This window comes from Camelina sativa, chromosome 1, assembly GCF_030686135.1.
Source record: "Camelina sativa cultivar CO46 ecotype springtype chromosome 1, ASM3068613v1".
Lineage (NCBI taxonomy): Eukaryota > Viridiplantae > Streptophyta > Magnoliopsida > Brassicales > Brassicaceae > Camelina > Camelina sativa.
Genome location: NC_141880.1, coordinates 22,688,601 through 22,794,287, shown reverse-complemented (window position 1 = coordinate 22,794,287; position 105,687 = coordinate 22,688,601). Strand labels below are relative to the sequence as shown.

Below are 105,687 nucleotides of genomic sequence, written 5' to 3'. Positions count from 1 at the left end.
AGATGAAGGTCTACAAATTTGTTCAAGGAAATAAACTTAAAAGTGTTTATGATGTAAACTTAAAAGCTAAATCCCCAAAAGGGTAAAAATTAGGTTTTTGTGATATTTTTCCTCTGTAAAGTGGCTTGTCAGCGGCCATAGAGTACAAAGGGTATATATAGAAAAGTAGGACATCCCTAAAGTGGCTACAGGACAAAATAGAGAGGCGGCTCGGTTGACTCGACCAGGTGCTCGGTCGAGTGCATGGTCGAGTCAGGTCTTCTTCTGCTCCTTTCAGTCGGTCGAGTCCCTCTCAGCACACGGTCGAGTGTCTGGTCGAGTGAACTCCCGGACCTTGATTCTTTTCTGCTCTAGCTCCTTTGTCTGCTTCTCTTGATGACTTCACTCTCCCTCAGCACTTATCCATGCTCCATTGGGTCCTAAATCACTTGTTTATGCAAGAAACAATGCAATGCAATGCAAATCTACCCTAATGCATAAACAGCCCTAAAACTACTCAATGATGACCTAACAAGCTAGTAAAACATGCAAAATGTGTAAATAAACTAAGGTAGGACAAGGTAAAATATGTGAACATCAACACCCCCAAACTTAGTCTTTGCTTACCCTCAAGCAAACAAACAAGACATGAGTTGGAAAGTGAGGTTTGAAAGTGGGATCTCAGAACCTTAAACATGCTAATAGACTACCTAGAATCAATGTCCAAGTTACTAGTACTAGGATGCAAGGTGAATGAGCTGTACTTAAAGATTTTAGACAAGCCTTTCACTACCTTAACTGATTCAAGCCTTAGACTTCAATATGCATTCAAATCAACCATTTCCTTTAACATTCATTAAACAAGAACATGAATCAGATTATGCAATGCTTAAACTCATTTGGCTTGGTAATAAGGGTTTAGAGACAAAAATGGTCTCTCTTTTAAGTGGGGCTTATCAATAACAAGGGTTCTCTCACAAAAAGTGGATTGAGCTTTAGAAGAAGGCTAAAGGTAAGATCACTTAGACACATACAAGAACAGAACCTTGTCTACCCAAAGGCACCCAAAGTGTTTGTTCCTAATCATTCTAAACCCATGATGTCCTATTTCTACCCTTTAACTTCATCTTTTCTCTTTTGCCCTTTTTCTCTTTGTTTTTCTGTCCTAGGAGGGGTTTCTTATTTGATTTCTCTTAGTGGAATGGGGTTTCTTTCTTATTTGCTAAGGTTCTTACTCTTACTTGTTCCCCAAGTCATAAAGCTTTTCTATAGACTCTTCTTTTCTTTCTTTCTTTTCTTTGACCAGAACCTTACTTAGAACTTTCAATGCTCCCATTCTTTCACTTAGAGTTTGGATTTTCTTGAAAACATTTCCCTCCTAAGGACTTTACCCTTTCCTTTCTCTTTTCACTCTTTTATTTTCTTTTTTACTCACCAAATCCCTAACCCAGAATTTAAGCCACCTAGTCCTATCTAGTTTGAAGAATGCAAACTAGAACTACACAAGGTTTTATTCTTGTCAGTTCAAACCTAACACTTTCTACCAAGCTCAATCCCAAAATAGGCCTTACACACACAAGATTTAACATGGCTTGAAAGAAGGGTTGGTTAAGGGTAGGGGAAAACTGATTCAATGATGAAATCAGCTACTTGGATCAACAAGAGTGGTGAAAGTGGGAAAAGATGATCCAAATATGTATAAAGTATCCATGAGTATAAAGCAATGCACAAACTGATAATTAATAGTCAATATTAGGTTCTTATAAATAGGAAATGGTTTCATATCACCACATGCTTCAGTTTAGACAGAATGCGATATAGGAATTCTAGACTTGGTTCAATCTTATGTTTCTAACTACTCAACTAGCATCAAAGTACTATTAACTTGGCATTGATCCTAGTTTAGTGAATTCAAGCAAGTTAACAAGGCTAAACTCATCATAGATCCCTAATACAAATATGAAACAGTCCTAGATGAAACATGCTAAACAAGATCCTAATATGCAATGCAAACTACATGAACACTCTGTTTTTTAGAGATTTTTGTGAAAAAAATTTCAAATTTGTTTTTTGGTTTTTCTATGCCTTAGATGAAATGCAAATTCTAATATGATAATGCTAAAATTTGAACTAAGAAAATAGAAAACAATGTCAAATGTCATCTCAAACCCTCTCCCAAACTTAAATTACACAGTCCCTTGTGTAAGAGAATTTTGAAAGAGGATTCACGACTTAAAATAAAACAGAACAAGAAATGCAATGCTATTTACAAGGTAAAGGTGAAATTGGTACCTTATGGATTTTGGAAGAATCTGTCCACAAACTTTATAATTCACTATGTCAGCATACCAGGGTAAGTCTTCACTGTCAACTGCCATCTATTCCTCCATCTGGTCCTGCTCGATCGGGTGTCCAAACACACTCGCTCGAGTGCATGCTCGAGTGGTGGGTCGAGTAGTTTCAAGCTGCATCAGCTTTTCTTCAGGCATTGAATCATCAATCGGTATTGCCTCGTCGATCTGCATTCTGGACAAATGATCAGCTACTCCATTCTCTATACCCTTCTTATCCACTATTTGCATATCAAATTCTTGTAGAAGCAAGATCCACCTTAAAAGCCTAGGTTTGGTGTCTTTGTTTGAGTAAATGTGCCTCAAAGCAGCATGATCAGTATACATAATCACCTTGGAACCCACTAGGTAGCTTCTGAACTTCTTAAATGAAAACACTACTGCCAAAAGTTCCTATTCTGTGGTTAAATATATCCCTTGGGTTTCATCTAAAGTTCTGCTTGCATAATGTATAACATGCAGCTTCTTGTCCTTCTTTTGTCCCAAGACTGCTCCTACAACAAAATCAGAAGCATCACACATGATTTCAAATGGTAGATCCCAGTTTGGGGCTTGAACTATTGGTGTTGATATCAAAGCAGCCTTGATCTCCTTAAAAGCTTTCAAACATTCTTCATCAAAGTTGAACTCAGTTTCCTTGCACAACAAACTTGTCAAGGGCCTAGCAATCTTGGAAAAATCCTTGATAAATCTCCTGTAGAACCCAGCATGTCCCAGGAAACTTCTTATGTCTTTTACTGTCTTTGGTGGTTGAAGTTGTACCATGACTTCAATTTTTGCTTTATCAACCTCAATCCCCTTCTCTGAAATCTTATGTCCAAGAACTATCCCCTCTTGAACCATGAAGTGATATTTTTCCCAGTTCAGAACCAGATTTGTCTCTTCACACCTTTTTAGAACCCTGCATAGGTTAGTTAGACAGAAGAGAAAGAGTCTCCATAGACAGAGAAGTCATCCATGAAAACTTCAACAGCATCCTCAATAAGATCAGAAAAGATAGACATCATGCATCTTTAGAAGGTACCTGGTGCATTACATAGTCCAAATGGCATTCTTCTATAAGCAAAAGTACCATATGGGCATGTGAATGTTGTCTTTTGTTGATCATTAGGATGAATTGGTATTTGGAAAAATCTAGAGTATCCATCCAAGAAACAGTAATGGGTGTGATTAGCTAGCCTTTCAAGCATTTGATCAATAAATGGGAGATGGAAATGATCTTTTCTAGAAGCTGAGTTAAGTTTTCTGTAGTCAATACACATCCTATGTCGTGTTATGGTTCTAGTTGGGATTAATTCATCTTGATCATTCTTAACTTTAGTAATTCCTCCCTTTTTGGGCACACAGTGTACTGGTGAGACCCAAGTACTATCTGAGATAGGGTAGATCACACCAGCACCAAGCAGCTTGAGAATCTCTTTCTTTACTACTTCTTTAAGGTTTAGATTAAGTCTTCTTTAGGGTTCTATGTTGGAATAAGATTCATTTTCAAGATGAATTCTATGCATGCAAAGACTAGGTGAAATTCCCTACATATCATCCAAGGAATAGCCTATAGCTCTCCTAAACTTTCTAAGCTCAGCAACTAGCAAATCAAGCTCTTCATTACTCAAACTAGCATTTACTATTACTGGATAAGTAGAGTTAATTCCCAGAAATACGTACCTTAGCCCAGAAGAGAGTGGTTTGAGTTCCACTTTTGGTGCTTTTAGCTCAGACCAGTCATCAGTGAGAGTTTTGGCTAAGTGCTCGGTCGAGTACTTCCTCCGCTCGAGCGAGTATATGCTAGAGTGCTGCTTCTGCTCGATCGAGTACATACTCGAGTGCGCGGTCGAGCTCTCTGTGTTTATGATCTGAACTGACCAAACTTCCTCTCTTGATACTGGTAACCCCTCAAATTCTTCTGGAATATCACATTCTCTCTAAGAGTCTAACATTTCTTCGTAAGCCTTGGTTTCTCTATATAAGTACCCTTTTTCCCCATTTTTGGTCAAAGCAGTTTTAAGGTGATCTTGTTTTGATAATTCTTCCATCAGCTCCCCTGCTAATTTGTCCATATCTTCAACCCAAAAGATTTGTCCTCCAATTGTTGGTTTCTTCATGGTCTCTAAAATGTCAAATGTCATCCTGAAGTCCTCTCCCAAGTTGAGATCAATTTTACCCTTCCTTACATCTACAATAGCTCCTGATGTGGCTAGAAATGGTTTTCATAGGATCAGAGGATATTTAGGTTCCTCATCCATTTCCACAACAACAAAGTTTGTTGGGATTTCTACTGTTCCAACTCTTACTAGTAAGTCCTCCAAAACACCATGTGGCAATCTTACTGATATATCAGCTAAGATCAGGGATATATTGCATGGCTTGTACCTTGTAAACCCTACGCGCTTTGCAACTGACAGGGGCATTAGGCTGACTGAAGCTCCCAAATCACAGAGGCATCTGTTGAAAGTCAGTGGACCGATGGAGCAAGGCAGTGTGAAAGAACCTGGATCTCTTAACTTCCGTGGGTTTACCTGTTTTTGGATTATAGCACTACACTCATCGCTAAGAACTACCATTCCTTGAACTTCATTGATCCTTTCAATTACAACATCTTTCAGGAATTTCTGATAGGGAGGAATCAAAGCAAAGGCATCCTAAACTCAATTTCTCTAACTTGTTTGTCAAACAGTGCCTTATACTTTTCAAACATCTGCTTCTTAAATCTTCCTGGGAAAGGTAGTGGAGGCTTATAAGGGGGTGGGATGAACCGGACTTCTTTTTCCTTGGTAGCAGCTGGGTTGAGCATTTCACACATTGATTTTCTTAAACATTGATTTGAAGCAGTAAACAGCTATGTTACTCTTTCTAGGGTCAAAATATGTAACAATCCAATGCATTTGACTAATTATAAGAGTTCGAGTTGAATTTGGAGTGTTTAGACACCACTTTTACCCATTTTGTCCCGAAACAGGCTAAAACCGAGAAAACATTGATTCTACGAAGTAAACAGCGTTGTTATAATTTCTAGGGTCAGAATATGTGACATTCCAATGCATTTGACTAATGGTAAGATTTTGGGATGAATTTGGAGTGTTTAGACAACACTTAAACCCGTTTTATCCCAAAACAAGCTTAAACCGAGAAAATAGGCTAAAACCGAGAGAAAACATTGATTCAAAGCAGTAAACAGATATGTTGCTCTTTATAGGGTCAAAATATGTAACAATCCAATGCATTTGACTAATTATAAGAGTTTCGGTTGAATTTGGAGTGTTTAGACACCACTTTTACCCATTTTGTCGCAAAACAGGCTAAAACCGAGAAAACATTGATTCGAAGCAGTAAACAGCTTTGTTACTATTTCTAGGGTCAGAATGTGTGATAATCCAATGCATTTGACTAATTGAAAGAGTTCGGGATGAATTTGGAGTGTTTAGACAACACTTAAACCCGTTTTATCCCAAAACAGGTTTAAACCGAGAAAACAGGCTAAAACCGAGAGAAAACATTGATTCGAAGCAGTAAATAGCTATGTTACTCTTTCTAGGGTCAAATATGTAACAATCCAATGCATTTGACTAATTACTAGAGTTCGGGATGAATTTCGAGTGTTTAGACAAGACTTAAACCCGTTTTATCCCAAAAGAGGCTTAAACCGAGAAAACAGGCTAAAACCGAGAGAAAACATTGATTCGAGGCAGTAAACAGCTGTGTTACTCTTTCTATGGTCAAAATATGTAACAATCCAATGCATTTGACTAATTATAAGAGTTCGGGATGAATTTGGAATGTTTAGCCACCACTTATACCCATTTTGTCCCGCAACAGGCTAAAACCGAGAAAACGTTGATTCTAAGCAGTAAACAGCGTTGTTACAGTTTCTAGGGTCAGAATGTGTGACATTCCAATGCATTTGACTAATTGTAAGAGTTTGGATGAATTTGGAGTGTTTAGACAACGTTTAAACTCGTTTTATCCAAAAAGAGGCTTAAACTGAGAAAACATGCTAAAACCGAGAGAAAACATTGATTCGAAGCAGTAAACAGCTATGTTACTCTTTCTAGGGTGAAAATATGTAACAATCCAACGCATTTGACTAATTACAAGAGTTCGGGTTGAATTTGGAGTGTTTAGACACCACTTTTACCCATTTTGTCCTGAAACAGGGTAAAACCAAGAAAACATTGATTCTACGAAGTAAACAGCGTTGTTACAGTTTCTAGGGTCAGAATTGTGACAATTTCAATGCATTTGACTAATTGTAAGAGTTTGGGATGAAATTGGAGTGTTTAGATAACACTTAAACCCGTTTTATCCCAAAACAGGCTTAAACCTAGAAAACAGGCTAAAACCGAGAGAAAACATTGATTCGAAGCAGTTAACAGCTATATTACTTTTTATAGGGTCAAAATATGTAACAATCTAAGCATTTGACTAATTATAAGAGTTCGGGTTGAATTTGGACTGTTTAGACACCACTTTTACCCATTTTGTCCCGAAACAGATTAAAACCGAGAAAACATTGATTCGAAGTAGTAAACAGCTTTGTTACTGTTTCTAGGGTCAGAATGTGTTACAATCCAATGCATTTGACTAATTGTAAGAGTTCGGGATGAATTTGGAGTGTTTAGACCACTTATACCCATTTTGTCCCGCAATAGGCTAAAACCGAGAAAACGTTGATTCTAAGCAGTAAACAGCGTTGTTACAGTTTTTAGGGTTAGAATGTGTGACATTCCAATGCATTTGACTAATTGTAAGAGTTCGGGATGAATTTGGAGTGTTTAGACCACTTATACCCATTTTGTCCTACAACAGGTTAAAACCGAGAAAACGTAGATTTTAAGTAGTAAACAGCGTTGTTACAGTTTCTAGGGTCAGAATGTGTGACATTCTAATGCATTTGACTAATTGTAATAGTTCGGGATGAATTTGGAGTGTATACAATGATTATATTCTAAACTCTAAATATAAAGTAAAGAAGTCAAACCTAAAAAAAAATGTAAAAATTAACTTAACATATTATAGTTGTGTAAAAGAGGATAAAAACGAAAATGGTCAAGATAAATGAAATTTTTGAAAAGGACTTATCTAGAAAAAAATATCTTTAACAATTTCTCAATATTAAAAGAATCCTTATATTTACTTACATTTAATTACATAATATAATATTGTAGACTTTTTTGTGAATCCTTATATTTATTTATATTTTAAAAAGAGTTTAAATAATAAAAGTTTTAAGCACAATTACAATCTTAAAAAGATTTGCACACAGATTTTACGATTTTTTATAGTTTAAATAGTAATTTGTACTCAATTCTTTTTTTTTTCAATTTTTTTGTTGAGAATTTGGGAAGGGCATTTAGCCTTCAAAATTGCCTCGTTAGAAGGGCTAAATGTAGTTTAAGCCTGGAATGTTATGGAGCTTAAGCCTCCTTCTGAGGGAAATAAGCAGAGCTTGTCCCAGATAATGCAGTGGAGACCCTTGCTCTCTTGTTTGGTGTTCCACAAACGTAGTTTCGGTTTTGGTTTTTCCGATTTTTAAAATAACGAAACCAAGCGGTTTGTAAATGCTGGTTGGGTTTCAGTTTAGCATTTTAGGCTTGGTTCTGTTCGACTGTTTCGGTGGCAGTACCCAACTCAGAAGTACTCAGTCATAAATCAGACAACTCATTTGAAATCAACAAAATCTCGCAAGAAAGCCAGTGAACAGAAGTGGTTTGAAGAAGGCAAATTGTAAAAAGAAGTAATATTATCTAACAAAGAAAGTCTAGCAGTTGTGTGTTTTGGAGGGTGTTTTGGACGTGTGAAAGACATTTATTTTAAAATATTATACCATTGAGCGCCTAAGATAACTGGATCTTATAGCCCAAAGCTGCTTCCCAACAAATTCCATGTCCGGGCGCTCTTTTTTTGTAGGAGCAGCACATTGAAATGCCAAACTGAACATCTTCCTTAGTATCTTCTCGTCCACTCGTTCCCTCGCGTTCGGATCCACCAGTTCATACACTTTCCCTTCATTGTACTTGTCGAATGCCTACCAGAACCGCAAAGTCGATTTAGTAAGGGATGCAAGTATGAGAAGAAAACAAAATATATATATATATATATATATATATATATATATTTAAGTGGCTTACCCATCGAACCGTAATCCTCTCATCATGAGGTCTCTTGGCTTCTACTGGTCGACGGCCTGTGAGTATTTCCACAAGCAAAATCCCGAACGAGTAAACATCGCTTTTTGCAGTGAGCTGATAAGTCCTCATGTACTCAGGATCTAGGTAACCAACTGTTCCTTTCACTTGTGTTAAAATGTGTGTCTGGTTCGAGTCAGTAGGACCGCCTCTTGCAAACCCAAAGTCTGCCACTTTGGCTCTCATGCTATCCGTGAGGAGAATGTTGGAGGATTTTATGTCACGGTGTATTATCTGTCTTTCTGTTTCAAATACAGAGAAAACAAAAACATCATATAGTCTTGAATAAGATCCTTACAATATTTATTTATAGTTTTGTAATAAGGAAAACAATCATTAAGCACAACATTCTCTACCTGCATATGAATGGAGATAAGTCAATCCATGGCAGACATCAATCACAATCTCCAACCTTTGATTGAAATTAAGTTTGGTTCCACTAGTACCTGCAATAATAACAAAAATGAGCCTTTGTTGTTTTATATTTATACGTTTTTTATAGCCGGGACAAGCTCGGGCAAATGTAAATAAGTTCTTACTTTGAATATAATTTAACATTAAATTCAAAAAAAAAAATAAGTTCTTACCATCCAAATGTTCCCGGAGTGTACCATTTCTGACATACTCGGTTATGATAAGCCGCTCGTCTCCTTTATCAACGTAGCCAAGAAGCTTCACTAGATTTCGATGGCCTATTTTGGACAAAAGGTCAACTTCACTTTTGAATTCTGTTCGCAGATTCTCAAAATGTTCCTGCATGAAAATTGTGATTTACAACTCATAAAAATACTTTGAGGTGTATAATACAAATGAGCAGATGGAGATATATTATTCATCTTAACCTACTAAATTACAACAGACTTAAGTGCTAAATCTTTTGTCTTTAAGATTAAAAAACCAAGAATGGATAGCTCCATTTGTATCTTCTACATTAGCTCCCTGAAAGATCCATAGTTCGAGTTCTAATCTTGGAGACACAAAACACCATTACTCAGTAAGACTAAACCAAATATATATTAGAGTGTGAACATGATTTTCTAACACAACTAGACCAAAGTGCCCGGTGAACTCTATTACCGAAAAAGTTAAGGTCGACATATCAGTTAATTATTAGCTTTTGTCAACATTTTCTCTATCAATATTATAGGCTTTGACTGACTAAACAAACTATAATTAATATTTTGATACCACAAGAAAATTAAAGCTGAAGAACTATTAAAAGTACCTTTTTTGCTCGTTTAATGGCAACCACCTGGCCATCATCAAGGTAGCCCTTATAGACAACCCCAAAGCCTCCTTCACCAATTTGATGACTTTCCGAGAAATTGCCAGTTGCTGCAGCAATCTGAGTCATGGTCAGATTCAAGGGTCCCAGTCTACTAGGTCTCGGGGACATAGCATATCTAGATGGGCTTTGCGGCACACGGGACGGACTTGGTGGTGCCCGGAACGGACTTGGCGGGATCTTCTCAGAAGAAGGGCTCATTTCAAAAGAGGAAACTTGGTGCACTGTGATACGATATATGAGCCTTGAGTGTCAAAATGTTATTCCAAAAGAGGAAACAAAACACATAATGTAATCTTTTGGGTCTAACAAAGCAATATACTGACCAAACACCACTAGTGTTGTTCCCTATGTCAATGACTATGTGCCTAAATGAAATCAAACACTTTTATGATGTCAAGGAGAAGGCGTAGACCAACTCTATCAAAATTAGAAGTTGCAACATTCTTGGTCTCTGCATATTCTCACCAATGAAGTAAAAACATGTGAAAGATAAATGTAAGTGAGACAATTAGTCACCTGAGTTAGATTCCTTGGGTAGAACTTCATGACTGTTTGCTTTCCTCTCCTTATGGAAGCAAGGACAACAGAGCGCACAACAAAAGAGAAGAAACCCGCTTGCTGCCATGCTGACTTTAACATGGTCATGTTCAAATCCAGTTTCATTACTCTCAGAATCTTTCACATATTTTTCTTCCAAAAACCTTCTCCCTGCATCATAAATGCAGAAGCCTATCAATGATGACACACATAACCAAATCCTCTTTATTGTGTGTTGAACAGAGCATTACCTAGTAGATGGTGAACTGTGCAGATGTCATCGCCGAAAGAATCCCCAAAGATACAACCTTTGGCTTTGTGAAACCGTATAGCTTGGCAAAATCGGGCTTTGTCCACAGGATTCCCGTTAATTGAGAACAAACTCCCATGTTGATAAGGCTTTGTGTATGTCAAGTTATCAGAGAGACAACCCACAAATGATGCTGATGCAGTTTCCTTGATATGCAATAACGTTAAAAGACCCAACAAAGCCGTAGTAAACACCAATCTTGTGAAGCTCAAATCATATCCATCCATAATTTGATTTTTTTTATTAACAAAATATAACTCAATAAGCCATTTTATTGGTTCAGAAGATTTTCCCCTAAAACCTGTGAAAACAACAAAGAAAGTCACCTTTAGAAAGTCTTAAAAAACATTAAGGTTCCATTTTCAGTTGAATTCTTGAAACCTCTTTACTCAATTCTTGAAACATCAACTAAACCCTAAAAAAACAAAATTCTCAATTTCAAGAATCAAAAGATCTCCAAGCAAACCAAGAACACAAAATCAATACGTAAGCTATAATAATAACCCAAGATTCATGGATGGTGTTGCAAAATCAGAACCAAGAGCTTTTGACTCAAACTTGTAGAACAAGACCAATTTAGAGAAACCCAGAAAATTTTGAAGCGAGAGAAAGAACAGAACCTAGAACAAGATCTTGTAGCTTTGACTTGACTGTACAGTATTAGAATCAGTTTGACCGAAGACGAAGCTTTTTATTCTGTTTCAGACAAGTATGCCAAAGAAAGAAGACTAAAGAAGGCAAAAAGTATTTGTCTGAAGGAGAGGAATTAGGGACGTGGTAACGATCTCAGGAAAATTCGTGTTCTCTTTTACTTTTCTTTCCGTGTCAGGAAAATTCGTGTTGTTTTCTTTGTTCTTTTTCTACTAGCTGATTAGATAGATGATGGTTTAATGATTAAAAATTTTATAAAAATAAAAAGAAAAAACAAATATTAACTAAAAGTTGGTATCAAACCGGATGTTGAACCAGACTGCAAACAAGAATTATTAAGAAAGATTCAACTTATATTTTAAAAAGATTTGGTAAGATTTTATCATTTTAGAATTTTGAAAGATTTAGATGAGTTTTTAAGATATTTTATTGTGTTTAAGAATTTTTATATTGTTTTTAAAAATGAAATGTGATAAATGTATCTGTAAGTTATTACATTAGTTGGGCTATAAATAGATGTGTTCACTTGCCGTCGCTCAATAGAAACCAAGAGTATCTGTGTTGATTGGGTTAAGTGAATGAGTTATTAGTTGAGCTCTAGATATATGTAACTGTAAGTTTTTTGCAAAGCAATCATGATTGGTAAAAGAGATTTTTTTGAAAATGCTTTTTAGTGTGTTTTTAAGAGAAATATTGTACTCATTTTACCTATCTACAATATTTTAAAACTATATTTTGTTAAATCTGAAAGTATTATAAAGTTTAAAAGGTATTTTTTTGATAATAATTGTTATTTAGCGACATGGTTTTACGTATTTGTAAGGTTTTATCAAGTTTTAAAAGATTTTTCAAGGTATTTTAATAGGTTTTACACGATTTTCGTTTTTTTATTATTTTTACAAAATATTTCTAAGGTAAGATTTTTATATAATATCTATAAAGTATTTATAAGATTTTATACACTCACAAATATAGTTTGTATATAAATTTATAAGGTTACACACTTATTTCAAGTATATTTCAATTTTTTAGAAGCATTTTTAAAACGTGAAAAGAGACTTTTGAAAAATGGTATGGAAAAAAGAGTATTGAAATTACCCCTAAATAAAATACTAATTTTTCGTTGTACAAGTTTATTTTTTTTACAAGTTAAACTTTTTTATTATGAGCACAAACAAGTAATAAAATGTAACAACTGTGAATCGAAACTCGTTTTGATTGGTGTTTAGGCTTGGGCAAAAAACCCGAACCCAAAAATCTGAATCTAACCCAATCCAAAAAACCCAATTCAAATAGACTTCGGTTCTTAAAAAAAACGAACCGATCTTATCTTTAAATACTTTGGGTTTTGGTTCGTATTCCGGTATATTCGAATACCCAAATTAATACTAACTAGTAATCAAACTACGATATGATTCTGGAATTCTGATTATGATTCCAACCCTTAACATACACACATGAATCCACGATCCACGATGCAAGAGGGTTTCCCCTTTCTTCGATTACTAATATTATCCCTAAAAAACAATTACTATTCAACTTCTTCTCCTCTTTCACATACATTGAAGAATCAATCTTAGGTTTGTTTTATTATTCGTCTTCTTCCTTATGCCTTTAATTCGAATTGATTGTTTGACTTGTGTTGATAAACATCAAAGGAGGTGTCATTCAACATCAAGAAAGTGGAAATGATCTAGAGTCTAAGTTTTGTGTTTTCACTAGGTTATTGTGTGGTTTAGTTTTGCATTATTACTAGAATGCCAATTGACTAAATATGGTAATGTGGTCTACGTCCCATGCCATCTACATCTCAAAAAACTCAATCAAATATAGGTAGAAGATAATAAATATACCTTCCTCGTTTTGAGGCCTCCTCGTGCACCACTGTCGGAGCCTCCTTCTCCGCCAACTCCCCCGGAACCACCAGATCCATCAGACCCTCAGATCTTTTTCTCTTTTGGTTAGTCTCTTGCCCAGCCACTGAGTCCCTCTTCCTTTAGAGCATGTGACTCGTTCGTCGTCCCTCTCTCCTCCGCACCTAGTATTCTGTCGCTGGCTGACTGATACAAGACTCGGTAGTGAGGCTTGTACCGGGATAGATGATGGCTTCACAAGCTGGCGATCGCTTCTCTCTTGTGAAAGAAATATGGTCGTTGATGAAGATATGACACGATGGCGGTCGCTTCTCTCTTGTGGAATCAAAAAAGGGAAATGTTGGTGGAATGAATTACACCACATAGTTATTATTGGTCTCTGATACATTACACAAACTCAGCCTTGTGGAATAGCATACACAAGACAAAGAACACTCGAAAAGGAAAATTCAGCGTTTTTATTGATAGAAAATGTGAAAAATCGTACAACTGTTATAGGGGAAATTTATAAGAGTCCTTCAACTCGCCTTCAGGCCAAAATTAAATGCAAAATAAGGCAACAAATGAAAAAATAAAATCAAGCACAAAACCCTTGTTGTTGGAAATAAAAATCAACTAAATAGAGAAGCGACCCCATAGTGTTTTTGGGGCTTATTGGACCTGCAAAATATTGAATAGAACTTACTTTAGCTCAAAATACAATTTACTGTATCCCAAAAAAAACCAAAATATACAAGTTAAATTAAAAGGTTTTAGCTATAGAAAAATAATAAACTTTAAAAGTAATACTCATACTATAACAAAATTTAATTGTATTTCTAAAATAAATAGTAAATAATTGCAAACTAAAATGCAATTAATAATAAACATAAAAGATCAAAACTAGAAAATTACAAAACATTTGACTCGCGGTGTACAACGGGTTCGAACCTAGTTATAAGTAATGTTTAAGGTTTTTATAGACAAATTAAGAAAACATATAATTTACATGGGGAATGTCTTTAGTCAAGTAGTTACATTACTACCTCTGCGACGGATCCCACCGGATTTCGACTTCACTAAGTTGTGTTACCCACATAGTAGGGATTGGATATGGATCGGGCGTTGTTGATTCAATGATGACAAAAAAACATATAATTTACATATTTTTCATAGAAATATCATTAAACAAAATGAATTCAATCAATAGGAAAATAAAATGTAAAATATGATTGGTCAAAACAAATTAAATACATTTAATTTTAGCACATAATTGAAAAATGAAACAAAATTAGATCTAAAATTTCATACCTCTCTAAACCTAATTCTCTCCTGCCTCTCTCCTCTCAAAACTCAAAATCCACCGCCTTTGTTTTCTTGGCCAACTTCCGGTCGCTTTATAGCCCCGATGCTTCTTTACGTTTCTCTTCCTTATGTTGTAGTGTTCTTGTCGGCTGTGTAGTTTTTGAGCATTTTTTTGGCTTCTCTCGACGAGATCGGAAGTGGAGCTACTATGGTTTCCAAGTGTAGTTCTGTTGATTATTTTGAAGATGTTGATGTCTTGTTCGATCTACCTGTGTGTTGGATTTGTATTGCCAGCGATTCATCCTTTTTTGTCGTGTTCTCAAAATCTCGCTCTACCTTTGAAGAAACAGATCTGGTTCATCGAGTTGGTTAGTGGTGTGTTCGTCGGAGATATCTCTTCAGATGGGGTGGTGCGGTTGATTCTTTTGTCCGATAATCAAGCTCAATCATATCAAAATAAGTTATTTTGGTAACCAATACCAATAACAAATAATATCCAATAATCAAACAGCGGAGATAACCAATACCAATAACAAATAATATCCAATAATCAAATAACTAATATCCAAACATAACCATTCCAATATCAAACAACAAGAAACAAAGAACCAGAAACCTAGCAAGTTCTAAAGACCCAACTCTAGCAACCTAACAATGCCAGACAACATCCAATCGAGTCCCTAGAACATCCTCCTCTTCATTGCCTTGATTCCACGATCACACTTTGCCTTTACCTGCACCACAAACACAAATTGAGATGCATGAGTATTTGATAAACACTCAGTGAGGATATCCTCCCATCTACTGGGCTATACACACAAGCAAAAGTGATTCCAATATTCCAAACAAACAACAAACAAAACATACAAACCAGGAAAACAAACATCATCTCGATGGAAAGAAGGATTCGACCGACACCAGCCAAGTGTTGACCGACACTAGCCTTGGTGTCAATTGACAATACCCCACACTGTCGATCGATGCCTTTTTTTCTGGTGTCGACCAACACCAATTGGTGTTGATCGACACTCCCTCTGCAACCACGATCCGCTCAAAGCCGAGAGTCGAATCTCGCTCCCCAACCTCTTCCAAATCGTCCAATACTCAAAACCCATACCATAAACGTCCGTAGGAACCTGTAGCAACAACTCCCAGCAAGGAAAACACACAAAACAACAACAAACAAGCTAGAACAAGGAATCAAAGGCTTAGATTAGCCATGGTCATGCACTCACCTCTTTGCAGGAAGATTCTAACCAACAACAACAAATTCAACCCTCCTAGCAAGCTTCTAACTCCTTCCTAGTCTTGGATCTCTAAAGAAACAACAAGGAATATCACCAATCTCTCTCAAAAGTTCAAGAACAATGTTTTCTCCCTTCTTCTCTCAAAAACGATAAACGACGACAATGACAAAACCCCAAAACACGACCTAGGTCGTTTTCTCACTTTAATATCTCGGTTCTAAGGTTTTCGCTAAACCAAACCAACCAAAAATCGACAATTAAGTGAATCTGGTCAAACCAGAAATAAGTGGTGTCGACCGACACCACCTGCGTGTCGATCGACACCCACCCCCAAAACGCAGAGTTTTGGTCGCGGTGTTACAATTCTTCCCTACCAGCATAGATTCATCCTCGAATCTCGAACAACCATCTATCAAGGACTCTAGTGCAACCATCTCCACGGCCCGCACTCCTCCGACCGATCTACGAAAGGTCCCCTATAAGCGATAGACTCACGTTCCAGGCATTATTTGTCACGACTTTTGGATTTTCCTTTACTCACAGGCCTAAACCTTGAGTTTTTATTGGCTCTTCATCAGACCAAAGCCTGCATGCCATAATATTGCCTCCTCATCGGGCCGAAGCCCGCATGCCATAATGTGTAAAGAAGTCCAATACTCCTCTCTTGGGTTGCCACCCTACATCACGCCCCCGAATCGTCATCCGAAGTCGATATACCAACTATACTCTCAAGCCACAAAGTCTTAGAATATAGCAGTACTAGGAGAACCGAAGTCTCCCAAGAGTCGTGAGCAAACAATTCTGAACACGTCTGAGTCTTATCCCTAACCAGGTTTCCTTCCCGTGGCTCGCGTAGAACAACACAATGCCCTACCAACCACATATCCCCTCACTAGAATACCTCATGACCACACAAGGATCATCTCACTGCCCCACGGGCCGCCACAAAGGCCAAACATATGTCCTAAACAGGACCGCCACCAAGGCCAAACATAGGTCCTAAGAAGGACGACCACCAAGGCCACTCAAATGGCCTAAGCACGACCGCCACCAAGGCCACTCGTCTCGAAGGACCGTCACGAAGACCACTCATCCTGAAGGACCGTCACAAAGACCTCTCGTCCCGAAGGACCGTCACAAAGACCACTCGTCCCGAAGGACCGTCACAAAGACCACTCGTCCCGAAGGACCGCCTAAACAGGCAATTCTGGCTAAACAGCCAGCCATAGAGGCCACACAATGGCTAAACAGCCCGCCACAAAGGCCACACAACGACTAAACAGCCCGCCACAAAGGCCACACAACGGCTATACAGCCCGCCATAAAGGCCACACAAGCCCCTCCAAGGCTCACAGAAATTACGTACCCGAGCACCATCTCATCTTGTTACTTAGTCACACAACCAACCACCCCTAAGCGACCAAGTAAACAAGAGAGATGGGCTGGAATACTCCATTCCCTCTCCAGCCACAGACTACAACTGGGACCAGCCTAAACAAGTTCAAGTCGCGACCTGCTTCTCAAACCACTTCTTGAACCTTGCCTTCATCCTCGCCTCTGGCTCCTAAGTTTGCTCCTCAACACCATCACAATCCCAAAGGACTCTCATCAAAAGAATCTTCTTCTTCCGAAGTTCCTTGATCCTCCTCTCGAGCACCCTCACTGGTCTCGCCTCCAAAGTCATGTTAGGCTGAAGATCCTTAGGAATCTTAGCCAACAACCGATCATCCTCACAGAGACACTTACGCAACATAGACACATGGAAAACCTTGTGGAAAGCACACATAACCTCAGGTAACTCCAGTCTATACGCCACTGGTCCAACACGCTCAATCACTTTGAACGGACCCATATACCTCAGACTCAACTTAGTCTCAGTCAATGACCTGTTCGGACCCCGCAACATGGCCATCGTGAGGTACACTCTATCTCCAACCTGAAACTCAAGATCACTCCTCCTCCTATCGGCATAACTCATTTGCCGATCCTGAGCTTCTTTCATGTTCAGCTTGAGAACCCGAATCTTCTCTGAGGTCTCCTAAACAAAATCTTCCCCGTAAATGCTCCTCTCCCCCACCTGAGTCCAACATAACGGGCTACGACACAACCTCCCATACAAAGCCTCATAAGGAGCCATCATAATACTCGCTTGGTAACTGTTGTTGTAAGCAAACTCTACCAAGCTCAAGTGATCTGCCCAATGGCCACCCCAATCCAGCACACACATCCTCAGCAAATCCTCTAGCGTCTGGATCGTCCTCTCTGACTGTCCATCTGTCTAGGGATGATAAGCGGTACTCATATGCACCTTAGTGCCCATCTCTGCCTGAAACGCCCTCCAGAACATCGAAGTGAACTTAGAATCCCTATCAGACACAATTCTCACTGGCACCCCATGCAATCTGACTATCTCTCTCACATACTTCTTAGCCAAGACCGCTGCTCCATCAGTCTTCTTAATGGCGAGAAAATGTGCTGACTTAGTCAACCGGTCCACAATGACCCAAATAGCATCAAACGTCCTGGACACTGGCAAACCCACTACGAAGTCTATAGTAATCATATCCCACTTCCACTCTGGAATGGGAAGACTCACTACAAGAAAAATGGTTATTAATAACACCATAAAACACTATCTTAATAATACGATAGCGTTATTAAAAACGTTGCAGTATCGACCGCGATAATAGGTCGGTCACTTTAGATAACAGTTTTTGTATATGCTATAAAAATTCAAATATTAATAGCTGATATGTCATTGCTATTGTATATTTTACAATAGCATTGTATTTTTGTTATCAAAACTATTATTCATAATATATAAATTTAAATTTTGAATGTTAAATTTCAATTTTATTATTAAAAGCTCTAATTTAATTTACAAAGACCCAAAGTATTCAATAATAATAATTTGTATTTAATGAAGAATACAATAATAATCATTATTACAATTTTTTCTACTTTCTAAGTATACATATTATTCACCCAGGCATATTCATAATCTTGATTTTTCCCAACTCCAAATAGCACTCTTCAAACGTGAGCTCATCCCACAAGACTTTGGATTGAAATTATCATTGTCTACCTTAGCACGCTGTGAAGTAAGCTGGATATATTCCTGTAACGAACATAATAACAAAATCAACACCAAATGGAGGATAAGTAGAAATAAAAGCATCAAATGTTGAGTATAATCAAAAACCTCAGATTTTAACTTAACCAAGTGCTGAGTCGTTGATATTTCTTGCAGAGACTCTCACCTTTGTACTTTATCCTCCTTCAATTTCTCATTGCATTGATGGAATTGAGAAGCCAAAAACAAAAACAGAAAACCCAAAATTTATACACAATCTTCTTAAGGATACCAAGCAACAAAGAATAAGAATTCCCAAATCATGACCTTATCGGAGACTTCAACATTCTCTGTTTTCTGCTTCTCCAGAGAAGAAGTAAGATTATCAATCGTTTCTTGGAGACGCTTCACTTCAACTCTCAGTATAAACAATTTCGTTTGTTCATACTCGGGCAGCACTCAAACCATTGCTGCAAACTAGGGGTTTCCCAACAAAATCGATTTAGCAACAGAATAAGTCTAAGAAATATAAAAAAGAATACAAAGAGAGCTTTATCGAGTGAGTGCTGTTCCGTAGTATACTAACCAGAGTTCGTGAAAGACGTCTTTATCGATTGCCAAAGGGTCTTCGTCGGCAAGGTCTAAAACTTGACGGAAGAAGAGGAGTCAACGACTCTGACACAGTGTGGAAAAGAAAGAGATAGACAAACAGAGAAACGATGAAGGTTTTTGCGGCGTACCTCATTGGCAAACGTGAATCCAACCGTCGCTGATCTGGAGAAGATCTTTAAATCTGTTGGTGCAGAGATCGACCAAGAGAATAGATCTGATGGTGCGGCGCTATTTTCTGGTGGTCCTACAGTTGTGGTTGCTTTAGGAGGAGGTGATGTTGATGTGCTATTACAAACAAAGAGGAGAACGAAGTGATGCGGATATCAGAACTAAACAAAACCTGGAGCATGGCGAACCAACCGATCCACACACTAAACTGGTCCACGAAGACCATTTTGGAGAATCTTTTCCCAAATGGAGTTCTGGTCAAGCACAAAGAGAAGGGTTAATTATTCATAATCAAATTAACCCTAAGAAGTCGAATGGTTCAAGAGGGATCAAGCATCATCATGTCAAATCACCTCATTGTTAGGATATGACTGTTGCACTCTTTTTCCCTTGTCTAGGGTTTTTTCTACTGGGTTTACCTAGAAAGGTTTTTAATGAGGCAACACCAAGTCATCAAGGAATCATTTACTATTCATCTGATTCAAAGATGACACAAGAAGTCATAGCTGAAGTACTTGTTGGACTACTCGTTGGACCTGCTGAACTACTTGCTGACAGACATGTTGAACTACTCGCTGATGGACTTGAACTACTCGCAGATGAATCAGACATCATTGCAAGCTATGAAGAGTTTTGGCCTTTTGACACTTGGACCAGCTTCAGAGGAAGCCCACACCCCTATTTGATTCACCACAAGTACCCAGCCCATGGAGAACAACCCATGAGAAGACACAAGTCCAAACCACCCTTTGAATCATGTTCGTTGATATACTTGGAGCCAGATAAGGAAACTTCCATTTGCCTTTACTTGGACGTGCCTCAAATCTACATATGGGACCCAGGAGAGCCTTTACATCCACTAGAGAATATTTGGAGGATATTCACACGCAATAATAGCCATTGGATCAGGCGGATTCAATTATATTATTACTTGCCTTTTTCGGACCCGATTGTCATCAATGCACAACGACTACTTCCTATTTTATTTTTGTGCATATTCGATTTCCACAAGTGCCTAAAAAGCTTCCAAGACGTCACCACTTCCTCCCCAAGTTAACGAGATACAAGGCACATCTTATTGCCTTATTTAGACTGATTCTACACTTAATGGTCCAATGATCATATTTTCATTAATTGTTGCGATTTATTTCTTGTTTTAGAACACTAGAACGTGTAGCTGAGCCTATATATGCTCATTAGTTCGTTCATTGTAAATCACCCTTGTTCATTTTAAAAGTAATAGAAACGTTTTCTTCTTTACAAAGTTTGAGTCTTTGTATTGCTTTGTTCTTTAGTTCTTTGTGACTGATTCACTTAGTGCTTCAGAATCCTGCGGATTAAGTTTGTTTAGTGATTCAACATCCTTTATTCGTTCATTGATTGAGCGAGTCGATTATCCCACCAGTTGAGCAATTCAATCACCCATCTATCCATCGTACCACCCCTTGATTCACGTCCAGAGCCAGCTCGTGAATTCCACCTTCCGCAAGATAAGTTTGGAATCTCTTGATCCTTGTGTGATCTTAAGTTGGAGTGATTCCAATCTTATATCATCTGGTATCAGAGCTTCAAAATCTCCTATCCCCAAGGTTGTATCTTTTCAACCTATATCATTTTAATATTTGTTATTTATTTATTTTTATAAAACCTAAAACCAAATAAAAAATTTTGTTTCTTGTTTTTGCTATTGTTTATTTGCTTCAGTTTCTTAAAAATATATAAAAAAATTTATAGTTGCTTTAGTTAATTATTTATTTCCCTATTTTGATTTAAAAAAAAACATAAAAATCATTTCTATTTTTATTTTATCTTTTTTTTTTTAAAAAGGAATTTCCATTTCTATTTTATATTTAATTTTTTTTACTTGTTTAATTTAATTTTGATATATCTTTCTTTTGCTTGTGCGAGATTCTTTTATCACGAAGACCAAAGCAAACATGGAGTCCATTGAGTTTTACTCGGGAGAAGAAATCCATAGAGAAGAGCCCTATCTAGTAACGTCGGATGAGGAAGACAAATATGAAGCTATATCGAGGCAACAAGATGATTGTTCAGTTTCTGATTCAAGGGATGAACCAGATCGAAATGATAAACACTTCAAGAAGAGAGAAGACATGGAGTATGATAGAGGAACAACGAAGGGGTACCATTATCAATGTCCTAAAAGGCGAAAACAGAATTCCAACCATCCATCTTGTCACACCAAGTGCCTACATCCTCATGTCAAGTAAAACTGAGAGAGAAGTACTTTCGTACAAACTCACAAGTGGTACAGGAAGTGACTCAAAGAGGATCAATTCGGCTTAAACCACCTCCAAGTGGTAGACGTGATCCCCTAGCTGAGAGAGATGCAAGGGCCAATAAGCTAATAGGAGCCGAGCTCGAACATGGCACTAGAAAAGATCCATTGCTATCAAATCCCAACCATACATGCAAGACAAATTTCATGTTATCTCTAAACAATGGTTATGAATATTTTGGACCTGAGAGTTTTGAGTTTGCAGGAAACAAAAGAGATTATCCACAATGGGAACTTAACATGGACATGTACTTTATGTACTATGCCATTCCCAAAGAAGAGAGGCTCAAATATTGTCTTGAACAATTCATGGGAAGCGCAAGACTTTGGTGGAACCAAGAAGAAAAAGTTAGGCGAAGGTTTAAGGAGCCAATACTCAAAACGTGGGGACAACTAAAATTTCTTATGAGGGAGAGATATGCACCTCAAATGCTGTCCCAGCCTAGTCAAAACACTTACCCTTCAGAGGAACCAAGCCGAGAGAAAACTACACACCATCGTGTTAGTTCCAATCAAAACGCAGATCAAAATTCCAACAAGGTAAGTTACACGAATACTGAGGTTAACTTTTATCAGCAACTAGACCACGTGATGCACTTGCTTTCATCCAAAAGGTATGAGAAAGGTGCAGGTGAAAAAGGAGAATCGAAACCCATACCTTCACTTGAACTGCGAGACAAACTTAAGCAAGGTAAGTCCTCTAATTTTTCAAAGTCAAGTGAATCGACATGCTATAGATGTCATAAGAGAGGTCATTTTGCTGCAACATGTCCTCAAAGACAAATAGAAGATGTCACATCGCTAGAATTAAAACTGAATGCATCTAGTTCAAATGACAGTCTATCAACATCAAGTTTAGAAATTCCCAATTCTAGATTAATGCGCTTGCCTTTGCTTAAGGTTATTGATGCAGGTAAATGTCATTGCATGGAAGAGACATCTGAAAATGTAGAACACAAGGTAGCAACTTCAAAGGAAGCTGAGAGCGACACAAGTCTTAAGGAAAAACTTTTGGAAACAACATCTTCACAAGATTACCGAAATAAGGTGTATGAGCAAGCAACTCCTACAACACGTGTGATGATACAACCATGTTCAAAGCCATCTGATCTTGCTGCTAAAATCACGCTAATTGAGGCTGAGTTGTTATCAAACATTCTACATGATATCCTAGTAAGTAAAACATATGATCTTGTTCGATATTAGAATAATTTAACAATTGATCGTAGCTTCAAACACTCTGTTTTAAATGATTCAACATCAGGTATAATACACTTGATTTTATCCTTAAGTGTCAAGCAAGATACAGGTACCATAGACTTGTACAATGACAAGCGAGAGATCACATCCAACATGATCTGAAATATGGAGCAAATGGAGAAGCTAGCAAGGTGTGATAACATGGAATCAAATCCAGAGCCTAAGTTGAGAAAGCTAGCCACTAGAGAAGATGAAGTGGACACAAACAACATATTGCTGCAAGAAGAACCATCGGATCAATCATTAAATCAACCAACGTTGTTGATTTTGAATGATACACTCATCGATGAACTATGTCAAGTAAGTAACCCATTATTTCAATTTATTTCTATTAATTTTAATGATGTGATTATAAACTTGTTAGGACCTAAAGAGTGTGAGAAAAACATAGGTTATTTAAGTAAACCTATGGAACCAATTTCTTGTACAGTAATTGATACACTTTGCAATATACTTAGTGCTACACTTTGTAGAAAAGAAATGGTGCAAACGAAAAATATTTTACATGACTATATTGATCCCATGACTGGAATAACGCACTTGTTCTTCGTCAAAAGTGTCAACAACATTGTAGGTACAAAAGAAGATCATAAAGGTGATCTACCGGAGATGAAGAGACCCATAAATATTCTAAATCAAAACCGGAGTAAACCAGCGTCATTGGTGGTCACACCATTCCTTAAGGAGACTAGAAGAGCCCCAAAATCTTTCTTAATTAAAGAGGAACCACCAGATCTCAAAGCTCAAGCGTAGATCCAAGGAGGAGCTGAGCATGCTACAAAATCAACCATGATACCGGATCAAAACCGAGGCGTGATCCTATCTTTCCTGCTGAAAGGAGAGCAACTTGATGCACCACGCATCACAAAACCAAAACCATACCGAGGTAAGACCCTAAACTCCCAAAATTGAATGAAAACTAACTTGCTTTCTCTTGGTGTAGATTGTACAGTTTCGAGGACGAAACTTTTTCAGGGGAAAGGGTATGATGCGGACATCAGAACTAAACCAAACCTGGAGCATGGCGAACCAACCGGTCCACACACCAAACAGGTCCATGAAGACAATCTTGGAGAATCTTTTCCCAGATGGAGTTCTGATCAAGCACAAAGTGAAGGGTTAATTATTCATCATCTAATTAACCCTAAGAAGTCCAATTGTTCAAGAGGGATCAAACATCATCATGTCAAATCACCTCATTGTTGGGATATGACTCTTGCACTCTTTTTCCCTTGTCTTGGGTTTTTTCCACTCGGTTTACCTAGAAAGGTTTTTAATGAGGCAACACCAAGTCATGGAATCATTTACTATTCATCTGATTCAAAGATGACACAAGAAGTCATAGCTGAAGTACTTGTTGGACTACTCGTTGGACCTGCTGAACTACTTGCTGACAGACATGTTGAACTACTCGCTGATGGACTTGAACTACTCGCAGATGAATCAGACATCATTGCAAGCTATGAAGAGTTTTGGCCTTTTGACACTTGGACCAGCTTCAGAGGAAGCCCACACCCCTATTTGATTCACCACAAGTACCCAGCCCATGGAGAACAACCCATGAGAAGACCCAAGTCCAAACCACCCTTTGAATCATGTTCGTTGATATACTTGGAGCCAGATAAGGAAACTTCCATTTGCCTTTACTTGGACGTGCCTCAAATCTACATATGGGACCCAGGAGAGCCTTTACATCCACTAGAGAATATTTGGAGGATATTCACACGCAATAATAGCCATTGGATCAGGCGGATTCAATTATATTATTACTTGCCTTTTTCGGACCCGATTGTCATCAATGCACAACGACTACTTCCTATTTTATTTTTGTGCATATTCGATTTCCACAAGTGCCTAAAAAGCTTCCAAGACGTCACCACTTCCTCCCCAAGTTAACGAGATACAAGGCACATCTTATTGCCTTATTTAGACTGATTCTACACTTAATGGTCCAATGATCATATTTTCATTAATTGTTGCGATTTATTTCTTGTTTTAGAACACTAGAACGTGTAGCTGAGCCTATATATGCTCATTAGTTCGTTCATTGTAAATCACCCTTGTTCATTTTAAAAGTAATAGAAACGTTTTCTTCTTTACAAAGTTTGAGTCTTTGTATTGCTTTGTTCTTTAGTTCTTTATGACACAAGAAGTCATAGCTTAAGTACTTGTTGGACTACTCGTTGGACCTGCTGAACTACTCGCTGACAGACATGCTGAACTACTCGCTGATGGACTTGAACTACTCGCAGATGAATCAGACATCATTGCAAGCTATGAAGAGTTTTGGCCTTTTGACACTTGGACCAGCTTCAGAGGAAGCCCACACCCCTATTTGATTCACCACAAGTACCCAGCCCATGGAGAACAACCCATGAGAAGACCCAAGTCCAAACCACCCTTTGAATCATGTTCGTTGATATACTTGGAGCCAGATAAGGAAACTTCTATTTTCCTTTACTTGGACGTGCCTCAAATATACAAATGGGACCCAGGAGAGCCTTTACATCAACTAGAGAATATTTGGAGGATATTCACACGCAATAATAGCCATTAGATCAGGCAGATTCAATTCTATTATTACTTGCCTTTTCCGGACCCGATTGTCATCAATGCACAACGACTACTTCCTATTTTATTTTTGTGCATATTTGAGTTTCCACAAGTGCCTAAGAAGCTTCCAAGACGTCACCACTTCCTACCCAAGTTAACGAGATACAAGGCACATCTTCTTGCCTTATTTGGACTGATTCTACACTTAATGGTCCAACGATCATAATTTCATTAATTGTTGCGATTTATTTCTTGTTTTAGAACACTAGAACGTGTAGCTGAGCCTATATATGCTCATTAGTTCGTTCACTGTAAATCACCCTTGATCATTTGAAAAGTAATATAAACGTGTTCTTCTTTATAAAGTTTGAGTCTTTGTATTGCTTTGTTCTTTAGTTCTTTGTGAGTGATTCACTTAGTGCTTCAGAATCCTGCGGATTAAGTTTGTTGAGTGATTCAACATCCTTCATTCGTTCATTGATCGGGCGAGTCGATTATCCCACCGATTGAGCGAGTCAATCACCCATCTATCCATCGTACCACCCCTTGATTCACGAGAGAGTGCTTCAGAGCCAGCTCGTGAATTCCACCTTCCGCAAGATAAGTTTGGAATCTCTTGATCCTTGTGTGATCTTAAGTTGGAGTGATTCCAATCTTATATCACGAAGAAAGGAAGAAGAGGAGAAAGAGGAGTGATGAGTCTCTTCGATTGATATTAACTTGGTGCGGCTCCCGTTTATGTTTTATCCTTGATTAGGGTTTCTAGATTTTGTGGTTTTCCACATTTTTTTAATTTTTTAAGTTAGTTTTTTCTCGTTAATCTTTCAATAGCGTTTCTATATAGTATCTACTATTAGAATTCATATTTTACAAATCTTAAAATCTCAAAATATATATCATAGCATTTATAAATTTAAAACGCTATAGAAAAGTTAAAGATATATCAACTATAGCAAAACGGTATAAAATGCTATCTTTCAATGCTATTAAAAGTCAATATTCTTGTAGTGACTCTTCAGCAATCCACCTGGTACCTGATGCTCAACCTTCACTAGCTGACACACATCACACCTCGCAACCCAACTAGCCACGTCTTTCTTCATCCCGACCCAGTGATAGTATCTCTTAAGATCACGGTACATCTTAGTCGCTACTAGATGAATAGAGAACATGCTCGCATGAGCCTCTCTCAGGATCTCCTGCCTCAACTCCTCATCCTTAGGCACACAAATCCGCCCATGCACCAAAATAGTACCATTATCCGAAACCTAATACTCTGAATCCACATTTTGTGAGGCATTCACCAGCCCCAAATCCTTCTCCTGAGCCAACCGCACTCTGCTCAACAGATCTGCTCTATCAACTACCACCAAACCCAACGGCTCCTGTGACACATAACACAGACTCAACGCACTGATCTCTCCTACCAGAGACTCCATATCCTGTTCCTGAGCCGAAGCCGCCCGCTTCCGACTCAAAGCATCCGCAACCAAGTTAGCCTTACCAGGGTGATATATACTTCAGGCTCTTATGATCTGTAAACACCTGTACCTTTGCACCATAAAGATAAGATCTCCAAATCTTCAGGGCAAAAACTACAGCACCCATCTCCAAGTCATGAGTAGGATAGTTATCCTTATACTTCCGCAACTGCCGCGAAGCATAGGCAATCACCTTCCCATGCTGCATCAACACACACCCCAAACCAACTCTGGATGCATCTGTATAAACCACATAGGGTTCTCCCTGCTTAGGCAAAGCCAACACTGGAGTAGTAGTCAACATCTTCTTGAGGCTTTCAAAGCCTTCCTCACACTCTTGTGACCAAACAAAAGGAACATTCTTCCCTGTCAACTTAGTCAACAGTCGTGCTCTGCTCGGAAACCCCTGCACAAACCTCCTGTAGTAACCTGCCAGACCAAGGAAACTCCTGATCTCTATGATACTCTGCGGTCTAGGCCAATCTCTGATAGCCTGAATCTTCTCCGGATCTACAAAAACCCCATCTGCAGACACAATATGACCCAGAAAACTCATCTCACGCTGCCAAAAACTGCACTTGCTCAACTTAGCAAACAACTTCTACTCTCGCAGCTTCTCCAGAACTGCCCTCAAATGCATTGCATGCTCTTCAGGACTCTTAGAATAAACCAGGATGTCGTCGATGAAAATGATGACAGACACGTCCATAAACTCCTGAAACACGCTGTTCATCAATCTCATAAACGCGGCTGGTGCGTTACTCAACCCAGACGGCATCACCACAAACTCATAATGCCCATACCTCATCCTGAAAGCAGTCTTCCTCACATCTGCCTCATCTATCGGGATCCGATGATAACCCGACGCCAGATCTATCTTGGAGAACCAAGTAGCACCTCTCAACTGATCCATCAACTCATCGATCCTGGGAAGAGGGTACTTGTTCTTCACAGAGACCCGGTTGAGACCCATGTAGTCAATACACAAGCGTAAACTCCCATCCTTCTTCTTAACGAATAACACCGGCGCTCCCCACGGTGATATACTAGGACGGATGAATCCCTTGCTCAACAAATCCTCTAACTGCTTCTTCAGCTCTGCCATCTCTTCTGGAGCCATCCTGTAAGGAGCTTTGGATAATGGTCTCGTCCCCGGTTCCAGCTCAATCGTAAAAGGATCAGACCGAGATGGTGGTAATCCCTGTAATGAATGGAACACATCCTCAAACTCCTCCACAACCTGAATACCGCTAACCGTAGACTTCCCCACTGACTCTGGCATAGATATAGTAACCAAATAAGCCTCACGGCCCTTCTCGATCATCTTCCCAGCCTGAATGGCTGAGATCATGATACTCCCTGAAGTCGGTCTAATCCCCTGAAAAACCAACTTCCCTCCTGAACGCCAAACTCCACTCTATCCCGATGACAATCCAGATGAACCATATGCCGATGCAACCAGTCCATCCCCAAGATAACGTCATACAGCTCCACTGGGCTAATAAGCAAATCCGCAGGCCAAAACTCTCCCCCGATCTGAATATCGATACCCCTCGCTCGACCAATGACCCTTAGAAACTTGCCTCCAGCAACCCTGACAACTCCCGCATGCTCTCCGGGATCTCCCAAGATACCCGCACTCTATGCACACTCCAGGGTAATGAAGCTATGAGTAGCTCCAGAATCAAACATAACATGGGACTTAAACCCGCCCACCAACAAGGTCCCTACACAAACCTCATGTGTTGAGAACCTAACATTTTATCACATGCAAACATAAAATCTGAACTTACTAAGAATTCACAGAGAAAGAATACCAGAAATTATACTTGTGATCGTCCCGGCACTGGTTCCACCAGCCTCCGCAGTCGTGTGAACCTGTGGCGCCTGCTCAATCCGTGCAACCTGCTGCCCTCACGGCTGCTCCTGCTGCAACGCTGCCACTGCTACCGGCTGCAACTTAGGACACAAGGGTCTGATGTGCCCTGGCTCCCTGCAATGATAGCACACACGAGCTGCTGCCGACAGAGCACTCCTCTTGGGACAGCTAGCAACATTGTGATCCTTACTCCCACAACCGAAGCAAATCGCCCCACTCAGCCTCTGTATAGCCTCCCATCTCCTCTTGGTTCCCTGCGCAGGCTTGCCGCCCTTGCTAGAACCTCCTTGATGCTGAGCCTTACTAGGCTGAACTGCTGGGCTAGCCGCCACTGACTGAGCCCGGATGTCCTCCTCCATCCCTGCTGAAGTCTCAACCAGCTCTGCACGCGTAACATAACTCTGCCCTCTACAGTGAACCCTTAAATCGTCACGTAGGGCCCTCATTAACCTCCTGATCTGAGCCTCCTCAGACTCCATATCCCGACCCCCATACCTCAGAAGTTGATTGAACTCCAAGTCAAGCTCCCACACTGACCGAGTCCCCTGAGCTAGGTGAAGGAACTGCACCTCCAACCTATCTAGTGCCTCTCTAGGAAAATACTTGCGGTTGAACTCCAAGACGAAGTCAGCCCAAGATATCTCCCTCTGCACTCTCCTAGCTGCCACGGAACTCCACCACACTTGGGCATCACCAATCAAATGATGGACCCCTATGTCCACCCAAAACTCCTCAGGAGATCTCAAAGTCTCGAAGTTACGTTCCACTCTCGTCCTCCACGCATCCGCAACAGTAGGATCAGTACCTCCCGAAAACTGCTCGGTACCAATACGGGTCATCTCTCTCAGCATGCTGACATAGCAAGAATGAACCCCTGCATCCGCAGCCATTGGCTGCTGCACACCCGCCGCCACTGGCGGCACTACTGGTGCCTGAGCCGGTACCACAGCCGGTAACCCACTGGGACTCCCACACTTGGGGCCCTAACATTACCGGCTATTGGAGCATCAACACCGCCCCCTCCGGCCACACTCATGGAATCCTCCTGGACACCCTACGACTCGCCAACACCCTCTGCTGTCACACTCTGGTTTGCAATCTCGCTAACCACTGGGACTCTGCCCCTACCCCCACCATGTTCGCGTCCACGATCACGTCCGCGTCCACGACCACGTCCGCGTCCACGACCACGTCCGTGTCCACGACCACGAGCAGTAACAACATGCTCTCTAACCATCTGCACTACCATGAACAGCAGGCTAAGCACACAATTAAAATAACACCAAAACATATACTCACCGTGGAATCACACTGTAGGCTCGAAGAGGATATTCTAAGACTTCATGCCACACACAATTGATTAACTCACATAATCAATCAATACATGCAATCCCAAACATCTACAACACAAAGCCTAGTGAACCCAAACCTAGAACCGTAAGTGCTCTGATACCAAACTCAAACGACCCGACCCGTTTTGTTTTTTAAATAATAATAATAATAATAATAATAATAATAATAATAATAATAATAATAATAATAATAATGATGATGATGGAGATAACCAATACCAATCTTATTATATAAAGCTTGGTTCTCAAAGTTAGTAACTCACCATATCGTGACACGTGTTAGTTTTAACGATCAGAGATCAAAGTTAAAAACTCACCAGATCGTGACACGTGTCAGTTTTAACGATTAAATATCCATGTTAGTAACTCATCAGATCGTGACACGTGTCAATTCTAACGATCAGAAATCACAATTTTTAAGCTTGGTAAAATGATGCATCAGATAATTGTAATCTTATTATATTAAAAAAACTTTGTTAATCCTAAAAGAAAAATGATTGTAAATACACCCCAGATGACATATTTTTCACCAAATAAAATAATTTCAAATAGCTTTGGTGACACGTGTTAGTTTTAACGATCAAAGTTAAAAACTCACCAGATCGTGACACGTGTAAGTTTTAATGATTAAATATCTAAGTTAGTAACTCATCAGAACATGACACGTGTCAATTCTAACGATCAGAAATCACAGTTTTCAAGCTTGGTAAAACGATGCATAAGATAATTGTAATCTTATTATATTATAAGCAAATAGATGATGACATATGTTTCACTAAAACACAATAATTTCGACTAGCTTTGTTAATCTTTGTAAAATTTTCTTCTTTGTTTTTTATTATCCTTTTGTTTTACACATCATCGTTCTTGAACAAGTCTCGAAGGCATTTTGTTTGTTTTCTAATCAAAACAACTATATAAAAAGATTCCTAGATATTACCACGTGTTTTCGTCGTCGTTTCTTTGAATTTTGTTTCGTTTCTCAATTTCATAATGCATACTACGCAATCTTTAACTTTGAAGTATTAACAAAGTAGCTTATGCATAATAACTAAGGTTTTTGGGATTAACAAATTTCTCACAGTCTTATTTTTATTTATATTTATTTGCAGGATAGGTAGCATAAAGAAAAGGTGAATACACAAATGCAAGATAACAACAGAGATTATATAGTACTAGATCTACTAAACAGAGAGCGTTCTATTCTTGGAACGATAATACGTCTTACAAGAAAGTGGGAAGCAAGATATTTTTTAAAAAACAATGAGCTCATTCGAATAAATTTTCTCATAAAATAGAAAAGGGATTAAGGAAAATATACAGAAAATTATTAATTCTAAAAAATATAAATACTCACTTCTATATAAATATAGATCGTCTCATATTATTCATCTTACAAAATAATTTATTCAAAAATATTACTTTCAACTTTTTTCTAATGGTCAAACTTTTTTAATGGGAATACAAATTTTCCTTATTTTTTAAAACTAAAATATACTCCTACTTTCTACTTTTCAGTTTGGAATAGGTAAGATTAATATGTTGACCCAAAAAAAATGGAAGATTAATATATGCATCTTGTTGTTCTAATACTGTATTTTAAAAATTTGTCGTAGTAGTTTTAGATTGTTTTATTTAATTCATATTTTTATATTTGAATTATTTGAGATTCATATATTACCGTGCTTATAATTTTCTATTATTTTACTAGTTATGTCAAATTAATTTTCTTCTAATTTCTCAACCTTGATTGGTTGGTCATAGACATTTTTTTTTGTTCAAACATAATTGTTATCATTCATTCAATCTCAAAAGAAGATAAAGAGGAGAAGGTTATCAACCTAATGGTTGGATAAAATAGGCTAATCAAATAGAAGCCTACAACAAACATATTTTGGAAAACATAAATCGTTGTTGATAGATCCATAGGAGTTTGGAGACAGAGACTACATCATGGTGTGTCAAATAAACTTTCATGAAATACATTAGGAAATTTATCGTTAGTTACTATCAAAAGATTTTGTGACGTTGGGAAATAGTCTTTAGATTCATTGCTTCCTCGAGCAAGCCACTTTGAGATAGCTAAAAGAGGTGAACATGTTCTCTCCACATAGGAGGAGGGCAGAGCCGAGGTTCTCTCTATGGTGGAGGAGGTTGGACGCAATGTTATCTCCTCAAGGGAGGAAGGTGGGGGAGGTTGGACGGAAGGTTCTCTCCAAAAAGGAGGAGGGCAGATCTGAGGTTCTATCTATGGTTAGTCATATACTATTGTGATGTAATTTATTTTTTATTCAAAATATTTTTTGAGCCAACAATTTTAGTTACTAAATAAACTATGCAAAAGTGAAAGTAAAAAGACATATAATAGTTGGCTTAATTTGTTCATGTAGATATTTTCTAGATGGTGGTAAATAATATATTTGTAACATACAATATACCTAGGTGTAAAAAATACACTTTTAATGGTAACATACATAAAAGATTTGTATATGGGATATAAATAAGTGTATTATAGCAAAAAAGAAATTTATAAATAATGTACAATAAATTTTAATATATTTTTATTAAATTTAGTTTTATTTAGAGAACTTTAAACCCGCACATCGGGCGGTTCCTTATCTATTAACCAATAATATCCAATAATCAAATAACCAATATCCAAACATAACCATTCCAATTTCAAACAACAAGAAACAAAGAACCAGCAACCTAGCAAGTCCTAAAGACCCAACTCTAACAACCTAACAATGCCAGACAACATCCAATTGAGTCCCTAGAACATCCTCCTCTTCATTGCCTTGATTCCACGATCATACTTTGCATTTACCTGCACCACAAACATAAATTGAGATGCATGAGTATTTGATAAACACTCAGTGAGCCAATCCTCCCATCTACTGGGCTATACACATAAGCAACAGTGATTCCAATGTTCCAAACAAACAACAAACAAAACATACCATGAAAACAAACATCATCTCGTTGGAAGGGAGGTGTCGACCGACACCAGCCAAGTGTCGACCGACACTACCCCACAGCGTCGATCGATGCCATTTTTCTGGTGTCGATCGAAACTCCCTCTGCAACCACGATCCGCTCGAAGCCGAGAGTCGAATCTCGCTCCCCAACCTCTTCCAAATCGTCCAATACTCAAAACCCATACCATAAACGTCCGTAGGAACCTGTAGCAACCAATCCCAGCAAGGAAAACACACAAAACAACAACAAACAAGCAAGAACAAGGAATCAAAGGCTTAGATTAGCCATGGTCATGCACTCACCTCTTTGCAGGAAGATTCTGACCAACATCAACGAATCCAACCCTCCTTGCAAGCTTCTAACTCCTTCCTAGCTTTGAATCTTTCAAGAAACAGCAAGGAATCTCACCAATCCTTCTCAAAAGCTCAAGAACAATGTTTTCTCCCTTCTTCTCTCAAAAACGATAAACGGCGACAATGACAAAACCCCAAAACACGACCTAGGTCGTTTTCTCACTTTAATATCTCGGTTCTATGGTTTTCCCTAAACCAACCAACCAAAAATCGACAATTAAGTCAATCTGGTCGAACCAGAAATAAGTGGTGTCGGCCGACACCACTTGGGTGTCGATCGACACCCACCCCCAAAACGCAGAGTTTTGGTCGCGGGTGTTACAAATCTCTTGTGGCAAATGACCACTTATGGGGACGCAAAGTCATAGATGTAGATTTTTCGGTATAAGATTAGGTGGTTAGGAATTAAATTCGCGTTCCTTGTTTATTATGTTCGAGGTATTTGTTTTTAGTTGGGTTAAATCTTTGCAGTGGCCTCTATCCTTAGATTTCTTCAATTACGTTTGCAGGTCCTTTCGACATTGACTCTTGAGGAGTACTTAGTCTCGTGTCTAATGTTCTCTTCCGACTTCTCCGATGATTTTGAGAGCTCTTCTTTTGGCTTTAGTTTTCTACCTTTTGTTCTCCGCGTATCGGGCTTAAGCTTCCGGGGATATTTTTGTTTTTTGTTGTCTTTAGGATTTCAAAAACGTATTCCACCCTTGTATTTCACCTTGGTATAATATAATGAAAATGTTCTAACAAAAAAAAATGAAACAAAATTATTTTAAAACATCACTTAAAGTGAAACAGAACGAGTAAATATATGAATCATTACTTTTTTCTTCAAAATTTCTATAAAAAAGGTTATACAACGGGTGGATTTGAGTATGGTGTATAGATTGTCAGGATTGAAAGAAAAGATTCGAGAATAACATTAGATCATATATATTTGCGTGTTTATCCTTTTCAAAAAGAATATAATGATGTTTTTACCCTTTTTGCAGAAAAAATAAAAAGCCTTGAGATTAATGGGATTTACATGTAATTTTTATTTAGTTTGTACAAAACTAATGCTTGTTTAATAAAAAAAATTCCGATTACTGGCAGAGATTTTTGTTTTTGTTTTATAACAAATAATTAATATAGAATGATACAGTAAGTGTTATTAAAAAAAAAGAAAAAAAAAAAGAGAAAGTGCACGCAAAGCGAGGATCGGGTGGTTGGGTGTATTCGCTGGTGATCCGACCCGGAAATTACCCTAAATGGTCTAGGCAAGTGTGGCATCGAGAAAGACGAAACTGATACCACAAGTAGCAAAAACTCCATAAAGAGGAGGATTCGAGAGAGAAGCAAAACCTGCTGAATCGGCGGCGATTCGCGAGTTCCTGAGCAACGAACGAACGATGCAACCACTGAGGGACGAAGACTCGTCTTCGATTCATCACGACTCTAAAAACTCTTCTATCCCTTCCGGTGATACTTCCGTCTGGGCCGATGTCTCGCCTCTCCTCTCCGCCGCCTGCACTGGTTCTCTCTCTCTCTTTCTCTGTCTCTCTCTCTCTTAGGGATTAAAGATGTTTTCATAGTATGCTTTTGATTCGATGGCTGAGAATTATGTACTCTCAATTTGGTTTTGAACTTTGTATGAGATCATTTTCTGATTGAAGTCTTCTTTCTTTTGCAGATCTTCAAGAGGGCCAACTCATTAATGGAGATAATTTCAATCTTTTTGCTGCCATGTCTGCTTTGGAGGTTCTAAACCTTTTTATCTCCCCTCTGATCTTTATTTCTACAACAGATATAGATTCTGCTTCTATGCTGGAACTTTATTGAAAATGACATTATGGACTGGTCACATCCCTTATTACGTGTGGCCTATCTTCAGTATGTGTATCACAAACTGTGTCTAATTGATTTTGTTGTTGCAATCTCTTTCCCGTCACTTAATAGTGTCCCTGCTTTATGCTAGATTATGGACCCAAAGATGGATTCTGGAATGGTGTCTACATTTTATTCTATAGATGAAGCCATCAAAAGCGGTTTTGCGCCGGTCCCTGTAAGCTCTGATAGTACTGTTAATGTGCACTCCATTATTGACATTATGGACCATCTTCTGGCGTGCGAGGTAATCTCTGTCAAAGATGTGCTAATATGATACTACGTGAGTTGTAAGTATATAGCATCTCACGTTTCCTTTTCCTGAAAGAATTAATCACTTCGCATTTTGAAACTTCTGATAACGAGATCTGTATGTAGCTAACATCTTCGACTTGGAGTTGCTTCATCCACAATTTGTGTCTTCTTTTTGTTTTGTTTTTTAGTGTTAAGTAAGCAAAAATGTTACCTGATTTTGGTTGATCTTTTGTATCTTCCTTATGATTCTCTATTTTTTTGCAGGCAACGTGGCACATGGGTCATTCGCTGGCCCAAACTGTGTTTTCATGCATCTATGTTCTGAGGCCTGAAAGGACATCTTCACAGGCTCTATTGCATTCTTATTGTAGGGTCATCCGAGCAACTTGCAGGGCAGTTGTTTCTGTTGTTTCAGATGCACGTACAAATGAAGTAATTAACTTTAACAAATTTTTGTCCTCTTTTACTCTTGCGGTATTAAGCAAATGTTTACTTCTTAGATCTTTTAATCTGTCCAACATTTTGTTTTCTGGCATAAAGAAACGTAGTTATTTACCCATTTGACATTTAATAGTTGTCAGTAACCATAAGCTTATCTGACTTTATATGTTAATATTCCCAGTTTAAATTAGAAGCCACAGTTCCCTGCTTGGAGACATCGAAGATGAAAACAGGATTCACTTTACTCTTCTCTTCTGATGAAGTCTTTGCATTCGTTCTCATCTAGTCGAGGCAGTTGTTTTTTAAAATATTGAGATGATTAGCAGAGGGTAGAAATTATTTTTGTAGAAAATTTCCACCATTGCCTGCCGCTAAATGCAGATGAAAACTTAAGAATATATGCCTTGATATATTTTGGATAGAAGTTTCTCTTGACTAAAGAAAGGCTGTCTTCAATATTTTATACTGAATGATTTCACCTCATACCTGCTTATTAACAGGAAGAGGATCTTTTTACCATGACATATGGTCTTCCTTTTAGTGGAGATGAAGATGCCAAGGGCTTGTTACTCTTAAATGCGGTCGAAGAAACGATCTGTCGTCAGCTGCGTGCTTGTAAGGCTACAAGAAGGAGAGTGTTGGAAGGTACTTTATTTTTTTTGCATATCTTCCTTTTTTATTTTGCATGCACAATGATGGGATTGAAGATTATTCTGTTGCCTCTTTTCATTGCTATGTTGTTTACACTATAATGATGATTTTGAATTTGAAGACAGTCTAATGCATTGGACTTAGATATTCTGCAACTGCTTTCTAAGAGCATATACCAACTTGAAATTAGCCTTTCCTGCCTATATATGATAACTTTGAGTCTTCTACTGCATAATGATTTATATGTAAAGTCTGCTGATCATTTCAGTTGAATTTTTCTTTGGAAATATTACTCTCTATGGCCTATTGTTTAATTGTAACACTGCTGTACAGCAGCACGAACCGAGACCAATGAGTTTCTTTTTTTCCTAAAGATGCAGAATTGGAACGTCTACAAACTAATCCCCATCTGGAAGAGAGTTTTTGCAAAGCTCTGTTATGCCGGATACGTTTCCGTAAGGTCTCATGCTTTATTTATTCTTTCTTTGTTACATTTATTTGCTCGTTTTCTCAACTTTAGTTGTAGAGGTCATGTTAACTGGTGTATCATATAGTCTCAGTCTGTTCCTTCTATAATATGTATTCTGGTGTCCATCGATAAACACAAGTTTTTTATTACTTACTTTGAAGTTTTATATTACTACGTTGAAGAATAAAGACTAAGTGGTAGTTAAAAATAAAGTTACACAGAACATGAGTTTGATTGAGTTGCTTTTCCTTGACCTTACCTCACATTGGGGAGTGGCAATCAGAGTTACCATACGTATCTTCATGTCATATTTTCCAAGTACTGCAACTCCCAATTTTGATTACCTGGTTACCCTCATTACTCTCAATTTTGATTACCTATTTACCCTCATTCATGGTTAGAAATACTCCCCAAACATGTGAGTCGTGATGTAGTTATTATTTTGTTTCGTAAGCCGTTTTTTCTTACCTCAGTAGCTGTTATGCACTTGAGCATTGCTAGTTTTTTTAACGTTTTCTCTATACTTTTCAGCATTTTCTACACGCTCTTAATTGCATGAGACGGCCACAAGGACGAGGCCTTGAATTGGCAAGGAAACACATAGCCTATTGCATATCAGAGCTAGATTCTGTTCTGGAGTCTGCGGAATTCCTAAGATTAGATATTGTTGAAAATGGCCAAAGCGAGATAGACGAAAGTACAACTGCATCAGGTCGTTCCCCAATTGGATTTGATCCTACTTTAAACAAAAGATTATCAGCTCCAACCCCTCCGCGTGCTATTAAACTTCTTTCTTGGAAAAAGGTTGGAACTTTAAAATTCTGTATTCATAATATATTGTGTGTCTATATACACACACTATATATATATAAAGAGAGAGAGAGAGCCTGAAATAAAATTTGTTAGTAACTAATTTTATCAATTTTTGCTTCTCCAGGCTATTGACTATTATGTGAAACTTCTTCACAATCTGGATCAGATCTGTGTATTCTCATTGGAACCAGATTTAGATGTCGTCTTGCAGTTTGTGATTCAGTTTCAAAAGTCTCGTCCTGATTTGGTTGCTAGGGCTCATCTTCAGGTGCCTTACTTATAACTTAATAAACCAAAATCTTGCAGCTATGTGCTTTCGAATACACGTAGATCATTTTATTTCTTGTTTTGTGTAAATTTTTTGGGCTTTCTCTGCACTGAAGATGTTCACATACATCCACTACGGTGTGTTTGCATAGTGGAATATATTGCTTCTTTTCTTACCCGCTTCCTTGCTTTGCATTTTTATATTTGTTAGCACTCTTTTCCAACTCATTTTATGACTTAAGAGTTGTGTAATTGAACCATACGAATATAGTCAACTCTTGTGAACCACCTTTCCCAGCTCAAGTCCGCTTCCTCAACAGAGCTGTTTAGTCCTCTACTTATTCTCATTGTTGACTCTTTAATGCTCGCTAGATTTTAGTAATGGTGACGTGGGAATATAAGAATATATTTGCAATAATATATGTAGTTGAGGTTGAATCTGGTTGTTAATTTCTGTATATGTGCAATATTAGTAAATAAGTTTATGTATTAAGCTAGCATAATGCCTTTATATCTTATATACTCAAAATTCTATCTTGTTCTACAGCTTCTCCTTGTGCAAGATGGGAAACTTTACGGCCGTGATACCTTTTTGACTATCTGTGCCAGATCTCTTGCATTGGATGTCTCGAAGAACCATGGCCTTCATACAAATGAGTACATTCTTCAACTTAATCAGGTAAACACGGTATATTAAAAAATACGCTGGGTTCATTTTTTATCTACAAACCTGTCTGAGGTAACTCTTTATTTTTCCTAGTGCCACTCTGTCTAAGGTCAGCATTGAACTCCGGTTTTTGTTAGTTATTCATTAGATTGAGACAAATGGATGGTCAATTCCTTGAGAAGGGTTTGAAACTTGGTAAACCTTGAATAGTATAATTTTGTATTCGTTTTATTCAATATTTGGTGTTTGGCTTGTAAGCTGCAATGTCAGAAATTTTTTGCATGTGTGGATGTAAGTAATTATCAAGAATTTTTTTTTTTTAAATACTGGTTTTTGTGGAGACTTTGATAAGAATTCTTGGTCTTACTTCTTAGTGTTTCGGGTTTTTCCTAGCCTCTGGATCCTGACAAGTAATACATGATGGATAAATCTAAATATTCAACTGACTTCTTTCTTAAAAAGCCCAATTTGATCTCTGATCTCATTTTGCGGTGCAGTTGATGATTAATCTACTGAAAATACTATGTGCTAATACCCCATGGCAGAGACGTAAGCTTGGGAAAATCTTAAACGACTGGCGTGTATTCCATGTGCAGGTTATATACCATTTGTGCCTTTGGAACTGTATTATTCTTTACTTAGCTATAAGTAAGCTTGCTTACTCTAATATTGTGTGCATACTGATTTGGGGTTTTTTGTGTCAAGATCTCATTCATTCGTGTTACTTTATTTGGCAGATGGGTATTACTGTTGGTCAAATGTTGCAGCAAGATTCATCACGGGCTTCAAAAAATGGGGTAGGTTTACTACCATCACTATTCCTTGCAAAGACGCCAGGTCCATTTAATCAAACCTCTATAGTTGACGGCTGTTAATTTATTGTTCTTAGCAGGAACAAACCAGTAGTCTAAATTTCTACAACATTTGTTTTTCTCCTTCCAAAATTTTTGCCTCTATTGATAAGCAGCTACGGAAATCATGTTGACTTGAATCTATGTATCTTTCAGGATAAGTCTGTCGTCATTTTAAATCATATATATGGTTGGTTAGATGAGCAAATTAACTGGGTGGCCATTCGCTTTCTCATGCTGGGGTTTGACCTAGACCTCTACTCTTCAAGTGAGTATTGCATGGTATACTGGTACATGTATATTATACTCTGGAAGCTTGCTGAAAGAGCACGTTTCAGGGTCTTAATCGTTGTTAACACTGGTAAGCATTCATTTACTCATTTTTTTTTTGGTATCCTAGTTTTTCGAAGATGAACCATCTGTACAGTAGTTGGTTTGGCATAACTGCATAACGAATTTGTATCTTTGTATAATACATTTACGTGTCATCATCTGTGCCAGAGGAAAGAAAAGCAAAGAGGAATAAGTCTAGGGACATGGCTCGGGAAGACCGGATTAGTCTATGGGTATTGTTTCTCCAGTGTCAGACTTGCCTTGCACAGGGCCTCGCTGTGGTAATTTTTTTGGTTTTCAATATCTTGCTTTTAAGCTCCTTCATTGATGTTATCAAGTACTTTCAACCTGACCAAACCTTTTGTGTTTACCGTAGATGATTGCTGCTTTGAGAAATGAAGGGATGTGTTTAAAGAGTCAAGGACCTTTTAATACCGAAAATGAGGTAAGGATAAGTCCCTTTATTTGTTACATAGTTGTGGAATTCAGGTGTATGATGACTTCGACTTCCCATTTTCCTCAACCTGCAGAAATTTATCCAGCATTTTGAACTCCTCCAGAAGGCATCGCTTCCCGAATATGACGCATATGAATCATTCTCAGGATCTACATCTCAGGCTCGTCTTGACGTAAGTGTGCTCCATACAACTCTTTCTTATGCTTAATTTTATTTACTTCGTTAGATGAATTGTAGAAGTAAGCATGTAATAGTAGGTAAAGGTTGGATATGGGTATTTCAGTTATCTAAATCTACTACCTGAAGTATACATGTAATAAATGGGTCGGGTAATTCATGAGTCGAGTAGTGTAAAGGTAGTTCAGGTACCTACAAAGATTAATACTTAAACTCGCAATATCTCGAGTAAGGTTCAGGTAATTTGGATAGTACGGAAAAAAAGATATACTATTCATTTAAAATATGTCCATGGAAGATTTACCACTTAACTATTTGATTAAAAGCAATAACTTGGTTAACATAGTAGTAATGTTCACTATGTTTTTTAGTGATGAGTGATGACTGTGTACATGAATAATTTACTTTGTTGGAGTGATGAATTTGTATATGGATAAATAAAACGGTGGAAATAGTTTTGAACATGGGAATAAAGTTGTATCCATTACTTTTGCTGCAGTATCTTCCTAAGTATGAGTACTTTCATGATGCTCAAAAGCTCGCTAAGGACATAAAAGTTGGTTATGCCAACAATCCTGATAAATTGGCTGAAGTACGGGGATTAGAGCAAGTCGCAGAACGCAATATTGTCGCTGTGAACCTTTTCTGTCAAGACCGTTCGCTTAAGGTGTCGTTCGAGTTCACACACCATCCTTATTTCGCCACTGCTGTTGTCCGTAGATCGTGAAACTCGTTGCTTTTGTTGCTAACTAAATTCCAATTTGGGGATAGACCCTATCTAGTTTTGGAAACAAGTTCGCTAAAATTAGTTTTCATCATGCTTTTCCTCCGATCTTTTTATTTCCTTGTTCATGTAAAATTTTGTTGTTCTAAGAAATTTAATTATTATATACTAGGAGAGTTAGCCGTACACCTGTGCGGGCAGGAATTGAATAGAAAAAATAAAATTTCTCTAATTTAAATTTGTAAAATCAAATATTTGGTTATGTTTTTAAAACATGATTATTTTTAATAGTATTTTGTATGATTAGACATTAGATATATTTAACTTTGATTTCAAATAATTTTTATTTCACTTTTAAAAATGAAAATAAAGAATTGTCATAAAAATGTTTATAAAGAATTTTACATATGGATATTTATAATTCAAGAGTTTAAAGTCCATTAGAAAACATGAAAGTATAATTTAAGCCCAATAGAAACGTTAAAGGTTAAATTTAATTTTTAATTATAATTGTGTTTTTATGATCAGACATTAAATAATCTTTTAACTTTGATTGTAAATAAATTTTATTTCACTTTTTGTATTGAAAATAAAAGAATAGTCATAAATTTTTTATAAAATATTGTAGATATGCAAATTTATAATTCAAGAGTGTAAAGAACATTTAGAAAGCATGAAAGTATAAATTGAGCCCAATACAAACATTAAGGTTAAGTTTAATTATGTTATTACAGTTGTTTTAATTAGTTATGCTTGGTTTAAATTAAGTTAATATAATGTTTAGGCTCATATTAATATATAACTACGTTTAGACTATTAATATACGTTTAAAATCAACCCATAAATGGATTTCTAGTACTTGGTACTACAAACATTCATAAACTTATACTGAAGTTAGGAAATATAATAAATGTTCTTTAATCTACCGTACCTTCAGTTTGAGTCCCTGAAGTTCCACCTTCATGCTCCATCCTATGCTTTATGTAATATCGTCCAGCAAATTCCGAGCTGTAAATATAGAAAACACATTCAAAACATTAACCCTAGCATCATACACTTCTTGATTTTAATGGACATTCAGAACTTACATAGCCTTGTGATGCTCAAGTCCTTCAAACTCCAGTTTTATAAAGATCTTGGAGGAGGCCGATGTGTTTTCAATACACGGTTAACCTAGGGATATTTACAGTGTTATTAAACTTTTGTCTACGAATATTCCCGTAGTGTCCATGATTAGTTGAATTTAGCAAGTTTTGTTACCTTCATACTCTCTAACCCTCCAGAAACGCAGTACACAAAACACCGGTTCGGTTCTGTATGTGAGATGGCATCCAGATGACTCCCATGAAAACATGAAACGGGTAGCATAGTTGTTTACTGCACGAAACTTTATTGTTTCATTCCTATAGATGTAAATAGTCGATAAATTTAATATTAGGTTCAAATGAATAAATCTTATATCACTATAAGAGGAATAAATATGTCTTACCTGCCATTTAATAGCGTGAAGACAACTTCTTTACATTCATTTCCATTTTCTTGGTTTCTGTTGTCATTGGCATCTACTACACGCCCGCAAGCATCTATTTAAAATATCAGAAACAAGACTTTTTATCACTCACATATAACCATTTTGGTAAAAAGGTTCAATTTGTACACTACTATGGGAGGAACCAATACACAAAGTTCCAAAATTCCTAAAAAGTCTCTAGATTCCTCAACACAAAGATTTCATAACTATATTAACAGAGTCTAAACATCTATTTTGGCAAAAAGACAGAAATTTACTTTACATTGAAATATAAGAATGTTCCAAAACCTTTTAACTCTTAGATATAACTATTTTAGTATAAAAAGTTCAGTATGTATTTTTCTATTGAAGGGACCATTTCAGAAAGTTCCAAATTTCCTAAAAAGTCTCTAGATTTCTCAACACAATGTTAGCTAAATACTAATTTCACAGAAGTTAGCTAAATTTATTTAAAACTAATTTAAGGAAAACGTACCAAAGAGATGGGATGGTGGATTCTTCCTCGGAAAATATCATCAAAATCTTCGAATCGGAAATAATTTTTGGAATTTATTGATTCCTTTAGAGTCATGGTTGTTTCATCCGTAAACTTGATTTGATAAGGATGATGGGTATTCCTCTCCTTGAGGGTTGGATTGGTGCTTTTGAAATTCCTAATATCATACCATTCATCCTCGTAAATGTACTTCTGGAGCTTGAGTAGTGTAGTTGGTATAAAGGCAACTTCAATTATGTCACCCTTCAAAGATTGATAAACATTGTGTAAGAAAACTATGATTTAAGAACTGTTTTAAATCAAACATAAGTAGAATTCTCGTTCTATTAACTGCTCTAACATTTTTCTCCACAAGAAGAAGAACCCATTTTGTGAAGAATTCATTAACATACCGAGAATTTAAGACCTTGGCGTAGATACACCATCTCATCCTGCCGGGATGAAGATGAGATATAGAATCGTACTTCATGATTTCCACAAATTAGGGTTTTCCTGTTTATCCTCTGTTAACGAAAACGAAAAGGGGATTGGAGATTTGTAAGAATACAAACAGTCACGATTAAACGTTGCGTTTTATACGTGTTAGCGTCTCTTACCTATTATCTAGACTATTAAGTATTTTAATAATTATTATTGTATGTATAATAAAAGATGTAATAATGGTATTACTAACAATTTTATTTTAATGAAACTAATAAAATGTAATGATGTGTAAAATTTAAAATAAGATGCCCTTAGAATAAGACAATATTAGAATTGGTTTTCTCTAAATTAAAAGTTTATATCATAATGACATAACAATCCTATTATTTGAGATATGTTAGAGTTAAGCATTTTATAGTTAATATATAAACTTAAGATATATCTAACAATTACATAATTTTAATCAACATTGTTGAAACTAATAAAATGTGATGTTTTCCTCTAGTCCTTCTTTTATAATATAGAATAAGAGGATATTAAGGATATGATTTTTTCCAATGTGAAAGTCTACACCCTACTGACATAGCATTCTCATCATTTGAGAGAAGTTAAAGTAAAATATAGTAAAAAATGGGGCAAATTTTTTTTTATAAATATAATTAAAACCAATTTATTTTAAGAGATAAAACAAAGTTCAAGTCTACCAATCCAAAACAATAATGCAATTTCAAACCATAATTAGACAGTCTCAAATATCTCTTTGTAAACAACATTAATTGTTTATTCTGACACTTCTCATCTTTATCTGTAACTAACACCTTTAGCCCTTTTCTGGTTGTGACTGTAGAGAAGACAACATAAAGCTGTCCATGTGTAAAAACCGGTTTCGGTATAAACAATCCGACATGTTCTAGTGTTTGACCTTGACTCTTGTTTACAGTAATTGCAAACGCCACCGGAACAGGAAACTGTCGTCGCCTCATACGAAAGGGAAACTTTGCATCAGGTGGACTAACATACATCCTAGGGATAAGTACCCTATCACCAACCTTTTTTCCTGTCACGATTCTTGCTTCGATTACATGATTGGCCATCTGAGTAATAATTAGTTTCGTACCGTTACACAAACCTCCCTTTGGATCTATATTCCTTAACAACATGACAGGTGCTCCTATTTTCAACGTCAAAACATAGCTTGACAATCCAGAAACCTGTATACTGTTTAAGAATTCCTGAGTGTAGATCATATCATCATGTCCGCTTGTGTCAGATGTTTCAATACTATCAGAGCTAAGATATCGTCTCTCTTCACCTGTGATTGACAAAAATAAAGAATTTTAGGTATGTTTTAATAGACATTTTTAAATAAAACTTTTTCTTCATTATCCATATTTTAAAATAAAAACTTTTTCTTCAATATCCATATTCCATATTCTATTTAATTTGCATACCTGGGAGCTTAGTAAGCATAAACTGATTTATCTTATCAACATCGTCATTCCGTGGACTTAAAATAGCTCTTTCACTAAATAATTTTGGATCAGTCCTCTTTGCAAAACATTCTCCGTAAATCTCTTTAACTATTGCTTCAATAGGATTCCCACTTGTATTAATTAATAAATCATCAAGAATTTCAATCTTCACATCCCCACTATTTGACTCGTTGATTTTGCCATCCCCAATATCAAGAAGCCACTTTGAGAAAGTAGCGAGAGCACCCGCGTCCATACTATTAGTTTCCTTGCGAAATCTCAAATTTTCGGTAAGTTTAAGAACTTTACAACTATTCCAAAGAACTGATGAGTTGATAGATGCTAAAACTGTCGCCACTCTTCCTCCTTTGGTAATAACAGGTAGTATTTGTCTAAAATCACCTCCTAACACTACTACTTTACCTCCAAATATCTGGTCACACTTCATGATATCTCGCAAACTCCTATCCAAAATTTCATAACAAAGCTTGTTCATCATTGGAGCCTCGTCCCATATTATGAGCTTTGCTTCTCTAATTAAATCAGCAAGATCAGATTCGGCATCGATCGAACACACAAAATATTCATTAAGATTGATTGGAATACCAAATCTTGAATGAGTCGTTCTACCACCTTCCAAAAGCAATGCATCTATACCACTTGAAGCAACATTCAGAACAATATTACCTTTAGCTCTTATATCAGCACCAAGAATAGTCCACATGAAAGTTTTTCCAGTACCACCAAAACCATGGACAAAAAACATACCACCTTTGTCGTGATTCACAGAGTGAATGATTTCTTCATAAACATGTCTATGCTCATCAGTTAGCATTGGTAACAACTTATCGTAGAATTCCTGTTGTTTATGAGGCTTATATATTCTTTCATCTGCGATAAGCCTATTTACTCATGTGTTCATGATACTATCATCTGGTTTATGCATTTTCTCGAAGGCTGTAAGAGACGTCCCATTCGATCGCAACATAAGTTCTATTTCAGTTAAACATATATTTTCTGAGCCCGTGTCAACATTAGACCTACGACATTAAAGTTAAACACTTATTTATAATCTTGTCTTGCGGAAAAAAATAAATATTTTCAGTTAAAATAAAATCATTTTGATATACCTGGATCATTTCTGCGTCTCCTTTCTTTAAACAAAATATCCTCGCACAAGATGTCCTTTGTTTTATTCCAAACTTCAAGAGGAACAGTTAAACTCTTTGTATGCAGTAGGATCGCAAATAATTTTCTTAAAAATTTCCCAAACCATTCACCTGCTTCATTTATAGCTGCAATATATTCCTTATCGTCGTCTAGTAATCCCAATGCATAGCAAGCTTCCTGAAAATCCTTATAAAGAACACCGTTGACTGTTTTTAAATAGTCAAAGCTTGTTGGTCCTGGAATCTTATTAAGCAAAACTCTTAAGTAATAGGCTTGTCCTACAGATGGCGGTACGTATGTAATCCTTGGTGTATCGATCGACACCAACATTTCCGGTTTTGATCGGTTTGTTTTAATTGATGTTTGGTTCAGTTTGGTTCAATTCAAAATCTCTAAACTGAGTATATAAGTGGAGAAGCGACGAATTAAGGGTTTTAGGGTGTGTTGCTTGTCGTCGTTGAGTGAGAAAAGAGAGAAAGAAGAGAGAAAACGTTGTTGAGTGTTCTTGAGACTTTTTGGCTTGTTCTTGGGGGTTTTTGGTGAGATATGTGGCTGTAGACGGGAGAGCTATTGTTGGGAACGAAGGAGAAGCTTCCTAAGTTGTTGTTTCCACCGTTTCTCAATCAAAACTTCCTGCAAAAGAGGTGAGTGCTTGACCATGGCTGATCTAAGCCTGAGATCTCTTTTGTTATGGCTGTTCTCTGTTGTTGTGGTGTTTCGCTTGCGTGGTTTGGTTGGTTTCATGTTTCCTCAGGTTCCTAAAGCATTTGGGGTAGTTTGGGATGGATTGGAGATGATTGGGAACAAAGATTCGACGATCGGCTTCGAGCAAAACGTGTCAGCGGGGTTGGTGTCGATCGACACCAAGTGGGTGTCGGTCGACACCAACTTGTGTGATTCGTGATTTCCTGGTTTGTTGTGTTTGTTTGTTGTTTGTTAAACATTGGAATCTCAGTTGCTTGTGTGTATAGCTCAGTAGATGGGAGGATAACCTCACTGAGTGTTTATGACAATACTCATGCATCTCAATTTGTGTTTGTGGTGCAGGTAAAGGCAATGTTTGTTCGTGGAATCAAGGGTCTCGTTGTGTGTTGGTTTGGTTATGTTTATTAATGTTGGAACCTGGTTTAGTAGCATGCTAGGTTGTTGGTTAGAATGGTTAGGAATGTTCATGTTGTTGGTATGTTTTCGTTGTGCATATTGGTAGTTATTGGTTTGTGGTTTGATGATTTAATTAAGTATTATGGGATGCTTAATTATGTGATATATATATATATATATATATATATAAACGGGTCGGGTTGTTTCATGTTGTTTTGAGAAGCTAAATTCAAAAAAAAAAAAAAAACAGAGAGAAACAGGTGAATCGTGGAGATGGAAGCCAACGAGGAGCAGAACCATGGCCACATGTTTCCAGTCCACCATCGCACCATCTTTTCAACCATGGCCTCCCCAACGGTCCATCACATGAATTTTTTATTTTATTTTTCATATGTTTATGATCCGGTAAAATCTTTTAAGCCCACTAGATTTTCACCTAATATCTCGATTAATTTGATATTTTCCTAATTTTATCTAATAAAAACTACACATTTAATATAAATATATAATTGATATACAAATTTAATCTGAATTGTTTTTTGAGGGTATAATTGACTTTTATTTACACCCTAAAACCTATTTTACTAAACTTTTTAAAAAAAAAGTATAGATGGACAAAGGTTTAAAAAAACCTCTTTTATTTCTAATTTTCCCAAAATTTTAAAACATCAACATTTCTAAAAAAGTTAAACTTTAAAAAGTGAGACATGCCATTGAATTTTTTTCTCTCTCTCTTTATCATATATATTTCATTCTCTTGTTATTAGCATTTACTAGTTTTTATCCTCTATATATCACCTATTCCAAACCTAGTTTTTACTCGTTTTTCATGTTTAAAATTTGTGGCCATGAGTAGCGGACAATTTAAACCATTGACAACATCAAAAGTTAATATATGTACAATCTTCAATCTATATTGAACAAATAGACGATGGTTTGTTTTTACTCTTCTCGTGCTTACATATCAATCTATATTGTAACCTTTTTTCTCCTCTCGCGGTGGCCATATACCCACCAATGCAAAATCTAAGCTTGCCCTTTATCAACGAAACCAAAGACATATCCATATCCTTTATTGTTGATATCAGAACAGGCCCGGTCCACAGTGGAAGCAAGTGAAGCCAAAAATTCGGGCCTAAAATTTTAAAAGCCTTTTTCATTTAAAAATCTGTTAAACAAAAGGCCTTTTTTAGGATATGTATAAAGATTTTTTTATTTACATGTAAAAGGCCTTTTTCTTTTGTATGATATGTAAAAAAGGCCTTAAAATATCAAGTTGTGGCCTTCTATACAAAACCTATAACTTTTGTCATAGGTGAAAAAGACACATTTTTAGATTTGTGCATAGGGCCCTCATGAATGTTGGGCCGGCACTGTATCAGAGGCTTGTAAAGGCACCATGTCATTTTCACCCCTAGAAGAAGCATGTATCGAATCTCTAACCTTTGATCACCTAATACGAACTCTCTAGGATGAAACTCTGATGGAGGCTGATGACAGGTAAGAGGCGATGTGAATTGATGGTGATGGTGCACAAGTGGATTACGAGTGTCGGTAGGTGATGTTCGAGAGAGAAGAGCAATGATTCGATGGTGAGAAGTGTTAGATGGTTATATGGATTCAAAAATAAAGTGAAGAGTTTCTTAATCACAAAGTGTTTAGAAACTCGGAATCATGAACGCATTCACGAGTTCGGATTGAGAGAAGAAAGGTTCAACAATACTTGTTACATAAAACTTCTTCGCTACCAAACAAGGAGGCGTCGCTTTTGGGTTTTATAATCAACCCTAAGGCTCGACACTCCAAACAACAGGAAGTTCAAAATAAAACAACGAGGCGTGTAAAGGAAATAAGAAAACAACGAAGCGTCTAGGTGATCTCTATTAGTACAGAAGTCACTTGTACTAGTACAGAAGTCATGGTGATTTGTACATTATTCCCCATTAGTAATGACTTCTAGATAACTCGACGTAGTGATCCATTTGCCTCATTCAAAACCATACCGAGAAAACTCATTGGGACAAAACTCAGCTATGGGAAAAAGAGTACAAACTTCACACCTAAGTTATCTAGTTATCATTACCGGGTGAGGTCTTCAGGGTGGATATGTTGAAGACTTGGATCCTCGGTAGATTGAATGACCCGTCAGCTATGAGTGAATGAGCTTCTTTGGCCATCTCCTTAGCTCTTGAACGAGTGATCCTTCCCACGATCTCCAGTTTCTCTGCAGCTTCTGTCTCCTTGTTGGCCACGATCATATCATCCTCCCCCTCTTCAAAAGGATTTGTCCTCAAATCGGGATCTGCATAATAAGGAAACAAGTCAGAAACATTGAATGTTGAAGATATATTATACTTACCTTGAAGATCAATCTGGTAGGCGTTGTCGTTGATCTTCTTGATGACTTCAAATGGACCATCAGCTCGTGGTAGAAGCTTGCTTTTCCTCTCTTCTGGGAACCTATCCTTGCGTAGATGAATCCACACCAAGTCTCCTTCTTCGAAAACGATCTCTTTTCTGCCCTTGTTTGCATGTTTCTCGTACTGCTTGGTTCTTTTCTCTATGTTCTCCTTAGCTTTAGCATGTATCCTCCTGACCTGTTCAGCCTTTTCTTTGCCATCAAAGCTACACTTCACACTTAAAGGTAAAGGAATCAAGTCTAGAGGTGATTGTGGATTAAAACCATAAACAATTTCAAAAGGAGAGAATAGAGTAGCAGAATGCTTAGCGTGATTATATGCGAACTCTACGTGTGGTAAACATTCTTCCCATGACTTGAGATTGCTTTTCACTAAGGTCCTGAGGATTGTAGATAGCGTCCTGTTCACCACTTCGGTTTGCCCATCTCTTTGCGGATGACATGTGGTTGAGAATGATAGCTTGGTTCCGAGTTTAGCCCGTAGCGTTCTCCAAAAGTGTCCTAGAAACTTAGTATCTCGGTCTGAAACGATTACTTGAGGTATTCCATGCAGACGTACTACTTCCCTGAAAAACAAGTTAGCTACAATAACAGCATCATCCGTCTTGTGGCTGGCAATGAAGTGAGCCATTTTGCTAAACCTGTCAACCACAACGAAAATCGAATCTCTACCATTTCTGGTTCGAGGTAAGCCAAGAACAAAATCCATAGAAATATGAGTCCAAGGTTGAGAAGGGATAGAGAGAGGAGTGTACAAGCCGTTGGGCTGTACTTTACCCTTCGCCATTTTGCAGATATGGCACCTAGAACAGACTTTCTCAACGTCTTTCTTCATTTGAGGCCAATAAAAGTGTTCTTGCAATCCAAGTAGAGTCTTTGACACTCCGAAATGTCCAGCTAGTCCACCTCTGTGAGCTTCTCTAATCAACAGTTCCCTTATGGATCCTCTTGGTATGCACAATCGATCCTTATAAAATAGATATCCATCCTGCCTATAGTAGTTTTCAAAAGCAAACTTATGGCATTTGCCATAGCTCTCAGCAAAATCGATGTCAGTCTCATAAAGTTCTACTATTTTATCAAAACCTTCAAGCTTAGAAGACAAGGTAGAAACGAGAGTGTACCTCCTGGATAATGCATCTGCGACTACATTATCCTTACCTTTCTTGTATTTAACCGTGTAGGGAAAAGTCTCTATGAACTCCATCCATCTGGCATGTCTCTTGTTGAGCTTCTGTTGTCCTTTGAGATGCTTCAAGGACTCATGATCAGTATGAATAACGAACTCCTTTGGCCACAGGTAATGCTGCCACGTTTGAAGAGCCCGAACCAAGGCGTACAGCTCCTTGTCATATGTAGGATAGTTTAGCATAGATCCTCCTAGCTTCTCACTGAAGTAAGCTACTGGCTTCCTATCCTGCATCAAAACAGCACCTATACCCACTCCGGAGGCATCACATTCAATCTCAAAAGTTTTCATAAAATCAGGAAGTAAGAGAATAGGGGCAGTGATAAGCTTCTCTTTTAAGGTTGAAAACGCCTTCTCTTGTGCTTCCTCCCATCTGAATCCTACATCCTTCTTGATAACTTCTGTATGTGGCGCTGCAATAGTACTGAAGTCTTGGACAAATCGCCTGTAGAATCCTGCTAGTCCATGAAAGCTCCTGACTTCTGCCACGTTTTTGGGTGTTGGCCACTCCTTAATAGCCTTGACCTTCTCATCATCCACTCTAACTCCTTCTGCACTGACAACATAGCCTAGAAAAACAACCTCAGTAGTACAGAACGAACATTTAGAAAATTAGCAAAGAGGGATTGAGAACGAAAAACATTTAGAACTTGGCGGATGTGGTCTAAGTGTTCTTCTAGACCTTTGTTGTAGATGAGGATGTCATCGAAGTACACAACCACGAAGACGCCAATAAAAGGTCTGAGAGCATGATTCATTAAACGCATGCAGGAACTAGGAGCATTGGTGAGACCAAACGGCATGACTAGCCATTCGTAGAGCCCTTGCTTGGTCTTGAAAGCTGTTTTCCATTCATCTCCTTCCTTCATTCCGATCTGATGATACCCACTCTTCAAATCGATCTTTGAGAAGACTGTTGACCCACATAGCTCGTCCAACATGTCATCTAATCTCGGGATCGGATGTCTGTACTTCACTGTGATATTGTTAATAGCTCTGCAGTCAACACACATCCTCCATGAACCATATTTCTTTGGTACGAGCAAGACTGGTACTGCGCATGGACTGAGGCTCTCTCTGATGTGTCCCTTGTTCATCAACTCTTCTACTTGTTTCTGCAGCTCTTTAGTCTCTACATGATTGGTTCTGTAAGCTGGTTTGTTTGGTAGAGCTGAACCTGGTACCAAATCGATCTGATGTTCTATCCCACATATTGGAGGCAAGCCTGGAGGTATCTCTTCTGGAAATACATCCTTGTACTCCTCTATAATCTCTATCATCTTGCGTGGAAGCTCTTCTGCTGGCTTGGTACTAGCAAGTGTCTCTTTGTAGACAAACATGAATGTTGTCATCTCTGGGTCAAATAGCTTATTGAACTCGCTGTGATTGATGTGCAGGCTGTGAGACACTTTCTCTGTATCCTTGCGGTTCATGTGAAGTTGATCCTTGTAGATCTCGCTGGGTGTAAGTGGTAGAAGAGTGACCTTGCGTCCTTTGAACTCAAATGACTGCCTGTTGGTGTAGCCATCATGAAACACTCTTCTGTCAAACTGCCATGGTCTTCCCAAAAGAATATGACTGGACTTCATCGGAATCACATCACAAAGCAGCTCATCTTCATACTTCCCAATTGTGAGTTTCACTACCACTTGCTGCGAAACTGTTAAAGCTCCTTTGTTATTCAACCACTGTAGCTGATAAGGTCTTGGATGTGAAGTGGTCTTGAGATTAAGCTTTTGTACCATCTCTTCACTAGCAGCATTAGTACAGCTACCACCATCAACGATCAAGGTGCAGACCTTGTCTTGAACCATACACCGGGTGTGGAAGAGATTCTCACGCTGCCCTCGATCATCTGGATGAGTCAGAACACTTAAAGCTCTGCGTGCTACTAACATCTCTCCCATTACTGCTGGTTCACCTTCTTCACCTAAATCAGACTCTGATTCACTCTCTGAACTGTCTACAGGCACAATCTCTCCTCCTTCTTGAAGAAGAAACATCTTCTTGTTAGGACAGTCTCTGGAATAATGCCCAATCCCTTGGCATTTGAAACACCTGATATGACTTGTAGAGGTGCTACTCTTGGACTTGAAATCGATCTTAACTTCCTCTTTGACTGTGGCTGTCGCGGGTTTGCTGTCCTTGGTGAAGGCGGGTTTACTGAACTCTCTTGGCTTGGGAATTTTAGGCGTAAACGTTGACCTCACTCCCTTTCTCTTGAACTGTGATTCAATTAGCTCTGCCTTATGTACCATTTCTTGCACATCTTCATAGTTCTGCAGCTCTATCTTGTCTTGAATCTCTCTGTTCAAACCTCCAAGAAACCTAGACATAACCATGTCTTCACTTTCTCTCAGATCAGCCCTGATCATAAGCGTTTCCAACTCCTGATAGTAGTCTCTTACAGACTTAGTGCCTTGAGTGAGACGCCTCAGCTTGTTAAGAATCTCTCTTTGGTAGTGTGTAGGCACAAACTTCTTTCTCATCTGCGTGACTAACTGTTCCCATGTAGTGATAGCAGGCTCTCTCTGTCGATGTCTAGTGAGTCCCAACTGCTCCCACCACAACAAAGCATAGCCATTGAATTCAGATATGGCTATCTTCACCTTGTTCAACTCATAGGTACCTTGAACTTGAAAGTTCGACTCCATCTTCCTTTTCCAGTCTAGATAAGTCTCTGGATCATTGGTACCATGGAACGAAAGATACTGAATCTTGAGATGATTCAGCTGCTGCCTCAAAGGATCATAATCCCTGCCGTGATCTCTGTTTATGTTTCTCCTCATTGTCTCTTGGTTATGATATGAGGCTTCCTCTTCTTCTGAATACTCTCTATCTGTATCAAAGTATATTCGATGCCCAGCTACTTGTTCAGCTCGTCGTGGGCGTGTAGGATCTCGACCAGTTCTTCGATGCTCTCTTTCTGTGCTTTGAGTGTTTCTTCTCTGATTGAAACAAGTCTCTCTTCCCCCAGTAGGTGACTTAGCTGTTCTGATCCGTATATGTTTGGAAGAAGCTCCCACGTGTGCCTTTCCTTTAGCTAAGCGGAGAACCTCATTAGGACTAGGCGGTTCTGAAGAACTCTGATCTGAAGCGCTAGTTGCTTGAGCTATATCTTTGATCTGCTTCTCAAACTTGTTACTAAGCTGCTCCATCTGTTGCTGGAACTGAGTAGACATTTTCTTGTTTGCTTCTGTTATTTGCTTAGCCATGGCTTGGTTCAAAGCTTCCATAGCTTCTGGAGAAAGCTCCATTGTACCTGCAAAATAAAGAAGAAAACTCGAAGTAAAACGTTCCTTGAGTGAAAGAACAAAATAAACTCTAAGACTCGTAATCTAGACACAAACGAACAACAAAAACAAATCCTAAAACTAAACAAGACTCACAACGAAAGCTAAAACAGCAGAGACTAACACAACAAAGAATTAAACAAATGAACAAAATCAAAAGAACACAAAACGAGATTAGGGTTTAGAATCGCTCAGCCTTTGGCACAGAGTTGGCTCTGATACCACATAATACGAACTCCCTAGGATGAAACTCTGATGGAGGCTGATGACAGGTAAGAGGCGACGTGAATTGATGGTGATGATGCACAAGTGGATTATGAGTGTCGGCAGGTGATGTTCGAGAGAGAAGAGCAATGATTCGATGGTGAGAAGTGTTAGATGGTTATATGGATTCGAAAATAAAGTGAAGAGTTTCTTAATCACAAAGTGTTTAGAAACTCGGAATCATGAACGCATTCACGAGTTCGGATTGAGAGAAGAAAGGTTCAACAATACTTGTTACATAAAACTTCTTCGCTACCAAACAAGGAGGCATCGCTTTTGGGTTTTATAATCAACCCTAAGGCTCGACATTCCAAACAACAGGAAGTTCAAAATAAAACAACAAGGCGTGTAAAGGAAATAAGAAAACAACGAAGCGTCTAGGTGATCTGTAGTAGTACAGAAGTCACTTGTACTAGTACAGAAGTCATGGTGATTTGTACATTATTCCTCATTGGTAATGACTTCTAGATAACTCGACGTAGTGATCCATTTGCCTCATTAAAAACCATACCGAGAAAACCCATTGGGACAAAACTCAGCTATGGAAAAAAAGTACAAACTTCACACCTAAGTTATCTAGTTATCATTACCGGGTGAAGTCTTCAGGGTGGATATGTTGAAGACTTGGATCCTCGGTAGATTGAATGACCCGTCAGCTATGAGTGAATGAGCTTCCTTGGCCATCTCCTTAGCTCTTGAACGAGTGATCCTTCCCACGATCTCCGGTTTCTCTGCAGCTTCTGTCTCCTTGCTGGCCAGGATCATATCATCACCGAACACCCTCCGCATCATCTTCATTGGATTTGGCTACGACAGCTTTTCTCTTGCCATGAAGAAGGCAGAGCATACGCAGTTTCTAATTGGTTCTCCCAAAAAGCCATGTTTCAAGAGTTGTATGAAGAACTATAAAGGTGTTGTTGTTGAGGGGTTACGTACAGAAGATCCCTAGTTTTTGCGGCCAACATGGATGTGTATAATCATATTACGTTTGTGATGAGTGTAGCAGACTTGTTGTAGAGAAATTTCAAAATTCCATTCAAGTTAAAGATATGTTGAATGATCATAACCAGCATCTTCAATCTGTGAATCCCGTTTAGAGTTTCTCACTTTGTCTGCATCATCATCAACAGAAATCATAAATACATACAATACACTAAGGGGTCGATTTATATAGTAAAATCGATCCCAAATAAAAAGGGTTTTTAAGATGGTTGGTTACTCACTCATTCTCAGGATGATGCAACACACTTGTAATAATACCCCAAGAACATCTCGTCCTAATCCTAAAGCCACTCCGAAAGACTGCCACGACGTGTTTTCTCCTCATTGTCGAAACGCTTTCTCTGGTCTAACAATTCAAGTCGTCTAGTAACCCAATCCGGTAAATCTGAGCCACGCCAGAGAGCTTCACCTGTGTCTTTTTGCCTAAAGTCAGGTTACCTTGGGTTCTTCTTACTTCTTCTGTTGTCCCACCACTCATATAGATTCGAAAAGAAGACTTGCCACAAGTATATCTCATCATTCCTGGATTCTTCTATACCATCTTCTAAGGAAACAAGAATAAAAAAACATACAAGCTCATCTCAGAGGGAAATTATCATCTTTTCACACAAAATGTATACAGCACTAGAAACTAATGAATATAACTTTTCATAAACCCGGTATCCGAAACCAGAAGATATACAACAACACGTTTCAATGTGGATTCATATTCACAACCAATAGAGGGGATGATGAGTAGAAGAGATATTAACCTGCTGTTGATATTGGTTTTTCATATATCTGAGAATCTAAGACGTTACTTGGTGGAACCGCCGCATAATTCACCTCTGTCACATTAACCTGCAATCATTCACAATTCACAAACCTCGTGATTTTTAAGCACAGAAAACATATTATTAACATTACAGATACATTAAGTTAAGAACATATATGTAAACGGATCTCAACTACAAAAGATATCAGAAGAAGCTGGTGGAAGTATTTAAAAATTGAGATAATTTTTATGGTCAAGAAGAAACAAATACTTGGTAAACAAAATCTAAGCCGCAAGACTCATCACTGGAGCTCTTGCTGTAAGAAGCAAGGAGTCCTGAGACAAGTATGTGATCATTTGGCTTCAGATGCGCTATACACATCCGTGCCATCTTGTCCCACATACTAAGATATATCCTGTCATTGAATTGCATCATCACATTAACAAAGTCTAATTCAAAAGAAAACTCTCATCAATCTTCGAATGAATCGACATTGTGCTATTGGAAACTAAGACTTTAACAATCACAAGGCATAGGAACAATACAGATCATAATCAAACATCATTAAGGCTAACTAATCGAAAGAATCCAGTTTCTAACCCCAAACTAAGGATACCCTAATCTTCGATTAAGCAACAAACTTAGATTACATAATCGAAACAAGCAAAACGTGAATCGAAAAAACCTGACCTAAAGCCTAGTTAGGATAGATGATGCAGAACCGAGCGTGTGAGCTCTCACGTGGGAATACAACTTGTTGAAGGGCGAATAAGACGCGAACACGTAGCAGTTTGTGATTGAGCGATCAAAAATGGCCGTTAGGAGCTATATGAGCAAGTGTTAGCTCAATTTCATCTTTATCCAAAAATCATTTTCTGAGAAAAACTTGTAAAAACCTCAAAAAAGTTCTTGTTGCTGGGTTTCTCTCATTTCGAGAGCTGGCTTGTTGATTCCGTGTTTCTCATGAACATCGAATTAATTGTTTGAGAGTTTGTTTGTGAATTGTGAAGTTTATTGTACCAATAGAGCGGGTGTTTCAATCTAAGCACAATGAAAACACCGAACGTATTGGATCCGGTGTCGATGACTCGTATGGGTTGATCAACGAAACCCATAAGGCTCACGGAGTTGAAAAGATTGAAGTGGAGCTTGGTCGATAATGGTTTCTTGAACAAACGAGCATGGTGATAAACCACACTTTCTCCATCGGGGAAGAAACGACATTTAGGGAAAGACAACGAAGGGATTTGAGAACCAGTGCGTTGAAACAAGCTTTGAAGTTTGAAGAACATGCTCATCTATTCGAGATGTGAATCTGGGAAGTGTCGATCCAATTCCTTGGTGGACCACAATTGAGGATAATGGTCCAAGCACTTAAGAGGACAGGCCCACTACGGATTCAAAGTTGGCACTGGTAATCTCTGGTCATCACAAAGTCTCTGTCGTGTTTTGCAGTGTACGGGTTCATAGTATTGCTGGCAAAAGGATAAGGTTTTCGATACACCTAGTTTTAGGTGAGCTGTCAGAGGTGTTTCCTTCAAGAGTATTAAAGGGGGTGAGCTGTGGTGAAGCAGCCAACAACAAGAAAAAGAGCGTGAGTAGCAAGAGGGATAGATCTAGAGAGTGACTTGAGAGTAAGAGAGAACTTATCTTCTTAGCTCGGTTGTATAGCCTCTCTAGGGTGTTAAATCTTCCCTGGTCTCTTGTACTCAGATTATAAACGTTCTATGAGATCTTGTAAGCTGGTCAGTTAGCTCACCAAGACGTACCTTAGCCGGTGTTTGGCTTTAGGAACTTGTAATCCGCGTGTCGTCTCTCTCTCTGCTTCTCTTTCTTCTTCTGCAAACAAACAATCACAAACAAAGTATCATTTAGTAAAGAAGTTTAAACACCTAACAAGTGGTATCAGAGCAAGGTTAAAGATTATAAAGGTCCTTACTTGGTTTCTGAGTCTAGGTAGCTTGTGCTGTTCTGAAAGATTTACGGTTGTGGAATCTAGTTGCATATCTGGGTATTGTTTGGGAAGTCTGTGTTGGGGTCTGTTGTCTAAAAAGAAGCTCTTCCGGTTGGGTTACCAAGATAGGTTGTGATCAGATCTAGTAAGGATAGAGTAGATGGAACCTACTCAGGCTAAGTTCGAGGTTGAAAAGTTTGATGGAGAAGCAGTAATTGAGCAAGAAAACTCATGAGTCAAAGTTGGAGATCAAGCCATGCTTTGGCATAGCATGTTGGGAGATGTGAGCACAAAAGGTTTGCAACAGTTAGCTAAGAAGGACCTGATCAGTTTGGAAAACTTCTCAGAGCTAAGGGAATATGAACACTGTGTTCTCGGGAAGTTCCACAAGCAGGCTTACAAAATGGGGAAACATACATCGAAGGAGAAGCTAGAGTATGTTCACTCTGACTTGTGGGTATCTCCGAATGCAACTCCAAGCCTATCAAAGTGACAGTACTACATTTCATTTGTAGATGATTTCTCAAGAAAATTTTGGGTGTATTTCCTTAAAACAAAGGATGAAGCTTTCAGCAAGTTCATTGAGTGGAAGGCGTATGTTGAAAACCAGAGTAGGAAGAAGCTTAAGACGCTAAGAACAGATAATGGTCTAGAATATTGTAACAAGGTATTCAACGACCACTGTAAGACTCAGGGAATCACGCGACACAAGACGTGTCCATACACCCCTCAGCAGAACGGAGTAGCTGAGAGATTGAACCGAACGGTATTGGAGAAAGTCAGAAGTCTATTAAGGGAAACATGGATGAGTGAAACGGTTTGGGAAGAGGCAACGTCGACAGTGGTGTATATGATAAACAGAGCACCATCCACTCCTCTAAACTTTGAAGTGCCGGAGCAAATCTGGTCAGGATCGAAACCAGACTATGAACACATGAAGAGATTTGGATGTTTGGTGTTCTACCACGTTGATCAAGGAAAACTTAAGCCTAGAGCTAAGAAGGGAATCTTCATGGGTTACCCACAAGGAGTAAAAGGTTACAAAATATGGAGTTAAGAAGAGAGGAAGTGTGTCATAAGTCGAGATGTCACATTTTGGGAAGATACTCTCTACAAAGACTTGGTTAAGTCAACTACTAGCGGACCGGAGAGGATTAGAGTTGATTTACAAGGAGAAACTCAAGTAAACGAGTTACCAACGGATCAGGGTGAGTCCTCAGCTGGAGGTGGAGCTCATCAAGAACCAAAAGCTGAGAAGGAATCAAGTCGTGAACCTGAGAAAAGAAGATCATCGTCTGACCTTGAAAACTATCTCTTAACCAGGGATAGAGAAAGAAGAACCATCAAATCACCAAGCAGATTTGATGATTGTGATGTCGCAGCTTATGCACTAACTATGGCTGAACTGATAGAGATTAAAGAGCCAAAGACTTACCAAGAGGCTATGAGCAGTAAACATGGTGAAGAATGGAATGGTGCATCAGATGAGGAAATGGCGTCACATGATAAGAATCAAACTTGAAAACTGATAGAGAGACCAGAAGGACATAAAGTAATTGGGTGTAAGTGGGTGTTCAAGCTCAAACCGGGAATAGAAGGAGTTGAGGAACCAAGATTTAAGGCCAGATTGGTGGCAAAGAGCTATGCTCAAGTTGAAGGAATTGACTACAACGAGGTTTTCTCACCAGTAGTGAAGCATACCACCATTAGGCTAATGCTATCGATTGTTGTCCAAAACGATCTAGAGCTCGAACAACTAAATGTGAAGACAACCTTCTTGTATGGACATCTTGAGGAACGGATACTCATGGAGCAACCTGAGGGTTATCAGCAGGGAAACAAGGTATGTTTGCTCCAAAAATCCATATACGGTCTGAAGCAGTCTCCAAGGCAGTGGAATAGGAGGTTTGATACGTTTATGAAAGAAAGGAAGTTTACAAGGAAGGAATATGATTCATGTGTATAGTTCAAGTGATATGGAGAGGGAAAGTATGTCTATCTACTTCTCTATGTAGATGACATGCTAGTGTCGGCTAAGGATCTAGTAGAGGTTAAGAAGGTGAAGTTAATGTTGAGTAAAGAGTTTGAAATGAAGGATTTGAGGCCAGATAGAAGGATCCTAGGGATGGATATTATCAGAGATCGAAAGAAAGGTACCATGATACTATCTCAAGAGGATTACATTGAGAAGATTCTAAGAGGTTTTGGCGTTACTGAGTCAGAATTAGTACAAACACCAATCGGATGTCATTTCAAACTATGTAGTACTCCTACAGAAAACAGAGCTGAAATGGAGCTACAGATGAGGAACAAACCTTACTCAAGTGCAGTCGGGAGCATCATGTACGCAACGGTCGGGACTAGACCAGACATTGCTCACGCTGTGGGTCTTGTAAGCCGGTTCATGAGCTCTCATAACATAAAACATTGGGAAGCAGTCATTTGGATATTAAGGTATCTCAGTGGGAGTTCAAAGTGTCGATTGACTTTCAAAACATCCGACACATTTGAGGTTGTAGGGTTATGTGACAATGATTATGCAACTGACCTGGATTGGAGAAGATCTATTACCGGCTATGCTTTCCAAGTTGGAGGAAACACGGTCAGTTGGCATTTAGGCCTGCAAAAGATAGTCACCATGTGATCAATAGAGGCGGAATATATGGCGTTAGCAGAGGCTACAAAGGAAGCCTTATGGCTTAAAAGAATTACCAGTGAGTAGGGTTTTCCTCAGGAGACTGCTGAGATCTTCTGTGACTCAGAGAGTGCCATCTGCCTAGCCAAGAATAGTGTATTCCACGAGAGGACAAAGCACATCCAGACTCCCTATCATTTCATTCGAGACGTGATTGCAGAAGGAGATGTGATCGTGACCAAGATTGATACAAAGATCAATCCAGCTGACATCCTCACCAAATCTTTGCCGGTGAAGAAGTTTGAGGATGGAAGAAGTGATTTGAAAGTTCTTTGGAACTGAAGCTAGCTTGGAGTGAGAGCACTTCTAGCCATTTTAGGGCATCCCTTCCTTCCTATATAAACCCATTGTACTCTATGGCCGCAAAGGAGAGCACTTTAGAGAGAAAATATCTAAGAAACCTAGTTTTACCCTTTTGGGAATATTAACTTTTTGTTTACATCATCAGCCACTTTTATGCATTTTCTCTAGATTTTCCTACTTTGTTGGCTCTGTAACTTTCAGGGTATTGAGAATCTGAGTTTACTTCTTTGAACAATATTGTAGATCTTTGTCTTATCTTTCTAATCATGCAAGTTTCATTAATTTCTGGATTTTATGATTTTGTTCATCATGTTTAGTGATTCTGAGTAGTGTGTTAGGATCTTAGGGATGGATAAGGTTGGATAAGAGTTATGGTTGCTTAGACTGATCAAGATTGATTGTTTAAATATCTCTTCTGGGTTGGGTGTGCTCTAAGCTGTTCTTATATCTGAGAGGGTAAGAACAGATCTTAAGTTTCTTAGCATCACACCAATGTCTAGGTTGTTAGATAAAGCCAATACTAGAGATTATCATGCTTGTCCCAAGAGATTGGTTGCACAAGGTGGTTTTTGACGTTGATGATCTGGATCTTAATGCCTGCTTTTATATGTAATAGCTAGTGAGAACTAGGTCTAGGAGTATCTAAGGTTTGTTATCATTGTCATGAGAATGGATTAACAAGTATAAGAAGATCATTGTCTAGAGATAGTTCACTATTGATTGAGATTTGTTGATCAGTTTAGGAGAATATAACTCAAGTCCAACCCATGAATCCATCCCTAGAGCCTACTCTGTTTATTGATTTTTCTATTTGATTACTGTTATCCGCTTTCTGTTTAAATTGCTTTCATTCTGCTCTGTTTTGATTATTGATTTTGGTTCTGTTCGTCGTATCATTCCACTCGACCTGTCACTCGATCGAGTGTTTGCTCGAGCTCCTTCCCAGAGTTCTTGCTTATGTTCTGCATCTTTCTAGTTTCATTCCTGTTTCATTGCATTCACCTTTGTTTCTAGTTACTGTCTTGCATTTAGTCTATTATCTTAGTAGTTTTACATTCTGCATTTCATCATTATCATTAGGTTGTTAGTACAAAACAATTTTCGTACTTAACTTAACTTAGATAAGTGTTCATATCCTGATTGTTTGCATCTTACTCATTATGGATTGACATCTCTTATATTACAACAACATAAGAGTAATTGAAACCTCTTATATTCCACCTGATCATTCATCATCATCCATTTTTATGTCTATTTGTTTGATTGCATCATTCATTCATTCATTCATAAGTAAACCCATAAAAAAAACATATGTTTCAAACAACTATATCAACCCTTTGTAAGTATATTTTTTTTGTTGATTAATAAATTTCACATTTCAACCAAAACAATATCATTAGATAATATGTTAAAAACCTAAAAAAATATATTAATTTGATTTCTTTTTTATTTATTAATTAACTTTATTAACTTATATATCTTAAGTAGTTTTCTTATTCCTATGTGAGTTTGAAAAAAAAATTATAATATCAAATAGCTCAACAATTTAGTAATAGATAACTCCAATTTAATAGCTTTTGTGATATACATTTTAATTCATACACTTCATTTTTGTTTACTATTTTTTAAGGTTATACTGTAATTGTATGTAAATATCATGTTCAATTAAATCAAACAACCAAGACATTGGACAAGATAAGGTCGTCTCATTGATGTTGTGGAAGATACGGGACCACTGCAATTGGATATTTCCTAGTACGCCTCTGTTGCTGAAGTCTCAGGTCCCCAAGACTGGCTCCTTCGTCGTTCTTGGAGTACATCTATCATGTTATCTCTTGTGACAGCCCGGTTTCAAAGATTTTCGGTGAGGTTTAAAAGAACTGATTAGGCCACCTATGTCATCAAAGTGCACTTATCTTTTCGGTCGAGAGTCCTGAGGGAATTCCAGAATTAAGCATACTTGAGCTGGAGTAGTGTAAGAATGACTGACCTTTCGGGAAGTGATTGTCGGAACTGTGTGAGTGAGGACAAAACAAAGGGAAAGATCATGTGGTGATTTGCAGGGACGATAAACAAGTCTTTAAAGCCTTTTAGACGTAGCAAACCGACTGTCAGATATTGATGGGCTCACGGGACTACTGAGAGGATGTGAGGACCATTAAGGAGGTGAGCCAATGGACTGGGATTGGACATGGGGTCCACTAAGAGGTGGCGGTCGAGACATTACAAGTGGTATCAAAACCACACCTAGACCAGTGTGGAGTCGAGTAGACTCACACCGTCGGCGGTGACAGTCTTGGTGCGCAACGAGGACGTTGCGATCTGTTAGTGGGGGTGAATTGTGACACCCCAGTTTCAAAGACTTGCCGAGAGGTTTAAAAGAAATGATTTGACCACCTATGTCACCAAAGTGCACCTATCTTTTCGGTCAAGGGTCCTTACAGAACTCCAGAGTTAAGCGTGCTTGAGCTGAAGTAGTTTAAGGATTGGTGACCTTCCGGGAAGTGACTATAGAAACTGTGCGAGTGACGACAAAACATAGGAAAAGATCAAGTGGTGATTTGTAGGGACGGTAACAAGTCTTTAAAAAACCTCCCGAACATAGCAAAACCGACCGTCGGATAAGAATGGGCTCACGGGCCTAGTGAGAGGACGTGAGGCCCATTAAGGAAGGTGGGTTCATGGACTGAACGTGGACATGAGGCCTACTAAGAGGTGGCGGTCGGGGCGTTACATCTCCACTCTTATCAACCCCGTCCCTCCTCTATCTCTCACGGCTGTTGCTGATATTGTGGAGTGGAAAGTGAAGCCTAGTGAGTACAAGACCCATTTCTCTTCAAAATGTACTTTGAATTTTTATATTTTTGTTTTTAAAAATTTTAATATACTAAGAATTGACACGTGTCAACATCTTAACACGTGTATGAATATTAACATGTAACTTAAAAAAACCAAGCTTTATATATATATATATATATACTAATATTTATGAATATATATGCTGATATAATAATGTAATATATATGCTGGTATATTATGTATGCTTTAAAATGTTGATTTTTTCTTAGATCTAATATCTACAAAACAATTGTTATATTGTATTTTCAAACTATAATGATATAAAGTACTCTATAACATATCATAAAATTAGCTATATTTTTCAAAGATTACAATTTATAGATATGCTTCATTTTCATTTTTATTAATTTTAAGGTTATTAAATATACGAAAACTTATATTATTATTCATATATTTTCATAAATATGTCATTTATATAAGTGAATTTGTTTATAATATTTGTAATTTATTGTCACTCATGTTTTTTTAATATTACAAATTCAATTTTAAAAACATAAAGTTCATACCTTGTTTTGCGAAAATTTTCTCAATTCATAATTTTCAAGAATTTAAACAATTAAAATATATATCTCTAATTATTAATTTACACTATAGAATAATTAATATCACTATATTTTACTCCTTTTGTTCCAATATATATAAGATCTTTTAGGCTTTTCTATTTGTTTAATTTTATAAGATTTTTCAAGTTTCTATGTATTTTTTAATATTAATTCAATAACTTTTGCCTATTTAATTTTTAAAGAATTTTTAATATTATTTCCATAAATTTTTTTTTAGTATTATTTTAGAGATTCTTAAAAATAGCACAAAATTTTTTTTCCTCCAAATTTAGCTGAACATTTCTAAAGTTTCAAAAATGGCACTATATTTCAAAATAAAACCCTAAATTCAAATACTAAACTTTACCTCTTAAAACTATATATATTAAATGTGAAATTGAGAACCCAATCATAAAAAAAAAATTCTAAAAATTATTTATAAATATTATAATGTATTAAATTTTGCTATTTTTAGAAATTTATGAAGTGTGTGCTATAATTATCCATAAAAGTTTGTTAAAGTTTGTTAAATGATAAAATATTTATTATTTGTTAATCTTTGTGTTTTATCTAGAAAGCTGTTACGATAAATCTTTGTGTTATAAATTTATAGAGGTTTTTACCAGTATACTGTTTTTAAACTCCATATATAATTATCTTTCAATTTAAAAAATAAAAAATTTAATAATAAACATTTATAAAAAAGAAAAGAACCAAGCCATAGTCATGTCAAAATATTCAGGATTAGATTTATAATCGATACCTTGGAAAACGCACCGTTCTCTCTCTTTCGTAACCCAGAGAATTTGTTTTTTTTTTGTTGGTTTAGAAATTGACACAAACCTGAAACCCCAATTTTCTTTGTTAAACAATGTCTTGGCTCTTCAAATCTCGCGGCGATGATGATGATGATCCCAAACCTACCTCTCCGACCACGACTCGTGGCGGTGTCAAAGAGGATCTATCTTCCATACTCCGCGGCGTTGCAGCTTTCCTCGCACCGCCTCCTTGTGCTCCTTCAGTAGACGAAAGCCGTGTTTTATCTGATTCACCAACTCAGCTCGCACTTGTCGGGATCCGCAACGATCTGGCTGAGATTCGTGGAAATTTCACCAATTTCGCATCTAATTTGCTCCACTTTCCCAGTAAAAGAGAAACTAATAGTAGTAGTACAAGTAGTAAACAATCTGTGTTTGAGGTTGAGGGTTTGGATCAAGTTCCTGGGATTTCTGAAGAAGTTGTCGATTTTGCTATTAAAATCGCCACCAGACCTGGTTGCTGGACAGATTTCCCTTTGTCACTCAACACTGGTAAAAAAAGAACTCAAATTCGTTTTTTTTTTTTTTTTTTTTTTCATTGCTTACCATTACCTGTTTAGTTGGATATAGGAATCTGGAATCATAACAAGTAAGGGATTTAGAGTGCTTTGATATAGTTGACTTTTTTTTTTTTTTTGGAAAAGATTGATTGTGATTATTGGTTACAGAAGTCTAAGCCCTGGTCTTTAGGATCTCTAGCTTCTCCATTATCTCTGGATTACATTTTTTTATGCCATTTTGTTTCAGATTCATTGTTCTGTGTATAGCCTTGGTTAGCTTGGTTATGATTACTTACAGTGTCGTGTGTTTGTTAGGAAAATATTGTTTGGTTGGTTGTAGTCTCCATTATTTTTAAGGGAGTTCCTAGGGTTTTACAGATTTAGGATAGATCGTCCAACAGTCTCCTCTTGGGATATATTTCTCCAAGCTCGGGTCATTTCCATTTGGCACTTTTGTCTCGGAGCTGAAATCTTTGATGTTTTTTTTTTTTTTAATTTCCAATCGCATATCTTCCGTCTGTACAACCCAGTATATAATCTTGGTTAGCTTGGATATATTGTCGAAGCACTTACTGGAGAAACATGATTGTGCTTTAAAATAATATAGTTGACATTTTTCAGTTGCCAAACATGATTGTCCTGCGGTCTTTCTCTCTTGTTGTGTAATTTTCTAGACCTTTTCAAATAGGATTTTGATTGTTTCTACAATTGATTTTGGTTGTAGACTCCCCTGTTCATTAGATGGATCTCTAGAGGGATTAAGATTAGGCTTGTCCAGTTCAGCAGTCTTCTCTTGGGATATACTTCTTCAATCCCAGATCTATAGGATCTCATGCCTCCTATTACTTTCTGTGGATCATATAGAACATATCCATATGCAACTTCGATTCTTTACTTCTTATTTCCAAAAATATATATTCATTTTGTACAACCTAGTACAGAGGCTTCATTAGGTTGAAAATATTTTCGATGCAGTTAAAGGAAAGAGCAATATCTTCTTGCTGCACAACCTAGTAAATACGCTTGGTTTGCTTGGCAAAATACTGCCTAAGTACTTCCAGGAGAAAAAGATTGGGGGTATTTGTGATTTGCCTACTGAACTATCCTGAAGCTTCTCTCTAACTTTTGATGTCCACATTGCAGATTTCGAATTGTCTGAGGCTCAGAGGGCACATGCATCAGCCATTGAACATCTGGTTCCTGGCCTTGTAGCTGTGAAGAATGAAGTTAGCACTTACATGGATGATGAACACTTCTGGCTGATTTATTTTATTTTGCTGATGCCGAGACTGAATGGACATGATTTTGAACTCTTAGCAACCTGCAAGGTAAGTCTTTATACTAGACATGCATCTTGCAGAATGTTCAGTATCTGATTCTATAATTTAATTCGTGAACGTCTCAAGATGAAATACAAGGCTACGATATAATTACTTCTTTTACAGATTAAACTAAGAACAAGTTTAGAAACGGTAAACGCAAAAAAATTTGTCTGATGCTTTTGAAATTGGACGGTTCTTGTCTTTTTATTTGCTCTGCATTTTTTTGCGTATTGCTATGGTACCATTTTCTGAATCGTTGATAACTATATTGCGCGGCACAGGTATTTGAAACAAGGGATCAACTTTTACTAAAGCTGCAAAAGAAAGAGGCAGGGTCAAGCAAGAGGTCTGTTGGTCAGGAAACTCCTGTAGAAGGTAGCAGTAGGACAACAGAAACCGTGGAGGGAGTCATGGACAAGATAGAGACTCTGAAAATGGAACAGAGAGAGATAAGTGATGAATCATCTGAAGAAAGACGGAGGAGTTTCAGAGATGAAGAGGTAATCTCCTTCAGTGATCTAGATGTAGACGATCTATCGGGGAAGCCATGTTCCAACAGGAGTAAACTGAAAAGACCAGCATCAAACGCAAGCGGTTCAAGCTGGGTTCAGCTCAGCAGGAGTCAAGTTGGAAACAGCAAGGATTCCGAAGGTGATTCCAGTGACTGGCTTCCGATTGGCGATTCTGATTAATGTTGAAGGTAGAAATTGGATATTACTGTAAAGTTACGACTATTGAACGTAAACGTAGCACATTTTAGTAATCAACTTCGGAATCCTTGCTGTAAAGTTACGACTATTGAACGTAAACGTAGCACATTTTAGTAATGAATTAATTGGCTACTTGATGATGTCTAGAGTTAGAATAGGAAAATGCTGTCCTACTTATCGGCTTTACATATATAACTTCATTTCAGACATTATCACGGGGATATGGATTGTTGATCAGTGTCCACAAATCACAACCCCAGAAAAAACAGGTCTATCTATCTACAAGTAGAAAGAAGCAGTGGAACATAACTCATTTTAGGCTGTAAGAGATTAACGAGTGGCCGGCCACTGGATGTGGTGGAAGAATCTAAGCCATTAAAACAAAAAATATAGCACCTCATGCGTCATTAGCATACATCGCAGCTGACAAAAGTTACGAATTAATGAGTCATCCATCTGTCATTTGGAATTTACGACCGGCCATATGCACTGACCACTGGCTCTTGTTGGACTGATACATGTTACCCGATTCCTATCCGTCCCGAGGAGGAAAATAAATTATCTTGTACTCCCTCCATTTCAAAATATTAGATGTTTTAGAAGTTTTAGTTTGTTTCATAATATAAGATGTTTTCAACTTTTTAGATAACTTTAAAATTAATTTTTTATTTTTATTTTAGTTGTTTTATGTAGTCTTGCTTTTGATTGGTTTAACTTTTTAAGAGTAGACATTCCTTATTATGCGTGCTTTTAGCTAAAACATTTTATATTTAAAACGGAGAAAGTATAGCTTTTGATTCATGTTAACAAAGTATCATTATTCATTTGATAAACGATACGGTACCGCATTATTCACTGTTTATTTGGATAACATATTGTGGTTTTCTCCAACTACCATATTATCTAATAATATATCAAGTTATTTACAAAAATAAGTAAACAACACCCCAATCAAGTTTTCTTTTTTCTTTTGGCGAAAAATAACCATAGTTTAATTTAAGAAAAGCTTATGGTTATTTAGATGTAATTCACACTTCTTTATTGTTAGTTAGATTGATACGGAGAGTTTATGAGTGGTACTCGTTCATTAAATGGTCAATCCGGACTTTTTGCAGATAACTAGATATGGTAAAAAAGGGAATAGAGTGGTGAAATAAGAAGTTTGAAGAAATTAAAAAAGAAGGAGATGGTCCACGCACACATGTTCTTTTCTTTTATGACACTACGTAACAAGATCATCACCAAACAACAGAAAGAGTATTCCAAAATTTCTCATGTCAGTCTTGCTTCTTTTATCTGTCTTCTTTACCTCTCAAGTATATTGGATATAAGTTACAACAGATTTTTTAAGTTAATAAAAATCTGCTGTTTAATAACAAATTTATTAACGTTTTTGAAAATTTTCTAAAATGACCTATGTGAAAACCATAACAAATGACAGATATGTTTACATTATGACAGATTTTGTTTTTGCTTTAAAAAATCTGATGCTTGATAACATATTTATTAGATGTACAAGGTAAGTATAATGACAACATATTTGTTTTAAGCTATATTTTTTTCAAATTTTATTTTTATGCATAATATTTTTAAAAATCATATTTTTGAATAATATTTCTAAATATCATTTTTATACATTAAAATTTTTCAAAATTATATTTAAAAAGAAAAAACTTAAAAATCATATAATTAACTATTTTTATACATAATAATATATTTTCCATAAATCATAATATTATTTTTAGCTATATTTTATTATCAAACTTATTAAAATATATGTTTTAAAACATCATATTTTATACATAATATGTTTATAAAAAAAGTTTTGAATATTATTTTTGTACATTATATTTTTAAATCATATTTTTATTTTATGAATCTAATTTTTAAGATATACTTAAACATTCTATTTTTATATATTATATTTTTCATTAATCATAGTTTTAAATCATATTTTGAGACATTACAGTTTTTTTGTTTTTCATTTTTTAATTGAAATAACATTTTTGTGGGTTTTCAGTCTTTCTATATAAAAAATGTGAATTCTAGTAATTAGACATAATGGATTGTCAATCTAGCAATTAATTACCAAATTTGTGTCAAAGTATTATATTTTATGTTATTTGTTACAAATTTTTAATATAGCTAGGATTTAACCTGTTGTACAATACAAAATATTTTTTCTTTTATATGTATGTAACTTTTTATGATTCTTTATTAGAGTTGATTAAGTTTCTTTAATTTGTAATATAGATGATGTAATGTTATATATACGAAGTGTGGGTTTATTTTATATATGATTGATGAGAGTTATGAAATATTATACTAAAATGTATAAAAAACTTTGAGTTACGACTAAGGCAAATTTTATAAAAAACTTTGAGTTACTACTAAGGCAAAACTTTTATACACAATTTTTAAAAAACATAAAAATCAGTTGTGCTAAAAAATCAAATCTGATCAAAAGAATCATGAACCAGGCAAGATGGAACTGGTGACCTTGTATATCCTAAACCATTTCATTTGACCCTAGACACACAAAACATTTTTATAATCATGAACTAATCTCATTTTCTCATATTTAATTGACCGCCCCCATCTATGTTTTTGTTTTTTTTCCACTGTTTTTTATTCTTCATATTATTTCTCTTCAATTTCATTGTCAAATTTTTATGATAATTGTTATCATTATTTTTATCGTCCAGTTCTTGGTTATACTCTTCTTCTTCCTTTTCCTCGTCAGCTTCCTTACATTCTTCCACTGAATAATCATTTTTTTTTGTCAAACCACTTTCATTTCATTACTCAAGAGAGTTAAGGTTCATACAAGCATTAATTAAAATACAAGATAAGAGGGCATTCCCCAATGCCAAAACAAGAAGAAGATAAAGCAAAGATAGGATTAATCAGCAATAGGTTCTTGAAAGCTTTGAGCCAATTTCTTGAAGAAACTTGGTACATGTGATATCAAGATTGTCGACAAGCTCTTCAATGATCAAATCGATAGAAGAGGAGATAGCCATAGTCATTAGACGAATTGGCGTTAACGAAGTGGTCAAAGCTAAGCTTCTCGCGGGATTGAGAAGATCTACATGAAGTAGAGGCTTGACACTAGGTCGAGCAGGGGTTAGAGTGCTCTGAGGTTTCGCTAGGGTTGCCGTAGGATGTAGGTTGACATTGTTCAGGCCTAAGTTGTAGACAAAGCACGGGGGTTCAAACAACAAAGCCAAACAAGAAACTACCACCATGATTCTCGGGGAATTAAAGCAAAGCCAAAGCAATAATGATGAATTACTTCTCAAATGGATACCACAGAGTACGTAATCTAGACTTACATGGATTTGGAGTTGGAGCAACAATTGAGTGGGAGACGACCCCGTGGGTTAGAGATGGAACAAGACTAGGCTTGGTGATCCTGGGGTATGAAGGCAAGAGACTGGGGAGGTGATGGTAACCATCGTTCCATGGAACCAAGGTCATAATGCCGTCCTTCCTCAATCCCTCGGTGTGGCTAGAGACTAGACGCGACAATCCCCGATGTCGTAATCTTTGATATACAGAGTTCAACGATGAATTGCTTCGATCCATGATTTGCAAGCGAAGAAAATAGCTGACCCAAACCAGGGTTATCGATAGAGGATGCACATGTTGTACGCACTTACGGACACAATAGCGTATAAACCGTGGAAGTGGGTTTAGCAAAAGTTTAGAGGCTTTGGACCTGGATTTAAAGGATGTAGGCTCTGCTATTGGTGAGCATAGTGGGCCGACAAAAATGAGGCCTATTAGAAGGAAACCTAATTTCCCAAGCGGAAGCCAAGGAACTTGCAGAGATTTTTGCGCCGCTAGGGGTATCTCTGATGAATGATAGATCGGCGGGACCAGTCGGTGGTTGTGGCTTGATTTTTGCGCCGCTAGGGGGATCTTCTCTTTTAGTTTTCCTTAAAAGAGAAGAATCTGCGAGGTCGAATCAATTGGACTCCACTGAATAATCATTTAAAACCATTTTTTTTACACTACCACATAATTTGTTAACCCATCAAACTTCAAAAATCAAAATCATTGCCTCTTTTTCATAAAATTTCATGGATCAGCATAGTCATCACACACACTCGATTATTGATCATTTCATCTGTATACTTACTTCGTTTATTGAAACTTCTCGAACCAAAATCTTTAATACTACAAAATTGCAAAGTACTTGCAAAGAAAGTAATATGAACACATGTATAGCTAATAACAATGTGTTTTTCGTCCATCATTTTTCTTTAAACCTCAAAAATTAACTCAAACAATATCAAATCAAGGTCTCGCAAGGTAATCCTTCTTCCTTGGACCCAAAAATAAAATTTTTTACTAAAACAATATTAAATCACCTATCAAGCCATACAAAAAACATGTTTTACAGCTCATAAGAGATGTAAAGCACGAAAATAGATAAATAAGATATTTTCAAGATACTAAAAAATCAATTATATAATATTTAATAATACTGAATTTTTTTTATAGAGTTTAAATATTATGATATTTTAAAATTTAGATGTAGTTTAAATATTTCTAACATTTTAATTTTTTATAGTAAAATATTAATGATACTTCAACTTTTGATAGAGTTTAAATATTTTTAATATTTTAAGCTTTCTATGGGAGTATTCATAATATTTTTAAACATTCTATAAAGTTTAAATATTTATAATATTTTTGAACTTTTAAAAGTTTTGTTAATTACAAAATTTTAAAATTTTAAAATTTAGACGCTTGATAAATCAAGCTTAAATTTAGACACTTGTAGTTAGAATCATATTAGTCTTATTTATAATAATTCTTAGTCATTGCCTACAAAATTTCTAGTCGATGTGGGATGTTGTTTATACAGTTATTTCTGTGAATTTTCAAATAGAAATTTTACATAAATTTCAAAAATGTTAAATATGGAGCTGTCTGATTTTGATTGGTCGTTTTAAAAATCTTTATATAGAAAATTCTAGAAATTTTTAAAATGTTAATCAGCGAATGCCTTAAGGAGCTTATAGCTCCAACTTTTAATCAGTATATATTTTTGCAATTGACAAAAAAGTTTGGTTATTGAATTGTGATTATGTATAAATATTTACATAAAAATCGTACTTAAAGAAAGTAAGATATTGTGGTTAACATTCTCGATTAGATTTTATTACAAATATTTCATACAAATTTTAATATTTATTCAAACAACAAAGAATTATTTATTGAAATCTTAAAAAAAAAAAGAGAGTATAACACAAATTGTACTTAAAAATGACCTTGAGTAGCACTTTAAACCTTGAGATATTTTCACTAACACTATAAACTTTTAAAATGATTTCGCTAAAGTGCTACTCATTTTAAAGTTAGTTTTGAAGGTTTAAAACGTGATTTTCCCAAAATGTTAATATAGATTCGTATATGAAACCACGGTTAAAGTATTTCGTTTATTTTTGTCCGACTGTCGTTGGCCATGTACTGGTCCTTGCCATCTTTAATTGTTTCTTACTCCCTCAATCCTCTATTATTAGTAAATTAACAATCTATGAAATTCAAATAGTAAGGCTTTGTTCGTTTATTCATTTGGATGGACCATCTGAATGAATCATTCAGGTGTTGTTCGTTTTTGTCAAAAAAAGAGCATCATCCAGAATCATTCACATGAATCATCTGAATGAGTTTTAAAGTTTTAGTCAGAAATTTGGATGATTCTAGTTGGACCATTTGGATGAAGATAGTTCATAAAAAAATGCTTATTATCTTATCCAAGATTGTGCTAGCTGCTATGCTGATTTCTTAGAGTAACCACATTTCAACTCATGCTCTTATTCCCTAACCTAAAACCCTTTCATGGTGCATTCCAACTTGAGTATCCCACGGTCCTCGCTCGAAAGCCACACCATTATTTCGAATAGCCTTATCCGTCTTCTCTATGGGTCCTTAACATTCGATCGACTTGTGGAGATGCTTAGGAACACACACACACACACACAAAAGCCCGAAAACCAAATGTTACTCAATTTTCTAGTTTTTCCGATAGTGTTTTTACTTTATATAAATATTATTAAGATTGATGATATCAACAACGTACTCACCTTTGGAATTTTAAATCATAATGTCCTAGTCATTGTAATGTCTCGCTAATTTGATTCATTACATTTCGTACTAGTTAAATGTACAAATGTATTGGTTAGGAGGAACAAAGATTGTACAGTGTTAAAACTGAAGTTACCTTTGTTAAAAATTGTAATTAACCGAAGACAAAGAGGCAATTACAAAAGGAGTGAAAAAAATTGGGGGACATGTGATGAGATATAGCGATGGGTCATGAAGGGAACCTTGTATTCTTATGATAATTGCCAACCATGCTTATTTTGGGACGTCTCTTCTTATTGCAGAAGTAGCCCCCATCTTCACGTGATCCTTTCTTCCCATTCATTCTCTATATATTCATATACTCTTTCGTATAGTTCCTCCATCCACTCTAACTTAACATGGACTCTATCAAACTCTCATCTATCTCTCTCTACCTCTTTCTCATTTTCATTATCTGTTTTCCCCAACATTCCCTCTCATGCGGCTCTTGCAACCCCCAGAAGGGCGGAAAGCCCTCCGTTAAACCCCCAGTACACGTTCCGAAGCTACCAGTTCCTCCAGTAACCGTCCCAAAGCTACCCGTTCCTCCGGTGTCAGGGCTACCCATTCCTCCGGTATCAGGGCTACCTGTTCCTCCTGTGACCGTTCCAAAGCTACCTGTCCCAAAAATACCGGTTCCCCCTATAACTGTCCCTTCGCTACCCTCCAAGCTACCTGTCCCAAAGCTACCCGTTCTTCCGGTGTCAGGGCTACCCATTCCTCCGGTGTCAGGGCTACCTGTTCCTCCTGTGACCGTCCCAAAGCTACCTGTCCCAAAAATACCGGTTCCCCCTATAACTGTCCCTTCGCTACCCCCCAAGCTACCTGTCCCAAAGCTGCCCGTTCCTCCGGTGTCAGGGCTACCCATTCCTCCTGTTTCAGGGCTACCCATTCCTCCGGTGTCAGGGCTACCCATTCCTCCTGTTTCAGGGCTACCCATTCCTCCGGTGGTAGGCCCCAAGCTGCCACTGCCACCTTTGCCAATTGTTGGTCCCATTCTCCCACCCGGGACAAAGCCACCGGCCCCAGGAGGCGGGGATTGTCCTCCACCCCCAAAGAGTGGGAAGGCGACATGTCCAATAAACACTCTAAAGTTGGGTGCCTGCGTTGAGTTATTGGGTGGTTTAGTAAAGATAGGGCTTGGGGATCCAGCTGTTAACAAATGCTGTCCGTTACTTAAAGGCCTGGTTGAAGTGGAAGCTGCCGCTTGTCTCTGCACTACTCTTAAGATCAATGCTCTTGACCTCAAACTCTACGTCCCTGTTGCTCTTCAGATTCTTCTTACCTGTGGCAAAAATCCACCTCCAGGCTACACTTGTTCCATATGATAAAGCTCACTTCACTTGAAGGGTATGCTGTTTCCCTCTCGTTTTTATTAAAACTTGGAATTTAAAATGTCGGTATGACTTACACAAACGTGTCGAGTCATATCGATGAATATGGCTTTATCATACACCCTTTTTTATACCTCTTTGAAATTAGAAAATGTTATCGTTGAGATAATGTAGGTTGGAATTCAACATTATTATGAACAACAAATTTATAAATGTCCATGTTTGAACAACAAATCACTTTATATGAAAAGAAAAAAAAATCACTTTTTTTTTTCCTTTTTTTTTTGGGTATGCATTTTATACAGCTTCAGTTAATGCGCTTGCAAGTGTCCTAGTACCTATAAGTAGAATTCATGACCAAAATTTATTTGATTTTTTTTGGTTACGCAGATAGTTTGGAGAAAGAAGTGAGAAGAGAAAAGCAGAGCTACAATATTTCCTTTGTTGGTTTATCAAATCATATCATATCCCGTTGATTCTTTCCTCTATATATCGTTCCCTCTGCTTGTATCAACAATTAATGTGTGTGTTTCTAGACAAATGATTCTTCTCTATCTATTAAATGATTTGAAATATTTTTTATTTATTTATTTGACGTGAGTATGACCTTTATAAATTACTACTTAAATAAATCAACATATTAATTTAATTCCCAATTATTATTTTTGGTTCAATTAGTTTTCTTTTTTTCAGCTCATGTGAGCCAATGCGAAGGAAAATCATTTACAAACAAAACATGATGCGGCGATGTACGCGCTTAGTGTGCCAAATAGTCCGCAATTACATTAGCATTTCCAGAAATAAGAAATAAAGAGAAAGAAGAAAACTCCTCCTTGTCCATCTTGATGTCATCGAGATAGGTCTTGAAAGCCAGCCAGTCCTGAGGGGAAGACACCATCTTCACCAAGTCTGAGGAGTCAGTATAAAAAGCCACTTCTCAATGATCATGACCAATCATGCACCTCATAGCCCAAACAAAGGCTTCGACTTCTGCATGCAATGGGGAAAGACTCTGACGGAAGTTGGTGGCTCCCTTCATCGGCGAAACCTCCGTAGCGGCTGAACACACCCAACCAGCACCCGCAAATGCGTCTCCCGCTTTCCGAGATCCATCAACAAAACACCTATAACCGGAGAAGTCATTAGACAGGGACCCTACGCGCTCTGTTCCTCGAGTGCTAGGTGCACTAGGATTCGGTGATATATCCGCACCATCCTCCTCTGCTTGAACCTGTAACCATGTAGAAGCCTCCCCTATCGCTAATCGTACAACATTCTCAGCGTTATTCATAATATTCTCAAAAACACGAGCATTCCTCGCCTTCCATATATACCACATAATCCATGGGAAAGCCGCAACCTGAGCACCCGGATTAGCAGAACCCAAGAAATGATCCACATTAGCATACAGAGAATCTGTAGGAAATGAAACCGGTCCGACCGGCACCTGAGCTAAAGCCCATGCCTGTCGAGCTGGCGGACACCGGAAAATAGCGTGGTTTACCATTTCCTCGTCAGCCCCACATCGAGCACAGGCAATGCCCCACCTCTTCAGGTTCGCCGAAACCGATATACACCCAGATAAGACTTGCCACATAGAATGTTTTATTTTTGGTGGACACGCCACTCGCCAAACACCTGCTTGGAGCGGATAAATGTCCGGCCCAAAACAAGACACTTGACAGCTCTGTTTTGCCGAACGTTCCGCATCATACCCTGATTTGACCGAATACTTTCCGGACTTTGTAAAGTGCCAACCTAGTGAGTCAGCTATCTGAGAACTACCCAAAGGTAATTCCCTGATCAAAACAGCATTCTCCGGAGTGAAATGCTCAAGGAGCATGTCCATTCGCCATGAATTAGTTTGGCGATCAATAAGATGTGAAATTTTTAACAAAGGGTCCTAAGAAGGTCCCTTACTCATAGCTGGTCTTGGGAATTGAGCTGGTATCCAAGGATCCGTCCATATAGAAATGAAATCTCCAAAGCCAACCCGTATAATAAGTCCTTTGTTTACCAAAGATCTAGCTGATACGATACTCCGCCACCCATAGGATGGAGAATAAGAATGTATAGGATCCATAGGGTTTGAATTCCTATAATACCTGCCCTTAAAAACCCGAGCAAAAAGGGAATCAGGTGCCTCAATTAGTCGCCACAATTGTTTAGCCAATAAAGTAGTGTTAAAATTATCTACGTTTCTAAAACCCAAGCCACCCAACTGCTTGCTCGCACATAACTTCTCCCAGGCAAACCAATGCATCCCCCCAGACTGTCTCGAACTCCACCAAAAATTTGCCACAGCACTTGTCAATTTAGACGTGACTGTTTTTGGTAAACGAAAACAGGACATGACAAAAGTCGGTACCGAAAACACTGATTTTATCATGACTTCCTTCCCTCCTATGGAAAGTTGCTTCGCTGTCCAACCATTTGTACAACTCTGTAAGCGATCCCGAACAAAAGAGAAAACTTTCGTTTTAGACCCTCCTAAACTCTCAGGTATCCCTAAATACGAACCCATCCCGCCCAAATTTGATATTCCCAGCACCTCCTGCACCTCACGTTTTACGTCCTCATCAACCTTGTGTCCAAATTGAATTGAAGACTTATCAAAATTAATTTGATGCCCAGAGGCCGCCTCATATTGCTTTAAAATGTCCAAGATAACCCCACAATGATCCTTGGTAACCTTATAGAAAAAGAGGCTATCATCCGCAAACAATAGATGCGTAATTGGCGGACATTTATTAGCCACCTTAATCCCTATTATCTTTTTTTCACTCTCCGCCTTCCGAATATTGGCAATGAGGACTTCCGTACAGAGAATAAACAGATAGGGAGATAAAGGATCACCCTGACACAGTCCTCGCTCAGGAATAATCAAACCATTAGGTTGACCATTCAGTAGAACCTTTTACTCAACCGAAACCCCACTCCACCCTATCATATGCTTTGCTCATGTCTATTTTAAGTGCCATATACTTCCCTTTACAAGACGGGTTGGTCCTTACACCATGAAACATCTCTTGAGCAATGAAAATGTTATCCAAGATCAGCCGACCTGGCACAAAGGCAGATTGAGTCTCCGATATGAGATTAGGTAACACCAACTTGAGCCGTTGACACAAAATCTGGGAGATGATCTTGTACCCCACATTACAAAGACTAATCGGACGTAACTCCGCCATCCGGGTCGGCTTGGCCACCTTGGGAATAAGGCAGATATGCGTTCGATTTAAACTCTTATCAAAAACCCCTTCCTCAAAAAACCGATTAACCATGGAAACAAGGTCAGCTTTGACAACTGCCCAAGCCTTCTGAAAAAACAAGGCGGTCATCCCATCTGGGCCCGGCGCCTTATCCGAGTGCCTCATAAACAAAACCTCACGAACCTCCGCCTCTATCACTGGAGCTGTTAAAAGCTCATTGACCTCATCCGTTATTACCATTTCGACCTCCCTTAACGCCTCCTCAAAGGAATCAGGAGAGATCGAAGTAAACATGTCTTCAAAATAAGATACAGCAGTATTACAAATAGCGTCCTCCTTCGTAGACCATTTATTATTCCTATCAAACAAACCAAATATTCGATTCCGCGCCCTCCGCTGCTTTTTTGTGCGTGAAAATACCTTGTATTTTTATCCCCCACTCGCATTCACCGATGCCGACTTTTTTGATACCAATAAATCTCTTCCTCCCTGTAAGCCTCACGCAATCGGGAAGTTAATTCCGAAAGCACTTCCGGACCCACCGCATCATCCGCCTGGGCCACCTCCAACTGTCGTTTAAGATCCTCTGTCATCTCCCCCCCTAAAGGAACCTGCGCCTTCCTCCACTAAGATATTGCTCGTCTACAATTTCCTATTTTTGCCACCAAAGTAGGAGTATCCTGATCGCCATCAGCTCCCCAACCCTCGGAAATAGCTCTCATCAAACCCGGTTTACCAATCCAATGCCTATCGAACATAAAACACCGACGACCACGCGGCCGTTTGACCCCAATACTAACCACCAGAGGTTTATGATCCGAAGTGATCATAGGCAATTATTATGTTACCGTATCCGGAAACTGATCATGCCAATCCTCCGTACCTAAGGCCCGATCCAACCTACACCGAATTGGTTTCTTATCACGCCAGTCCCGCCATGACAAGTAATCACCAAGATAAGAAAATTCCAAGAGACCGCAATCCTGGATCATCCTGTTAAATGAACGGAAAGATGCCGCGTGTCTAACTTTACCCCCTCGTTTTTCATGATTCCCTGTTAACTCATTAAAATCGCCAACAACCAGCCAAGGTGTTGATCTCAAAATACTTATCCTCAATAACCTTTCCCAGACCATATCCCAATTTTTGGGTATTGGGTCTCCATAGATAAATGTTATATTAAAAACTTTGTCATTATGTACCGCTTCAATATCAATGATTCGGTTTGTGGCCAATAAAATTGAAATATTAAAATCATCTTTATTATAAAATAATGCAAAACCACCACTACAACCAACAGGTTCCACTGTTTTTAAATTTTTATAGCCAAAATGGCCAACAAATTGTTCCAAAATGAGAAAAGGATTGTTTTGTTTCCATAAGAAATAAAAAATCTGGCCGATGTGTCTTCCATAAATCTCTGAGATGACCAATGGTGGCCTTATTACCAAGACCTTGACAATTCCAACTTAGGATATTCATTTACTGATATTTGGTTTTGGTGGCTTGGCCCCACCAGGACCAACTTTTATCCCTTCCTGGGTCTTAGTAGCAACACCGCTTACCCTAGCCTCCAGACCATATGGCGGAGGACGTCGACGTGGAGACAAAAGCATGTTAGCATTCCTCTTTTTCGTAGAGTCCCCTCTAAGAACCAAAAACCCCTTCCCCTTCTTTCCTTTATCACCTATCTCCCCTGTGTTTGGAACCCCCGTCTCACCATTGGGAGGGATAATGCCCTCACTCACAATCTTTGCACCATCGGTCTCCATTAGCAACTGATCACTCTCAGTTTCCTCTAAAACAGAGCCCTCTTCTGGCACACCAGATGTCTACCCATCAGCATCTTCTATGATCTTGACCACCGTACCACCCCCACTAACAGTATCCGGATCATGTAAAACCGCATCAGCAGTGTCCGATTCCAAAGAGTTCCCAGCCAAACCTACCTGTTCCAAGCTTTCGGAATCCTCAGCGATCTTCTCCTCCACTAACGAGGCCTCCCCCATTTCCTCTCGCAAATCAAAGACAGAGCTCTCGTCCTGAACCCTATCCGCCTCAACTGTGTCCAAAGAAATTCCCCCCAATGCCCCAGCAGTTTCTGTCATCCCAACAGTGGAAACAACATTCTCCTCAAAACCCTCTGTACCATCGAGAATCTGACCCTCTTCAAGGGGACTAGAAACTTGAACATCCTGCTCCATTGGAACCTGGACCTGAGTAACCTGAACAACCGTTGGGTCCTCAGTCTCCTGGAATAGAGACTTCTTGACCTGCCGGTGCTTTCTTTGCTCAAAAATTGGCTCCCTCACCTCCTCTGAAACCAAGTGCAACGCAGAAACCTGAAGTTGACGAGGCTGCCCCACCCATTCCTCCCTCTTTGATCTTGCATACCCGGATTGGAGACTCCCTTGGAAAAACCCTTCTGCCTCGACGACTCTCCCAATCCGTATTCAGGTCGAGACCGTCGACCACCATACTGGTGTCCACTACTTCCCCTGAAAGGCCCAGCCTAACCCGTATTTCTCCTCCCCTCAGCCATGACTGCTCCATTATAACTCATAACAGAAGCTTTCTCCGACTGATCCCCCTTAATCAGCGAGACAGCGTGAGCTACACCATTTGTTACTGGGCAGACAGCTAATGATTAATATCTCGATAAATTAAAAAAAAAAAAAAACATACAATCCATTATTGATTTATTAAGTAACAACTTGCACTATGTGCGAGATAATTTGATTCTATGATGCATAAAATTATTATATGTGATCCAAAATCCGTTTTTGACAACCAAGATCTGTAATAATATATATATACATATATATATATATATATATATTAAGTGTAAGAAAACTTACGTTTCACATGTGAAATATTTGAACGTAGAAGAAGTTTTTTTAAAATCATAATGAAATAATATAGTTAAAAATATCTATGTTCTTAAAAAATATACTTTTAATGAATGTTGTTTTCCCTTTGAGTTTTGAATATAGGCATGAATATATTTCGTAGGCGTGTTATTTTTTTTTTGTTCCTCTATAGACTATAACCCTAATACGTTTGAGATGGTGATCATGATTAAATCCTCACATATAATTTTAAGTTATACATAATTTGAACATTGGGTACAATCATGATGATATATATGAATTCAAATTTCCAATTCACTGAACTATAAATTTGATGAACATGACCGAACATTGCAATTATCCCTACGTTATTGTGTATCCATTTTGTCTTTGAGTTCATATACGAACATATGACTTTAAGTTCTTAAATTAACCCATTACATTTTTAATCGTGAGTGGGTTTTGAATATCTAATTGGAAACCTAATTGAGATTAACATTGTTGTGAGGGTGGTAGAAATGTTTTTTTAATAAAGAGTTCCCCATGTGATCCATAGTGAATAAGTGTGTGTTTATCTTCCTATGAGGAACTTGAAGATCATGTCTCTCCCTTTCAAAAAGTTATAATTTCCCTTCTTCCAATTTGCAAAGAGTGTATTGGACGTTTATGGGAGGTTAAACTTGTTGTGGAGAAGAGTTTTTTGGATAAAGATTTCAAAATGTGGTCCATAGTAGATGGTGTAATGATCTTCGTCAACAATGCATGAAGACAATTGTGATGTGGTTGTTAAGGTAGAATCTGAGTTATTGTGTTAGAGCTATTGTTGATTTTTTAGATTCTTATTTCTTATTTGATTTCAGATTTTCGGAAACAATGACAATCTCAATAGCATGTTTAGATTATTTCTTTCTCAATTAACATGCGTGTTAATTTTTTTTTTATTTCTTTAGGAAGCGATCTATATTTGAAATTTTTTTTTGGGAGAGTTACTATAATATTACTAAAATATTTTTTTATTACTTGTTTAGTAAAAAATTGTTAGAAATTACTAGAATAACTTTTGTACCCTTTGTAGCCGTGAAACTAGTGTTGAAAAAAACGCAATTACGAATAATGCCATTAAAAGAAAAAAAAACATTGGGAACTAGAAGAAATTCTACTGGTTGTTTGATGGTACATAAAGATGGTAGATATAGTTGGTATATTAAGATGGCAAAGTGAAGGGGTACGTTAGATTTAATTGGTATATTTAGTTTTAGTGATGGTACACTTAAGTTAAAGGTAGATTAATGAGATAGATATATGATGGCGGTAGATTAAGTTGGTAGAGGAATTGCCTTTGATGATAGACTTATTTTTTGAGCGGGTAGATCGATAGACTTAAAAGGAAGGGAAGATATTTATGATAGAATAAAGACCCGTTGCAACAGATATATTTGACAGACTTAGTCCTTAACAAATATTTTTGGTATACTTACAATGTTTTTTGAAATAGTTGTAATAGTGTACTGGTAGACTTATAATTTGTGATAGATTAAGTAGGCATTTGTGACAGTTGTAAGTCTTACCAGAATACTACGAATTAGTTTGAGCTTGCAAAGGCAATATAGAGTTGCGATAGTCTTATAGTTGGGGCAGAGAAATCATTTGTGTTCTGTTCTTCTCCTGGAGCAAACATGTTTTTCCTACTCAGTTTCTGAAATCCTTCCTCTGGGTACACAAATGCAAGAGCAAGATATCGTTTTTGTCTGTGAGAGGTGGAGGGTAGACACAAAGCGATGGTTGTTTGATGTTGATATTAACAAAGGGTGCATTAATATTAATTTTGATAAAGAAACCAAGTTTGAAGACTTTACTGCTATGGTGTTCGATGACTTTGGTCTCTGTGAAGGAACTTCTGGAATACAACTTAGCTATATGTTAGAGAGATTTTAAAAAAGTGGATGCGATATGCCACCGGTGATTGTTTCGAATGGTAGGCTGTTTCAAAATTATCTCATACAGTGCAGAGGTGAACCCGTCCGGCTATGTGTTCAAATTAAAGAGAAATCTGGTGAACCGAACAACACAGAGCCTAAACCAAAAACGCCTGAAGTCGTTGTAGAGGATTTTGTAGAAGAGGCAGAGGAAATGAGAAAGAAAGATGAAGAGTACGAGGGTCGGAATGGAGACGGTGAATATAATCTATGAAAGGATGTAGGAGACGAAGAAGCAGATGACGAGGAGAATAGTAGGTTTGATTAATGGGACGATAGCGATGGTGCAAGTTCAGGGGATGAAGACTATCGGCTGTACTTCAATTTCGCCCCAGAAGTAGGAGAGGAATCATTGGACGACGAACGTGGTGGTGGGTGTTGTAGAGAGGAAAAGGTGTGTAACAAAGAATCAAATCTCTGTACCTGCAACACTAACTCCGAAATTGATGCAATTGAGAAGCAGGTTTGCAAAATAGAAAATGGAGGTGGTGATATAGCTGTAGGGAATAAGTTTGATAGCAAAGCTACTTTGGTGGCAAGACTTAGATTGCTGAGCTTATTAGAAAAATATGATTGCAATGTTCGTGCATCAACGTCTACTTTGCTAATCGTAGAGTGTTGGGTAAAAGGTTGTAAATGGAGACTACGAGCTTCAACAATTGGGGATTCGTCGGCGCTGCATATTCGCAAATATTCTCGTGAACATACATGCTCTGTTATGGCACGGTAAGCCGTAGCCGTAATGCTACACCACCAATCCTAGGTCATTTATACAAGGATTATGTTGGTGGTGTAGGAGTTTCTGTTGTGCCAAATCTTGTCGGGGAAGCACTCAACCTCCGCTATGGTGTACAAGTGGGAGACATTAATACTTACAATGCAGTCTTTTTAATGTGTATGGGGGTACAATATAATTCCATGATTTGTATAAGTGTTTATGAATTAGTTATAATAGGTGTAGGGGTTGTCGTCATGGAGGTAAATTTAATAAGAAACTGTAATATAATTTGTGGTGTTGATATAGGGGCTTTATCTATGTGAAGATATAAGGGCACTGATATCTGACCGGCATAAATCTATTGGTAAAGCTATCGGTAAAGTATACCCCCTGGCAAGTCGTGGAATCTGCACTTATCATCTTCACAAGAATATTATTCAGAGATTTAGTGGGATGGAAACATTCCGTCTTGTTAAAAAAGCAGCTGCAGCATACCGAATAGTTGATTTCGAAAAAACCTTCCAGCAAATTCAAGAAGCGAATCCGCAACTGCATGCTTACTTGCAGCGTGCAGATGTATCCAAGTGGAGCAGGGCACACTTTCATGGTGATAGGTACAACTTCACTACGAGCATCATTGCAGAATCCTTTAACAAAGTACTGAATCCTGCTAGAGCATACCCCATTGTAGAGTTATTAGAAGCGGTTCAGAATATGTTGACACATTGGCATGCTACAAGGAGAAAACAAGCTGCCGCAAAGCCAACTTTACTGACGAAAGGAGTGTAGAATCTGTTACAGGTATATGAGATTCATTAACATATCTTTTATGATATACTAGTTCACGAAATGAGTGGTTAATGGAAGTGGAAATGTTGAATTCCTTTGGTTCTCCTTTTTCCTAGACAGATCTCCCATCAGATCTAAGAGTTTAACCTCCCTAAAAATTATGCAAAATTAAATTATAATTTTTAACATGCATTTCTCAACCCCAAAATTCCCAAAATCGATCATGCAAGGCATTCTACACTTGCATGAGATTTTTAAAATTATTTCCACTCTAAAACTCAACATGCAAGGCATTTCACACATGCAAGGCATTTCACACATGCATGTGATTTTAAAAAAATATTTCTACCCTTGGAAAACTCATAAAAATGTAGAAATCCATCATGCAAGGCATTTCACACTTCCAAGAGGTTCTAAAATTATTTATCACCCAATTTCAAGTTTTAAAATCATTAGATCTAGCATGCAAGGCATTTCACACTTGCATCTAGTATAAGATCAAGCCATTCTCCCCCAAGAATGCTTCAAATCCCCCTTAGTCTACATGCAATCTATAGATCTACATGCAAAAACTACATGCAACACTCAATGACAGCAACAAGGGCCGATGCAAGAGCTAGAGAGCTCACACAGCTCCCATCCCCTTAAAACCACAACTCACCTTAGCTTTGAAGATCTTCGGCTTAATTAGAACTCCACCTCACCACGCCAATCTGACAGAACCTCCCCTTGATCTTTAGCTCTTCTCACCGCTGAGATCTTCTTTTCCTCTGCCTCACTCGAAATCAAGAGATTTTCTCTCTAAAAGACTTCAGAGAAAAAATTTGGCAAAGATTTGGTATTTTGAGAGAGTGAATGTCGTAAATGAGAAGCCAAAGAGGAGTATTTACAGCCCCTTCACTCGACTTCAAGCTCTATCAAGTGGCAATTTTGGTTTGACAAGTGTCAAAAAATTTGCATGCACTCTCCCCCATGCGCGCGTGCATCTCAAACGCTGGTGGAGAAGGCTTAATCTGTCAATATGTGGCATCTCTCCCCCATCCAGAGACTCTTCCACTTCCTCGACTTCTCGCGTCTCTCTTGCGTCCCAAGTACATTGATATGTATATATTTTACCATGTTTAACCACTGTTTATTTACATCTTTTACATGTTTTATCAGCCTATCTTGTCACTTTCATATAAGTTAAGGACTGTTTGTGCAGTAGAGTAGGATTTGCATTGCATTTGCATTTCCTTGTTTAAACAGGTGAATTAGACTCAAGAAGCATGGAAATAGCATCTGGGATGAGGAGAGTGCAATCAATGGAGTGAATAGGAGATGAATCAAGAAGAAAACCAACAAAACATAGAGCACTCGACCGTTTGGATGGGAGACACTCGACCGTTTGGATGGGAGACACTCGACCGTGTGGAACTCAAGACTCGACTGGTGGGAAGCAGAAGGAAACCCACTCGACCAAGGGCACTCGACCACATCAGGTCGAGTACATCGAGCTGCCATGCTATTTTGTCTGGTAGCCAAATTAGGGCTTCCTTCCCCCTCTATATATACTCTTTGTACCCCATGGCCGCAAAAAGTCCTCTTTTATGTAAAAAAGTCTCTGTAGCCACCAAAAAACCTAGTTCTTACCCCTTAAGGGTTTTTAGGATTTATTTACTGATTTGCACCTTTTATTTACTGTTTTCTCTCAGATTTCTGTACTTTGTAAGTTCCATAACTTCCACTGTATTGAGAATCTGAGTTTGCTTCTTTATATTAAGTTGTTGTTCATCATTTCATCTTGCTTATCATGCTAGTTTCATCATTTTCTAGGTTTATGTTCATCATCATCATGTCTTATTCATCTGAGTTGTGATTTAGGATTCTGGAGATGGATTAGGCTGGTTTAGGGCTGTGGTAGTCTGGAATGGTTAAGCTTGCTTGTTTAAATATCTCTTCTGGGTTGGGTATGCTCTAAGCTGTTCTTATATCTGAGAGGGTAAGAGCAGATCTTAAGCTTCCTAGCATCACACCAATGTCTAGGTTGTTAGATAAAACCAATACTGGAGATCATCATGCTTGTCTCATGAGATTGGTTGCACAAGGTGGTTTTTGACAAGTAATGGTCTGGTGTTTAAAGCCTGTTCAGTATGGTTTCACCAATGAGTGTTGGGTTAGGATGTTACTGTAACTTGATCACTTCTGTCATGAGAGTGGATTAGTGAGTCATTAAGATCATTGTCTAGAGATAGCTCATGTTAGATTGAGATTTGTTGAACAGTTTAGATAGCTACAGCCTGAACACTAGCCCATGAATCCATCTCTAGAAGCCTTCTTAACCATTTGATTGTTTACTTATCGCATATCTTCCTGTTTCATTGCATTTGTCTTAGTTTAAGTTTGTCAAGATTGCATCTGTTCTTCGTCAAAACCCACTTGACCTAGTCACTCGACCATTCACACGGTCGAGTGCTTGATCGAGCACCTTCAAGTTGTTCCTTTATTTTCTGTTCCATTTTAATTCTGCATCTTTACTGTTTTATCTATTGCTTTTACTTCTTTTAGTTTAATTTCAGCATTGCTTACTTGCATTGAATTTCTATTTCAAGCATTTTCCTTTCTGCATTTAATTTCAAACTGTTTTACCAAAGCCACTTTCATACTTGGCTTAACTTGGATTACTGTTCACATTCTGATTGCATGCACATCACACACTTTATGGATTAACATCTCTTATACTACAACTGCATAATAGAATTGAAACCTCTTCCACCTTGCATTCCACCTACATACCCACACCACAAAAAGAAGATATGTTTCATACACCTGTCCGCAAAGACAACTCACTCGTCCGCAAGTCTACTTCCTCGGCAGTCCTTGGTCCTCCTGTCCGTGACTCTGGTATCTCTCGGCTCTCTTTGGACCTCTTGTCCATGCCATCGGTATTTCTCGGCTCTCTTTGGACCTCCTATCCTGTACGTCCAATCCGTCCGTCGTCTGTGGTACATCGTCCGTCTGACTGGTACACAGCCATTCCGTTCCCATGGTCCGTCTTACGTCCCACGCACCATTTTTCCATAGCCATTACTTTCTTTTTCCTTCCTTTGTTCTTTCACCAATTTTATCGATCATTGATATGATCCTCCCAAGGATTCGACACCTTCGAGTTGGTTGATAGAGACACCTTGATTCTAAAGACGACGAAGCCTCAAGAATAAGGATGGTGGAATGAATGGTCGCACAAGAGTTGCGGAAAGACTCTTGATATACCGGTTTGATCTTTCAGCCTCGCACCAAAAAAGATCGGATCTCTCAGCCTCGCACCAAGGAGATCGGGGTTTTGACTATCGGAATCACACCAAGTAGTCGGTTTTGATTGTTGGAATCACACCAAGCAATCGGTTTTGTTCACAAAGAACAGAAGAGAATCACTCTCAAAAAGAAAAGGTTTTGATAAAAAGTTGGATGATTATTTCAATGATCTTACATGAGTTTATATAGGATAAGAAAACTTGGTAACAAAGCCAAGTATTAACTAGTCTTAAAACTAAAAAAGAACAATTAAGATAGATGGTTGAATGAAGACCCAATTCTTGTGCATGTATTCCTTCCTCCAAAGTGACTCTAGGTGCATGTATCTCAATTTTCGTCACTCTTCTTTGACCACAAAATAAAGTGATTATTTTGGGCTTTCTTGGACTTGAATTAGGTTCAAAGTGAGCTAGACTTGATAGGTATCATCCCCAATAGCTTTTCCAATGCTCTCTTTGACCATAAGCTCTTGAATAAGCCCATTTAGTGCATCCTTTAGCTTCTTAGCTTTTGCTCTAGTCATTGGTCCTTCAGGTACAAGCAATGGTTTCTCAGCTACAAGCTCCTCAGGTTCAAGCTCAGCTACATGTTCCTCAGCTTCAAGCTCAGCTACAAGCTCATCCTCCTTAGCCCCATCCATGATCACATCAATCATGATTCACCATTAGTCTGGATGTTCCAACGGTTCCCATCCGTTCTTCGGTTCTGGACCTTTTGTGTCTTGGTAACATTAAGTACAAGTTACTTAGGCCATTCTCCGAAATTTCCTTTTCTCTGTTTGTCCGAGACATCTCCACGTCCTTCGTACATGTCCATCGCGTCCGGTCCTATCGGTACCCCCACCGGCAACACTCATAGACCCCTCTTGGAAGCCCTGCGACTCGCCAACACCCCTAGTTGTCACACTCTGATCCACGGTAATACTAACCGTTGGGCCTATGCCCCTACCACGACAACGTCCACGACCACGTCCGTGAACACGACCAGCAACAGCACCACCTCTAACCATCTACAGTACCCAGAACAGAAGGCTAAGCATACAATTCAAAAGCACACACAAAGCACACACATATTATTGTGGAATCTCATTGAAGGCTCGAAGAGTATGATACTAGGACTCCATACCATAACATCAAGCATCAACCAACATAGAGATCAATTCAACCAATTAAATCCCTAGAACGCTCTAAACCATCCACTTAACCATCGTAGAACCCTATAAGCTCTGATACCAAACTAAAACAACCTGACCGGTTTTTTTTTTTAATAATGCAATATATAATTAATTAAGCATCCGATACTACTTTATTAAACCAACCCACACCACAAGCCATCATTAAACCAACAACAAATTTACACAGCGGAAACAAACCAACAATACAAGCCAACATATCATGAAAACCATATCATTCCTAACCATTCTAACCATCAACCTAGCATAACTTTATTCAAGGTTCCAACATCAATATCACAACCAACAACACAAAAACGAGACCCTAGATCATCCTCATCGCCACAAACAAAAATTGAGGTACATAAGTATTATCACAAATACATAGTGAGGCAAACCTGCCATCTACTGGGCTATACACACAAGCAATTGAGAAGCCAATGTTTAACAAACAACAAACAAACACAAACAAACCAGGAAAAACCAGTATCAGCCGTCTGCTGAAAAGATTGGTGACGACCGACACCGACTCCGCAGACACGATCAGCTCGAAGCTGAAAGTCACACAACCGCTTCCCAAAATCCTCCAAACCGTCTGAAACTCACCATTAAATCCTGTAAACTCATGGAAAACAACAACCAACCACAAGAACACAAGAAAACAACACAAACAGCCACAAAACAAGCAAAACAAAGGATTCTCCAGCTTAGATCAGTCATGGTCATGCACTAACCTCTTTGTAGCAAATTTCTGACCCAACAACGACAAATCCAACCCTTAGAAGCCTTCTCCTTTGTTCCTAGCACAAGATCTCCACTCCAAAGGAACATATCTTACTAAAAACAGCTTAGAATCTCTCCAAAAAGCTTCCAACTCTCAAGAACAATCTTTTCTCTCTAAACACTATGGAACGACGACAAAACAACTTTCCCCCAAAACCCTTTTCGTCGACCTTCCACTTAAATAACCCGGTTACATGGTTTCCTCAAACAAAATTGGCCCAAATCGACAATTACGAAAAAGTTGCCGAACAAGAAATCATTGGTGTCGACCGACACCCCTTCCCAAAATCCAGATTTTGGTTCCCAAATGTTACAAGTCGAAGCGCAATTGAGGTTTGAGGCTCAGTAGGTGTAATAGATCGATCGTTTCAAGTTCTGGATGCTAATTTTTGTTCTCTTTAATAGTCTGATCCATTTGTTTTCTCGAACGTGGGCCTTGTGCGGACTTTGACATAAACTGTGTTTTCAGTGATATAATTCATGAGTTTGTTTAGGCCTTTATTTTGTGTTCTCTATATTTTCTCATAATGTTTATAAATGGTTTACAAAATGATACTCGGTTGTTTGTGTGTACATTTTTACAGTTGATAGTTGGAATTAAACTTTAAGAACTTTGGAAAATAGGAAAAAATGTATTCAGCTGTAAATATTTATTTATTTAAATAAAAGGATTTCCTAGAGTGGGATAGGCAACGTAGTTTTTGATGGATGCATGTTTTCCTTTCGATTGGCATGAGAAGAAATATAAAGGATAGTTAGTATATTTTCTCCCTATATAAAGCAGTACTTTGAAAACCAAAGTTGTGGGTATTGTACATGGTCGTTGTCCCTGTATAATGCATCGTCACTTAGGAGTGTACCTTTTTAACTGTTTATGTTGTCGAAGACTTCTTTGTAGACTATATCCATGACCCCTTCAGTACCATTCTTCTCTGATGTTGCATATAGGATTTTCAATTCAGAATTCGAAGTTACACGGGATAGAACGACATACAAATGACTGTGCGTAAACATTGTGGTAAGTAAGGAGCGACTTGTTTCAAATTTTGGCCTTGACTCTTGTTAATCGTCATTGCATAGCACATTATTATTGGGAGTTGCTTTCTTCGTAGGGTGAAAGGATGCTTGGTGTCATTGGGAGACAAGACAATGCTTGGGATGAAGACTTTTTCACCAATATGAGTGCCAGTGAGTATATCTGCCTCTATTATCTTTAGACCAAGTCTGGTGACAATTGGACGTGTACCATTGCATAACCCTTTTCTGGTTAGGATTTCGGAGGAGCATTACTGGTACCCCTACTTCAAGCAAATTTCTTGGATTGGTAAACCTGGAAAATCTAGAGAGTTTAAATACTCGACTGTGTATAAGTTACTCCAGTCTCCACGTGGTGCAAGCTCTGTTTGGAGAGAATCTGAGCTTAAATATTCCTTACTGTCACCTGGCACCATGGATAGCTGGTATTCATTTATTTCACGGACAGTCTCATTCCTAGGAGTTAGGATTGCCCTCTCCGTTAGGTAGTGTCGTTCCTTGAATGATTGAGAGAACGTTGGATATGCAGCAATAGAAATTGCTGCTAGGCGGTTCCCTCTGTTTGGTAGCATTAAACCTTCATCCGTAGCTATTCTGCACCCTCCAACATTTTCTTCAGGGTTTGTGCTTGCTAACATTGAGTTTCCATCTCGCACTTGTAAAATCCAAGCTGCAAAATCTGCATCAAACTTGTTTAGCCTCATGTTTATTGTTAGTTTGTAAATTTGACAGGCAGTCCAAAGATGTCATCGATTTAAGTATTCTTGTATGGTGTCCTGACGACTTCCTAGGTGAACCACATGTAATATCTGTCTGAAATCTCCTCCTAGTAGAACTGTTTTACCATCGAACGACTTGTTTACTGCAGTTTTGTCGTCTAATGCCATCAGGTCTCTGATGGTATGATTTACGGCTTCAAACGCGTGTCTATGTGCCAGTCAGCCTTTCTAATTAGGGTCGCTAGCATTGTTCAATACTTGATTTCACATGTTGACCCTTCGTTGAGGTTTTGGAATTTTGAAGCGTGAATGAGCCGTTCTTCCGCCAGGCAGGAGCAGAGCCGCAATTCCAGAAGATGCGACTGGGATTACAATCTTGCTTATTGATTGCAGCTTAGCAATAATTGTTTGGTAGAGGTCTGTTTCCCGATGCCTCCTGGTCCCTGTAGGAAGAGCATTTTGCCTGCCTTATCTTCGATGGAAATCAGGATTGCATCTTATATTTTTTTTTTATCTTCATTCAAAGTTGAAAAAATCTCCCATGTTCATCCCTCTCTTTCTCGATGTCAAATTGGAGGTCTTCTGTCAAGCAACTCAGGCTGATTCTTTTCAGAATTGCCTTGTCAGGCAACAACATATCACGGAAATTAGTCAGAGACTTATCATTCTCCATTAATAGCTGCTCAATTTCAATCAAAGCATATTGCTCCAACTTCCCTTCATTTAGGTATAGCTGTCTCGGTTATGTTGCACATTTTCTGCTAGGTATCTCCAGTTCTTGTTCCAAAGTTCTTGAGGATTAGCTATTTCACAATTGAGGAGCAATGTGACAAATAGATACCTGATTTGATACGCTGTTGCCCATTGTGCCAACTCTTTAAGAACATCATGCCACTCTTTATCATCGTCTAGTAGTCCTCTAATGTATCAGGCTTGTTTATTTGTTGCATATAATACTCCAGCAATTGTCTTAATGTCATCAAAACATGTGGCACCTTTGAAAATATTCAATAGTACTCTGAGATAGAACAAATCACCAGCTGATGGGTGGATATGTACAATCCTCCAAATAGCAAAACCTTGTTTCCTTCTTGTCCATGTTTTTGTAGTGTTCCATACATAATACTTAGGGAATTCCATATATGTGAGGTCGTAGGCCTTGATTTCTGAAATGTATCCTACATCAGGTGATCTTTCTCTCTTTTGTTTGTGGCCATCCATTCAGTCAACATTGTCTTTTCTACATCTTCTCTCCTAATGATGCTCTCCAGACGTTGCAACTGGTCAAATAAAAGTCTATGTAGGCATATGACCACTGGCTTGTGGTAGTGGATGTGGAAAGCAAAAATTCTCCAAACTGCTTCGCATGCAGAGGCATACCGACAATCAAGGTATTCACTGATTTTATCAACAAGTTTCTCCAAACTGCTTCTTCTTTGTCCAACCTTTTTTCCCCCTTTTCTTGGTCTCACAATCACAAATGTTGCTTTGTCAACACCTTTAGTTATATATTTGAATAGATACTTAACTTCGGTTGTTTTACAACACCACTCCACATTGATATGGGCCATATACTTTTTCAGCAGGTTGACGTTGTGAGGTGCAAATACCATTTTTCCATGCATGGTGAATACGGTCTATCTAAACCAAAAGGACCATGTATCATATGCTGCTCTACCAGCTGAAAGCCATCACTGTCTATTTCCTTATTTGGTAATTCCGCTGAAATGAATTTATCAGTAACAGCTGGCTATGGGTTTTTGCTATTGCCTTCTAGCAATAGTATGATGTGTGCATGTGAGAAGCCTCGTTTTTGAAACTCTATTGTGTACCCTACTGCTTAATACAAAATTGAACTTTAGTTAGGTATTTACGCTTTAATAAGTGAGTATATGAAAGTGATAGATTTATATTAATTAAAATATCTGCCACTGGAACCGGGAAGAAGACTCCCATTGTTAAAATCGGCGAGCATCTCGTCTAGTTTTTTTTTGAAAACTCTGGATTGGAGATCAGGCCTTGAGTTTGATCCTTCAGTAGTATATGTTTGTAGATGTTATGTAAAATCTGGCCAATTATGGTTTGTTGTGAAGGTGATAAATAAGTAAGGTTTTCCAAACCACCTACAAATAGCCATTGCATCCTGGTATTTCTCAACCATATATCGTGGGCCAGCATTGAAACTTGATGGCAATATGATTCTTCTTCCAATATGTTTAGCATCTGTTTCTCCACTATCTACAACATCATACACATTGTTATACAAATCAGCTCTCTCTTTTTTTTTGATTTAGAGCTATGTAACAAAGTCTTTCTTGTTTTGTGGTTGTGTAGGCATCAACAATGTACTGATGGAATAATCTTCCTCCCTTGGCAATTTTCATACCTTCCAATAAGCGTGTTTGAATCTGGTAAGCATAGTATTCTCTCATGGTCATGTATGACCTCTTAACTTGTCTCTATGGGGACGAGACATATGTGATGTCCTCATCATATCCAGATTCACCATAGGGAAAGAGTAAAGTGTACTGAAGACTCATATAAAGTGGATGAAGATCACTTATCCTTTGTAATTCCGAAGACTTAAATTGGAGGATAACATCACGTCCTAAAGTAGCTGTACTGAAATCGCCAACTATCAAACCAGCTATCTCATCAGCAGTAGGTAAGTCATTGTTTTCCTTTCTTTGCTTGATTGACCAATCTGATATTGAATTCACTGCATTCCCCATCTTCATATCTATCCTTTGCTTTTCTTAAAACCTTTGCCAGTTCATTGATTCTATCTACCATCATTCCAGGATACCAACAATCTCTTAGTCAACCGGTTTCCCTTTTCCTGACGCTGTCATCTTCTGCATAAGATTTTAATTTCGTTTCTTGTGTCAAAAATGTAAAGCTGTAGAAAACAGGGTGCTTTCCATTCTCTGGTAATAGAAACCCAATGGAATGGTAATTTTGGCCATGAATTTTGTAAGTATAGGGTCCTTGTGTGTTTGTCACTGTGTGATCAACTTTACCACCAATTGATGTGAACACTAGCATTGAATTGATTACACGGATGTTACAACATAAATCTGATGATTCATGGTACAGCTTCTCAAGTTATGGGGGTGTTGGATGGACTCTTGGTAATCTAACATGACCTTGTTGACAACATATGGTTTGTTTTTTTGTTTCAGATCTCAAGAGCAGGGCCTCACAAAATTGACATGTGAAAATACCGGTGGAAGAAGTTTCACCTTGTGTATTGGTTGCTGTTTTTTTGAGAAGGTATATTAGTAAGTTTCTATAGGTGTTAGAGAAGGTAAAACATAAAGTATTCAAGAACAGATTGGTTGTGGGATGAAGAAAAGGTTGAATCAAATTTTGAAGGTCTGAAATATCTGCTTTCAAGATTTTCTAAAATGATTTTGGGAAACATGCAGTAATGGGGCTTAAAAAACATTGGAAATAAGATTATTTCGTTCTACCTTTTTGTTTCTTCGTCTTGCGTTTGCCTAACATAATTGCTTGTCGCAATCGCCGAGCTCTTGTACATACACACACCTCCACATTGGTTATTGAAAATAAGAAGGTTGTGTAGAGCTTAGTCAAAAACAATAGTGTTTGGAGTCGTGAGATTTATTGTTTCTTATAATTGATGCATTGCTCAGGTTCGAATTTGGAGATGCTTCAGTGTAATATTTTTCACTAAGCCATGGTTGGGGAAGCTTTGAATCTGGAGGAATTTAACAGATGTGAATGGTGGTTAGTTAAGTGATGGTGAAAAGTCAGAGAGATGACCAAATTCAGACGAGAACTTTGGAGCTTACTTTTCCTGAATTCTATATTTAGACACTCTTTTTTGTCCATATTTTGCATCATATATACCCTAACCTTAGCATTATTAGATCCTTTACTGTAGAAATTTCCGTTTAGGCCATTTAGGATGTTGCATTGTTGCATTTGTGCATTTTGGATGAAAAAATGTGCTTTAGCGCCTAAATTGGGGGAAAACAAGGTCAAACCCGAGCATGTACCCTAAGGAGCTATTGTGCAAGAAGAACAGTCCGAACCTCAACCCGATCAAATAGGATCCACGAGCAAGAAGAACAACCCGAAGACCTACCGGAGGAACTACCTGACCATATACTCGTGCACCACATCGAGCAGACCCTCCGGCAGGATTGAGCAGCTAAGTTAAAAGGGTTTCCATATATAAACCCCCATATTCTTCCTTTCGCCCTAGCACGCCGCATACACTCAGAATAGAGAGCGAGAGCTTCTGAGAGAGAGAATGAGTGACACAAACACTTTTTCTACTTTGTTAGGATTTGATTTCGTTTTTTTTTGCTGTTTTTTTTAGTTACGATTCTGTACTTCCTTACTATTATCTTATTTTCAATACAATGCAATCTTCATTCATTTGTGTTTTTATGCTTTCTACCATGAGATCTGAGTAGTGAAATAAAGTTTCTAGGGATGGGATAAACAAATATGTGTTCTTGATCGGTTAGGATGTCATAGCTTGAATGTTTATTTTATATAAATTTCCTTCTAGCTTGATGTTCTTAATGCTATCAACAGACCGAGAGGTTGAAATTAGGACTAGGGTGTTTTACCATCGAGAGGTGTAGATGAAATGCTTGAATCAATCAATGCTAGAGATTTACTCACTTAGCCTAAGAGATTAGATATGTAATGAGTTAATAGAAAATAATGAATCGGTTTGTATTGCCTGCTTGGTCATGTTTCTCCAACGAGTGTTGGGTAGGGGAGTGATTAAGGTTGATTGTTTCTTTCACGAGAGTGTTTTAACAAGATTTTAGAGATTCATTGTCTATGGAATATTTGCTTGAGGAATGTAAGACATCCGTACTGGTTAGGAACACTTAGGAGTCGAGTACCCCATCCTTAGGAGCTTTCTTATTTAGATTGTTTACATTTTATTCATAACTCGATCCCTTACCCGATCATGTATACGATCACCTGCTTCGAGTATACCTTCGAGCTGCTCATACTCATCTTCTTTACTCCATCACCCCACCCGATCCTTTACTCGAATGCTTGCATCGAGTGCTTAGATCGTCTGGTTCTCGTTTATTTGCTTTCTTTTGTTTATTTTAGTATTGTTAGATCAAACCCATTGACTGCTTGACTTGACTTGCATAGTTCTGATCATATCTCATCTACTAGCATACCAACCATTTGGATTGATAACCCTTTGTACTACAACTGCATAGGGAATTGATACCCTGAGTGAAAATCCTACTATCAATTTGGCGCCGTTGCCATTTAGTTGAATTTAAAAAATTTGCTACGTTTAGGATTTCAGCACTTGCTAGATCAAGTTCTATATTACATTTTAATTCGGTACTGATTTGTTTACTTTCGTGTTTGATTGTTTTGCATTTCAGGTACAATTTGAGTACCCACCCGACTCGTCACTCGATCACCTTGATCGAGTTGACCCTCGTGTAAACACTCAGTTGCTTGCTTGTGCATGCAAACACGATCCAAGGGTAGCAGAAACTTGAGTCCTTTCATCGACAACATCAATAGACCAAGGTTACTCCTTCCACAACTAGTTCAAAACCGCACAAACGAACAATTTAGGAGGAAATGAATTATCAGAACGGTCTAGCAGCTCCTCAAGAGAGGACCAATATGGGAGCAGGAGATGCTCCATCTACTCAGACTCAAAGACATGGCATTGTACCACCAGCAGTCCAGAACAACAACTTTGAGATCAAGAGTAGTCTCATCCAGATAATACAAAGCAATAAGTTTCATGGACTGCCAATGGAGGACCCATTGGACCATTTGGATGAGTTTGATAGGTTCTGTGGCCTAACTAAGATAAATGGAGTTAGTGAAGATGAATTCAAACGCCGGCTTTTCCCATTTTCTTTGAGAGACAAAGCACACACCTAGGAGAAATCACTCCCCAAGGAGTCCATCACCACCTGTGAAGCATACAAGAAGGCGATTCTGGTCAAATTCTTTTCCAACACCAGAACGGCAAGGCTGCGAAATGATATTTTCAGCTTTGTTCAGAAGAACAATGAAACGTTCAGTGAAGCTTGGGAACGTTTCAAGAGATACACAAGTAGGTGCCCTCATCATGGATTCAGCAATGCTTCATTGCTGAGTACACTATACCGAGGAGTGGTCCCTAAGATACGGATGTTTTTGGATACCGCAAGCAATGGTAACTTCCTCAACAAGGATGTCGATGAAGGTTGGGAACTAGTGGAGAACTTAGCTTAATTTGATGGCCACTACAATGAGGAATATGATCGCATTGTGCGATCTAGTGGCGAAGAGGATGCCAAGTACAAGAGAGACATGAAAGTCCTCAATGACAAGCTAGATAAACTCCTGAACCAGCAGCAGCATGTCATGCCATCTCTCAAGAGGAGCAGTTTGTGCAACATGAAGGGGAGAATGCTCAACTTGAGGATGTGAACTACATCTACAACCAAGGAGGCTACCACAAGGGGTACAACAACTAAAAACCAAACCCGAATCTATCCTACTGTAACCCCAATGTTGCTAATCCTCAAGACCAAGTCTACCCATCCGCTGTACAAGGGAACCAAAGCCAGCAAAAGCCTTTTGTTCAATACAATAAAGGCTATGCTCCTAAGCAGCATTACTCGGGCAACTACCACCAACCAATTGCACTACCTAGATTCCAACCACAACAAGGCCCATAGAACCAATCCCAAGACGCACAAATACGCGGATTCATTCAGCATATGATACAGAGTCAAGCATCGGCTGCAATGGACAATGCCAAACGATTCGCGGAGATGAGCAACAAGATTGATTCTGGGTATAATGACCTGGCAGCTAAGTATGATTCTCTCAACACTAAGTTGTGATACCTAGAAGGCCACCACACCAACAAACCACCTCCAAAAATCAACCAGCTTCCAAGTAAAGCTGTTCAGAACCCAAAGGACTATGCAATCGCCCAAGCCATCTTTCTTGATGATGACTTTGAGGACTACATCACTGAGGAAAGTGATGTTCAAGATGGGGAGGCTACAGATCATTATGGGATGAATGAGTACCAGTACTACATATCCGAGTACGAATCCGAGCCTTTACCCGAGGAGACCGATCGAGTTGACAATCGAGCACTGGTTGGAGAATCACAAAACAAAGAACCACCGAGGCTGAACCCAACGACACACCCGATGATGGTGATCAGATGATGCATCGAGTAGATGTTCAGATGATAGATCAACCTCAACTACCTATCGCTGAAGAAGGGAAATTAGAAGAAAGGTTCAAGGCTGCTCTTGAAATCCAATTAGAGGCGCTTGCAGAGCGTATGCGCAAGCGAAAAGCTCCACTTCCTAAGCTCTTGCCACCACACGAACTTCGAGAGAAAATCATCAAAGAGACAGCTCAGCTAGAGATTGAAGTTAAAGAATCTGTCAAGGACATTGGTAATGCAATTATGAGGAGTGGGGTGTATTTTGATCCTGATCTGCGGATTGAGGAAAAATTGGAGGATCCTGGTTCTTTGACTCTGCCATGTTCAATAGGCCTTAGGATTTTCAACAATTGCTTGTGCGATCTGGGAGCTTCAGTCAACATCATGTCGTTATCAGCAGTTTTAAACCGAGTAGTCTATATTTGGTTCTAGCTGATAGAACAATCAGACATCCGATTGGTATCCTGGAAAACTTGCCTCTCATGGTTGCAAGAGTGGAAGTTCCTACTGATTTTATGATCCTTGATATGGATAAGGAACCGGACGATCCACTAATCCTAGGGAGACCACTCTTAGCAACAGTAGGAGCAATGATTGACGTGAAACAAGGCAATATCAGAATTGAGCATGGAGAGCATTTCAAGATAGAGTTTGGCGTCAAGAAAGGAATTAAAAGGCCAACTATTGATGTTCAAGTCTTTTCTACCAAAACAAAGCAAAGAATAGTCAAGCATCTTAAAGAAGTTAACACTACATTTGCTGTGGAACCAGGACAAGACCAGGAAGATTGGATGAGCCAGTCTATCCCAGGAAGATTGGTTGAGCCAGTCTATCCCAGTGGAGAGGATTTCAGAACCTCTCCCTCCTAAAACCCATGCTTAAGGAGCATGAAGAGTCAAGCTTAGTGACTTAAAACAAGCTCACTTGGGAGGAAGTCCTAAAGGTGTCTTTTTATTTGTTTATTTACTTTGCATTATTTTCAATTTCAACATTTATTATAAAAAAAAAAAAGAAAGAAAGAGGAATTATGGGGAACCCGAGGCTGTACCCGAATCCGTACCCGACGTGCCTGATCGTGTTCCCCTTAAAGTGGCGAGTGGAGTCCAAATTCCACTGCCCCAAGCCCACTCTCGGTGAAGCCCAAGTTGAAAACCCTAGAGGCAACCACTTCTATTTAAAGATGACTCTTTCTTCCCCAAGACAAAACCGATAAGTGCTAAAAACTTTTGAACTTCTTCCTTCTTACTTCATCTCTCTCTCAAACTCGAGTGTTCTGAGATTTTCGGGAACTAACCCTATTGATCTCGAGTTTAGCGTTTCTTTCTCTTTAAGGATTCCACCTATGGCACCGAAGATGAAGACTTACCAGAAGATGGGGAGCAGATCAACCTCCGCCGCTGCTAGAACCGGAGGTGATGCCGCCGAAGCTCACGATTCACAAGGAGGAGGAGACGTTCCACGTTCCCAACCGTTGGCTGGACGTTTCGCATCCCTAACCCGATGCACAACCCGATCCACCACCCGAGCAACCGATCGGGTAGATACCTGAGTTCTCTCTCCTGACACAATAACTGTTGCAATCCGCCAATCTCCTCGACATAGGGACCTGTCTACGTCCGAGCGAACCATTACTGACCCAATGGAGGTTGATTCAGATGCAGAAGGAGGAGAACCAGAGGAATAGGGTGAGAAGCAGATCTGCAGTTGCGAGGGGGAAGATACCAGCTTCTGAAAAGGCTGAGAAGGTGGCTTAAAGAGTAGCGGAAGAAGAAGATCAAGACACGGAGGAGGAGAGCCGGGACTGAGAGGAGGAGCAGAGAGAACGCACACGCCTAGCTTCGTGGAGGCTGCAGCAGAAAGAGGTGGAGACTCCAGCCAAGCTCTTCAAGGTCCTCTCCAAGATGAACTTCGTTGGAACCCGCTCTCCCCACCGAGAAACAATGAAGTAATTGGGCATCACTAGATATGTCAAGTTCCTGTTCGACATGTGCCACCTGGGCCAGATGATGCGAGCCAACCTCGAGGCTTATAAAGAGGAGATGTACACTTCCTATCAACGTTGCGGTTATACTTTTTTGAGGACCACCCGACCCTACTACCCAATGGGGGGGATCAGGTTCATCACCATCTCCGTGCGCAAAAAGGAATACCGACTCACCTACAAGGAGATGGAGAAGCTGTACGTATGGTTTCAAGGCTGGGAATGGAGAGAACATGTAGGTGAGCAAGGAGGAGATGAAGTCCCTATGGCTGACAATAGGAGACAAGCTTCCCTACAAGTCTACAAGCTTCAAATCTGCTCAAATAAGGAGCCCTGTTTTGAGGTACTTTCATAAGTCTCTAGCTTGTACCTTATTCGCTAGGAAGGAGACTGGGAATGTAAACGATCATGAGCTCCAGCTGCTAGATATTGCCTTGTGTGGAGTCTTAGAAAATGCTAGGGATGGTACCTTAAGTCTTTGGCAATGAAAACCGAGAGGAGAGATGGAGCTGGAGAGATCTCCATAAGAGGACTGGTCACACCAATTTTGGTAGCTTGCGATGTGACCCTAAAGGGAGTGGTTCATGAGCCGAGATGGCTAGACATCGACTAGCTCACATTGGCTAGGTTCCTGGCTTATGAAAAGCCAAACAACATTCTGCTCTTCAATTTTGTCCATCCAGCTGCCAGAACCACCCAAATGATCGTGCCCAACGTCGTGTGCACCAAAATCCGGCTAGGGGATAACATAGATTTCACACCACCTTTGGAGGAGTTGTACAACCCGGAAGAGGAGTCTGAGGCAGAAGAGAGAGAGCCGACTGGGCAAGGACAGGGAGACAACTCAGATGAATATGATTTTGAGGAGTATGTGTGCTCTCAAAAGCAACCTATTGGGGTGAGGGAAGCTCGCAAGAGGATCGGGTGGCTGAAAAGGATAAACAAGTTCCTAGCCAAGAAGGTAAAAGACGTCACTGGCTCAGTAAAGGTAATGGGAGGGCAGATCAAGGAGCTGCAAGACAAGGCAAGCTGTGCCTCAGCTCCCACTTCGGCATATGCACCCACATGGATGGGGAGAAGCGGACCGCTAGGAGGGATCTGAGGACTAGCACTTGCAGAACCTCACAGAGCATCATCTTATGAGCAGCAACCTGAGGCGGATGTCACCAAACCCAAAAGATCGCGGAGATGCCACTTAGACGCTATTCCGACACCTGACACGATGGGTTACACGATGCCTACCCGACGCACCCATCGAGCACCCATTCGGGTGAGTACTCAGGGCCTTACCCTCCGCCTTACCAGATGTCGTACACGATGCCGTATGCGATGCACCCTGCATGCGGTTATATGGGTGATCATTACGGACCTCTCCCACCATACCCGTCGTACTATCTGATGCCATACCCGATGACCTATGCGACGCCAAACCCGATCAACTTCTCGGATGCTGGTCCGAGCAGGTCGTTCGTGCACATAACCAAGCTCTCTGATGAGCGAATACCGGCACCTGCTGAAGCCGGTGACAATCCTGGCTACACGTTGGCAAGTATGGAGGCTGCTACAACCTTCTTCTTCACCAACTCATTAGGTACCCCATTCATCCAACCTTTGTAAATAATATTGCATTTAGTTTTATTTCAATTTGAGTGATTCTTGGATTCTTTTTCAGACTTTTATTTACGACTGTGTAATTTAAGTTTGGGGGAGGGTCCTAGAATGTATATCACATTGTGTTTTATTTTCTTATTTCAAATTTGTACATGCTAGTTTTATTCATTTGAGTCTGCATCTATTTGCATAAAAAACCCTAAAAATTTGAAGAAACAAAATTGAAAAATAAAAAAAAAGAGTGTTCATGTAGTTGCATTTTCATATTAGGATTTGAGTCTAGATTGCTTCATATAGGATTGTTGCATATGCATTTTAGGGGACAATGATTTAAACCACCTTGTTTAGTGCCAAACATTAGAATTGTAGTTATAGCCCTTAATCACAGTTCATTGTTGCTAGATCAATCTTTGGAAAAAATGAAAAATATTTGTTTAAAACCTTGTGACTTTTGAAAGCTTCCTCCACTTGCTTGAACATTGAATCATCTCTATATTATTGGACTTAAACTGAACTTAAATTTTCTTGCTTATGGATTTTGAATACTTGCTCATGGTAACTCAAAACTCGGGTTAACATTCTATTTTTGCCAATCTTTTTATTTAACCCGATTTATTTTTCCCTACCCTTGAACCCAAACCTTTCTCTCAAACCTTGTTGTGAATCGTTGAGTGAGGCCTTATCATTGTGCTATAGGTTGTGAAACCTTAAGAGTATTGAGAACGACAAAGAACTGGCCCTTGATTTAGCTAAGTTAGAATTTGAACTAGCTATTAGGATCGGTTTTGAAAGATAGGTGGTTATCATGATTATTTGAGGTTGGGTTGAGGAATAAAAGAGAAATAAAAGAAGGAAGTTCCTAAGGTTTGATTGAATTAGCTCTAAGTCTCTAAGTAAAAAAAAAAAGAAGAGAAAACGATCTTGCTATAGTCTCCTGAAACAAAAAAAAAAGCACAAAAATAATATGGGAATATTATTAGGAGTTTAGCAAAGAAAGAAAAAGAAAAAAAAGATCTAGATGTCTAAAGATTAGACCTTAGGGATTATAAAAGTAAAGGAGTTAAAATCAAGGATGTGGGTAGTATTATTCTAGGGGGTTTGATAAAAAAAATATATATATTGAATGAGAAAAGGGTAGATTATCAAGAGTTAAGCTTTGTATGCCCAAATTGTTCTCAATCTTAGATAGTTTTCACAACTATCTAGCATTCATTCTTTTGAGAGTAAGCCACCCAAAGATATTGTTTCAAACCTACCTACCCAAAACCCTTACCCTTGAAACTGATTGAGCTTGATTTACTTCCTATTCGCAAGAATTCGCCAAACACTTTAATGAATGTGAAAGAGATGATCTTTAGAATTGCAATTCCTTGTTGTTAGTTGGAGGTTGAACTAAATCGATGCATGGTGATAAGCATAGAAAAATAATTGTAAGTATGTTGATTGATCTTAGCACCATTAAACTATCTTTAAGGACTATAGCTTGAATCCTTCGCTTAGCTCAAAAGGTTATGAGTCCCATTTTAAAACTGCACCCTCCTACTTCCTTGCTAGAGGACTAGCAAGATTTAAGTTTGGGGGTCTGATAACTCTCCAATTTACATGTTTTAAGCATCATTTTTTGTCCATATTTTGTATTGTTTTTACCCTAACCTTAGCATTTTTAGGTCATTTACGGTAGGAATCCAGATTTAGGCCATTTAGGGTGTTGCATTCTTGTATTTGCATATTTTGGATGAAAACAGGTGCTTAAGAGCATAAAATGGGGAGAAGCAAGGTCAAATCCGAGCATGTACCCGAAGGAACTATGGAGCAGGAAGAACAGTCCGAACACCAACCCGATCGAAGAGGATCCAAGAGCAGGAAGAACCACCCGAGGACCTATCCGAAGGACAACCTGAGCTCATCCTCGAGCACCTCATCGAGCAGACCCTCGCGCAGGACTGGGAAGCTAGGGTTAATGGGTTTCCATATATAAACCCCCCCTCCTCTTCCTCTCGCCCTAGCACGCCACAGACACAAAAAACCAAAGAGCGAGAGCTTCTGAGAGAGGTCTGGAGCGACTCAAACACTTTTTCCACTTTTGTTAGGATTCATTTTTCATTTCTTTTTGCATCTTTCGATTCTACACTCTTCTACTCTACTCTATTTTTAATACAATGCAATTCTTATTTATATGTGTTTTAGTGCTTTTTTCCATGATATCTGAGTAGTGTAGTAAGGTTTCTAGGGATGGGATAGACGATTTTGTGTTCTTGATCGTTCAGGATGTCTTAGCTTGAATGTTTATGTTTTATAGGAAATATTTGCTTGAGGCATGTAGGACATCCGTACTGGTTAGGAATACTTAGGTGTCGAGTACTTCATCCTTA

General features: G+C 38.3%; 7 protein-coding genes, 1 non-coding gene and 3 pseudogenes across 22 annotated transcripts; 4 read left to right on the top strand and 7 right to left on the bottom strand.

Moving 5' to 3' along the window:
- Positions 1–4,537: 4,537 nt before the first annotated feature.
- Positions 4,538–5,130, bottom strand: LOC147950207 (uncharacterized). The gene is made up of 2 exons (XM_087512465.1): positions 4,990–5,130; positions 4,538–4,939 (listed from the first exon to the last, which is right to left on the bottom strand). Exons 1-2 carry the CDS (start codon positions 5,128–5,130, stop codon positions 4,538–4,540), a joined length of 543 nt encoding a protein of 180 aa, XP_087368591.1.
- Positions 5,131–8,049: 2,919 nt separating this feature from the next.
- On the bottom strand, positions 8,050–11,536 carry LOC104700073 (calmodulin-binding receptor-like cytoplasmic kinase 3). Its single transcript, XM_087460831.1, has 8 exons — positions 11,268–11,536; positions 10,589–10,948; positions 10,317–10,508; positions 9,738–10,021; positions 9,100–9,265; positions 8,869–8,958; positions 8,456–8,754; positions 8,050–8,352 (listed from the first exon to the last, which is right to left on the bottom strand). Exons 2-8 carry the CDS (start codon positions 10,872–10,874, stop codon positions 8,146–8,148), a joined length of 1,524 nt encoding a protein of 507 aa, XP_087316957.1. The 5' UTR covers positions 10,875–10,948; positions 11,268–11,536; the 3' UTR covers positions 8,050–8,145.
- A 23,227-nt stretch (positions 11,537–34,763) lies between these two features.
- LOC104700083 (uncharacterized) lies at positions 34,764–41,965 on the top strand. 12 transcript variants are annotated; one of them, XM_087460862.1, is made up of 16 exons: positions 34,764–35,221; positions 35,379–35,446; positions 35,664–35,819; positions 36,092–36,259; positions 36,769–36,913; positions 37,294–37,379; positions 37,920–38,192; positions 38,326–38,469; positions 39,016–39,147; positions 39,633–39,731; positions 39,873–39,932; positions 40,143–40,347; positions 40,488–40,600; positions 40,696–40,764; positions 40,850–40,948; positions 41,453–41,965. In XM_087460862.1, the coding sequence occupies exons 1-16, from the start codon at positions 35,098–35,100 to the stop codon at positions 41,678–41,680; spliced, it is 2,169 nt and encodes a 722-aa protein (XP_087316988.1). In that variant the 5' UTR covers positions 34,764–35,097; the 3' UTR covers positions 41,681–41,965. The 12 variants fall into 12 exon arrangements, 9 of the variants coding, with proteins under 9 accessions (XP_087316988.1, XP_087316993.1, XP_087316996.1 ...); XR_015563534.1 differs by having other exon boundaries at positions 34,847–35,221; positions 37,300–37,379; positions 39,633–39,783; XR_015563533.1 differs by having other exon boundaries at positions 34,847–35,221; positions 39,633–39,783.
- Positions 41,966–48,801: 6,836 nt separating this feature from the next.
- LOC147950206 (uncharacterized) lies at positions 48,802–56,052 on the top strand (annotated as a pseudogene).
- A 70-nt stretch (positions 56,053–56,122) lies between these two features.
- LOC104700101 (protein OSB1, mitochondrial-like) lies at positions 56,123–58,090 on the bottom strand (annotated as a pseudogene).
- LOC104700116 (uncharacterized) lies at positions 57,778–76,542 on the top strand. 2 transcript variants are annotated; one of them, XM_087460849.1, is made up of 3 exons: positions 57,778–57,857; positions 74,897–75,983; positions 76,358–76,542. In XM_087460849.1, the coding sequence occupies exon 2, from the start codon at positions 74,993–74,995 to the stop codon at positions 75,959–75,961; it is 969 nt and encodes a 322-aa protein (XP_087316975.1). In that variant the 5' UTR covers positions 57,778–57,857; positions 74,897–74,992; the 3' UTR covers positions 75,962–75,983; positions 76,358–76,542. The 2 variants fall into 2 exon arrangements, with proteins under 2 accessions (XP_087316975.1, XP_010413891.2); XM_010415589.3 differs by lacking the exon at positions 57,778–57,857 and having other exon boundaries at positions 74,840–75,983.
- Positions 65,778–68,635, top strand: LOC104700109 (uncharacterized). 3 transcript variants are annotated; one of them, XR_015563481.1, is made up of 4 exons: positions 65,778–66,455; positions 67,607–67,791; positions 68,067–68,544; positions 68,610–68,635. XR_015563481.1 is itself a non-coding variant. In XM_087460835.1 (3 exons), exons 1-3 carry the CDS (start codon positions 66,017–66,019, stop codon positions 68,475–68,477), a joined length of 1,035 nt encoding a protein of 344 aa, XP_087316961.1. In that variant the 5' UTR covers positions 65,778–66,016; the 3' UTR covers positions 68,478–68,627. The 3 variants fall into 3 exon arrangements, 1 of the variants encoding a protein (XP_087316961.1); XM_087460835.1 differs by having other exon boundaries at positions 68,067–68,627; XR_015563482.1 differs by having other exon boundaries at positions 65,877–66,455; positions 67,439–67,791; positions 68,067–68,627.
- Positions 76,543–76,904: 362 nt separating the features above from the next.
- On the bottom strand, positions 76,905–77,816 carry LOC147950205 (uncharacterized). The gene has a single exon (XM_087512453.1). The coding sequence runs from the start codon at positions 77,814–77,816 to the stop codon at positions 76,905–76,907; it is 912 nt and encodes a 303-aa protein (XP_087368579.1).
- Positions 77,817–92,057: 14,241 nt separating this feature from the next.
- LOC109128518 (uncharacterized) lies at positions 92,058–92,498 on the bottom strand. Its single transcript, XM_019235174.1, has one exon. It carries the CDS (start codon positions 92,496–92,498, stop codon positions 92,058–92,060), a length of 441 nt encoding a protein of 146 aa, XP_019090719.1.
- Positions 92,499–94,425: 1,927 nt separating this feature from the next.
- Positions 94,426–95,306, bottom strand: LOC147950204 (uncharacterized; annotated as a pseudogene).
- A 3,213-nt stretch (positions 95,307–98,519) lies between these two features.
- On the bottom strand, positions 98,520–98,626 carry LOC147950203 (small nucleolar RNA R71). The gene has a single exon (XR_015565474.1). It is a non-coding gene; the product is annotated as a small nucleolar RNA R71 (small nucleolar RNA).
- Between the last annotated feature and the right edge of the window lie 7,061 nt (positions 98,627–105,687).

What these genes read in the sequence shown, in the direction of transcription:
- LOC147950207 (XM_087512465.1), bottom strand. Translation starts at nt 5,130, where the DNA reads ATGTGTGAAATGCTCAACCCAGCTGCTACCAAGGAAAAAGAAGTCCGG. An exon ending in AGGCACTGTTTGACAAACAA is followed by an intron (nt 4,940 to 4,989) that starts GTTAGAGAAATT and finishes CCTCCCTATCAG; the next exon opens with AAATTCCTGAAAGATGTTGT.
- LOC147950205 (XM_087512453.1), bottom strand. Translation starts at nt 77,816, where the DNA reads ATGGACATGCTCCTTGAGCATTTCACTCCGGAGAATGCTGTTTTGATC.
- LOC104700109 (XM_087460835.1), top strand. Translation starts at nt 66,017, where the DNA reads ATGTCTTGGCTCTTCAAATCTCGCGGCGATGATGATGATGATCCCAAA. An exon ending in CCCTTTGTCACTCAACACTG is followed by an intron (nt 66,456 to 67,606) that starts GTAAAAAAAGAA and finishes TCCACATTGCAG; the next exon opens with ATTTCGAATTGTCTGAGGCT. An exon ending in AACTCTTAGCAACCTGCAAG is followed by an intron (nt 67,792 to 68,066) that starts GTAAGTCTTTAT and finishes TGCGCGGCACAG; the next exon opens with GTATTTGAAACAAGGGATCA.
- LOC104700073 (XM_087460831.1), bottom strand. Translation starts at nt 10,874, where the DNA reads ATGGATGGATATGATTTGAGCTTCACAAGATTGGTGTTTACTACGGCT. An exon ending in CCATTAAACGAGCAAAAAAG is followed by an intron (nt 9,266 to 9,737) that starts GTACTTTTAATA and finishes ATTTTCATGCAG; the next exon opens with GAACATTTTGAGAATCTGCG. An exon ending in ACTCCGGGAACATTTGGATG is followed by an intron (nt 8,959 to 9,099) that starts GTAAGAACTTAT and finishes TTATTATTGCAG; the next exon opens with GTACTAGTGGAACCAAACTT.
- LOC104700116 (XM_087460849.1), top strand. Translation starts at nt 74,993, where the DNA reads ATGGACTCTATCAAACTCTCATCTATCTCTCTCTACCTCTTTCTCATT.
- LOC104700083 (XM_087460862.1), top strand. Translation starts at nt 35,098, where the DNA reads ATGCAACCACTGAGGGACGAAGACTCGTCTTCGATTCATCACGACTCT. An exon ending in TTGCTAGGGCTCATCTTCAG is followed by an intron (nt 38,470 to 39,015) that starts GTGCCTTACTTA and finishes CTTGTTCTACAG; the next exon opens with CTTCTCCTTGTGCAAGATGG. An exon ending in CTTTTAATACCGAAAATGAG is followed by an intron (nt 40,765 to 40,849) that starts GTAAGGATAAGT and finishes CTCAACCTGCAG; the next exon opens with AAATTTATCCAGCATTTTGA.
- LOC109128518 (XM_019235174.1), bottom strand. Translation starts at nt 92,498, where the DNA reads ATGAGGCTAAACAAGTTTGATGCAGATTTTGCAGCTTGGATTTTACAA.